This window comes from Neovison vison, chromosome 13 (assembly GCF_020171115.1).
Source record: "Neovison vison isolate M4711 chromosome 13, ASM_NN_V1, whole genome shotgun sequence".
NCBI lineage: Eukaryota > Metazoa > Chordata > Mammalia > Carnivora > Mustelidae > Neogale > Neogale vison.
In genome coordinates, this window is record NC_058103.1 from 58,872,757 (window position 1) to 59,016,935 (window position 144,179).

General features: G+C 38.6%; 2 protein-coding genes, 1 long non-coding RNA gene, 1 other non-coding gene and 1 pseudogene across 5 annotated transcripts; 3 read left to right on the forward strand and 2 right to left on the reverse strand.

Moving 5' to 3' along the window:
• The first annotated feature begins 2,965 nt into the window (after window positions 1-2,965).
• Window positions 2,966-20,249, forward strand: TRAPPC6B (trafficking protein particle complex subunit 6B). The gene is made up of 6 exons (XM_044230460.1): window positions 2,966-3,321; window positions 12,067-12,134; window positions 12,855-12,972; window positions 15,681-15,764; window positions 17,357-17,450; window positions 19,004-20,249. The coding sequence occupies exons 1-6, from the start codon at window positions 3,241-3,243 to the stop codon at window positions 19,033-19,035; spliced, it is 477 nt and encodes a 158-aa protein (XP_044086395.1). The 5' UTR covers window positions 2,966-3,240; the 3' UTR covers window positions 19,036-20,249.
• Window positions 3,864-4,007, forward strand: LOC122894856. Its single transcript, XR_006381862.1, has one exon. It is a non-coding gene; the product is annotated as a U4 spliceosomal RNA (small nuclear RNA).
• A 4,193-nt stretch (window positions 20,250-24,442) lies between the features above and the next one.
• Window positions 24,443-39,441, reverse strand: LOC122893320. The gene is made up of 4 exons (XR_006381610.1): window positions 39,371-39,441; window positions 34,607-34,717; window positions 32,014-32,072; window positions 24,443-24,905 (listed from the first exon to the last, which is right to left on the reverse strand). It is a non-coding gene; the product is annotated as an uncharacterized LOC122893320 (long non-coding RNA).
• Window positions 27,280-28,415, reverse strand: LOC122893319 (annotated as a pseudogene).
• Window positions 39,442-40,408: 967 nt separating the features above from the next.
• On the forward strand, window positions 40,409-107,192 carry SEC23A (SEC23 homolog A, COPII coat complex component). 2 transcript variants are annotated; one of them, XM_044231615.1, is made up of 20 exons: window positions 40,409-40,563; window positions 47,385-47,623; window positions 49,342-49,399; window positions 49,604-49,690; window positions 50,822-51,058; window positions 54,179-54,258; window positions 56,497-56,641; window positions 58,834-58,992; window positions 60,100-60,215; window positions 63,628-63,751; window positions 65,952-66,032; window positions 68,025-68,114; window positions 69,283-69,389; window positions 75,200-75,353; window positions 85,000-85,077; window positions 87,507-87,668; window positions 89,913-89,999; window positions 92,449-92,604; window positions 94,785-94,850; window positions 105,788-107,192. In XM_044231615.1, the coding sequence occupies exons 2-20, from the start codon at window positions 47,403-47,405 to the stop codon at window positions 105,875-105,877; spliced, it is 2,298 nt and encodes a 765-aa protein (XP_044087550.1). In that variant the 5' UTR covers window positions 40,409-40,563; window positions 47,385-47,402; the 3' UTR covers window positions 105,878-107,192. The 2 variants fall into 2 exon arrangements, with proteins under 2 accessions (XP_044087550.1, XP_044087549.1); XM_044231614.1 differs by having other exon boundaries at window positions 40,410-40,563; window positions 47,382-47,623.
• Window positions 107,193-144,179: the final 36,987 nt, after the last annotated feature.

A 144,179-nucleotide genomic window follows, 5' to 3' on the forward strand; every position in this document is an offset into this window, starting at 1 on the left:
TGGAAATGGAGAAGTTCTATGGAAAAAAAAAATAAAAATGGGTAAAAGGGATAAGGGTTGATAAATAGTAATTCTGATTAAAAGCATACTTAGTCTCATTGATCCTTACTCTAACGCCGTGTAATAGACTAAACATAAAGGATGAGAATGTGGTAATAGTAGATCCCAGCCATCAAATGTAATACCTTGGTCTCTCTGCAGATCCTGTAAATCTTTCCCCTTTTACAACCACCAAATGTAACAGTGTTTCCATGGGAAAATGCTTTTAGAGGCAACCAGAAACAGGATCTTTTCCTGCTTCCATAGGACGTACTACTAGAATCCTGGGCAATTTAAAATAGCTTTATGGGGGAGAATTAGGGTCTGTTGTGTTCAACATTTAGTAGATGCACAATAAATACTTGTTTCCCATCAATTCCAAAATATTCTAAGAACACCATGTTATTGTTTGAGAAATCAACCATAGTAAGTTGGTCAGTTGGTTACTCTTTGACTTCAGTGGTGCACTTGGACTCCTTTTCCTTGACGGTAATGATGAAGGGAAAAATGCAGTCAGGACATAAGGGACATGATTTCTCATAAGGGAAATTTGGGTGCTGGAAAAATTAAGATCATGTTTGCAAAATAATCTCTGAAATTGCACTAATGTTATTAAATGACAAAAATTCAACAGTAAGTTGTAAAGTTATAAGTAGCTTTATTAATCGATTCATGAATTGGGCAGCATTCCATCTAGCAAGCAGAGGGGGAGCTCCAAAAGGCTACAGAAAGGGAGAATTTTTACGGGTAAGACAAGGAAGTCATAAAGAGAAAAAAGGATTATTTCAGATAAGGTCACCTTCCTTTGGGGACAAGAGGGTATTATTAGGTGTATTACCCCCTCATCTATCTCTGGGGGTTGGAGAAAGCCTCTGTGACCTTACTGGTATAGACCAGAAAAGTTTGTTACTTACCAGTTACCTCTACATTTCCAGTGGAGAAAACTGCAATTAGGTTAAGCATTAAGCTCCAGTTTGATGACATGACCTAGCATTAATGACTCTATTTTGGGCCTGTGGTTTTCTTTTTAACAGTGTTTTCAAAGGCTAGGGGGAATGTATATGTGATGATCAAAAAAAAATGATGCAGGGCGCCTGGGAGGCTCAGTGGGTTAAGCCGCTGTCTTCGGCTCAGGTCATGATCTCAGGGTCCTGGGATCGAGTCCCGCATCGGGCTCTCTGCTCAGCAGGGAGCCTGCTTCCCTTCCTCTCTCTCCACCTGCTTCTCTGCCTACTTGTGATCTCTCTCTGTCAAATAAATAAATAAAATCTTTTAAAAAAAAACTGATGCAAACATTAGAAGGGACATGTTTTTTAAAAAAAGAAAAGAAATAAGCTGTCATAATTCCAATTATGGAACATGATCTTAGTTTTTTCTGAATATTTTATGTATTCGAGAGAGTGAGCCCAAGCAGGAGCAGAGGGAGAGGGAGAAGCAGAGTCCCCACTGAGGAGGGATCATGACCTAAGGCAGAGGCAGATACTTACCTGACAGAGCCACCCAGACAGCTCTGGAAAATGATCTTAAATTCCTGTGAAAGAATATGGAGAGTTGAGATGTTATGGTTAACAACTAGAGAAAATTCAATATGTAAACTTGGGGGAAACATTTAATTAAATATATTAATATCACCCTGGGTGGCTCAGTGGGTTAAAGCCTCTGCCTTTGGCTCAGGTCATGATCCCAGGGTCCTGGGATCGAGCCCCACATCGGGCTCTCTGCTCAGCAGGGAGCCTGCTTCTTCCTCTCTCTCTCTGCCTGCCTCTCTGCCTACTTGTGATCTGTCTGTTAAATAAATAAATCTTTAAAATAAATAAATAAATAAATATATTAATATCACAAGGAAAAAATCTTCATTGTGAATTACTAAGAAAAGAATCAATCAGGGTGCCTGGGTGGCTCAGTGGGTTAAGCCGCTGCCTTTGGCTCGGGTCGTGATCTCAGGGTCCTGGGATGGAGTCCCACATCAGGCTCTCTGCTCAGCGGGGAGCCTGCTTCCCTCTCTCTCTCTGCCTGCCTCTCTGTCTATTTGTGATCTCTCTCTGTAAAATAAATAAATAAAATTTAAAAAAAAAGAATCAATCATAAGCTACACAACACCATTAAATCAGAGTTTGCCAAATTTAGAAGGTGCTTATGTATGTGTTTGCATCTTTGTAGGAGTTAAATCCCACATCTCCCATATATCCTTTATTTTTAAGATTTTATTTGTTGATTTGTCAGGGAGAGTGCATACACAAGCAGGGGGAGCTGCAGGCAGATGGAGAAGCAGCCTCCCTGCTGAGCAAGGAGCCCAATGTGGGACTTGATTCTAGAACCCTGAAATCATGACCTGAGCCACCCAGGCGTTCCTGCTATAGATTCTTACTAGCTACTTCCCACAGTGAGGTCTCTCTTCTGGTCTTTCACACTTTTTCATGCACCTAATCGTCTGGTTCTGTATTTTGTTTTAAATGTTCCTTGCCCTTTGCTTACTTCATCCCCCTTAACTCTTACACCTGACTCCCAGTAAACTTTTTGGTGGCCAAAATGACTAAATCTTTTTGCATACCCAGGTTTAATCCACAATGGATTGGGATAATTTCTTAATATAGCTAAACTTCATAGCCTGAAAAATGATTTATTCATTCACTCTCTTTACTCTTCCTATTGAGGAACACACGGCAGAAATGAAAGCTTTTGGTGAAACTAATTCTTGGCAGTGCTAACATATAGCTAGTTAACACACATTTCAGCAGGCGCTCCTTTGTCTTATTTTACCCCTTCACGCTCCAGCCCTTGCTCCCCGAAGTCATTTGTGAGAGGAACCTTCCCCACCTCTGTGTGCGAACAGTTCAACCCAAAGAAGTAATTCTGTGACCATAGAGATGGCGGAAGGCCGGGATAGACGGGACCGGAAGTTGTTTTTCCGCCCCCCGCCCAGGGGCGGGATAGGGTCTCAGCTGGCTCTGTTTGTTTCCGGCTGCTGTCAGATTGTGTTGTTGGGCCTGAGGGCTTGTTGGCCCTGGAGTGGGCTCGTCACGGTACCGGACTCAGGCTTGGGGACGCGGAGCGAGTTTTTCGGTCTCCTAGCAACCAGGAATTGGCTGTGGACTGAAGGAGTCGCGGAGCCGGCGTCCAAATCGCTCAGGCGCTAGCCGGAACCTTTGAGCCCGGCCCAAACCCGAGCCGAAACCCGGCGTTTGGAAGACTAAGCAGGAAATGGCGGACGAGGCGTTGTTTTTGCTTCTCCATAACGAGATGGTGTCTGGAGTGTACAAGTCCGCGGAGCAGGGGGAGGTGGTGAGTGCTGCCAAAAGCCCTTGAGATGCTCACTTCGACAGCACATATACCAAAAGCCCTTGAGGTCCTTTTGCGGTGACATTCTTTGTTTTCTCTCAGTTCTTTCCTTCATCCCTTGTCCTATCGCCCTGAAGGCCCTCCGAAGTGTAGACAAACTTGTCGACTGCCAAGTATCCTACGCCTAAAATCTATCAGCTCTCTTCAGTCTTTCATCCTTTTCACTTTCGCATATTGACTTTTTTTTTTTTTTCCCATTCTCATATCTGATTCCTGCAGGTCACGGATATTCTTACTTTTAGCGTTGTCGCTACCATGACTTATGGCATGGTTAACTGCACACCTGGTTTTGGCACCCTTACTTAATTCTGTCACTCACGCACTACGGAGCCATCCACTGGACAGAGTTGTGAAACTACCCCCACCTCCTATCCATAATCATCAGTATTACTGCACGCACCTCTAAGACAGAAGGGTAATGCGATTTGAGATTAAAGGGAAGTTTGCAGGCGTTACTATAATTAGGAAACAAATTTAATTAAAAAATAGTTATTTAGCAGTATCGTAGCCAATGAGGTTTATCCGAGGCGCGATTATTGCTAATTGAAAAAAATAGTTATTTAGTGCCCATTATAAGTCAGAGGTAGATCTGCATGCTGGCGGTATAGTAATGAGACAATGACTCCATTCTCCAGGAGGTTACTTAGAATTTGTGGGAAACATCATTTATTCAGAAAATATTTATTTATTAAGTGTTTATTGTGAGCCTGATATTGTGCTAAATGAGATCAACCCCTCACCTCACAGTCATTGGGAAATAGGTGTCAATGAATGATTAATGTATTAGGTGGTAATTAGGTATAAAGTTACGGAGTTCTAATGAATATTATAAATGGGATATTCCAAAGTCATACTCAAGTCAGAAGCCCTCTCTCTATGATGCTGTTGATCAAGAAGGGTGGACAGCGGAGGGAGGGAAAGCATCTCAGGAAAAGGTAAAGACATAGGGGTATGTATGAAAGGGTGTAGTGCATTTAAATATGCTTAAGTGTTTCACTGTGACTAGACTGAATGGATGGAGAGTGAGAAATGTTGAGAACTGAAGCTGGAAGGAGCACTGTATGCTGTATGATTAAAGAATTTGACATTAGCAGTGGGGATGTTTTTTGTTTTTGTTTTTGTTTTTATTTTAAGAGCTAGAGCACGAGCTTGGTGGGGTGGGGGAGAGAATCTTAAGCAGACTCCACACAGTGCAGAGCCATATGTGGGGGCTCAGTCTCATGACCCTGAGATCTTGACCTGAACCAAAGAGAGTTGGACACTTAACCGCCTGAGCCCACCCATGTGCCCCAATGGAGAATTTTAAAGAGGGGAATGATGTGGTCCATTTGCATTTTAGAAAGATAATCCAGTGTTTAGGTTGGAGAGAGAAGATCCTTGGAGTGGAAAGATTCATTATTTCAGGAGTCGGCAGGAGATGATGAAGATCTGAACTAAGAACGAAAAGGAGAGAATGGTTTGAAAGTTAGGAGGTAGAATCTCTAGGACTTGGTTAGGTATACGAGTGAGAATTGAAAATTATCCCCAGATTTTTAAGTTGAGCAGCTGTCTTGGATAGAGAGGAAATAGAAGAAAGAGATAAAGAATGAATTATTTTGGGGACTGGGTTGCTCAGCTTGTTAAGCGTCTGCCTTCCGCTCAGGTCATGATCCTAGGGTTCAGTCCCACATCCGGTTTTCTGCTCAGTGGGGAGTCTGTTTCTATTTCCCTCTGCCCCTCCCCTGCTTGTGTGTGTGTGTGTGTGTGTGTGTGTGAGAGAGAGAGAGAGAGAGAGAGATATGCATGTGTGCTTGCTCTCGTGCTCTTTCAAATAAAATCTTTGAAAAAGTTTAAAGAATGAATTATTTTGGGGTGCCTGGATGGCTCAGTGGGTTAAAGCCTCTGCCTTCGGCTCAGGTCATGATCCCAGGGTTTTGGGATCGAGCCTCGCGTCGGGCTCTCTGCTCTGCGGGGAGCCTGCTTCCCTTCCTCTCTCTGCCTGCCTCTCTGCCTACTTGTGATCTCTGTCAAATAAATAAATAAAATATTTTTTTTAAAAAAAGAATGAATTATTTTGAACATGTTGGATTTCTGAGGTGTGTGTAGGAATTTGGGAAAGGTTCTGCTCATGTGTAAACCACAAGAAGGATAGTGTATTAGTCTATTAGGCTGCTATAACAAAACACCATAGAGTGGGTGACTTACAGACAACAGAAATTTATTTCTCACAATTGTGAAGGCTGAAGAGTCCAAGATTAAGGCACCAGCAGATTCTGGTCTGATGAAGGCCTTTGCCTGGTTCATAGATGGATGGATGTCTTTTGCCTGTGTGTTCACATGGTAGAAAGGAGCTAACTAGCTCTCTGGGGTCTTTCTTATAGTGGCATTAATCCTATTCTTAACAGCTCTATCCTCATGACAGAATCACCTTTCAAGACCCTCATTTAATAATACTATCACATTGGGGGTTAGGATTTTAAAATAAGAATTTTGAGGAAGACACGTTCAGTCTATGACAGAAAAGCATGATGCATTTGGAGATATTAAAAAGATACCAGGGAGAGTATTGGAAATGAAGGACTGAATGGTTCTTATTCAGACCCACCTGTAATAAAGAGTTTTTTCCAAGTTACACGCTTTTGACTTCATTATCATCAAGAACCAATAGTTATTAATGTTTAGCATCTATTCTAAGTGAGGAGTAGCAGACATTTATTGTTTAAGCAAAGTTAGCCTTCCCTTTACCATTTTCCCAAAGAATAGTAACACACCTCTTTCACTCTTTTATTATTAAACTTCTGCCCCCCCCATCATGTGTGCAATCAGTTCTCTTTACACCCCTCTCTCTACTTTCCCTCTTACAACTTTCACCTGGAAAAACTTTTTTTCAATCCCTTTTTTCTGGTGGATTAACCAAAACAAACTAAAACAGCTGTTGTAATCATGACTGATAATATTAAGAGATGTGCTAGTCATATAAGGGAAAGGAAATCTGTAAGTTTTGAATTATTTAATCTAAAAATAACTTTTGGGGGGGTGCTGGGTGGCTCAGTTAAGCATCTGCCTTTGCCTTGGATCTTGATCTCAGGGTCCTAGGATGGAGCCTCACATTGGGCTCCCTGTTGGGTGGGGAGCCTGCTTGTCCCTCTGCTGGTCCTCCTGTTTGTATTCTCCCTCTCTCTCCTGCTTTCTGTCAAATTAATAGATAAAATCCTTTTTTTTAAAGGTTTTATTTATTTATTTGACAGAGATCACAAGTAGGCAGAGACGCAGGCGGCGGTGGGGGGGGGAAGCAGGCTCCCTGCTGAGCAGAGAGCCCGATGTGGGACTCGATCCCAGGACCCTGGAATCATGACCTGAGCCGAGGGCAGAGGCTTTAACCCACTGAGCCACCCAGATGCCACAATAGATAAAATCTTAAAAATATATATAAAATAAATAAAAATAACTTTAGGAGTGCCTGGCTGGCTCAGTTGGTAGAGCGTGCGACACTTTTTTTTTTTTAATTTTTAAAGATGTTTATTTCTTAGAGCAGTGGGGGAGAGTGGGGGAGGGGTGGGAGAGGGAGAGAGAAACGCAAACGGATTCCATGCTGAGTGTTATCCCATAACCCTGAGCTGAAACTAAGAGGTAGACACTTAACCTTCTGTGCCACCCAGCTGCCCCAACTGAGTGTGCAACTCTTGATCTTTGGGTTGTAAGTTTGAGCTCCACACTGGGTGTAGAGATTACTTAAAAATAAATCTTTTTAGAACTTAATAAAAAATATTTTTCTTATTGTACTTTGTTTACACTGGGGAATTGAAAGTGCATATAAGCAAAAAAATTTTTTTTAAGATTTTTTATTTATTTACTTGACAGAGATCACAAGCAGAGAGAGAGGAGGAATCAGGCTCCCCATTGAGCAGAGAGCCTAATGTGGGGCTCGATCCCAGGACCCTGGGATCATGACCTGAGCCTAAGGCAGAGGCCCTAACCCACTGAGCCACCCAGGCGCCCCAAGCAAAAAGAATTTTAAAAAATTAAAGTGGCGGTGTTGATTAGAATTCATTTTGGAATTTAGGTGTTTGAGGTTTTGTTGTATTAGTGTCTCTACTTTTAGTGTACTTCATATTTTTCATAATAAATAAATGTATAAGAAAGTCACATAACCCTGACATAAAACAGTGGTTTTTGTATATCTTCAAAGAGATGAAGTCATAAGTTTTGAGGTTAAATAAAGAAAAGAACCAGTGTTCTTACCCTCCAAATCAATGATTTTCAAACTATGCTTAAGGAGGAATTAAATCTTTAAAAACTGAATAATTGGGCATTTACCAACTTATGGAAAATACATTTTTTTAAAAGGCTAATAGATAAAATATTTTCAAGTTTAATTTTTTAAAAAAACTTGGTACCCACTTCACAGATACCAAAGTAAGTGAACAAGTAGCAACATCAGAAGATATTTACAAGGGCATCATTTAAAAGTTCATGTGATCAGTAGTTAGGATTTGAGAATGTCTATATAAAGTCATATTCCCTGCTAATCAACATACTCCTGGATGATTCCACAAAGGCTGGTGAGTTACTTATTCCACCTGAGCATTTTTTTTTCCACCTGAGCATATTTTGAAGTGAACTAGAGAATAACAGAAAAACAAATGATTATAAATACAGTAGTAGATTTATGTGCAGAGTGTTATGACAGCATAGGGCCTAAAGGAGCGCCAAGGAAGGCTTTTAGGAGATATGACACTTGAGCTGAATTTAAAGCATATGTGGTCTGTTGGGTGGCTAAGTTTGTTGGGTGTCCTACTTTTGGTTTTGGCTCTGGTTATGATCTCAGGGTCCTGAGATCAACCCCCATGTCAGGCTCCATGCTTAGTGGAGAGTCCGCTTGAGATTCTCTCTGTTCCTTTTCCTCTCCCACTGCACACATATGCTTGCTCTCTTAAATAAGTAAATCTTTAAAAATAAATAAAGGGGCGCCTGGGTGGCTCAGTCAGTTATGTGTCTGCCTTTGGCCCAGGTCGTGATCGCAGGGTCCTGGAATTGAGCCCTGCATCAGGCTTCCTGCTTAGTGGGGAATCAGCTTCTCCCTCTGCCTCTCACCTGCTCATGCTCTTTCTCCTTCTCTCTCTCAATAAATACAATCTTAAAAAATAAAGGCTATACTGTGTATGGACCAGCATGTGGTGTTCCATACACCATATGTGAGGTGGCAGAAGAAAGCATGGAACTATGGAGTTGCAGAAATTTCAGAGTGGTAGAAGGAGAGATGTTTGTGGATATGTGGCTGTTAGTGAGTCTGGTTAACTAGCCAGGATCATTTAAGGAAAAGCACATATTGCCATGCTAAGGAGTTTGAACTTTATTTTGAAGAAAGGGAGAGGGTGCTGAAAGGTTCAGTAGAGAAATAACATGATTTAGTTTTTAGAAAGTCTTTGCTAGAATTACAGAAGATATAAATAAAAGGAAGAAAAAACTAGAGACAAGGAAATCATTTGGAAGGCTCTAACTGGAAACCAGGAGAGAATTGAGAAGGGCTAATTTAAGTAGTAAGGATGGAAAAAGAAGGTAGGTTTCAGAGTGTATAGATGATAGGCTCTACAGAACTGCAGTGCATGTGGAAGTTTGGGAGTAAAGAGGTGAAGAAAATGGAAGTTTCCTGGTTGCAGTAACTAGGTGGATGGTGGTGCCATTAATGAATTTAGGGAATTTTAGAGGCAGCACAGGCTGAGGAAATTAAGATGATCTCTTTTTTAAAAAAAATTTTTACTTACTTATTTTCTTGAGAGAGAGAGAGTGTGTGTGTGAGCACACACAAGCGTACTCATAGGAGCCAGGGTTGGGATGGGTAGAAGGAGAGACTCTCAAGTCAGCTTTATCTGAGCATCCAGCCAGACACAGGGATCAATCCCATGACCCTGAGACCACAACCTGATCCCAAACCAAGAGTTGGTTACTTAATTGACTGAGCCACCCAGGTACCCCTCTTTAATTTTTTTAAAGATTTTCTATAACCTCTATACCCAATGTGGGGTTTGCACTTAAAACCCTGGGATTGAGTTGCATGGTTTACTGACTGAACCAGCCAGGTGCCCCAGATACCATTTTGAATATGCCTAATTTGAGGGGGCTGTGGGACTTCTCTATAGCTATGTCCAATAAGGTCTGTACTATAAACGTACAGATTTAGTAGTCACAACCTCATTAGTAGAATACATGGTTCCTTAGAAGAAAGTTAACCAAATAATGAGGCTTATGATATACTTAGTGGAGCCTAATAAACTTCAGAATACATAAATACCCCTGCCATTTTGGAGCTATATTCTAGCAGAGGGTGGGGATGTGAAATTAGTAAAATGTATATAGTATGTTAAATGGTGAAAGATGTTCTTTGGAGACTAATTAAGCAGGGAAATGGGATAGGGCATCAGAATCACTTTTAGGGGGCTGCTTTTTTTTTTAAATTTATTTTTAAGTAATCTCTACACCCAATGTGGGTCTTGAATTTATAACCCAGAGATCAAGAGTTGCATGCTCTACCCACTGAGCCAGCCAGGCACCCTACTTTAGAGGTCTTCTTAAAACACAGACTATTAACTCCACACCTACAGTTTCTGTTTCAGAAAATTGAGTTTCAGAATTCACACTTTTTACAAGTTCGTACATGATGCTAATGTTACTGGGCTTGGGGCACACTTTGAGAATCACTGGAATAGAGAATTTCTAAAGGGGGAATAATGTTGCAGTTTTAAAGAAGGTAGTTAAAATGAGCCTCACTGGGGCGCCTGGGTGGCTCAGTGGGTTAAGCCTCTGCCTTCGGCTCAGGTCATGATCTCAGGGTCCTGGGATCGAGTCCCACATCGGGCTCTCTGCTCAGCAGGGAGCCTGCTTCCCTCTCTCTCTCTGCCTGCCTCTCCATCTACTTGTGATTTCTCTCTGACAAATAAATAAATAAAATCTTTAAAAAAAAAATAAAATGGGCCTCACTGATGTGGGTGGGTGGGGGACGGGTGAAATACATAAAGGTAATTAAGAATATGCTAAACAGTATGGAGGTGCCTCAGAAAGTTGAAAATAGAGCTATCATACAACCTACCCGCAAAATACAAATGTAGTGATCCAAAGGGGCATGTGCACTCCAGTGTTTATAGCAGCAATGTCCACAATAGCCAAACTATGCAAAGAATAGTAGATGTCCATCAACAGATGAATGGATAAAGAAGAAGTGGTATTACACAATGGAATATTATGCAGCCATTAAAAAATGAGATCTTGCCATTTGTAATGATGTGGATGGAACTAGAGGGTTTTATGTTAAGCAGAGTAAGTCAGTCAGAGAAAGACAATTATCATATGATCTCACTGAGGAATTTGAGAAGCAATATAGAGGATCATAGGGGAAGGATCATAGAGGATCATAGAGAAAAATGAAACAACATGAAACCAGAGAGGGAGATAAACCATACTGAAACAAACAGAGTTGCTGGAATAGAGGGGAGTGGGAGGGATGGGGTCACTGGGTGTTGGACACTGGGGAGGGTATGTGCTATGGTGAGTGCTGTGAATTGTCTAAGACTGATGAACCACAGACCTGTACACCTGAAACAAATAATACATTGTATGTTAAAAAAATATACTTACTGTGATAAGCACCGAATAATCTATAGAATTGTTGGATGATTATATTGTACACCTGAAAAAAGAAAGAAAAAAAATGGGCCTCACTGAGATGGTGACATGTGAATGAATACTTGGAACAAGGGTGTTGGTCATTTGGATATCTGGATGAAGAGCTGCCTGTGCAGGAGACCTGAGATTGGAGCATGCCTGGCATGTTTAAGAACAGCAAGACTAGTATTGCTAGAGCTCATGTGAGTGAAGAAGAGTTGAAGGTTGAAGCCATGCGAGACAGAGAAATCTGGATTATAGGTGGCTTTGTAGATGATCCAGAGGATTTTGAGAGTTCAGCATATGGGTAGTAGTTAAAGTCTGAAGCCTAGGTGAGATTGTCAGAGAAAGAGCAAGCCAACTCAACTGCATGATTCCTGGCATAGGATGGTGGGGTCATTAGTTAAGACACTGAGAACAGGAAAGTTTGGATGACTCTAAGAGACATTTTGAAGCAAGGAACAGTAGAATTTAATGACTTCCCAAAGGGAATGACTGATGGAAAGATGGTACTTTGACTTCATTTTTACAACTGAGGGGAGAATAGTTGAAAATGGGCCAGGGGTGGGGGGGAAGGTTAGCAGGAGTAATTAGGAAAAGGGGTTGGCATTTCTGAAAAGTAGTAAGTAACAATTCCCTGTTTACTTTGTTGCCTTATGAAATGACTAGTACTAAGAAAACTCAAGTATAACTTATAATTCACTTTTTCATAGAATATTTTAGTGAGGGTGCTTGCATGGTTCGGTCAGTTAAGCATCTGCCTTTAGCTCAGGTAATGATCTCTGGTCCTGGGATTTAGCCTTGCAGCAGTCTTCCTGCTCAGCAGTAGAGTCCGCTCCTCCTTCTCCCTCACTCTGTCCCTCTACCCCTCCTCCTGCTCATGCTTTGTCTCTTCTCACTCTCTCTCAAATAAATAAAATCTTAAAAAAAATTTTTTTTTTTAGTGAAAAAAAGTGTAACCACTTACATTAAGTCAACATCTTATAACAATTTTTAATATTGACATTCTGGCATTCTAAAAATATTCCAAACTATTATTTTTTAAAATAGGAAAATGGACGCTGTATTACTAAGCTGGAAAACATGGGGTTTCGAGTGGGACAAGGATTGATAGAAAGGTGAGCAGAATGGATTTGAAAATTTTCTTCCAGGTAGGTTATAAACAAAGGTGATCCCTTTCAAAAGATTGTATAAAATTTGAAATGTTTTAATTCCTAAATTTTACTTATTCTCTGTTCTTTAATTCACGGATTAAAATTTCTTTTTAGGTCTGATGCTATTTTAATTCTGTTATCCAACTTTCATGTTTTAATATTTGACGAAAATGTATATGTATGCTTTAGACTTTTTTCCTAAAAAATTTGGTGTACTGAAACAACTATCTAAAATCTTGTTGCATTTTCTACTTAAGGTCTAGTAGGTTCTTTAACCTAAATGGATTTCTGTTTAAATGCAAGGGATGGAAATGCTTTAGAGTCTGTGTTTATGTGTTTAGTAATCTTGTAATTTATAGATCAATTCATAAGGCATTCCTTTCTCATCTGAATAGCTGAATCTGGTTATATTTTATATAACAATACCATGATTATGCTTAGCCTTTTTTTAATGTGCTAGAATGAATTGTACATAAAATTGCTGCTTACTATTAAGACTAATTTTAGCACCATAATTACATAACAATGTGAATTGAGATGGGGTCTTCTTTTCTTGGTGCTTATCACTTTATGACTGTCAATAAATGTTCACTGCTGTTCTGGCATTTCAAAATTAGTGAATAATATAACCCTCCTGCTTTCTTTGGAGGAAAAATACTAATTACTTTCAGTTGGTTTTTTTAGGTTTACAAAAGATACTGCGAGGTTCAAGGATGAGTTAGATATCATGAAGTTCATTTGTAAAGATTTTTGGACTACAGTATTCAAGAAACAAATCGACAATCTAAGGACAAATCATCAGGTATTTAGACAGATTAAGGCCTATTTTTTAAGCCTTTAACTTAATGTAAATGTTCTATTTTAGTCATTTATTTAATATATAAAACAATAATTTCTAGTCAACTTTGAAATGTTTCTTTTATATGTTACTAATATATCATTACTTTTTTCTGTAATAAGATATAGTGAATAAGAACAAAGAGACAAATATCGGTAATGATAGCTGGTTTTTTTCCCTAATTAAATAACTTAAGTTTTAAAAAGTAGCATATGTCAGAATGATAAAGGTTTTAGGATTTGGTTCCTTAGTTATTATTACTTGGTGGTAATTTTCTGCGAAACCGCAGATATGTCACATTTGTTTTTAGAGTACTCGCTAAAGTTTAATTTATAGAGCATATTTAACTTTTTTTTTTTTTAAGATTTTATTTATTTACTTGACAGAGGGAGAGATCACAAGTAGGCAGAGGGACAGGGAGAGGGAGAGGGGTAAGCAGGCTCCCTGCTGAGCAGAGAGCCCCATGCAGGCCTAGATCCCAGGGCCCAAGACCACGATCTGAGCCGAAGACAGAGGCTTAACCCACGGAGCCACCCAGGCACCCTGCACATATTTAACTCTTAAGTAACTCTTGCATTATTTAGTTGATGTCATTAATCTCTTAAAATAATTTGTTAATATAAGATTTAATAGATTACATGGAAAATTATGCATCTAAGTAGATTTACTTTGTTTTTTGAAACTCAAGGAAATATTTAGAGTGGATCTGACATTTTGATTAAGGATTAGAAAATGAAAATAATTTTTTTTTTAAAGATTTTTTATTTATTTATTTGGCAGAGAGAGATCACAAGTAGGCAGAGAGGCAGGCAGAGAGAGAGAGAGGAGGAAGCAGGCTCCCCGCTGAGCAGAGAGCCCGATGCGGGACTCGATCCCAGGACCCTACCCGAAGGCAGCGGCTTAACCCACTGAGCCACCCAGGCGCCCCTAGAAAATGAAAATAATTTATCTTATAGCTACCACTAGCTTTAATTTTTTTCATATAACAATATCTTTGTAAATATTGAAATGCTAATGGGAAGAAGTGACTGATTATTGGCTTTCTAGATATGAGCTAATATATAACTGCTAATTCTACCCGGACATGTATTTCTGATTCCTTTGCACTAGACTGTGGGTTCTTTAAGGATAGGAACTATTTTATGCATCTTTTTATATATTTTTTTTAAAGATTTTATTTATTTATTTGACAGAGAGAGAGATCACAAGTAGGCAGAGAGAGAGAGAGGAGGAAGCAGGCCTCCCGCTAAGCAGAGAGCCCTATGTGGGACTCGATCCCAGGACCCCCGAGATCATGACCCGAGCCGAAGGCAGCGGCCCAACCCACTGAGCCACCCAGGCGCCCCAGCATCTTTTTATCTTTAATATCATCTTTTTTTAAGTTTTTTTTGTAATTTTTTGTAACTTACAGTAACAATTTTTTTTTTTACTTTTTTAAAAAGATTTTATTTATTTCACAGAGAGAGACACACAGCAAGAGAGGGAACACAAGCAGGGGAGTAGGAGGGGGAGAGCAGGCTTCCCACTGAGCAGGGAGCCCAATGTGGGGCTCCATTCCAGGACCCTAGGATCATGACCTGAGCTGAAGGCAGTTGCTTAACCAACTGAGTCACCCAGTCACCCCTGTATCTTGAGTATCTTAAAGCATTCAAGAAATATTGTTGTTATAAAGTTCTGAACAACTCTTCAGCTTGAGCACTGCAAAATTCCTTCATTTAAAGAAATTTGACCAGTGGAAAGGAGAGTTTTAATACCTTAAAAAAACTCTTGAATTGTTTTGAAGGGAAGAAATAATTTTTTTTTAACATTTAAAAAAAAATTTTTTTTTATAAACATATAATAGATTTTTATCCCCGGGGGTACAGGTCTGTGAATCGCCAGGTTTACACACTTCACAGCACTCACCATAGCCTATACCCTCCCCAGTGTCCATAAGCCCACCCCGCTTCTCCCAACCCCCCTCCCCCCAGCATCCCTCAGTTTGTTTTGTGAGATTAAGAGTCACTTATGGTTTGTCTCCTTCCCAATCCCATCGTTTCATTTATTCTTCTCCTACCCCTTTAACCCCCCATGGTGCATCACCACTTCCTCATATCAGGGAGATCATATGATAGTTGTCTTTCTCCGCTTGACTTATTTCGCTAAGCATGATACCCTCTAGTTCCATCCATGTCGTCGCAAATGGCAAGATTTCATTTCTTTTGATGGCTGCATAGTATTCCATTGTGTATATATACCACATCTTCTTTATCCATTCATCTGTTGATGGACATCTAGGTTCTTTCCACAGTTGGCTGTTGTGAACATTGCTGCTATAAACATTTGGGTGCATGTGCCCCTTTGGATCACTACGTTTGTATCTTTAGGGTAAATACCCAGTAGTGCAATTGCTGGGTCATAGGGTAGTTCTATTTTCAACATTTTGAGGAACCTCCATGCTGTTTTCCAGAATGGTTGCACCAGCTTGCATTCCCACCAACAGTGTAGGAAGGTTCCCCCCTTCTCCGCAACCTCGCCAGCATCTGTTATTTCCTGACTTGTTAATTTTAGCCATTCTGACTGGTGTGAGGTGATACCTCATTGTGCTTTTGATTTGTATTTGAAGGGAAGAAATAATTTTTAAGGACTACAGACTACACTGACTTTTGATGTTTTTTCTATTTTTGAAACAGGGCATCTATGTACTTCAGGACAACAAATTTCGTCTGCTTACTCAGATGTCTGCAGGAAAGCAGTATTTAGAACATGCGTCTAAGGTATTTAACAAAGTGGAAGATTGGGGTTTTCATAGGGAAAGTACAATGCCAACCACAACAGACTTATGAGTTTAAAATAGGTTTTAAAGTTGTTCTTTTTTGTTTAAGCACTTCTCTTTCTTTCTTGTTTTTAAAGATTTTATTTATGGGATGCCTGCATGGCTCAGTTGGTTAAGTGTCTGCCTTTGGCTCCAGTCATGATCTTAGTGTCCTGGGATGGAGTCCTGAATTGGGCTCCTTGCTTAGCAGGGAACCTGCTTCTCTCTCTCTGCCTGCCATTCCCCCTGCTTGCATTCTCTATCTCTCGCTCTCTCTTTCTCTCTCTGACAAATAAATAAATAAATAAAATCTAAATAAATAACTAAAGATTTTTTTTATTTGAGAGAGAGAGCACGCACAAGTGGGGGAGGAGCAGGGGAAGAGGGAGAAGCAGACTCTCCACTGCATAGCACAGAGCCCTATGCAGTATCACTACCTGAGTGGAAGGCAGATGCATAAACAACTGAGCCACCCAGGTGCTCCTGTTTAAATTCTTTTCTATGAAATAGGAGACAGGTATTCATCATATTAAAATAGTCTATATTAACCTATAGCTGAATAGGTTTATGATGACTAATGAAACACTGTAACCAAATGCCATTGAAATGTAAGTTAATGTTAGATTCTTGAATATAGCATAGATATATCAGAAAAGATAGTCTAGCTTATAAAACTGGCCTTAGTTATGTGAAATTGCTCACCTCAGTTTATATTTACAATCTCCTTTAGTTAATTAAAGTTTTTTAATATTGTTAACATTTGTTTCAAAGAATACATGTTTTGTGTTAAGTGTATCTGTTTTTGGGTTTGTATTATGTAAGACAACTTAAGTGGTGATTCTTAACTTTATGGTTTTGTTTTTTTTTTAATTTGACAGAGAGAGCCATCACAAGTAGGCAGAGAGGCAGGCAGAGGGAGAGGGGGAGGCAGGTTCCATGTTGAAAAGAGAGCCTGATGTGGGGCTTAATCCCAGGACCCTGAGATCATGACCTGAGCTGAAGGCAGAGGCTTAACCCACTGTGCCACCCAGTGCCCCTATGTATTATTTTTTTAGTAGTGTTTTATTTTTTAAAAAAGATTTTATTTATTTATTTATTTGACAGAGACAGCGAGAGGGAATACAAGCAGGGAAAGTGGGAGAGGGAGAAGCAGGTTCCCTGCTAAGCAGGGATCCCGATATGGGGCTCGATTCCAGGACCCTGGAATCATGTCCCTAAGCTGAAGGCAGACACATAATGGTTGAGCCACCCAGGTGCCCCTATTTGTGTATTTTTATTTTATTTTTATTTGAGAGAGAGCAAGAGGGAGAGCACAAGCTGGGTGAAGGGCAGAGGGAGAAGCAGACGCCCTGCTGAGCAGGGAGCCCGATGTGGGGCTCAATCCCAGGACCCTAGGATCATGACCTGAGCCAAAGGCAGATACTTAACTGATTGAGCCACCCAGGTGCCCCAGCAATGACTTACTAATAGCAAGGCTTAACTAAATCTCATATTTATCAATAGCATTGCTATCTTTGTAAATTCTTAATATTCTTTACATTTTGTTCCTTTCAGTATTTAGCATTTACGTGTGGCTTAATAAGAGGTGGCTTATCGAACTTGGGGATAAAAAGTATTGTCACGGCTGAAGTGTCTTCAATGCCAGCCTGTAAGTTGAATTCACATTCCTTAAAAATGTTTTTAGTGATTATTTTTTCAAGTCTGGTCTTTTTCTGCTTGTTTTGTTAACTTAGAGAAAATTTAAAAATGCTAAAGCCATTTCGTTTTACTTTTATCAATGTTAACATTTAATGTAATATGTAGAATATTTTATTCATATTCAGTGATTTTTAAATTCATAATAGACAGTGATTTAAGAAGGTGTGCTAATGTAATCCAAATGTATAAGACAGTTTAAGTGGTGATACTTTTATATATTTATGTATTTATTTTTATTAATGTGAGAGAGAGCAAGAGTGAGTGATAGAGCATAAGCGGTTGGCCAGGGGGAGGGAAGAAGCAGAGGGAGAGGGAGAAGCAGAGTCCCTGCCGAGGACCCTGGGATCATGACCTGAGCCAAGGCAGATGCTTAACCAACTGAGCCTCCCAAGTGTCCCTATGTATTTATTCTTTAAGATTTATTTATTCTGGGGGTGGGGAAGGGCAGAGGGAGAGAGAATCCCAAGTGGACTTTGTGTTCAGTGCGGAGCCTGACATAGGGCTTAATCCCAAGACCCCGAGATTATGACCTGAACTGAAACCAAGAGTCAGATGCTCTACCAGCTGAGCCACCCCAGTGCCCTGTGATTCTTAACTTTTTAAGGAAATTTTCTGCATTATTCTTTTAATAAATTTCCCTGTAGCATTAAAAGTCTTTTTTTTTTTTAAGGATTTTATTTACTTATTTGACAGACAGAGATCACAAGTAGGCAGAGAGGTAGGCAGAGAGAGAGAGAAAGGGAAACAGGCCTCCAGCTGAGCAAGAGAGCCCGATGTGGGCCCGATCCCAGAACCCTAAGATCATGACCTGAGCCGAAAGCAGAGGCTTTAGCCCACTGAGCCACCCAGGCGCCCCTAAAAATGTCTTTTTAAAAACAGTTTTCTAGGGGCACCTGGGTGGCTCAGTGGGTTAAAGCCTCTGCCTTCGGCTCAGGTCATGATCCCAGGGTCCTGGGATCTAGCCCCGCATCAGGCTCTCTGCTCCACAGGGATCCTGCTTCCTCCTCTCTCTCTCTCTCTCTCTCTCTCTCTCTTTTTTTTTTTTTAAAGATTTTATTTATTTATTTGACAGAGAGATCACAAGTAGGCAGAGAGACAGGCAGAGAGAGAGGAGGAAGAGCAGGCTCTCTGCTCAGCAGAGAGCCCGATGTGGGACTCCATCCCAGGACCCTGAGATCATGACCTGAGCTGAAGGCGCGGCCCAACCCACTGAGCCACCCAGGCGCCCCCACTCTATTTCTTTTCTATTCACAATGATAATAGGCAGTGAAATACCTAAAAGGTAGAAATCACAAAGAGAAGCAAAGATACCTATTCACAAAACAAATAATCATCTCATAAAAATGAAACTGACTTTATTGAGTATTATGAAAAGTTGTTTGACATAGCAGGTTTCTTCATTGAAACTACTTTCTGATGTCACAGAAAATTGATGTTTAGACTTGTTTTCTTTGTACCTAAAATCAGGAATGATTTTTCTTTCTTTTTTTTTTCCCCCCTTAGGCAAATTTCAGGTAATGATACAGAAGCTATAAAACATACTGAAATACAAGGCAAGGCTTCAACAGTGTAAAGAGATAAATTATTCCTGTATAAAATACTTCAAGTAGCAACGATTTAATTACATTATTGGGCATTTGATTTGGTATAAGCTATTTGCTAACTTATGTAATGAAAGATGCACTCTTAAGTAGGAGTAATGTTGTATTTTATTAATTTAACACAGACCTTGTTAAAGCAGATAAGGAGACATTCTACCATAACACAGATTTTACTGAAACTATTCAGAATGAAAAAACCTGATTTCAAATAACTAAATCCCAATGTGTAGGACCCTTATTTTAAACATTCTTATTTGCTTATAGTGGTGTGTATTTAACAACAGAGAAGCAAAACTCAGGGTTTGATAAATTTAGCATTAAGAAAAGTATGCATCAATCAGAATCATTTCTGTAAGAGTGAACAAATTTTGGTTTTGCTTTATGAATTTGTTTTAGTTATTTAAGAAAAGCAAACAGACACTAAATTAAACAATTTTTATTTTATTATAATTTATTTCTATTAAGAATTTTTATGCCTATGAGGATTTTATTATATACATCGTGTATTATGTGTTTGTGTGATATATATATATCCTATGTAATCACCTATATTGCTTAAAAAGTTCATTTTACTTTAACAGGATTTTGTCCTTAATTTTACTTTAATAGAATTCGGTCCTTGAGAGCTCCATTAATATAATAAAAGTGAAATATAGATTAGTTTAAGTGTGAAGTCAGTGACTCCAGGGCCAAAGAATATTACATATTTAAGGAAGGAATTTTATACTTACTCCTGTTACAGTCTTGACTTTCAGCTTCTCTCCCCATGTGTGGAAGGGCTGGTGAAGGTTCTAAATCCTTATCTTTATTCCCTAATTACTATTTTGCAAGAGCAGAGAGGTGGATAATTGAATTAGGCACACCAACTTGAGCAGAGGGGTGGTGGATAACTGGATTACGCACACCAACTTTCACTGGACACTATCTTCTCAGTGGGTTGGGGTCAGTGCTCACCTTGTATGTCTGTCATCTCTTCCATTTGATAATCAAGAGGACAGGCATAAAGATGAAAACCATCAGATTAAGGATAGTGGGGTGCAGAGATAGAAAGTACCTTAACTGTGCTTCTGAATTCCCAATCCTGGAACTGCTTTTCCTTTGAACTTTTTGTTACATGAAATAATAAATTCCTTAACTTGTTCAATCTACTTTTGGTTCTGTATTTTGTTACTTCCTGTACACCTTAAGCTTAAAATATGTTATATGTCAAGTATATCTCAAGCTGGGAAAAATTAGTATGCAAACTTGTATGTATAAAGATTTTCCCTAGTTAGGTGTTCACTGATGGCATTTGATTAAATTATGGTACTGACATATAAGAAAACACTGTGCAGCTGGTGAAAAGGAGGAAATCTACGTGCATTTATTTACGAGCATGGAATGCTGTTAATTGATGTTAAGAGAAAAAAGTTTATTATAGGATACTACAGATATAATGTATAAATATAGATGATTGTGAATATCAGCCTGCAAAGTTAAAAGTAAACTTTAAGTAGATGGAGATTTTTTACTTTTAGCTTTATATTATTTAGGTTTTAAAGTAATCATTTGCCACAATAAGGATATTTATATTTGAGGTAAGAAATCATGATAAATCAGTGATTTTTTAAAAAGATTTTATTTATTTGACACAGAGAGATCACAAGTAGGCAGAGAGGCAGGCAGAGAGAGGAGGAAGCAGGCTCCCTGCTGAGCAGAGAGCCTGATGAGGGACTCGATCTCAGGACCCTGAGATCAAGACCCGAGCCGAAGGCAGCAGCTTAACCCACTGAGCCACCCAGGCGCCCTAAATCAGTGGTTTTTAAGCTGTGTTTTTTTGAGTCCTCTAAGTTTCACAGGGTGACCTCGGCTGAGAGTTGGTAGGGGGGAGAGTACAGGCGTGAAGCTAGTGGAAGTTGAGAGGCCACCTAGTAGAGGCCTTGAATTAGGGAGAAAGGCATTATAGAGACTAATCAGCAGAGAGGATTTATTATACCTCAGGATGACCAGTGCCACAGAGAAGAGATTGTTTACTACATAAAAGACAAGCCAGTGATACACATCATCAAGTATTTAAGCCGGTATGCTTGAGGAACCGGGTACGCCATTGTTTCCTCTTTCAAAAGGGGGACTCTGGGTCATCAGCTATAGACTGCCTAGAAGAAGGAATGCTTCTCTACTCTCGCACAAAGTTGTATCAACCCCATCCAAACTTCCCTTTTTGAATAATAACCCTTTCTTTGAAGCAGGAGTTCTTTGGAGGAATATTGGAGAAAACTCTCAGGACCCATACCTGGGATGGGACAGGATAGTGGTGAAAACTCATTTCCTCATGGTATAAGGTTCTGTTTCTTTTCTTTCTTTTTTTTTTTTTTTTTAACGTTTTGGGGGCCATGGGCGCCTATTTAGAAGTGTATTGATGTATGAACTCCTCACAATGTTTTTATACACAAGTAAAATACATTAACACTACAAAGGAAATAGTTGTACTGATGTTATGAAAATATTTTTAAAATGTAATAATACTTTATAGTAAGGCAATATATTTAAAATATAGGTGAGAGGCCAAAAAATAAATAAATAAAAATAAAATACTGGCAAGGGGCGCCTGGCTGGCTCAGGTGAAGAACATGTTCTTGATTTCTGGATCATGAGTTTGACCTGCTCCGTTTCCAATAATTGCATTATTTCATCTTAATTATAGTTCTCAAGGCCGCTTAATGAACAGCATACTTGTTTTGTTTTTTTGTTAAAGAGATATATTTTTCAAAAGTAGAAAACAATACTGTCACGGCCATACCACCCTGAATGTGCCCATCTCGTCTGATCTCAGAAGCTAAGCAGGGTCGGGCCTGGTTAGTACTTGGATGGGAGAAAACTATACTGTATGGTTGTGATGGGGTGGCTCAGTGGGTTAGGTGTCTGACTTGACTTTAGCTTGTGTCATGATCTTGGGGTTGTGAGATCGAGCCCTGGGTCAGGCTCCACAATGGGCATGGAACCTGCTTAAGATTCCCTTCCTCTGCCCCATCCTCCTCCCTCTCTGAAAAAACTAGGGGGTGCATGGATGGTTCAGTGGGTTAAGCCTCTGCCTTCCACTCAGGTCATATCAGAGTCCTGGGATCGAGCCCCACATCGGGCTCTCTTCTCAGTAGGGAGCCTGCTTCCCTCTCTCTCTGCCTGCCTCTCTGCCTACTTGTGATCTCTGTCAAATCAATAAATAAAATCTTTAAAAAAATTAAAAAAAAACAAAACTATACTGTGTACTGCATACATAAACTGTTTAGTCAGTGGCTTCTACTAACCATAATGACACAGTTTGATCTCTCAGGTCTAGTGATCAAACCTCATAAGAAGACTTAGGACTGGAGATGTCACTAGAATCTGTCCATTTGGCAGGGGGTGCCTGGGTGGCTCAGTTAAGCATCTGCTTTCTGCTCAGATCATGATCTGAGTCCCGCATCTGGCTCCTTGCTCAGTGAGGAACCCGTTTCTCCCTCTGCCTACTGCTTCCCCTGCTTGTGCTTGTTCCCCCCATCCACCCCATGTCAAAAAAAACCTAACTTTAAAAAAAAGATTTTGATAGTGTGCACATGCACATGAGCAGTGGGGAGGGGCAGTGGGAGAGGGAAGCAGACTCCCCACTGAGCAGGGAGCTGGATGCTGGAGTTGATCCCAGAACTGTGCAATAGTGACCTGGGCCAAAGGCAGATGCCAACCAACTGAGCCACTCAGGTGCCCCAGATCTGCAGATATTTCCAAGCTCTTTTCCTTTTCTCTATCCCATCCCCCCCACCTCCTACTGGAAAGGCTTAAAATTTTATTTCTCCCACCTTCCTCGGAGCTAGAGGTGATTGTGTTATACAATTGTGGCCAACAGATGAACATATATCTGCTGTGAATTTTGGGGAAAGTTTTTGCTTTTATGAGAAAATCAGATGTGGAAGGCTCGGCGTCGTTCCCCCTTTTCTGGTCTTGAATACAGACGAGTTGTCTAGAACTGCAGTGACCATCTTGTTACCATAAGGAAAAGGCCACAAGACTCTCAAAGACATTGGTAGTGTGGAGTCATTGACCCAATGCCAGTAGCCAGCTCTTCCTGACTTCTGGGCATGTGACAAGAATCCCTACTAAAAAACTGCTGCTGGGGCGCCTGGGTGGCTCAGTGGGTTAAAGCCTCTGCCTTCCGCTCGGGTCATGATCCCAAAGTCCTGGGATCAAGTCCCACATCAGGCTCTCTGCTCAGCAGGGAGCCTGTTCCCTCCTCTCTCTGCCTGCCTCTCTGACGACTTGTGATCTCTGTCAAATAAATAAATAAAATCTTTAAAAAAAATAAAAAATAAAAAACTGTTGCTATGTGAATCATCTGTTAAAGTAGAAAACATTCCTGCCTGATAAAGAAATAGAAAAATTCTAAGTGATATGAGCTAGATCGACAGACAACAGATGACTTATTAGGGTATAACAAAATGATTTAAGAAAAAGTTTTATGTAATAAAGCAGTTAGAAAAGTATTGAGCTGGGACACCTGAGTAGCTCAGTTGGTTAAGCTGCTGCCTTCAGCTCAGGCCATGATCCCAGGGTCCTGGGATCAAGTCCCATGTTCGTGCTCCTTGCCCTGCAGGGAGCCTGCTTCTCTCTCTGCCTCTGCCTACCACTCTGCCTGCTTATGTATGTTCTCTCTGACAAAAAAAAAAAAAAAAAAATTATTGATGGAATGCCTGGGTGGCTCAGTTGGTTAAGAGGCTGCCTTCGGCTCAGGTCATGATCCTGGCAACCTGGGATCGAGTCCTACATCAGGCTCCTTACTCGGCAGGGAGTCTGCTTAGCCCTCTGCCTCTGCCTGCCACTCTGCCTGTGCTTGCTCTCTCTCTCAAATAAATAAAATCTTAAAAAAAAAAAAAGGTATTGAGCTTAAAGAGAAAACATTTGATTAGTTTGTTGCTGACTATAAAAACATTTGCCATTTAACCAAGATTATCTTAATTCTAAGGATATTTATTCATTGTCTGTTGTTTTGCTCAAGAGTCAAACAAGAGGACCCTGGGTGGCTCAGTCCATTAAGTGACTGCCCTGTGGCTCAGCAGAGTCCACTTCTCTCGCTCTGCCAATCCCCCTGTTTATGCACTCTCTTTATTTATTTAGATTTTATTTATTCATTTAATTGACGGGGAGAGAGAGACAGCAAGAGAGGGAACACAAGCAGGGGGAGGCGGGGAGGAAGAAGCAGGCTTCCCACTACGCGGGGAGCCTGGGGCTCAATCCCAGGACCCTGGGATTATGACCTGAGCGGAAGGCAAATGCTTAAAGACTGAGCCACTCAGGCGCCCCAAAGCTCTCTCTTTAATAAACAAACACAATCTTAAAAAGAAAGGGTCAAACAAGATTTTAATAACCAAAACACATTTTCAATAAGAGTTTATGTGTATATGTATAAAGAAACAATGAAAAAGCACCAATGATCTCTAAAATTTTATCATACAGTTTCTGTACAGGATGCTTCACCAATAAATGGCACTGAATTTGTTTTAAAAACATGTAATTATAGAAAACTGTTTAAACTGTTCTGTCATAAATTGGCTGGCTGGGATTTTCCAAAGAATACTTCAGACACTCAAATCAATATATCTTCCGAATGTCAACTTGTAATGCACAGGTTAAGATGAAGACCCTTCAAATAATGTTGAAGATAGGATTCAATTCTATACTTGAGTTGTCACTGTATATCCTCAGACTCAGGCTGCCTTCATCACAAGTATCTTCTATCCCAGAGAGACCAGCCAAATCAAGATGGTTCATCAGCTAAATCACGTTGGTCAAAATACCTAGTTAAAAAAAAAAAATTCATGTATATTAAAAATATTAATAGCAGCACTACTTATAATAGCAAAACACCACAAACAACCCAAACATCCATCAATAAAGGCATTCATTGACTAAACTATGGTACATCTACATAGTGGAAGACTGAGGCTTTTTATAAAAGCCTCTTTTTTTATAAAAAGAAATGAGGGGCACTTGGGTGGCTCAGTGGGTTAAGTTTCTGCCTTCAGCTTGGGTCATGATCTCAGGGTCCTGGGAGTGAGCCCTGCTTCAGGCTCTCTACTCAGCAGGGAGCCTGCTCCATACTCTACACCACCACTCCACCACCCCGCCCCCGCCACTGCCTACTTGTGACCTCTGTCAAATAAATGAATAAAATCTTTTTTAAAAAATGAGGAAAATACACTGCTATACAGTGTGATTTCTAGGATTAAGTGAAAAAAACAAGGTATAGAATAGTATATTTACTATGCTACCTTTTGTAAGGATGTGTAGGAATGCAGATATATTTATATATACTTACACTTTTAGAAAGAAACAGTAAATAGAAGGGTAAACCAAAAATTAATAAAATGGAAAACTACAGAAGAGAGAAAGGCTGGAGAGGATAAAGGTGGGTTCTAAAATATTTCAAATGCATCCTGAATTAAAATTTTAACTTTGAACAATGTAAATATTTTATGCAATTATAAAAAAAGATTAAATGAAAAAAAAAAAAAGAAAATCCCCAAACCCAACCAAATGAACCTTTATCAGGTTGTTGGCATAACCCCACAGAGGAGAATAATTTCAAGTGATCTTACATGTGATGTTCTGGTATATGTCCCTAGTGAGATATACCAGAGACAAAAGAACTGCAAATAATTCTTAAACTGATTTTAGTAGTTGTACTATCAGTAACACTGTTAGTATATTTATTCTGAAACTATTATGTGCATATTGTAGGAAAAAGCCAATAACTGTTAATGCTAGAAAACAGAATTTCAGCAGAGGAAAAAGAAACACAGCTTCAAGAAAAATCACGTCATCTTAAATCAGAACTGAAAATGAAATCTGAAGTCATGATTTCATTTTTCTCTTTCTAAGAAACACATACTTCCTACCTCTGGTCATCCAAAAGGCCTAAAGGCAATGACCAACCTAGTAACCGCTAACTTCCCTAATGTCCAAATTGTGGACTCTAAATACCATTTTCTAATTTTTTTTTAAAGATTTTATTTATTTATTTGACAGAGAGAGATCACAAGTAGACAGAGAGGCAGGCAGAGAGACAGTGGGAAGCAGGCTCACTGCCAAGCAGACACCCCGATCCTGGGCTCAATCCTAGGACCCTGAGATCATGACCTGAGCCGAAGGCAGAGGCTTAACCCATTGAGCCACTCAGGTGCCCCCCATTTTCTACTTTATTTTTTATCTTTATTTTTTTTAAGATTTTATTTATTTATTTGACAGAGAGAGATCACAAGTAGGCAGAGAGGCAGGCAGAGAGAGAGAGAGAGAGAGAGATAGGAGGAAGCAGGCTCCCTGCTGAGCACAGAGCCCGATGCGGAACTCGATCCCAGGACTCCGAGACCATGACCTGAGCCCAAGGCAGCGGCTCAACCCACTGAGCCACCCAGGCGCCCTCCATTTTCTACTTTAAAAGAGGAACCAGCACTCCTGGGAAAAAAAGCACTGATTCCAGATCTGGGGCCAGAAATGTCTAAGATACATTTGAACCATCTTGACATACCTGAAAGTAAGAAAGCTATAAAAGACCACCAGGGTTATATAGAACAAAAAGCGTAGGAACTGATCTGATGGGTTCCTGCTGACCAAACACGGAACAACCTGAGCATCAACAAAAATAATGACTGTAATATCCCTTTACCTGAATGCAGTGATCAATTTTATACTAGAAGTGGGACAACCAGATATTATGTGCCTCCTGATGTGCATACCACCACCCACGGAGTCTTGTCAAACCAAAAAAAAAACCCCTATATATAATAATCAAGCCTTTACTTTTTTTCCTTTTGAAAATTTTAAAAATTTATCTGACAGAGGGGTGCCTGGGTGGCTCAGTGGGTTAAAGCCTCTGCCTTCAGCTCGGGTCATGAACCCAGGGTCCTGGGATCGAGGCCCGCATCGGGCTCTCTCTCTCAGTGGCAAGCGTGCTTCCCCTTCTCTCTGCCTGCCTCTCTGCCTACTTGGGATTTCTCTCTCTGTCAAATAAATAAATAAAATCTTAAAAAAAAAAAAAAACATTTATCTGACAGAGAACACCGCAAGAGAGGGAACACAAGCAGAGGGAGTGGGAGAGGAGATGCAGGCTTCCCACTTAGCAGGGAGCCCGAGGCGGGGCTCCATCCCAGCATCCTGGGATCATGACCTGAGCTGAAGGCAAACACTTAACAACTGAAGCACCCAGGCACCCCAATAATCAAGCCTTTAAGACAACCTAACGGCTTACAGAAAATATGGGGGATAAATGAACACATTAAACACCAACATGAAGATAAGATATAGTTGTCAAAACCAAAACATGGGAAATTTTACAAGTCAAAGGGCTGGGTTTTTTCCAACAAATAAATAGCAAAGAGATAAACCCAGGAAACTGATGGGGAGACTCAAGAGACATATCGAACAAAAGCAATGAGTACATTTCACTTGGATCCTGACTTGGGTATTTTTGTTTGTTTTTTGGGTTGTTTTTTTTTAGCACCTACTTATTTTCCATCAACCTTATTTCCATTTTGTGTGCCTTGGTGGAAGAGCAGCTTAAGACTGCTCCGTGGGTGTTTCTATGCATTCAGTGGCCTGAGCAATGGGAGCTACAGGCTAGTCTTCAATGGCAGGCTGAGCATTCCAGTTTTCATTTAGTAGGAACTGACTGTGACCAGTCTGTGACTTCAGGATGAACTGCAGTGAACTCAGGAGCTGGAGCAGTCCATTCACCCTGAAAGTCTTCCTAGGCCACAGCCTTTTCAGCAGTGGCCTGCTCTTCCTTTTCAATCTCTTCAGGATCTCTGTAGTAGTAGAGATAAGGCATGACCTCACACGGGTGTTCATGGGAAATGGTGCCAAGCACGGATAGAACTTCCCAGGCCAGGCTCCGCCACATTAGACTCACTGAGTGAGCTCCCTTATTGCTTAAGGGATAGCAATGTGCATAGAGTGCAGAGGAGAGTCTGTGTCACACAGAGTGACCGTAGGCAGGTTAACGTAAGACAACTCTGTGTGAGGCTGTGGTCAGTCCTAGCATCAGTAACCACCAAGAAGGCTTGGCTCTAGGAAGGCTGCCTGGATCTGGTTATTGAAGGTTCCAGGGATGAAGTGGCCAGCAGGAGGGAGTGGCTCCAGTAGCAGCAGCAAACTTCAGCACAGCTTGCTGGCTAGTATTTCTGGATGACAGAACACTGACATCAACTGGGTTTTCAATGGCAACAATGGCAGAAGCTGCCCGCAGAAGCATCTCCCAGGTTCTCTCTCCAGATTTTTTTTTTTTTTTTTAAAGTAGGCTCCGCACCCAGCATGGAGCCCAACATGGAGCTTGAACTCACAACCCTGAGATCAAGACCTAAGCTGACATCAAGAGTTGGATGCTTAAACAACTGAGCCACCCAGGCACCCCTCTCTTCCGATTTATGATGTAGATACTAACACTTTCCTTTTGTAGATGTACTGCTCCATTTGGAAGTCAAGGCTGGTGCCACCTAAGTGGGTTCCTGCTGCAAGGAATTTGAGGACATCCTTCTCCATTTCCAGGATATCAAGGACTCTGGACATTGTGAAAGTTTTTCTTTAAGTTACCATGGGAATGAAGAACAACAGCATGTGGTTCGACCTCTCCCTGGCTAGTATGGAAAGGGAAAGGGTTGGATCCTGATTTGAACAATTCAAATGTGAGAAGACATTTTGGGAACAATTAAGGAATATGAAACATGAACTAGGTATCAGATAATATTGTGGAGTTATTAAATTTATTAGATATGATACCAGTATTAGAGTCATGTTTTAAAAGGTCCTAATCACTTAGATACTCTAAAACAGGAGAAATGACATGTCTGAGATTTGTTTAAAATACATTAACAAAAAAGATGAGACAAATGAAATACTCTGGTGAAGTTAATAAATGTTGAACTTGGGTGATAGATGCTGACGGGGGGCAAGTATTATTCTACTACATTCATATGTACTTGAAAATCTCGTAAGAACCTTAGGGGCACCTGGGTGGCTCAGTGGGTTAAGCCTCTGCCTTCGGCTCAGGTCATTATCTCAGGGTCCTGGAATCAAGCCCCACATCGGGCTCTCTGCTTGGCCGGAAGCCTGCTTCTCCCTCCCTCTTTACCTGCCTCTGTGTCTACTTGTGTTCTCTCTCTCTGTCAAATAAATAAATAAAATCTTCAAAAAAAAAAAGGAGCTTAAAACATTTTTCATTGATAAAATAATTAAGGTGGGTAATAGGGCTATTAAATCCCATCTGAATGGGATTCCACTCATTTGAGTAGGTATTTCTATCAGTTAGAAGTTTTTGCTTTAAAGCTGCAGGACAGGGGCGCCTGGGTGGCTCAGTGGGTTAAGCCGCTGCCTTTGGCTCAGGTCATGATCGCAGGGTCCTGGGATCGAGCCCTGCATCGGACTCTCTGCTCAGCCAGGAGCCTGCTTCCTTCTCTCTCTCTCTGCCTGCCTCTCTGTCTGCTTGTGATCTCTCTGTCAAATAAATAAATAAATAATCTTTAAAAAAAAAAACATTATAAAGCTGCAGGACAAACAAGACCAATAACAACAAAAAAACAAACCCACAAAAGAGAACAATATTTGTTCTTTTTTTTTTTTTTTAAAGTATGGATATGTTTTTTTTTTTTTTTTAATTTTATTTATTTATTTGTCAGAGAGAGAGGGAGAGAGAGCGAGCACAGGCAGACAGAGAGGCAGGCAGAGGCAGAGGGAGAAGCAGGCTCCCTGCCGAGCAAGGAGCCCGATGTGGGACTCGATCCCAGGACGCTGGGATCATGACCTGAGCCGAAGGCAGCTGCTTAACCAACTGAGCCACCCAGGTGTCCCAAGAGAACAATATTTGATACTTATATTGAGATGGCTATGACCAAGATTCAAGGTCTATGTTATCTTTTTTCAAACATTCTAGAATCTTCTTTAAGTCTTCTTTTAGAGAGCCTGCTGTGTGGGGCAGGGGGGAGAGGGCATCTTAAGCAGGCTCCATGCCAACACGGGGCTCCATCTGAGTTCATGACCTGAGCCAAAATCAAGAGTCGACGCCTAACTGACTAAGCCACGCAGGCACCCCTCTTCTGCAGGTTTCCTCTTCCCTTTTTTAAAAGATTTATTTATTTATTTATCTGACAGACAGAGATCACAAGGAGGCAGGGAGAGAGAGAGGGGGAAGCAGGCTCCCTGCCGAACAGAGAGCCCAATGCAGGGCTTCATCCCAGGACCCCAAGATCATGACCTGAGCCGAAAGCAGAGGCTTTTTAGCCCACTGAGCCACCCAGGTGCCCCTGCAGGTTTTCTTAAGTGAAGCCTATATAGTCTAAGAAAATTTTCTGGCCTAGAACATAAGTAATTAAGTAATATTCTGAGGAGAAAAAAAATAATCATGACTAATTACTTGATATTGCTTTTCTCATAACTGCACATTATAAAATATCAGTGGATTAGTAGTCAGATGTTATATTTAAGTCTCTGATTCCATTCAGTACTAGTTTACCGAACCCTAATTAATGTTTCTGAAGCTGTGTCTTCACCTGTGAAAGTAAAAGAAAAAACTCTTGAGTTGTAAGGATTAGAGACCCAGTATAAATAGCGCCTATGGCTCTCATTTAATCCTTATTACCAAGAGATAGGCAGTTTGATACGAGCATAGTCCAGAACTTAGCTCTGAAGCAAAGCTGCCTTGTTTTTGGATCCTAGCCCTACAATTTACTAGCTTTGTGATGGCAGGAAAATTGTTTTATCTTTTTCTGCCATGGTTTCCTCATCTGTAATTGGTAATAGCACCTACCTTCTAAGGATTCAATGAGTTTCTATTATGAAGCACTAAGAAAAATGCGTGGCACAAAGTGTCTAGTTAAGTATTAATTATCACCAGCAGCATAATTATTATAGATTGAGAAATTATATGTTGAATACATGTGTATTCTGAAAAAGTGTCTTGAGGAAGGATAATGGACACAGATTATTTCCCTTATCAATATTTAAACATAATATAAAGCTTTAGAAAGGTATTGGCATTAGATTAAAAACACTGACCAATGTAGGGGCGCCTGGGTGGCTCAGTGGGTTAAGCCGCTGCCTTCGGCTCAGGTCATGGTATCGAGTCCCGCATCGGGCTCTCTGCTCGGCAGGGAGCCTGCTTCCTCCTCTCTCTCTCTGCCTGCCTCTCTGCCTACTTGTAATCTCTCTCTGTCAAATAAATAATAAATAAAATCTTTAAAAAAAAAACAAAAAAAAAACCACTGACCAATGTATAAAAATATCAAGTCCAGAAAGAGACCTGAAATAAATATGTGTAGGTATAATACACACATATACTCATACACATGAACTCAGAATAAGAGAATGTTTTTAGATAAATTCCAGGTAGAAATGAAATCAAACGCATACTAAATAAAAATATGTCTAAACTGAAAATGAATAAAGTACACAGGCAATTAAAAAAAATTACAATAAAATAAAGTATTATTTTACCCTCACTGGTAATTAAACAAATGCAAATAAAAATAATTTGTATCTTTTTGTTATTAGAATGGAAACATCTGTATCAACTGAAAATGCCCAGTGCTGAATAGAAGACAGGCAGTCTCACTGACACTTTCATGGGAACACAGAAAGATATGAGTTTCTGGAAGGCCAACTATTAATAAATATCTCAGTTTTAAAATACATGCAAGCACTTCAACTTATTTCTAGGAGTTTGCCCTTAGGAAATAACAGAGCTATAACATATAAGGATCTATACTGTAGCATTATTTATAGAAAAAACTCAAAATATAGGGAATTGATATACGTATGATATTGTTTCCTTGTACCTCAATTTCCTCTGTTTGAAAATGAAAACAGTATTTTCCATTAGTAACACTATTATAAAGCAAGGAATCAAGGATTACTTACCTGCTAACCAGACAGATTAATAAATTCAAAGCAGGAACCCGCTCATCATCTTTACTGTCCTAAAGAAAAAAAAAAATCAGAAAAATGTAGAGTGTTCTCCCTAGTTTTTTTTTTTTTTAAGATTTTATTTATTTATTTGAGAGAGAGGCAGTGAGAGAGAGCATGAGTGAGGAGAAGGTCAGAGGGAGAAGCAGACTCCCCATGGAGCTGGGATCCCGATGCAGGACTAGATCCTGGGACTCCGGGATCATGACCTGAGCCGAAAGCAGTCGTCTAACCAAATGAGCCACCCAGACGTCCCTCTCCCTAGTATTTTTGAATACAATATGCAAAACATGAAACTTTTGTTAGATAATAGTAATAATCATATGGAAGTAGAAAACCTCAAAGAAAAAGGAGAAAACTAGAGAGCTAACAACCCTTGAGAAACATCTGACATGATCTTTAAAGATTTTGTCACAGAGAGGGCACAAGCAGGGGGAGCGGCAGGCAGAGGGAGATGCAGACACCTCGCTAAGCAGGGAGACCAACGTGGGACTTATCCAAGGACTCTGGGATCATGACCCAAGCTGAAGGCAGATGCTTAACGACTGAGCCACCCAGGTGACCTCTGACATGAACTTTTAAAGAAAGGTCCTCAATAGGGAAAAGAAATAAAGAGTTGAAGATTCAAAGGAGAATAACTTGGAAAAAAGATTTTTCCTGGTTCCAAGTAGGGGAGCAACACCCCCCCACACACACAAATGTCCTAACTACACAGTACGGAAAACAAACTATATAAAAATATTTTTAAAAACTTAAAATTGAGGATTGAAATCGTGGCTTCTAGCTTAAGACATACCAGAAAATAGTCCAGCAGATCAGGGTTCTCAATTATATGGAGATAGTTGCTGAACTATATATTTTACAAAGTGATGTTACAGAATGTGAAGTTTAATTTTATACATTTCAGGATAAAGTTACAATAACCTATCAAGAAATGTTATAGCAGACACATCACATGTTAATTCAAACTTGGGACACGCTTCCTTGTTAGTATACTCAAATCTATGTGTCAAGCACTATATGAAACAAAGCTGAATAAAACATATTACCTGCTAATAGCGGAGAAGATGAAATATCCATATTAATTTTAATGAAAGAAAAATGTGTAAAGTGCCCATAAAAAAAATATTAATTATACTGGAAAAACAGAGGATGAAGAGATTCTTTTTAGTTGTTAGGATCAGGGAGCATATCATAGAAAGTGGTAGAATATGAGCCAGATTACGAAAACTAAATGGTATTTAGATGCAGACTGGAAGAGTGAAAAGGCACTTCTGGAGACGAAATAAAATTATTTATTTGTATATCTGTCTATAAAGGGTAAAGGAAAAATATGTGTCTTAATTTTTGCAAGGATTAGCACATCTTAATGTAGTTTTCTGACTAGAAATCAGGACTTCCATTATAGGAAGAATCTCTAAAATGAACTCTTTGGACCCAAGGGTATTTGAAGTGTCCAATGTCCTATGTCTGTGGTAAGAAGATACAAAAGATATCGGCTGGCTATCTAGATATAGACATTTAAGATATTTAAATAAAGTCTAGGAACAAAATATGTGAAATATTTTCTGAGTTGCAAGTATATTCTGCTTGGAGTACAAGCCACAGAAGCTAGTTTGGGCCGTATCACGGTTTAACAAAAATATTTGTGAGTAGTCAATAGAGAATGAGTATACATTTTGTGGAAGGGAAAGGAGGGATGAAAGAAAAAAAATCACAGGTGGACTTAATCTGGCATAAAGTTTATTTATATTATAATGCTGCAGGTATTTAGAACAATCATTGCGCCAGAGACTGTTAGTTGACCACTCCAGCTTCTTGTTTTCCCTTGCTATTTAGCAAAGGAAGTTCATTTTTTTTTTTAAGATTTTATTTATTTATTCGACAGAGAGAGATCACAAGTAGGCAGGGAGGCAGGTAGAGAGAGAGAGGAGGAAGCAGGCTCCCCACCGATCAGAGAGCCCAACGCGGGACCCGATCCCAGGACCCCGAGATCATGACCTGAGCCGAAGGCAGCGGCCCAACCCACCAAGCCACCCAGGCGCCCAGGAAGTTCATTTTTAACTAGGCACCCTGTCCCCCCAGCTAAAAGTAAACACTACCCATAGTTCCTAATGGCCATGTGACTAAAGTCTGGCTAAATGAACTAGATATATAGCCAGATGTGCTTGTGAAACCTCTGGGAAGCTTTGTTAGAGAATAATCTTCTCTTCTTTCTAGTTCCTATAGCCAAATATAATGGCTGAACTCCAGCAGCTACCTTGGACCATGAGGTGAGCTTGGCAACCGAAGTCACATGAGGCAGAACTCAAAGGCCTGGGCTACTGCCATCTTAGATTTGCTCTGTCCACCTGAAGACTTCCTTTATCTAAGAAAAACATGTCCATTTTATTTAAGCTACTGTTATTTTGGGCTTCCTAAAATTATGTGGCCAAATCTAATCTTGACTAATAAAATATTCCACATTTTCCTCTTTCAATGTAATCCTTTTTTATTACCACATAAATCAATGAGCACTTTCAATTTGAAATAGTAAGCTGTAACTTACCACTAAGAGCCTTACTTCAGAGCACCTTCTTGCTAGCTGCCGAATCAGTGAATGAGCCTCAGGTAATAAAGGTTTTTCAAGACAAGCCAGTAATGCATAAAGCCACCTTCCCTAAATAGGATTTTAGAAAAAGTAGTAAGTAGCAAATACTGTACCCTAAGTTTAAGTTATTTTTTAAAAGTTGTGTCTGGTTATTTGCTATGAATAAATCAATGTAACATTAACTGTATTATGTTTGGATATAGACAACAAGGGACTATCTAGACAGCCAGCCGATATCTTTTGTATCTTCTTACCCAGACATAGGACATTGGACACTTCAAATACCCTTGGGTCCAAAGAGTTCATTTTAGAGATTCTTCCTATAATGGAAGTCCTGATTTCTAGACAGAAAACTACTTTAAGATGTGCTAATCCTTGCAAAAATTAAGACACATATTTTTCCTTTACCCTTTATAGACAGATATACAAATAAATAATTTTATAAATTTATAACTTTGCCCCATGCCTATACAAAGAAACTATACTCTAGATGAAGTAATGTTTTGAGGGGCACCTGGCTGGCTCAGTTGGTGGAGCATGCAACCCTTGATCTTGGGACTGTGAGTTCAAGCCCCATGCTAGGAATAGAGAGTACTTAAATAAATCTTAAACAAATTATAAAAAATGTTTTGATACTTCTGTTAAGTACCATGGCAAACAATCTATCCCCACTCTTTTTATATATTTACTTATTTTTAAAGTAGGCTCCATGCTTAGCATGGAGCCCAATGGAGGGCTTGAACTCACGATCCTGAAATTAAGACCTGAGCTGAGATCAAGAGTCAGACACTTAACCGACTGAGCCACCCAGGCACTCCATCCCCATCCTCTTTTGAAATGTTCTCTCTCTTTTTTTTAATTACAAAAGGAAAAAATATTCAATTCAGAAAAACTGAAGAATACAAAGAGCACAAAGTAAAAAACACAAATGCAACCCCATCCAGAATTTTTATCTTTAGCATATTTATTATGTACAACTTATAAAAAAATAAAGTTCCATTATTGTAGTAATATTAATAATGTGGTAGTAACCTTGTGTAGCCATCTTCTTTACTTGCAATACATAGTTAAGTATCTCCCATGTTGTTAAATGGGATTAATAACATCTCAACATAACACTTATATAAATACTCCTTAACCAAACACTTTCCTGTCACTGCTGGTTTATTCTTTCTTTTCCCAAACTCTTTGAGAGTATAATGATAGATATTATACCCCTAGGACCAAGTCTAGAATTGGAACACAACAGGAGCTTAAATTAAAAACCTTTATGGAATGAATGTTCCATTTTGAATGCACCATAATTAACCAATTTCCTACTGTTGAGCACTCAGGTTTAATTTGCTGCTGTTATATAAAAAATAGTGTGATAAATATCCTTGAACATAAATTTTAGAGCATCTCTGGTTTTTTGGGCTAAATTCCTAGAAATAAAATGGTAGTATCAAAGGGAATGTGTGTTCATAAATGTTTCTGAGATATAATCAGTAAATTGTACCCCAGAAAAATTATATCAAATTCTATTTCCACCAGCAGTGTATATGACTGAACTTATTCTGAGGAACAAATCACTCTGGAGAAACCTAAAGAATATTAAACAATGTTTACATAGCAATTCATGCAACAAACTAAATTAGCTCCTCAAGCTACCCCAAATCAGTAAGACTTTTTCTTAAACAAAAGATTCACATCCAAGTTTCTTTTATAAATAATAAGTGGCATTCTCTTCTACATCAAAAAAACTATTATACATTTAAACTTGGCTCAAATTCTCAGGGCTACATTTACCATATAACTGGCATTCAGGTATTCAAATGGCTCTAAAACCTCTACTGATTGTCTAAGATGTATTTATATTTAGAGGCACCTTTTCTCAAAGTCAGTGAACACACTGTGGCCATACTAAAATGTAAAAACAAAACCCAAAACAAAATAGCTGAACATATTCTTTAATACCTTCAGATTTGGATGAAAAATAAGGCTGTATTTATTTCTCAAGAAGAAATTAAAGTAATCCCAAGTAAAGACATTTAAAACAATGTCTTTTTTCTTCTGCTAGTTTATGATAAGCAAACTTTGTAATACAGGTTTTTATACACTGATATTCTTAATAGGAAAGTTCTGATAATATGGTTAATTGGATAGAAGAACTGAATACCATTGATTTAAGAGTCATATCGACTCAAGGTTAGAAGCAAAGGGTTTATTAGGTTAAGATTTAGTAAATCAACTGTCAGTTCCTCTGACAAATATAGCTACTTTTTGATAATATGCTCTCACTAATAAATAGGAAAAGCCAAACTTATCACCTTATTACCTTGGGAAATCTTCAGAAGTTTAAAAAAAATTTTCCAAAAAAATCTTACAACAAAGTTAATAAAATAAAGATTTAAGGAAGAGAAGGAAAACAGGTCAGGTAATACTGCTAAAAGGTCACTATCAGAGAGAAAGAATGGATGTAGAATTTAGAGTTCAACATCCAGATTCCAATGAACAAGTAATATGAATATATACAAAGTTATCTCTTGAAGGTATACCTAATATACCTATGATGGGGAAAATATTCACTTTCACTGACATTCAAGGAATACAAATTACATTTACTTTGAAGTATTACTGTAAATTCACTAAATTTGAAAACAAGCAAATTATAAAATGATTATAATCATTAGATTGAACATATGGAATTACTGATAATCAAATGTTTTTAACCTACAAAAATGGCAAATGTATACAGTTCAACTTAAAGCGGAGCTCCAGAGAAAAAGAAGAAACCTTTGCTGATGGCACTATTAACTGATTCATTCCTTTTGCAAAGCAATGTAGCAAAATGTAACAAAAGGTTATAAAACCCTGATTCAATAATTCTACTCTAGCAATATCCTGAGAAAATGATAATTAAATTAAATTAGTATAAATGTTTGTCATTTTTTTTTAAAGATTTTATTTATTTGACTGAGAGAAATCACAAGTAGATGGAGAGGCAGGCAGAGAGAGAGAGGGAAACAGGCTCCCCACTGAGCAGAGAGCCAGATGCGGGACTCAATCCCAGGACCCTGAGATCATGACCTGAGCCAAAGGCAGCGGCTTAACCCACTGAGCCACCCAGGCGCCCCATAAATGTTTGTAATTTAGTCATGATTATAAATACAAGAAAGAACCCAGAAGGTCAATAATGAGAGAACAAAGTAAACCATGAGACATTAAGACAATGGAAATTATATGAGTTACATTATCATACAGAACTATATATATTAAATTGGGAGCTAAAAAACCCAGAATAACATATTACATATGTAAAAGATATTACATATTACATATGTAAAATAACATTACATATGTGTGGCCACTGAATCAGAAACAGTGATTTTATCTCTATTTATTTATTTTTTAAGTAGGCTTCATGCTGCGCGTGATGCTTGAAATGACAACCCTGAGATCAAGACCTGGGCCAAGCTCAAGAGTTGGATGTTTAACCATGGTCTTAAAATCCAACTCACAATAAGAATATCAAATACCAACAAAATAGCAAGCACTGTGTGCCAGGCATTACACTAAGAACTTTGTATATAGTAACTCCTTGAATCCTCCAATAACCTATGAGCTGTTATTTGCATTTTACAGATAAGGAGACTAGAGCATATAAGGATTCAGTACCTGCTCAAGGTGACACCCCAGCAATCCTCTATACTCTTAACTATACTGCACTGCCCCTCTACTTTATAGTTTTATATTCACAGCTCATTTTCATCTTCAGTTTGGGTCAAGTAAGTCAGTTTGGTGGGCATTATATAAATGAATTCTCTGCTTAATATCCTAGTAAGAAATTTTATTATCCTTTGAAGTTAGATCTAATTTTTAGAAACATTTTTTTTTTTATAGTTAAGGATATTTGCAAAAGAGCATACCTGAAGCTCCAAAGCTCCCTGTCAAAGGATAAAATATAATCTTTGCCCTGCAGAAACTTATAGTCTGCTGGGAAAAACAGATAAACCAATATTGCAATATAATGTACAAATTTTTAAGCCTGCCATTCATCTCGGTAGCTTGGGAAGTCTCTTAAGTATCATATTCTTATGTGAAATTCACTAGACTTTCATTTTTATATTTTATTCTTTTAAATCTCTCTATATAACGTGCACTTAAGGGGAAAAAAATTAATGTTTAAAGTCACTGTTTCTGGGCACCTGGGTGGCTCAGTAGAGGTTGAGCATCTGACTCTTGATTTCAGCTCAGGCCTTGACTGATCTCAGGGTCATGAGTTCAGGCCCCACGCTGGGCTCCACATTGGGCAAGGAGCCTACTTAAAAAACAAACATACAAAAACAACACATATACACAAAACACACACAAAAGAGAAAATGCATTTCAAATTTATTTAAGCCAGCACTAATTAAAATGGGATGTCCAAACTGGATGTCAGTCAGTGATCTATTTGTTACTGGACTGCAGTGACACAAGTTGCTTCTCCCAAGATATAAATAAACTCTTTAGCTGACTTTTTCCAAGGCAAATCTTTCTCAATAAAATATAATATTGATTTGCATTCTACTCTAAGCTCCTTATTTCACTGCAAGCAAGCATAGTTTGCATTGTACACATAGTTATATGTACAAGTATAATACACACATATCCATAAATATCCTTAGAGTCCTATCTCATATATAAAACAAGTATACACAATTTTGTCTGCATTATAAAAATAAAAAGATGCAATACTACCAGTTCTGGAGTGAAGTCTCTTTCTCCAAACCAATTACTCAGATATTCTAATACGCTAGTTACTGTTGCCTAAAAAAAGGGGAAAGGGGAGGTGGAAGAAATGTATTAGTAATAAAACAAAGGCAAGTTCAACATGGGTTTCATTAAGTTTAGTTAAAAAGCAACTCTGATATTAAAAATAGTCCCATTCTTTAGACTTCCAGAGAAATTGACTGTATTTAGTAATTTGGTTAGGTGGCTCACTCAGAGAGAAGAAGCTTTTTAGACAAATATTTTTAAGTACTTTCAAGTATCAATACCTTGGTTTAAACCCAAGGATTTAGTCTGTAATCACTAACTTAGTTTAAAAATACTTGAAAAATTCCCCTGGCTCTTAAAAAAAATCTTTGCATAAATACCTTCAAGTTATTTTCATTAAGTCAAAGTAAAAATATAAGGAGAAAGTTAGCTAGAGAAAGATCTGTTTTAAAGCTATATAGACAGAATTTATCAAACTGTTGAAAATATTCTCTTGCTTCTTCAAGCATAATTGGACACTTAATGAAAATCACTCATTGAATTTAGTATGATACAGTATTTTAAAGCAAATGATCAAGTGAGACTATTAGCCAGTAAGGGATTTACAACAGAGCACGATACTTAAAAAATTTTATCTTTCAAGGGCACCCAAAGCTATGTGAAGGCAAAATAATCAAATTTCTCATCTGCTATTTAAATGGATAACAGAGTTCTTCATCCTAAAAGAGCGAGAAGCTTTTGATCCAAGAAATTATCTATTTCATTCTTAATGGGATATATAGGACATCTGGAACCAGAAGTAACAATCTAACCTCAGTTTTACTTCAAACCCCAGAATCTAAGACTTAAAACTGAAATATACACAAGTGAAGAGTTGAGCAACATGATGTAGCATGAGCTCTGGCACTCTCCTCCTAGTGCCCTATCCCCGCGGCGTTCCGCCGGGTCCCGCACTCTCCCCTTCGGTTCCCCGGCGCGGTCGCCCCGCCCCTCCACCCCTTGACGTGGCAGAGGCGGCACCAGCCATGTTGGCCCGGCGGTGTTCTGCGCGGAGGCCGGGGGCGGGGCGGCGCCGGCCGTGATTGCAGTGCCGCGGTTGCTCTGGGTCGGCTGAAGGGACCGATTTTGCACGGCGGTGGCTGCGGCCGGCGCGGATCTCGTTTGGAGGCCCAGGGGTAAGGACCGCCTTCGGGTCTTCCTCCTCCCGGCTCCCCGGAGAGGCCGCGGGCGCTCAGCGGAAAGCGGGGGAGGGGAAGCTGGGCTGCTGTGGGCCGGCGGGCGGGTGGGCCGGGGTCTCTTGGGGCCGGTGCCCGCTCTGCCCTCTTGGGGTGCTCGGAACAGACGGGAGCGCCGGCGGCAGCGACCAGCCGGTGAGGGCACCTTTGAATCCTGACCCCTTCACCCTCTCACCCACCACTCCGCTTCGTTCTTCCGGGCCTGGGGGCCCGGGCCCCTCACCAAGCTCCCCTGGGTAAGGTGCGAAAGATGGGAGTCGGGTGCAAAACGGCAGTTCAGCATCTCGCCCAGCACCCACCCCCGACTCCCGGGCGACCTGCCTTCCTCGCCCCAGCTTATCACTGCTTCTGGACACTTGGCTTCTCGGTTCGTGCCTTCCCTGATCTGAAGTGCCCTAGACTTTGAACCCAGGTGACTTCGTCACGGGTCGTTCGGCCTCGGGAGTCGAAGAGGATAAGGAGAATTAAGTGGCAGGTCAAGCTAACGCCTTAGGCCTCGATTACGAGTGGGGTGCGGTTTTCAGATCGGACCAGTCTTCTCTGTTGTGCTAGCGTTTTCCCGTTTTGGTGGGAAAGGAAAAGTACAGTCTACATGTAGTCTCTGGGGTATGTTGAATTCACGTGAATTTCCTCAGCCTCCATCCGGCACAGCCGCGTATAACCAGACACATTAACTTGGTTAAAAAAAGTTGTAGGTTTAATGTGGATTTAAATATAAATGTTAAGTTTTCCTTCTCTCCCTTGCCAGTAGTCTAACCTCGTTTTGGAAGTCCGACCATTTTTATTTGACTCATAGAGTTTTAGAGTTAGAAGGGGCCTTGTAGTTTTTAGCCTCAACCCCCTCATCTTACCTGAGAAATTGAGGATCAGAGAAGTTAAGCTGTTTGTTCAAGATCATAAATCTAGGCATGGAAAGCAGTTGAAAACACTTCATTGAGGATTTTACAACTGGAAAGTAGAGAGGCACACTTAATTGGTAAACACATCTGATTGGAAGAAATTCAGATTTTAACTTGCAATTTAGGATATTTTTCACTTGGGATCTATAAGTGTGCTATAATTGGAATATTGCAAACTCCTGATTTTTACTGAATAAAAAAGCTTTAAAAATACTGTGGGCATGTGTTTAATAGGTTAAAGAGACATGATGTTTTGCTTCTTTGCTTTTATATCATGAGAAATTATTTAACTAAAGTAAGTTCTGCTGATTATATATAAGTTGTGCTGGGAAGCGAGACATTTCTTTAGCATAGTCTTTTGTGTTTTTGTACCACTTTAAAAAATATTATGACTACAATTTTTTTTATGATTAGTATTTTTAATCTCCATCCTAATACAGTGTCTGAATCATATTTATTTGGTTTTAACATAAGATTAGGGGACAGAGTGCTGATCAAATAATGCCATTTTATAAAAAGCTAGTTTGTGAAAGGAATTTATTTTATTTATTTATTTTTTAAAGATTTTATTTATTTATTTGACAGAGAGAGATCACAAGTAGGCAGAGAGGCGGGCAGAGAGAGAGGAAGGGAAGCAGGCCCCCTGCCGAGCAGGGAGCCCGATGCGGGACTCGATCCCAGGACCCTGGGATCATGACCTGAGCCGAAGGTAGCGGCTTAACCCACTGAGCCACCCAGGCGCCCAGGAATTTATTTTAGATATGCCATTGTTGGATATAGGGTCCAGTGTGGAAAGGTTTGTACTAGAATTAGTGATTTTAGAGGTGAGGGAAGTTGGGGAGGTGTTGTGCATGGCCATGTAACTGGACCAGTTAAGAAGAAGTAGGTGGGACTTTTTCAAAATACTGCTGAAAAGTGAGAATGTACAAAATACAATAGATGTCATTTAGTAAACAAATACGATCTTAGAGCAGAGAGGAAAAGGAGGGTAATTGTGCTCAGATATCACACAGGTGATATTTAGTATTTCATAATAAAAAGCAAGGATGTTATGATCCACCTTTGTTACTTGTAGAAACTTAAACCTGTCTATTGTGTGTCAATGTCTTTATGTTAAATCTAACAGAGCCTTTCTCTACTAGGCTCTCTGAATGAATTGTCCTAATGTCCTAAAACCTTGCTTCTTAGGACCCCTTTGGACTCTTGAACATTGTTGAGGATCCAAAACAAAAACCAAAAAACCCCAACTGCCCCCCTCCCCGGAAAAGCCCACCCTGCCTTAATAGAAGACAGGTGGATTTTCATATTTACTTCTGCATTCAGTCTATTGTAATATGTTATTTTGCTTAAATTGTATGAAAGAAGTCTTGCCTTACATAGATACATAGTTGGAAAAAGGAATATTTTAATAACTTTTCCAGATAATTGTGCATATTCTTTTTTTCATACTATACTACAACTTGACAGTTTTAATTCAGAAATCAAGGGATAATAGCAGTGTGAATAATGAAATTTTAGAAATGAACTTTTTGTACTATATTGCATTGAAATTCATTGGTCTGTCCTGCACTTTGAATGGATCTCTATCCATGCATGATTTTGTAATATCATGAACTGATCATTTGGGAGATTTGCTTCACTGAATAAAGTATATTTTCCAAATGTTGACATGTTTCATTATACAATAGAAAATTCACATTAGTATCACCACCGATCTTATCAGAAAAATCTTTACATATTAGCCGGCTGCGAAGCTCAGGGTCATGGTCACCGGTTTTCATAAATTTTGATATTTGCAGGGTGCCTGGGTGGTTCAGTGGGTTAAGCATCTGCCTTCTGCTCAGGTCATGATCCCAGGACCTTGAGATGGAGCCCCACATTGGACTTCTTGCTTAGCAGTGAGCCTGCTTTTCCCTCTCCCTCTGTCTGCCACTCTCCCTGCTTGTACACTTTCTGTGTCTTTATCTGTCAAAGAAATAAATAAAATCCTAAACATTTTTTTTCTTTATATTTGCTTGAAAGTTCAGATTTTATCCTCGTTAATAACTACTGTCAGTTATTTTCCAGGTGACAGACTCACTTCATCAGTTGAGAAAATGTATGCCAAATACCTAAGTATTAGTTATGTACCAGTTTTGGAGAATTGAGAAACTAGTCAAAACATTTTTTGTGGTTTTATGGTTCAGATGAAAAACCCTGACTGGTCTAGTATTTTATTAGGTATTTTAATGCTTTTTGGTGATGCATTTTATTTTATTTTTTGTATTTAAAAAATTAAAAAAAAAGATTTTATTTATTTATTTGACAGAGAGATCACAAGTAGGCAGAGAGGCAGGCAGAGGGAGAGGAGTAAGCAGGCTCCCCACTGAGCAGAGAGCCTGATGTGGGCGGGATCCCAGGACCCTGAGATCATGACCTGAGCCTAAGGTAGAGGCTCAACCCACTGAACCATCCAGATGCCCCTAAAATTTTTTTGATGATACATTTTAGATTACATAGATTCTATTATACATGCAAAAATGGAAAACTTCATTTGGTTTTTGTTCTGTAGAAATAATGGGAGGGATTGCATAGTCCTGGAATTTATATTCACATACATAGCCTAGAAGCTGTTGGTAAGAACGATTTCTCTCCCAGAGGAGGTTGTTTCTTCTTTAAAAATGAGGTTGGCATCTAACTGTCCTCTGACTATTCCAGACTTTTATTTTATCATTATTTTCCAACACCTACTTTTTCTTGAAAACTTGTACTGTCCTTCTTGAATCTGGCTTCTGTATTTACCTTGAAGATTGGCTTTTCTAAACAGCTTAGTTATTTTAGAATTCCTCTCTATCCCTTATCAATCTTTGAAAAATCTGTTTGCTTTTGATTAGTATATAGTTTTCTGGTTGTGAGATTCTGATAGGAATACAGTGTTTTATTTTTTTCTTTTTATATATATATGTATGTGTATATATATTTAAAGATTTTATTTGTTTATTTGATAGGCAGTGAAAGAGGGAACACAAGCAGGGAGAGTGAGAGAGGGAGAAGCAGGCTTCCTGCTCAGCAGGGAGCCCAATTGGGTGGTGGGTACCCATTCCAGGACACTGGGATCATGCTGAGCAAAAGGCAGATGCTTAACAACTGAGCCACCCAGGCGCCCCTAATTTTTCTTTTTTTAACAGAGATATATTTAAAATAGAACATTCTTATGTCTTTTAAATAAAAGAAAATTCTTAGCTGCCAAGGAAGAGAAATAACCTAGATTTGTTAAGCTTCGCTTTCTGTAATACTTATTAACAAAATCTATTTGAAAATGTTCCTGGGCGCCTGGGTGGCTCAGTGGGTTGGGCTGCTGCCTTCGGCTCGGGTCATGATCTCGGGGTCCTGGGATCGAGTCCCACATCGGGCTCTCTGCTCAGCGGGGAGCCTGCTTCCCTCTCTCTCTCTCTGCCTGCCTCTCCATCTGCTTGTGATTTCTCTCTGTCAAATAAATAAATAAAATTAAAAAAAAAAAAGAAAATGTTTCTAAAATTAAAACTATTATATTCAATATGCTTTTTTCTTTCTTTCTTTTTTTTTTTTTTTTTTAAAGATTTTATGTATTTATTTGACAGAGAGAAATCACAAGTAGGCAGAGAGGCAGGCAGAGAGAGAGAGAGGGAAGCAGGCTCCCTGCTGAGCAGAGAGCCCGATGTGGGACTCGATCCCAGGACCCCGAGATCATGACCCGAGCTGAAGGCAGCGGCTTAACCCACTGAGCCACCCAGGCGCCCCCAATATGCTTTTTTCAAATAATAACTTTTCTTCCCTCAGTTACATTTTATTTTTTTTTATTTTTTTTTTTTTAAAGATTTTATTTTATTTATTTGAGAGAGAGAGACAGTGAGAGAGAGCATGAGCGAGGAGAAGGTCAGAGAGCGAAGCAGACTCCCCATGGAGCTGGGAGCTGATGTGGGACTCGATCCCGGGACTCCAGGATCACGCCCTGAGCCAGAGGCAGTCGTCCAACCAACTGCGCCACCCAGGCGTCCCCCTCAGTTACATTTTAGAATCAGTTCCTTGTCCTATTGTCATTCTTAGCAACTTCAGTATTCCTGTTGGCTTTTGGTACCCTACCTTCGTAATTCTTTTTTTTTTTTTTTTTTTAAAGATTTTATTTATTTATTTGACAGAGAGAAATCACAAGTAGGCAGAGAGGCAGGCAGAGAGAGAGAGAGGGAAGCAGGCTCCCTGCTGAGCAGAGAGCCCGATGTGGGACTCGATCCCAGGACTCTGAGATCATGACCTGAGCCGAAGGCAGCGGCTTAACCCACTGAGCCACCCAGGGGCCCCTACCTTCGTAATTCTTTAGTTCTTGATATCTTTCATCTCTCCTTCAAATCTTTGGCCAGCCACATAACAATTTAAACTCTCTATCCTCTCAGAACTTTAAATTTTACAGTTTCCTTCCTTACAAATCACTGTTGCAGTTTGAGAATGTGAGATAGACCTAACTGTTGCCTAGGTAGGAAGGCTGGCATTCTAGATAGGTAGTAAGAAGAGGAACGAGATGGATATATGTCTTGATACTGGGCCCTAATGAGAGTGGAATCCTCCTTCTAATAAATTTAAGAGAGTATATTGAAATTGTATGGATCAAATTAGAGTTTAAAATGCTCTCTTTGGGGCACCTGGATGGTTCAGTGGGTTAGGCCTCTGCCATCGGCTCAGGTTGTAATCCCAGGGTCCTGGGATCGAGCCCCGCATTGAGCTCTCTGCACAGCGGGGAGCCTGTTTCCCCCTCTCTCTCTGCCTGCCTCTCTGCCTGCTTGTGATCTCTCTTTCTGTCAAATAAATAAATAAAATCTTAAAATAAAATGCTCTCCTAACTTGGAATGTTAAAAATATTCTTTTTTTTTTTAAAGATTTTGTTCATTTATTTGTCAGAGAGATAGAGTACAGGCAGGCAGAGTGGCAAGCAGAGGCAGAGCGAGAAGCAGGCTTCCTGCAGAGCAAGGACCCGATGTGGGGCTCGATCCCAGGATCCTGGGATCATGACCTGAGCCGAAGGCAGCCGCTTAACCGACTGAGCCACCCAGGCGTCCCTAAAAATATTCTTAATTAAGTTTCTGCAAAAGAAGTCAAATGGCATATATAGAACACCACTTAGCAAGCATTTTACTTATTGTGCCACAAATGGTGCTATATTCACACAGTAGAAAAATTTACCTGTCTCAAACAGAAGTACTCAGTTTTAGAAAAACGTTTTTGTTGTGCACTGTTAAGCATTCTCTTCTAGTAGGTTTTGTGGAAACTTGTCATCTTCTGGTTAGAAAACCATATGAGCTTTAGAATTTAATGTTTTTGGTAGTCTGTTCATTAGAATAACGTAATTTAGAGGGCGGATACCGAAAACATTGGCTCTATATTTCCCCCCATCTTTGACTTTCTTTCCTATACACCTTAAATAAATAGGACACCTATTATACTTTTTATTTTTTTTTTTAAGAATGACTGAAAAAGGATGAAATACCTCTTACTGAGCCTAATGAACACTTAGTTCTGTAGAGTCATTCATTTGTTATATGAGGTTATTGTTGCTTGCTAATTTTTTTTCTGAGATTTCTCATTTTTCTTGGATGAATATGGCTGACAGTGGAAAAAAATACTTACTTTAGTTTTTTAAGAGGATTTTTAGGGGTGCCTAGGTGGCTCAGTTGGTTAAGTGTCTGTCTTCCGCTCAGGATATGATCCCAGTGTCAGGCCCCCTGTTCAGCCAGGAGCCTGCTTCTCCCTCTCCTTTTGCCTGCTGCTCTCCCTGCTTGTGCTCTGTCCAGTAAATAAATAAAATCTTAAAAAGAATAAAATTTTTAAACATCTTTAACTTTGTCACAGAAGTAAGCATCACACACTACGATGACAACGTATTTGGAATTCATCCAACAAAATGAAGAACGAGATGGAGTCCGATTTAGTTGGAATGTTTGGCCATCAAGTCGACTGGAAGCTACAAGAATGGTCGTTCCAGTAGCAGCCCTATTTACACCACTGAAGGAGAGACCTGATTTACCACCTATTCAATATGAACCTGTTCTGTGTAGTAGGACCACTTGCCGTGCAGTTTTGAATCCTTTATGGTAATTAAAATATATTGAAAAAACGAATGTTGCAATCCTATTTAAGAGTATAGTTTCTTTCTTGTGCATTTATATGAAGGTGTTTGTTATGTTATAGTTATTTTTTCAAATTAGAGTAATCACATCCAAGGAGCTGTAAAATTGAAGGATATTCTAGTTGTAGTGAGTTGATAAGAGACCAAAGTTATCACTATATGAACTGTTAGATTCTATCACTAGTATTGCTAGGTAGGTGATGGCTGTGCATAATTAGACCCATCTTGTGTCATTAGAACAGTCATAATTGAGTGGTATGGTGTTTGAAAATGTTATGATTTTTTTTTAAAGATTTTATTTATTTATTTGACAGACAGAGATCATAAGTAGGCAGAGAAGCAGGCAGGGGAAGAGGAGGCTTTAACCCACTGAGCCACCCAAGCGCCCCTGAAAATGTTATGATTTCTTAATGCATAAACCAGAATATCAAGAATCATCTTTTATTTTTCTTTCCACACTCTCTCCCTACTCAGTCCACTAGCAACTCTGAATCTGCCTCTGGAACATTACTGATTCCATCTCTCATATTCAGTCTCTGCTAGTACACTCTACTTCAAAGTATACCATCTTTTTTTCTGGACAATTTTCTGGACACCCTGTTTCCATTCTTGTCTTTTAGCAGTTTATTCTTTATCCAGAAGCTAAAGTGTTACAAATGGATATCATATGATTAAAATCCTTTAATAGTGTCTTATAGACTGAAAATCCAAACTGTTTGTCAAGACTTATAAAACCCTTTATCATCTAGCCTTTGTATATTTCTGCCTTCTTCTTATCCATTTCCTTTATTCTTATCTACATTATACTTTACCCTCTTTCTGATCCTTGAACATACGAAATTTATTCCTACCTTGAAACTTGTGCAATAGCTATATATTCTGCCTGGATTGTTCTGCCTGGATTGACTGGTTCCTTTTCATTTAGATCACATTTCAGTTGTTTATTTAAGAAGGCTTTCTTTTAAAGTACCCCTCCCAAACACATTCTTACACCCTGCTTTATTATCTTTAATCTCTATTATCACTGTCTGAAAGTATCTTCTGTATTTATGCACCTACTTTTCTATAGTATGTTTTTCTGTTCTAGATTATAAGCTCAATGATTACAGGGTACTTTGATCTCTTATTTACTGCTGTATTATCAGTTCCTGGAATAATGGCAGGTACATATAAAGTATTCAAGAAATATACTTCTGAATTAAATAAATATTTTCTAGATCTGAGTGTAGAAGTTACTAAATTATTTGAAGAAAAAGGATTATCTTAATTTTACTGATATTTGCTATGTATTAAAAGTTCATTTAGGTAAACTTTGCTAAAAGTATGAATTAGATATTGGCAACATCTAGAAGTAATAGCTTTTAAAGATCACTTTGGGGCACCTGGGTGGCTCAGTGGGTTAAAGCCTGCCTGCCTTCAGCTCAGATCATGATCCCAGAGTCCTGGGATCAAACCCCGCATTGGGCTCTCTGCTCCGTGGGGAGCCTGCTTCTTCCTTCTCTCTCTCTGCCTGCCTCTCTGCCTACTTGTGATCTCTGTCTGCCAAGTAAATAAATAAAATCTTTAAAGATCACTTTAACTATTTGAATGTTTTCATGTTTCAGAAAAATTAATTGATTAAAATTAAGATCATTGTACAGTTGAACTGAAACATGAGCTCTGTTTTATCTTTTCTTAAAACAGTCAGGTGGATTATCGAGCAAAACTCTGGGCTTGCAACTTTTGTTATCAAAGGAATCAGGTAAGAAAACTCGCAATGCAGATGTTAATGGTTTGGTATAATCTAAATATGTAGAAAAATGTGTACTAAAAAAAAAGATGAAATAAATTTTCATGTGAAAAACACTTTTTAATAACTAAATGATCAGAAAATTATTTGCAGTTTAGAATTTCATTACTCTTTCTGGCAAGTAATTTGTTAAAAATTTCTTTTTTTCCGCCATAGTTTCCACCTACTTATGCTGGTATATCTGAACTGAATCAACCCGCTGAGCTTTTACCTCAGTTTTCTAGCATCGAATATGTAGTTCTGGTAAGAGCACAAGAATAAATCCTTAAGAAGGTTTTAAATATCTAGTAATTTACTTTATACCAAAATAATTGTTAAATTCAGATGAATTAATGGGCATCATTCTTGATTCTCATATTGAATTGATGGAGCTTTTAAGAGGTAAGAACTGTCTTGGTCAATTTGAATAAGATAATCTCTCTGTTGTAGTCATTTAATGGGTGGCCAGGATATTGGGTGATGGGATGATTTGCTATATTGAGTAGATCAATAAATAGTACAGAGTCCGTGTTGCTGTGTAGTTGGAAGGTTAGTTCAAAAATACTTAAGTCAGTGTGATGCTAGAACCTGATGGTATATCTCCAAGTCTAACTAATAAAGTTACTCTTGCATTGGTCCTTGTTTTTTTTTTTTTTTTTAAGATTTTATTTATTTATTTGAGAGAGAGAGACAGTGAGAGAGAGCATGAGCGAGGAGAAGGTCAGAGAGCGAAGCAGACTCCCCATGGAGCTGGGAGCCCGATGTGGGACTCGATCCGGGGACTCCAGGATCACGCCCTGAGCCGAAGGCAGTCGTTGAACCAACTGAGCCACCCAGGCGTCCCTGCATTGGTCCTTGTTAAGAAAGTCATTTTTCTTCCCTTTCTGAAAGGCTTTACATAGTTGTTTACATATATAAGTATTAAAGTTATAATATTCTTTGTGAGTATTGTAGAGAAAGCAGAATATGGATCACTTGAGCCAGTAAGTAATTTGTCCAGCCTACCTAGTTTCCAAAATTCAGGTTTAGGTAATTATTTTATAAAAATCATCTTATTTTGTTTTTAAGCTTTATAGCTATTGTTTTCTTATTTTGAGAGAAATAAGTACTTGTATAGGAGATGAAGCCTCATGCAATTAAATGAAATCAAAAGCTTTTGAAACTATAAATAATGTTTGTAAATTTTTAGTTTTTCTCTTGATATGTCTTAGATGTCTCTGTGTGTATATGTTTCATTTCTGAAATAACTTAAGATTGCATTGTATGAATGAATTGTAAATTATTTTTTTTGAACTGTAAATTATTTAATTAGTCCTCTACTAATTATGCTTGTATGTTGTGCTGAGTGTTAATACATTAACATTATTTTCTTTTTATTGCAACATTTTTTAAAAGCGTGGTCCTCAGATGCCTTTGATATTCCTCTATGTGGTTGATACTTGCATGGAAGATGAAGATTTACAAGCCCTGAAAGAATCTATGCAGATGTCATTAAGTCTTTTACCACCTACAGCCTTGGTTGGACTTATTACTTTTGGGAGAATGGTACAGGTTCATGAACTTGGATGTGAGGGCATTTCAAAAAGCTATGTGTTCAGAGGAACAAAAGACCTGTCAGCCAAACAACTTCAGGTAAGCAGCAAGAATGGTAGTTTGAACCTTGTCTATGGGCATCACTCCATAAACGTCTATAAATGCATTCTGGATAGAAGTTTGTAGAAAATATTTTTATAATACTGACTAATTGTATTATTATCATTGTATTACAAGACCTTTAAATTTAATGTTGGTATCAGTTTTCCTTCAGTTGTCTGAAATTGTTATTATACAGATTGAACCCCTCACATTTAATGGTGAAACTGAAGATATTTTGCTAGAGATTTGAAGGGCTTATGGAATACATGCTGAAGACTGAGGGAAGGCAACCACAGAATATTACCTTTTGCTTCTTGACATCTCATTTAGGACCTAAACACTTTTTTTTTAAAGATTTTATTTATTTGTCAGAGAGAGAGAGAGAGAGAGAGAGCACAAGCAGAGGGAGGAGTGGCAGGCAGAGGGAGAAGCAGGCTTCCTGCCAAGCAGGGAGCCCGATGTGGGACTCCATCCCAGAACTCTGGGATCATAACCTGAGCCAGAGACACACGCTTACCTGACTGAGCTGCCCAGGTGTCCCATGACCCAAACACTTTTATTAGGTTTGGCAAAGGGAATATTTTAAGGCTTGAGGGTTACTAATATGTGAACTAAGAATATATATTTTTTCATACACTTGGACATTTTTATTTTGGGGGCAAATTGAAGCTTTTCTTCCAAGATAGGGAGTTATGTGTGGCTTACTAGGATCATGTGGGGATATTTTTCAATATATATTTTTGCTTAGAGATTTTGCTAGACTCTAAGAGTGTGAGTGAACATGTGCTTGTATTGGGAGGTTATTAAGAGGGTAAGATTGTTCACGTAAGTATTTTGATAAACTCTGTGATTCTGATACAATTCCCAGTTAAGAGTAGTTATCCTAGAAGATGATAGGTAAGCCTTGTACAAAGTAGACAGACATGAAGTCAGACTTTGGAGCATCCAGGTAGCCCAAAATGAAAAAGAAAAGAAGATTTTAGGAATGGATTTAAATGATTTTAATTTGAAGCTTGGCAGACTGGGGTAGTGGTGCGACAGTTAATTGAGATAGAAAATAGTGGAGAAATTTGCAGGTTTGGATGGGGAGGATAATGAACAGTGAATAAGATTGTGAATAAGATTTGAGGAGGTGAAGAAAATTAGAGTCTGTTCTATTTTTTTTTTTAAAGAGTTTATTTATTTATCTGACAGACAGAGATCACGAGTAGGCAGAGAGGCAGGCAGAGAAAGAGGGAAGCAGGCTCCCCGAGGAGCAGAGAGCCCAACGTGGGGCTTGATCCCAGGACTCCAGGTTCATGACCCGGGCCGAAGGCAGAGGCTTTAACCCACTGAGTTACCCAGGCACCCCTAGAGTCTGTTCTTTTAAGAGGTTTGTTGAAGGTAAGCTTAGCAATAGTGTGGGAACTTGAGAGAGGGAATTGAGTTCACGGGTTTACTCTAGGAGGGACACTTGAATGTAGACTAAAGAGGGTGAGTGAAAGCAGGAGTGAGGTGAGGTTTCAGAAGAGGTGATGGGGATTCCTTCAGGAGCGTTGGAAGCAGAGTACCTTGGAGTGGAGGATCATTTGTTTCTATGAAACAGGAGAGAAAGTGGGCAAGTTTTAGTCTTTCTGTGCCTTATGTTTTTTTTTGTTTGTAGAAGAGAGGTAGTAATGGTATCTATCTTACTTTGTGGTTATGAAAATTAAATGGATTGTGCCTCTAAGTATTTGCTGTTGTTTGTTTTTTTTAACTGTAATTTTTTTTTAAGTTGTTTAATGTTAACCTCTGTAGAGTACATTTTACTTAAATTATATAATACATATGTAACACATAATATTCCTCCTTTTTTGTAGCAGGAAATAAATGCCTACAGACTAAATTTTTTTCTCCATTAAAGTGTTTTTATTTTCCTTCTCTGTTTTCTCAAAAAGAGCTTGGTCTTTGCTCCCCAAATAGTCCTGGATTCAAATCTTAAACTCTTCCAGTTATGCGGTCTTGGTTTGATCTCCTTGCTTGTTTTCTTATCCTCTGTGGAAAGGGATAAATACCTGTTTTACAAGGCTGTTACTAGTACTAAGTGAAGTAACATGAGAATACTAAGAATTGTATAAACTCTTACAAGGGCTTTCCGGCAAAACCTGGATTAATATATTGCTTTACCACTTACTAGTTGTGTAACCTTTAGCAGGTTATGTAGCCTTTCTGAGTGTCAGTTTTCATTTTTAAAGTAAGGATTAAAAAATCTACTTCATTATTGTTCTGTGAAGAAATAGTGTATATAAGGAGTTTGGCACAGAATCTAACGTGCAGTAAGTTGTTGGTAAAAAGTTGTTTTTCTTCCTAGGAGTATAGGAAATACTGTAGTACTAGTTCAGTATTTTTTCTTTCCAAATATTTAGACTTTCTGATTTTCTGTTATATACTTTTACTCTATAACTTCATGACTAAGCATTTCTAAATTCAAGAAGACTTTAGTAAAATAATATTTTCATGTGTCTAGAAAGGAATTTTGTGCACATTTAAAATTCAAAATGAAACTGGCTGTTTGGTTAGGCAGTAGGTTAAAAATTAAGAAATAAAGACATACAAAGTATATGTACTTTATAACCCCATTTATATGATTCCCTGTACCTCTCCTTTATAACATTTATTACAATTGCAATTTTATACTTTTTTAGATATTGATTTTATTAACTGCTATTTGTTTTGCCAGATTTTAATTTCACAAGGTCAGGGACTGTATATATTTTACTACCATTAGATTTTCTGGCACATAGCAGACACTTGAAATATAGTTGCTCAAAGGGGTGGATGAATATAAGTTAAGAAATACATTCAAGTTATCCAGTAACTTTTTGACTATTAATTAGAAAGAAAGTATTTCTGAGCTAGTATCCCTCTTTGCTTCTGTAGCACCTTGTACTTTGCTCTCTTACTGTGATTATTTCATTGTACTGTTATTGGTTACCTGACAGTCTCCCCACCTGGACCTTTTGCTTTCTGAGGAAAGAGACTTTATGTTCTTTATTTTTGTGTTCCTACTACCTAGCATAGCACCTTGTACATGTTAAGTAGTTGATATATCTTTGTAGGAGTAATTGAATGGATATCACAGAAATCATCTCTTTACAGGAAATGCTGGGACTCTCTAAAGTACCCATTACTCAAGCAACACGTGGTCCTCAGGTACAGCAGCCACCTCCTTCCAATAGGTAATAATTAAATATGGCAAAGTTAATTTTACAATTTGTGCAGCTCTTTTAAGCATCCCGTACCCTTAATTTGAACATAGACATTCAGTGATACTATGTTGTTAAATATTTTTAGTAATATAAATACATTGCTTCAGTATACCTTCTAAAGAGATGAGGCAGAATCATGTCACCAGAATGGTTTCTCATCATTACAATGTTAAGGAGTTACTTTAGTTTTGATATGATATGTTCCTGATCTTCTGTTCTTAAAAACTTTTCTGGTTGAAGGCCGCCAAGCAAAAATACGGCCTCAAGGGCACCTGGGTGGCTCAGTGGGTTAAGCCGCTGCCTTCGGCTCAGGTCATGATCTCAGGGTCCTGGGATCGAGTCCCGCATCGGACTCTCTGCTCAGCAGGGAGCCTGCTTCCTCCTCTCTCTCTCTGCCTGCCTCTCTGCCTACTTGTGATCTCTCTCTGTCAAATAAATAAATAAAATCTTAAAAAAAAAAAAATACGGCCTCAAGAGCTTTTCAGGGGTGCCTGGATGGCTCAGTCCTGGGATCGAGCCCTACTCAGGCTCCCTGCTCGGCATGAAGCCTGCTTCTCCCTCTTCCACTCCCCCAGCTTGTGTTCCCTCTCTCGCTGTGTCTCTGTCAAGTGAATAAATAAAATCTTTAAAAAAAAAAAAAGCTTTCATTTTGCTTTTTTAGCCTTTGAGGTAGTTTTTTCCCCCTTAACTTACTAATCAGAGGTGGTATTACTAAAATTGAGTTGATGTGTATTCTTAAAATTATTTCAGTAGCCTAAAAACATTCTCGACTGTTAAATAAAAGATGCAGTCCTGATACTTGGTGTGAGAGCGTTTCCCTTATAGCACTTGTACTCAAACTGTGGTTCTGAACCAGCAGATAGCATCACCTGGGAACTTATTTGAAATGCAAAGTCTTGGACCCTACCCCTGACCTACTGAAACAAAGCTGTGCAACCAGCAGTCTATTAAAGTAAATCCTCCCACCAATTCTGATGCATACAAAAGTTAGAAAACCATTGGTCTCATTTGCAACGACGTGGATGGAACTAGAGGGTATTATGCTGAGCAGAATAAATCAATCAGAGAAAGAAAATTGTCATATGATCTCCCTGATATGAGGAACTTGAGAGGCAGGGTGGGGGTTTGAGAGGTAGGGAAGGAAAAAATGCCACAAGATGGGATTGGGAGGGAGACAAACCATAAGAGACTCTTAATCTCACAAAATAAACTGAGGGTTGCTGAGGGGCGAGGGCGGGTATGGAGAGGGGGTGCGGTTATGGACATTGGGGAGGGTATGTGCTATGGTGAATGCTGTGAAGTGTGTAAATCTGGAGATTCACAGACCTGTACCCCTGGGGCTAATGATACATTATATGTTAATAAAAATAATCATAATACAAAAAAGGAAACCATTGGTCTGCTATGTATTTAAATTACTTTTTTCTATTTCTTTCTTTTTTTTTTCTTTTTAAGAGAGAAAGAACAGGTGAGCCCGCGGGGAGAGGTGGGGAGAGAACAGAGGGAGAGAAAGAAGCAGGCTCCCAGCCGAGCATTTGGTTATAGTGTTTCATTAGTCATCACAAACCTATTCAATTAGAGGTTAATATGAGTTATTAATATGATGAACACCTGTCTTCTATTTCATAGAAAAGAGCTTAAACAGAGACACCTGGGTGGCTCAGTCAGTTAAGCATCTGTCTTCCATTCAGGTCATGAATCTTCAGGCCCTGTGCCCAGCTTGATCTCAGGACCCCAGGATCATGACTTGAGCAAAAGGTAGATGCTTAACCCACTGCGCCACACAGGCACCCCATGCTTTTCTCTTTCTAAAAAAGTAGACAGCTTGGTTCTTAAACTCTTTTTTTTTTTTTTTAATAATTTTTTATTTTTTATAAACATATTTTTTTTTTTAAGATTTTATTTATTTAGTTGACAGAGAGAGATCACAAGTAGGCAGAGAGGAAGGCAGAGAGAGAGAGAGGAGGAAGCAGGCTCCCTGCTGAGCAGAGAGCCCGATGCAGGACTCGATCCCAGGACCCTGAGATCATGACCTGAGCCGAAGGCAGCGGCTTAACCCACTGAGCCACCCAGGCGCCCCTATAAACATATATTTTTATCCCCAGGGGTACAGGTCCGTGAATCGCCAGGTTTACACACTTCATAGGGTTCTTAAACTCTTAACCACAAACATTTATAAATGACTTTTTATTTAATTTTGTTTTACAGATTCTTGCAGCCAGTACAGAAAATAGACATGAATCTCACAGATCTTCTGGGAGAACTGCAGCGAGACCCTTGGCCTGTACCACAGGGAAAGAGACCCTTGCGTTCCTCTGGAGTGGCACTCTCCATAGCTGTGGGACTACTTGAGGTAATAATGATAGCTCTGTTTTGGAATGTAAATGTATATGTATGTGTATCAGTAATATGTACAAGGTAATGTTGAGTGAAAAAATCAGGTCATTAGGACAGCAAGTATATAATTATATTTGAAGTTGGACCTGCAGGGTATCCTTTTGTGTACAGAGAGGCACCTAGAAGGGTGTTTGTCTAAATATTAACAGTGGTAGAATAAGGGGAATTTTGCTTTTAAGTAGTATTTGAAAATTTTACACATCTCTTAGGCTTTGTAACTATAGTTAGAACATTATAATTATAAAAATGCTTTTTAAAATTGTGAAATGATACCAAATTTACAGAAAAGTTGTAAAGAACTTTTTTCTCCTTGAACTATTTAAGTTGCTAATATGTTCTCAACCCCTTGAATACTGGAGTTGTATTTTCTATAAATGAGGATGTTTTCCTACATAACCACAATACAATTACGAAAAGCAGAGTATTGACACTGATACATTACTACCACCTAATTTTCAGACCTCATTCAATTATTTCAATAATTTCTTTTACAAAAGAGATATAATCATAGAGACATGTTCAGAGACATGTATTTAGTGGTATGTCCATTTAGTCTCCTTCGGTCAGGTATAGTTCCTCAGCTTTGCTTTTACTTTCATGACCTTGATGCTTTGGAAGATTCAGTCCAGTTATTTCATAGATTCTCTCAAATGAGGTTTGTTTTGATGTATCCTCACAGTTAGATTCAGGTCTTGCATGATTGGCAGGAATATCAGAGGAAAATGCTGTGTTTTCATTACACCCTATGAGGTGACCCATGATTTTCATTTGCCCCATTCAAGGTGATATAATCACCACGATCACTTACTAAGATTGTGTCTGCAGGTTTCTCAACTGTAGAATTACTTTTAAAATTTTTCCTCCTTTTGTGATTAATAAACATTAGATGGTAAGGAACTTTGAAACCATGCAAATATCCCATTCTTCAGTTTATTATTCAGTTACAGTTTATTATTCAGTTACAGTTTATTTATTAATACCATTATGGAGTTTACATTTCTTTCTCTCTATGTATAGTTACTCTACTTTGTCCCATAATTAGAAAAATTTATATAATCATTTTAAAATGCTTTTATTTGTAATTTCTCTAGTCAGTTACTGGACAAAAATACAGAGCACATTTTTCATGTTATGTTATAGCTTCAGAAAAGAAAGAAGTGACAACTTTTGTTATCCATTGTGTTTGGATTCCTCAAAATTTCTGGTCTACTGAGAGCAGTCTTTCTTTCTTTTTTTTTTTTTTTTTAAGATTTTATTTAAGAGCAGCCAACAGAACCAGAATCAGAGAGAGAGAGGGGGAGAGAGCGAGCACAGGCAGACAGAACGGCAGACAGAGGCAGAGGGAGAAGCAGGCTCCCTGCGGAGCAAGGAGCCCGATGTGGGACTTGATCCCAGGACGCTGGGATCATGACCTGAGCCGAAGGCAGCTGCTTAACCAACTGAGCCACCCAGGCGTCCCAAGAGCAGTCTTTCTTATTTTAAAAATAATACCATTTTTTCTCATGTCACTTCCTTGGTTAGGAAGGAGAGGTAGATTGGAGTACTTTGTCCATCATCTTGAACTAGAAACATAAGCTGTGCTTGTGTTTTAAACATAAAAAGTAAAACAACAACAAAAAATAGAAGATGTGCTCTTGGGGTGCCTGTTTGGCTCAGTGGGTTAAGCCTCTGCCTTTGGCTCAGGTTATGACCTCAGGGTCCTGGGATCGAGCCCTGATCGCATTGGGCTCTCTACTCAGCAGGGAGCCTGCTTCCCCGTCTCTCTCTGCCTACTTGTGATCTCTGTCTGATGAATGAATAAATAAAATCTTAAAAAAAAAAAAAAAATAGAAGATGCTTTCTTTCACTCTTTCTCTACTCCTCCCAGTCAGGCTTGAAGTAAGCAGGAGAAGCATCCTTGTTTAGAGAGATCAGGTTTATAGATTATTTTAAAATTAGGAAGGCACTATTGTTTAGGGTAGGATTTCAAAAGAAAGGTATTCAAATAAATACCTTGTTTTTAAATTTCACTTTACAACATTTGGTTATTTCCTGAAAAATATATGCTTTCCTGTTTTCTAGAAAGAATATATCAAAATTCACTTTTAGAAATGTATATCCTTGTATTTTCTTTTAAATTCTTTTGACAAGTTTCTTTTTTTCCAATAGTGTACTTTTCCCAACACTGGTGCTCGTATCATGATGTTCATTGGTGGTCCAGCCACTCAGGGGCCCGGAATGGTGGTTGGTGATGAACTGAAGACACCTATAAGATCATGGCATGACATTGAAAAAGACAATGCCAAATATGTTAAAAAGGGAACTAAGGTAATTTTGGTTTCTAAGCCTTTTTGCTTTAGTAGAAAAATTCATTTTATGGAAGAGGAAGTATACAAATACTTGATGATAAGTGATCTGATATTGTGAAGTCTGATATTGTTACTACTATTCAGAATTGGAGAAATAGTGTTTTTTTTCTTGATAATTTTTCTGGTTTTAAATATTTAAAGACTTAATAGCACCAATAAGTATCTCTTTAAAGAATTTCTAGAGGAAAAAAAAAAAAAGAATTTCTAGAGAGAAGCTCTGTATGCCTTTTTAAATATTCATTTTAAAGAATATCCTGCCTGCTTTGGAAAAATTCCTTGCATTTTCCTTTTTCATTTCCAAGAGGCTGTCTTGTAGATACATACATTGTTCATAGCATGAATAGTCCATTATTTTCTTGTGAGTTGTTTTCTGTTCATGTTACTTCAATTTTATTTGGGTTTGTGGCAGTATATTCTCACTTTTGACTGTGGACTCCCTTGAATTGGTTTTGCTGTTAATGTCCCTTTTTAAAAAAGAAATTCTCTAGAGTTCACAATTTTATTTTAGTTTTGCTGTATTATCTCTTTTCTTTTTGGCAGTCATTATACATAATTTTAAAAGTATAACAACATGATTTTTGTCACTATTACTGGATGCTTTTTTCCTGCTACCTAATTTCCCTTTTGAGCTTGGAATTTTTATTGGAGCTTCAAAAAGTATTTCTTTTATTGTTTATCTAATAGTTTTTGTTAACTGTCTTTCTGTACTTGATGTTTTTGTTGCCTGGATGTGGATTTAGCCAGGAAAACCAGTTCTGTCTTCTACTATGTTCATGTATGAAGAGCAAGATATTTGGTATGCCTTTTCTCCAAAGTTAGCTTCATTTAGGAGTATATTTAGAAAGAATTCTTAAAATTTGAAAGTGTCACACTTATAGAAGTTATTATATCACTTCATGAACAATTTTTTATCATAGAAAATTAAATTAGAACATCACATTTAAATTATTATGTATTATTCTTTTAGAGTTTTTAAATGTTATTTTGATCTCTTTATGGAAAAATGATTTATAGGGTGGTTAAGTTTGTGCATTGCTTTGATTTGATTAAAAAAAATCTTTTGTAGCACTTTGAAGCATTGGCTAATCGAGCTGCTACGACTGGTCATGTTATCGATATCTATGCATGTGCGTTAGATCAGACAGGTCTCCTGGAGATGAAATGCTGTCCCAACCTTACTGGGTATGTATTTACAGTTTTTATGGTTTTTGCAATTATAGACTGATAATTACAGTTTACAAATATAAACCAATAATGACAGTTTAGGAAAAACAGTCATCATCCTGCCACTCCAGGACAACTATTAACAGTTTTTGATACTCCTTTCAGTAAAGCTCACTTTAAATTTTTTCTGAAATAGTTATAAAGTCACAAGTTCTGTTTGAAAAGCTGTTTTGATATCGTGCATTGTTTTATTATTGTAGCAGCTTTTTTTTTTTTTTTAAAGATTTTATTTATTTATTTGACATACAGAGACCACAAGTAGGCAGAGAGCCAGGCAGAGGTGGTGGGGCTACCCCCAAGCAGAGAGCCCGACATAAGACTCGATTCCAGGACCCCGAGATCATGACCTGAGCTGAAGGCAGAGGCTCAACCCAGTGCGCCAACCAGGCCCCCCTGTAGTAGCTTTGTGAGATATAATTCACACACCATAAAATTTCCCGTTCAAAGCTTACAATTTAATGTTTTGTTTTTGGTTATTTACAGGTCGAGCAACCATCACCAAGTTTTGTTTTTGAACATTTATGCTACCCCAGAAAGTAGCTCTGTACCCATTAGCAGTCATTTCCCTTTCCTGCTTCCTTGTTCCCCACGTCCCCCCATCCCTCCCACCCCGCCGCCGCCCCTCAGCCTGGGCCACTAATCTACTCTCTCTCTATAGATTTGCCTGTTCTTGATCTTAGGGGGAAACTATTTCATCTTTCACCATTAAGTGTGATGTTAGCTGTGGGGTTTTGTAGATATGTTTATCAGGTTGAAGAATTTTCTGTCCTTAGTTGAGATTTTGTTCATTAAGGGTGTTAGATTTGTAGCTGGAGTGGGGTAAGTGAGAAGGACAGATTGTGAGGGTCTTTTGACTGATGTAAGGCTTCAGATTTTACTTTGAGTGAGATGCAGTCATTGGAGAGTTTTCAGTTGAGGTGTGATATGATCTGATGTAATGTTTTAAAGGGACCATTTGACTTCAGTTGTCTACAGTAGAGATATATAGGGATACAGGAATACCAAGTGGTGGCTGAGAAGTGGTTGGATTTTGGGTATATTTAGAAGGTAGACGGTTTGCTGATAGGTTGGATCTAGGGTTTGGGAAAATCAGAGGGAGTGTACTGGAAGGATTGCCTTTTGTTGAATAAGACTGTGGAAAGAAGAGTATTTGGGGAAAAGATTGGGAGTTCAGTTCTGAATATGTTTGGTTTCAGATGCCATTTGATATCCATGAGGAGGTATTGAGTAGGCAGTCAGGTATTACAACATAGAGTGCAGGAGATGGGTTTGGGCTGGAGATAAAAACGTGGGAACTGTCAGAATTTTGGTGTTTCTTTTTTTTTAAATAGCAATAAAAATGGTAGGGTTCTAAGATTTTGCAGTTTAACACCACAAAGATCATTGGTGACCTTCCTAAGAGCAGTGAAAGTTGACTTAGAGTAAACTAGAAGAATAGGAAGACGGGATTGATAACAGCTGGTATAGATTACAACTTTTCAAACTTTCACATATTAGGTCAGCCGGGTATCTTATTAAAGTACAGATTCTGGATTTACTGTGCGTGGGATGAGACTTGGAATTCTGCTTTTCATACAAAATCCTTGGTGATGCCAATATTGCTGGACCAGGGTCCACACTGAGTAGTTAAAGGTATAGATAGCTCTTTCATAGAGGTTTGCTGTGAAGGAGGAAAAATTAGTGAGGTGGTATAAGTTGTCCTTAATGTATTATGCATTACCAGGTTTAGTGATAAGAGAGCATCATAGATGGACATGTTTGTTGAAATAGAAAGTCTGATAGAATTTATATACTGCTATTGGAATTAAAATGTTAAGTTGTTAAGACTTCTAGATAAAGGTCAGCATACAAAATTCAACTATATTTTTGTACACTGGTGAGAAACATAGAGAAAACAGCATTTACAAAGGTATCGTATAGGGGCGTCTGTGTGGCTCAGTCTGTTAAGTGTCTGCCTTCAGCTCGAGTCATGATCCCAGGGTCTTGGGATCCGAGCCTCATGTCTGCCTCCCTGCGTAATGGGGAGTCTGCCTCCCCTTGTCCATCTGCCTCTCCCCCAGCTCATGCTCTCTCACTCTCAAATAAATAAATAAAATCTTTAAAAAAAGGATGTATAATAGCATCAGAGAGAACATAAATCAAGAGTTTCATAGTATCAAAAATAAAGTTATCATTAATTAATTGTGCCATATCAGTTTTATTCTTTGGCCTATTTTAAATTTTGATTATATTTTGTTTTAAAGCTATTTAAGTATTTTAAAAATATGAGGAAATACATGTAAATATTTGTATGCATGTGGGTATATGGGTGTGTGTATCCTCTTTTTGTATGAGAAGCAGAAAGTTCTACATATCTTTACCAACCTTGCATTTTCACTTATACCCTACAAAGTGGTTTATAGGAGTTTATTACCTCATTGTGTAGATGTACCATATTTTATTCAACTAGTCTCTAATAGATGATCATCCAGATTGTCATCTGGAGTATTTCCAATCTTTTATTATTAGAAATAGTGAATACTCTCGTGCGTATATTCTTCTTTTGTTTTTGTTTTCCAGAATATCTTTGGGATAGATTCCCAATAGTGGGTTGGCTAGAGTAAAGAGAAAACACATAGGTAATTTTGTTAGATATTGTCAAATTCTCCTGCATTCAGGTTCCATCGTTTTGCACTCCCATCTGTGTTTCCATAGTCTCATCAACAGAATATGTTGTCAAACTGTGATTTTTGCCAATCTGTTAGGACAAAATGGTATCTCAGAATTATTTTTGACAGTTAATGTTTTTTAAAACTTAAAAAAAATTAAAATAGGTATATGCTTACTGAAAAAAATCAAGCCGAATATAAGAGCTTAAAGTGAAAACGGTCCTTCAGTCTCCTGGTCTCACTGAGTGTAACCCTGTTAAGTTTGTGTGATATACACAGGGACAGTATATGCAAATATATACATACACAGGTATATATTTGTTTTTAAGAATGAGAACGTGTGCCGTAAACTGTCAGGTATCTTCACCAGCATGGAGAACTGGGTGGCTGGAATGGGAGAGATGTATTTGCTACCATGCACCATTTTGTACCTTTTGAATTTTGTAATGTATGGCTGTATATCTGTTTATAAAGGAAAGTTAGTAAATTACTGAGGACCAATGCAAGTGTTAGGGGCACTCAGATACCCTCAGGATTGAGATTATTTGTGGGGTGAAGATAGTCTCATATATTTGAATTTTTTTAAATTGATGATAATATAGCACATTTTGGAAAGCATCTTCAAAATTTGTTGGTAGTACTGAGAGGTAATTTACTTCTGTTTTTAACACATGGACCCAATACTTGTGTCACTTACATTATTTTTTGTTCTTTCCATGCAGAGGATACATGGTAATGGGTGATTCTTTCAACACTTCCTTATTCAAGCAGACTTTTCAAAGAGTCTTTACCAAAGATATGCATGGGCAGTTTAAAATGGGCTTTGGTGGTACATTAGAAATAAAGGTAAGAGCCAAAACTTGATATGTATGGTATGTTATCAAAGAAATTTGTAGGCTTGAGTGTGATTTTAAAATATCATTAATCAAATTCAATATATGTATTAAAAGTAGTGGTGGTTTTATTTCAAAAACCAGAATTAGAGGTTTTACCAGAAAAATGTGTCATCATTAAATGTACATGAAATTTTACTTGAGCATTTCCAAATAATTGTTAGAAAGAAAGATACTATATAGGTAAACTTCCATTTTAAGTGTGCTTTATCTTTTTAGTGTTGTGTTTGCTGTTGTTAATGCTAGATTTTTTTAATTGTAGGAGTTAATAACTAACTTAAAAGAAACCTGTTCTGTTCTATTTAGGTAATCGGTAATTGTTTTATGGTTGGTAGGTTGTTGATATTGGTTACTTCTGTCATTCACTTCAAATTTGGATTTGAAGAGTCCAAAGGCTTGGGGATACCTGGGTGGCACAGTCGGTTGGGCATTGGACTCTTGGTTTCAGCTCAGGTTGTGGATTGAGCCTTAGCCTCAAGGCTAAGAGGGGATAAGCTTGAGATTCTCTCTTGCCATCCTTTGTCCCTCCCCTCTCCTCTTTCTCTCTAAAATAAATAAATCTTTTTTTTTTTTTTTAAAGATTTTATTTATTTATCTGACAGAGATCACAAGTAGGCAGAGAGGCAGGCAGAGAGAGAGGAGGAAGCAGGCTCCCTGCTGAGCAGAGAGCCCGATGCGGGGCTCGATCCCAGGACCCTGAGATCATGACCTGAGCTGAAAGCAGAGGCTTTAACCCACTGAGCCACCCAGGCGCTCCTAAAATAAATAAATCTTTAAACGAAACAAAACCTAAAGGCTTAGTGTTAGTTACAAGTGTATTACAAACACATTGATTTTGAATTTCCACTAAATGTTTCTTATTAATCTTTTTGTTTGAATGCTTGCTCTATGTCCAGCATTAAAAAAGGAAATTACAAATTATAGAGATCTCAAGGGATATATAGGGCACAGATTTTATTAAGAAGAAACTCAATCTTGGGGCACCTGGTTGGCTTGGGCAGTAGAGAGTGCAGTTCTTGATCTCAGATCTTGAATTCAAGTTCCACCTTGGGTGCGAAGCTTACTTAAAAGTTTTGATAGAAAGATAAGATTAACACTTGTGATAGAGTGAAATAACAGATTATAAAAGTCCTACAAAGGTTTATGGAAGAAACATGCATGTATGCAGGACACAGTTTACTCTTGATAAATGGTTTTATAGTAACTTACAGTGGTTTTGAAAGATGGAAGAATTAAAGCTGGTTGAGGAGAACACATTTTAGTTAGGATCCCATTTGATGAGAGGTAAAGAAGTGAGAATCAACATGGTATATTTGGGGAAACTTCCCAGTTAGTGAATGGTTTTTATTGCAATGTAAGGGAAATAGTTTCAATTATGTCGTTGGTTGTAGTTTGGAGATGCATGTCTAGGCCGAAGAAGCCATTGTAAATTAATGAAGAACAGTGTTTTTGAGTAAAATTTGTCTGACTGTGATATTCAGTTTGTTGGGAAAAAGAATCTCAAGAAAAGTGAACTAGGCTACCTAATTTTTTTTTAAGATTTAATTTATTTATTTGGCAGACAGAGTGACACAAGCAGGGGGAGTGGCAGAGGGAAAGGGAGAAGCAGGCTTACTGCTGATCAGAGAGCCTGACCCGGAGCTTGATGTGGAGCTCAATCCCAGGATCCTGGGATCATGACCTGAGCTGAAGGCAGATGCTCAAAAGATTGAGCCACCCAGGCACCCCCTATTTTTTTGATAGAAAGTAACAATAGCTTGAATTTTGGTGTCAGTAGAAATTGGAAAGAAACCAATTTTGGTGACACATTTTCTAAGGGAGGAAAAACAGAAGATAGCATTTAAGGTTTTGAATTAGGGTGTATGAATTTTGGAGATGGTATTATTTTGAATTGAGGGTGAGGTTCCCAAATGGAGTCCTCCTATGGGCAGTTGGAAATAGAGCATTAAAGTTAGGTCAGGGCTAGATTTTAAATTAGGGCATTGCAATCTAGAAGTACCCGGTGATTCATTATTTCTAATATTAATATGTTTTCATTGACTTTTGAGTTTTAAATATGGAAAAAATGTCTGTTTTTATATACTTGTAGTTGAGTGTATGTTTGAGTTTGTCTTCGAGTACACTGAGGTTTTCACTGTATTCTTACTTTGCAGACCTCAAGGGAAATAAAGATTTCAGGAGCTATTGGACCCTGTGTGTCTCTCAATTCTAAAGGACCTTGTGTATCTGAAAATGTAAGTCATCTTTACTCTAAAAAGAAAATACAGTTAATTCAAATGGCAGACCAACAAGAGACCTAGAGTGGCAGCCTGTAGCATTCCTTTCAAAATTATTGTGTGGGCTAAGTTTCAGTAGAATGTGGTTCAGTTTCCATTTCCATTGGTATAATCTACTTGTGCTCATTCCTTTTGCATATCCCTTTTACCATCTACCCCTAAATCTAAACCTTGTTTAAATTTGTACTGTCAGCAGTCTTCTTTTTTTTTGCCCAAGTTATTCCTTGTCCCATTATGTCTAGAAAAACTGAACAGCTGTGATTTAAAAATTTGGAGACCTTTGAAAGTCAAATCCGAAACTTTTTTTGTTGGTAGGATTTCCAGGAAAGTAACCAAATTAGCCAGATTTGAGTTTCAATTCCTTTCTTTTTTGTTATCCCATCTAGGGGCCATATAATACATTTTAAAATGGTAGAATTAATATAGCTATAGAGAGGATGATGGGACATAACAAAGTGAGTAATCATCTCTAAAAATATTGAGTTTAAAAGTTACTTTTAAGCAATTTTTATGGTAAAAATTGATTCTAAAGTGTTTTTTTAATCAGACTGTTTACATTATGGAATTCTGATCTAGAGAACCTATTCGTATGTGCGTATATTATGAGTTAAATCGATATCACTTTACACAGATCAATTAGTTGGATAGGATAGTGTTAATTGTAATTACTTCATTAAATGGTATGTGCTTTTTTAAAATCATTAAATGGTGTATACTTTTTTTTTTTAAGATTTTATTTATTTATTTGACAGACAGAGATCACAAGTAGGCAGAGAGGCAGGCAGAGAGAGAGAGGAGGAAGCAGGCTCCCTGCTGAGCAGAGAGCCCTACTCGGGGCTCGATCCCAGGACCCTGAGATCATGACCTGAGCGGAAGGCAGAGGCTTTAACCCACTGAGCCACCCAGGTGCCCCTAAATGGTGTATACTTTTAGGGTTGCCTGGGAGGCTCCGTTGGTTAAGTGTCTGCCATTAGCTCAGGTCATGATCCCAGGGCCCTGGGATCAAGGCCTTCTTGGAGCTCCTTGCTTAGAGGGGAGCCTGCTTTTCCTTCTCCCCCTCCCTCAGCCTGCCGCTCCCCCTGCTTGTGTTCTCTCTCTGTCAAATAAATAAAAATCTTTTTTTATGAATTAGGAAAAAAGTAAATGATGTATACTTTTTAAGTCTACAATATGAAGAGCTTGTATCAATACTTAGCAAGAACTTGAATTATTTTATAATTTTATTTTGTAAAAATTGCTTAATTTTATTTAATGACATATTTATATGACTTCAAAAAATCTTAAGCTTTTAACATTCATTAAATTAGAAATGTGAAAGTTTTTTTTTTTTAAAGGTTTTATTTATTGATTTGACAGAGAGAGATCACAGGCAGGCCGAGAGAGTACGAAGCAGGCTCCCTGCCAATCAGAGATCCCGATGCAGGACTTGATCCCAGGACCCTAAAATCATGACCTGAGCTGAAGGAAGAGGCTTAACCCACTGAGCCACACAGGCACCGCAAAACAGTTTTTCTTAACTGCAGTTTTTTCTTCCTCTTTTTACCTTACTATATATTGTAGTAGTAGGGATGCCTAGGTGGCTCAGTCAGTTCAGTCCTGGGATCAAGTCTGGCATCAGCCTCCTTAGTCAGCAGGGATCCTGCTTCTCTCTCTCCTCCCTGCTTGTGCTCTTTCATTCCCTCTCTCTCTGACAAATAAATAAAATATTAAGAAAAAAAAAAGAAATGTGAAACAGTTTTTTTTACTTCAGGTTTTTCCTCCCCTTTTTACCTTACTATATGTTATAGTAGTAGATTGAGGGTGCGTGGCTGGCTCATTCAGTGGAGCTTGCAACTGTAGATCTTGGGTTGTGAGTTCAAGCCGCACCCTGGGTATATAGATTACTTGAGAGTAAAATCTTTAGAAAAATTGTGTTCTCTAGCTTTCACATATACTCTTTTATTTTTACAGGAGATAGGAACAGGCGGCACTTGTCAATGGAAGATATGTGGACTCAGTCCCACTACAACCTTAGCTATCTACTTTGAGGTTGTCAATCAGGTATGACTTTTTATATTATAAGTACTCAATTTAGGCCATAAATGTCTCATATTTTTTCCAGTAGTAATTATGACTTGAAACTTAATCTGTTTTGGAATTTTTGTTTATCATTTTCTGTTTCTCAAGGCTAAACTTCTTGGTGAGAGGATAAACTATAATAGAGATGTTAGGGAAACCCACAAATGCCCAACATTGGGCAACCCAACTTTTAGTCTGTTTTTTTTTTTCTTTTTTTTTTTGTCTTAATATAAAATTGAAGCATAAATAAAATCTTAAATTCTGTCTAGTTATGCATTTTTGTAATTAGCGTTTGAGGTCCTCCTAGTTGTCACAAGGTATATAAAGATATATGAAGCCCCTACAAGAAAGTTTAATATATCAAAATTCATAGAAAAAGATTGGAAGGTAAAGATTCTAATACGTGAAAAATTTTTTCTGGTATAGGAAGAAGTTATATTAAAGAATGACATAATATACAAATTAGTGCATTACATACCAATAGATATTAGGCATAAAATGAACCACACAGGTTCATGGTTAGCCTTCCTAAGATACAGAAGTTTTTTTGTTTAACCATCAGAATTTGTGAAAAAGAGGTGGCTCTTAACTGACTGACCAGTCAGTCAATAAAGCAAGAATCCTTATTGTTAAAGGTCATGAAGGTTTCTTGTATTGACCACCTGCTATTTCTTTCTAAGGATCATTATTATAAATTACTGTTGGGCTCTTCTTAATTAATAGTTTTCCATTGGTCATCTGTTCATCATGTGATTATCTTCCTATAAGTTCAGTTTTCATTTCCTATACTGAGGGGAGAAGGACTTGGTTCAGTTTCTCTTTCTCCAGCTACGATTTGGCAAAATTGCCTTGCTATGCCTTTGTGTATCTGTTAATTTCTTTACACTTCTCCCTTCATTTTGTTCTTTTACATCTTCCGATTATATATTACTTGAAACTGATATCCTAAATGGACTCACTTCTCTTTTTCTTTGTCATTTTTCCCCTTTCCCAGATCCATTTCTCTTTTATGTGGCAAATCACAACTGTTTGGTATGCACTGGAAACAAGCATCCTTCTAATTGATTTTAGAATGACTTTCATTAATGCTAGGGAAACTGTATAACATTGTAATAGATTTTACTTAGTTTTTACTCTTGTTTTCACATAGCATAATGCTCCAATTCCTCAAGGAGGACGTGGTGCAATCCAGTTTGTGACTCAGTATCAGCATTCAAGTGGGCAGAGACGCATCCGAGTGACCACCATCGCTAGGAAGTGAGTTGTATTTGTTAGATACTTAATTTACATATCAAAACTATTCTTGGTCATGTTTCCAAACAGGGTTTCTGTTTTGAGCAATATCTCTAACTAGAAAGTGAACATTTATGATTAATAGCATTTTATTATTTTAACTCAGCTTATTGGCTAAAATACTCATTGTTAGGATCCATAATTAAAAAAAAATGACTCCTAAGACACATTCTTCAAAATATTCTTGTATTTAGCATAGTCCTCAGAGAGGAGGAGAAAAACTAATAAACATTATCCTATAATAGGCAATGATAATATGTATATATGTGTAGAATAATATAGCATAATAATAGCATTACTTTTCAATTGATAATAAAGTTCTTAGCTACTTTTATCATTCTATATTTTTTTCAAGTTTTTATTAGACATTTAATTCATTTACCAAGCCTTTATTCCTTGTCTCCTTTGTGATTAGGTACTTCTGGGGCAGGCTATGGAATGCAAAGGACTTGAACATACTTGGTCTGCTATATGATACAGAATAGTCCAGTCCTCAGAATTCTCTATAGTGAAGGGACAGTTGTTTTTTTTTTTGCTTCCAATTTTTTGGAGACTAATACTTTTATTAAATACAATAAAAATGAATTATTAGAAAATGTAACTTTACAAATTCAAAATATAAGTCTCTATTTTTATTAGATTTATTAGACAAAAAATTATTTTATTAAATTGCTTAAAAATTTCTAAACATTTATTCTCAGTTTCTGTTCTTATCTCATGGCAAACTGACACTAGATTTGCATACCACACTTTGTGTAGCACTGCTTGAGACCACAAAGGTGAAAGTCTTTCAACAGTTAATATTATAAGGTAGTATTTTATGTAACAAAGTAAGGTCCTATATTTCTTGAGGTAGTTACAGTTCCCAAGGAAAGTGATAAGACATACCAGATCCCTTTTCTTGCTCATCTCTATATGATGTATTTTCTGAGTAAGGCAAAAGAGAGAGTTGATTAGGATAAACTTAACAGATTTAAGCATGGGCTAGGAAATGGACACAGAAGGCATCAAAGCTTTTGTTTTATTGACCTGTATTGAAACTCTGGCTTCATTCCTGAAAACCACGAGATTGTTTTGGTGAGTGATGGACATTAACCTTATGCTTAAACTGAGTATTAGTTGGTTGGGTTGTCTTTTGGTTAGCAAAGGATTGTACATAGGTTTGTTGTCCTGCTCTGCTACCTTGGTTTGACTTAAAATCCTGGACCAATTTCTTGGAAGTTTTGATTCTTGGCAAACATGTCAATTTATTTTTTTAAAAATTTATTATTATTTATTTATTTATTTTTTAAAGGATTTTTATTTATTTGGCAAATGGAGATCACAAGTAGGCAGAGAGGCAGGCAGAGCGAGAGGAGGAAGCAGGCTCCCCGCCAAGCAGAGAGCCCAATGCGGGGCTCGATGTCCGGACCCTGGGATCATGACCTGAGCTGAAGGCAGAGGCTTTAACCCACTGAGCCACCCAGGCATCCCCATGTCAATTTATTTATGCCTCCTCACACACACACATGCATGCATGCACATGCATGTGCAACTTAAATTGGACATTCAAAACATTTACATAAGGAAACAACTGGACATACCAACTGAGGGATATTTTATAAAGCTACTGACTTAGACTTGTCAAAAATGTCTTAGAGGGCAAGAAAAGCATTATAACCAGTCCAGATTAAAGGAGACTGAAGAGATGTTATGACTGAAGCCAGTATGTGATTCTGGGTAAAATCCGGTGTCAGGACACTACGGAGACAATTAGACAAATTTGAATGTGGTTGATATATAGGATAATGTTACATCAGTGTTTAATTTCATGAATTTGATCATTAAGGCTTTATAAGAATAGAAGATAATTTTCTTGATCTTAAGAGATACACACTAAGTTTTTAAGGGAGGGTCATATCTCTAACTTACCCAAGAAGTTTGACAAAGGAATGAGTATGTGTATGAGGGAAGAGAGAATGATAAAGCAAATGTGTTAAAATGCTAACAATTGATAAATCTAGATGATGGATGTATAGCAGTTTATTCTAATCATAGCTTTTTTTTTTTTTTTTTTAAGATTTATTTGTTTATTTGAGAAAAAGAGAGCATGAGTGGGAGGGGCAGAGAGAGAACAGGAGACCTTCTCAAGCAAACTCCACACTGAGCGTGGAGCTGGACACAGGGCTTCATCTCACAACCCTGAGATCATGACCTGAGCCAAGACCAAGACTCAAGTTGCTTAACTGACCTCCCAGGCACCCCTCTAGTCATAGCTTTTATGTTTAAAATACATTTTAAAGGAATATATATTTATTTATTTGAGAGAGCGAGTATGTACACGAGCAGGGGACGGGCAGAGGAGGAAGGGGAGAGAGAATCCTCAAGCAGACTTCCCACTTAGTTAGGAACCCAACTCAGGACTTGATGGCAGGACCCTGAGATCATGACTTGAGCCCAGATCTCAAGCTTGGCCACTTAACTGACTGAGCCACTCGGGCATCCCTATTTAAAATATTCTTAAAGTGAAAAGTTTTAAAAAGTTAGGTAATCCAGTTAAGAAATGGGCAGCAGAAGACCTGAATAGATATTTTTCTAAAGAAGACACACAGATGGGTAATAGACATATGAAAAGATGCTCAACATCACTCATCATCAGGGAAAAACAAATAAAAACTACAGTGAGATACATAACTTCACACCTGTCAGGATACTTAAAATTAACAACACAGGAAACAACAGATACTGGCGAGGATGTTAAGGAAAAAGGAACCCTCTTACTCTGTTAGTGGGAATGCTAACTGGTGCAGCCACTCTGGAAAATAGCGTGGAGGTTCCTCAAAAGTTAAAAATAGAATTACCCTACACCCAGCAATTACACTACTAAGTATTTACTAAAAGGATATAAAGATACTGATTCAAAGGAATACATGCATCCCGATGTTTATTTATTTTTATTTTTTAAATGATTTTTATTTATTTGACAGAGAGACAGTGAGCAGAAATGCAAGCAGTGGGAGTGGGAGAGGGGGGAGCAGGCTTCCTGCTGAGTGGGGAGTCTGATGTGGGGCTCAATCCCAGGGCCCTGAGATCAAGCCTGAGCTGAAGGCAGCCGCTTACTGACTGACCCACCCAGGCGCCCTGAATCCCAATGTTTGTAACAGCATTATCAGTAATAGTCTAACCATTGAAAGAGCCCAAATGCCCATCGACTGATGAATGGATAAAGAAGAAGTGATATAAATATATATATACACCCATGGAATATCACTCAACCTTCAAAAAGAATGAAATCTTGCCATTTGCAATGATGTGTGTAGAACTAGAGTGTATTATGCTAAGTGAAATAAGTCAGAGAAAGACAAATACTTCTGATTTCACTCATATGTAGAATTTAAGAAATGGGACATAAGAGCATGGGGGAAAGAGAGGGAGAGACAAACCATAAAGCAGATTTTTTTTTTAAAGTAGGTTCCATCCTAGGGGTTGAACTCATGATCCTGAGATCAAGACCTGAGCTGAAATCAAGGGTCTAATGCTTAACTGACTGAACCACCCAGGCGCCCCTAAAACATTTTCTTAACTATAGATAGTACAAACAGGGTTGCTGGAGGAGAGAGGTGGTCAGGGAATGGGCTAAATGGGTGATGGGCATTAAGAAGGGGCCTGGTTTTGTTTAGCACTGGGTGTTAAATGTAAGTGATGTGTCACTAAATTCTACTCCTGAAAATAATACTACACTGTATAAGTAACTGGGATTTAAACAAAAATCTTAAACAAAACAACAAAAAACGTTAGGTAAATTTTTTTTCATTAGGTAAATTTTTTTTTTTTTTAAAGATTTTATTTATTTGACAGAGAGAAATCACAAGTAGGCAGAGAGGCAGGCAGAGAGAGAGGGGAGAAAGCAGGCTGCCTGCGGAGCAGAGAGCCCGACGCGGGGCTCGATCCCAGAACCCTAGGATCATGACCCGAGCCGAAGGCAGAGGCATTAACCCACTGAGCCACCCAGGTGCCCCCGTTAGGTAAATTTTTTAAGAGAAAGGGGACTCTTTTGTGAGAAATTTCATGGGTTTATATATTTTCAATTTGCACAGAATTTATGAGGTTATTATAGAATATATATTATGTGTGTTTTGGTGCCATTTATGTCATTATGTCTCATCAAAACACCCATCTTTTCAAATTAACTTATCCTGACCATTTTCAATAGTCAGCACTTACTTATTTTTTTATTTATTAGGAGTATGGTTTTAGGGGCCTAGGCAAGTGTAATTGTTTAAGTGAATAAGCCATGAGAAAATAAAGGACTCAGGTTCCTGAGATACAGTCAAAAGTTAACCCTTTTTTTCATAAAGAAAATAACTTTGATTTGGAAAGTTTGGTGTGAAACTATTTGCAAGAATTACAGTGAGAAGGGAATATTGGAAATGCAGAAGACAGATTTTTACCATGTGAATAAACTCTTTAAAACTTGATTCTAAGAGCATAATTTTTAAGTTACAGCTAAATAAGTTTTAACTAGTAAATATGCATGTGCTTACTTGTCAATGTAGTTAAAATATCATCTTTATGTTTCATTTTGAAGCAAGTGAATATCATGGTCATCCAAGCTGGGAAAATACTGATTTGGATAATTTTGTTTTTAGTTCTTTGAGTTTTTTAAATTAAAACTTAAAAAATAACTGAATATTAGTATAACTGTTGTTTAAGTTGTATTAAAAATGATTTCAAAATTACTAGTTCTTACTCTTTTACTCATTCTCATTCTTTTTTTGCCTCTTGCCTGTTTCACTAGACTGAGATACTTAACAGTTGTTAGTCATCTAGAAAATATTAAAAAATTGTTTGTTTGAAACAAATTAAAAATAGAGGAAGAAGGGAGAAGAATTTTGAATATGTTACTGCCTAAATTTTCGTGGGATCACTTCTTACATCTTTGAGTCATGCAAAAGTGGTCTAGCTTTTCAAAAGCGCTTAAGTATTACCAGACTTGGTTAAAGTGAGGCACTTTAGAATTAGGATCAGCTGAAGTATTTCAAAACTCTGTGAAACATTAAACTAACAAACACATATAAGCTGTTGCTGTGTCTACCCAAGATCAATTTGACTGGATTGGATTTATAAAACATGTGAATTTAATAAATTATTGCTATTTTTATACATAATAGCAAATTAGTCCCTTAAAGTAAAATTTTCAGTTACTAACTTTTGATTAGTTTTGGTCATTGTATTAGTATGGAGAGAAAAGAATACATAGAAACTTCAATTATATCATTTTTGTCATTAATAATTGAATTAAAGACCAAATGAGAAAACTTTTAAAAATAATTTTGTTCATTTCCCAGGTTAGTAAATGAGAATTATTTAGGCTGGGAGAAAACTTTTATTTTTTTGTTTTATTTCCATGTTGCTGCCTTTAGAAAATTGAAGAAATAATTTCAAAGTCTGACATAGAGACTTGTGTATCTGTGTGCACATGCACACAAACACATATACTTGTGCCATTTTTTTACTTGTAAAAGTCTTAATGTTTTAAGGAATGTGTTTGGAGATCTGTCTTTACAATTATTTTTGAGGACTTTATTAGATTTGGATATGTTTTTCTGAAAAATAATGCTATACTGAAACTGCTATTAGTGATTTTAAAATGCTCGTTTTCTAGGCAATATTGGAGTTTTCAAGTATTGAAGTAATTTTCTGCATCATTTTAATTTAAGTCTGTATGGTAGCCAGCTGTGATATTGTAACTTTACTAATTCAACAGTATCTCTGTGCTTTCTTCTTGCCTTTAGCTGGGCAGATGCTCAAACTCAAATCCAGAACATTGCTGCATCTTTTGACCAGGAGGCAGCTGCCATTCTTATGGCCCGGCTGGCAATCTATAGAGCAGAAACAGAGGAAGGACCAGATGTGCTCAGATGGCTAGACAGACAGCTCATTCGACTGGTAAGAAGTGAACATAGCGCTTTTCTCAATCTGAATGCTTTTGTTTGTTGTATTTGTTGCTTTTGTTAAGTATCTCTTTCAACATACTTAACAGTTAACTGAAAGAATGTATGGGAGATTCCTATTCAAGTTGCTGAGAAAGGCATAGTACATTTATCTCTTCCAGTAAACTAAAATACGTTTTTTTTTTTCTTAAAACGAAAGAGTGCCACTTAAGTAACCTATTCTTTTTCTTTTTTCGGGGCTAGAATCATATTGTTCCAAATTTAATCCTAAATTATTGAAATGTTTTTTTTCTTAGTGCCTTTTTGGATATTTTTTCTTCATTGCTATGATTTTAGTTTATTTTTACTTAAGAGAAGTTAATTGTGACATAAAAATTGTATACATTAACATACAAAAATATAGGTAAGTCTTGGTTATTTGAATCTATATTAGCAAGTTAGTGTTAGTACAGTTACTGGTAATGCTGATTTACTTGGGTTTTTAATGTAGGAATCCGATACATTTTGACCTAGAATGCTTAAGTTCTAGTCTTTTTTTTTTTTTTAAGATTTATTTATTTATTTGAGAGGGAGAGAGAGAGCACGAGCACATAGAGGGAAAGGGAGAGGGAGAAATAGACTCCTCACTGAGCAGAGAGCCCGATGCAGGGCTCGATGTGGGGCTCGATCCCAGCACGCTGAGATCATGACCTGAGCTGAAGGCAGACACTTAACCAACTGAACCACTCAGACACCCCTCATAATTGTTCTTTTTTTTTTTTTTAATTTAATTTTATTTTTTTAGTTTTTCAAGATTCATTGTTCATGCACCACACTCAGTGCTCCATTTTTACTCAGCAAACTCTGGCCTATTATTTTAGTCAAACACCCTGTTGAGAACTCTCTCTGCTAAGCTATCAGATTTCTCTTTGTTACAGAAGGTTTTGTCCTCTTTGTTTAGATTTTCAGGTAGTTTTTTAAAACATTCTTGAGTGAACTAGTCTTTGTTAGTATAATTAGCCATTTTTGTAGCCATCATCCAGGAATTTTTTTTTCACTTTACCTTCAAGGGGGTTTTTATACTAACTTCTCTGTGATAAAAGCAGTGTTAAAATATCAGCACGTCTTTTTTTTACAAGAAGAGGCGTAAAACCTCTCATAGAGTTAATCACTGATTGAAAACACCCTCCGTACAAATGCCAACTCAGTTCCTCCAAGATGAACCATTGTTTCTAGATAGGAAGATAAAATAGTAAATGTATTTTGACTTATGCTAGTTTAGAACAGCAGAAACATTTTTTTTTTAAGATTTTATTTATTTATTTGACAGAGATCACAAGTAGGCAGAGAGGCAGGCAGAGAGAGAAGGAAGGCAGGCTCCCTGCTAAGCAGAGCCCAATGTGGGGCTCCATCCCAGGACCCTGGAATCATGACCTGAGCCGAAGGCAGAGGCTTTAACCCATTGAGCCACCTGCCAGGCACCCCAGCAGAAACATTTTCTTGAGTTACACTATCATTTAGCGATTTGACATGACATTAGTGAAATCTGTTGACTCATCAACCTGAATAGAGGAGCTTTTATTTTTCAGCTGATTGCATAAACCTCTTCAGTATCATGTGACATGTTATCAATGCATTCACTTATTGTCGTGTTTTAAAATGGAACCTTTTCATTTTCTCAACTGCATCTTTTTTTTTTAAGATTTATTTATTTTGTTTTTTATTTTTAAAAATATTTATTTATTTATTTAATTTATTCCTTTGAGACAGTGCATGAGCAGGGGGAGAGGCAGAGGGAGAGGGAGAAGCAGTAGGACCCTGGGATCATGACCAGAACTGGAGGCAGACACTCAACCATCTGAGCCATCCAGGCACCCCAAGATTTATTTATTTTAGAAAGCGCGTGCTTTTGTGAGTGGAGGGAAGGGCAGAGGGAGAGAGAGTCTTAAAGCAGATTTCCCACTGAGCACCGAGCCCGACATGGGGCTTTGTCTCATGAGTCATGAGATCATGACTTGAGCCAAAACCAAGAGTCAGAAGCTTAACCAGCGGAGCCACCCAGATACCCCACAGATTGCATCTCATCCCAGAGCTATTATAATTTTACATATGGTATTATTAGGTTTTATCACTAGTTCTGTGACTTTTCCTTTTCTGGGTAAGAATTTAGTAATCTGAAGAATCTTGCTTCCTGAACCTTTTCAATGAACGTGACTTTGTTTTAATAAATACTTTATTGTTTTAAGAAGGTATTTGAGGGGCGCCTGGGTGGCTCAGTGGGTTAAAGCCTCTGCCTTCAGCTCAGGTCATGATCCCAGGGTCCTGGGATTGAGCCCTGCATCAGGCTCTCTGCTCAGCCAGGAGCCTGCTCTCTGCCTGCCTCTCTGCCTACTTGTGATCTCTGTCTTTCAAATAAATAAATAAAATCTAAAAAAAAAAAAGAAAAAGAAGGTATTTGAAGTAAGCACCTTTATTTGCCAGATGACTGTGGTTTATAATGAAGTGCTTTTGCTGTTTTGGTAGAACTATTACTGCATTTTTAGGTTATGACACGTGATACAAAACTGAGTAGTACAGCTTGGGTTGTCAGCCCTCATAAAACCCTGTGATGGGGCGCCTGGGTGTCTCATTCGTTAAGCATCTGCCTTTGGCTCTCTGGGATCAAGACCTGCATTGTGCTCCCTGCTCAACAGGACGCCTGCTTCTCCCTCTCCCACTCCGTCTGCTTATGTTCTGTCTCTCTGTCAAATAATAAGTAAAATCTTTAAAAAAACAAAACCCATTAATTAGTAGCTTTCATTGTAAAGATCAACCTTTCTGTGTCCCTTATTGCCTAGGTGTAGTGAAATGACTCCGAAGATTGTGATTCTTAGGAATTCTCTGCAGGCTTATGTTGAATCTTTGTCTTCTATCTCACACCTGAACTTCAAAATTTGCCGTATTGTTTGACATGCTTGTAAAACATAGATGCTATTAATATATAAAACAGAATGGTTTTGTAAAGAACTAAATGAGACACTTACAAAAACTATGAAATTACAAAACCTACAATATAATTCACTTGTACGCATTCTGTAATTTTGTAGCATTAAAACAGGAGCACAAGGCTTCTGAGGATAGAGAATAGATGAATCATGGGATGATGAAAATTTTACTCTTATCTTTTGCCACACCAGTGTAGCTTCTTTGTTCCTATCAGTCAGTTGGCAAATGTATGTAAGAGGAGGTTGGTGGAGGTAATTTGAAGGAGAGGCTGACATTACCAGACTGTTGCCCTGCTTTCTCTGCAAAATAGCTTTCACCAGTTCCTGGTGGCCTCCCTTATATGTCAAAAACTAAGAATGAAGTTCTCCAAATAAACATAGTCCTACTGCATACTGACACATGGGACTGAAAGGTGGTTTAAAGAAATTGCTAACAGGATATCTTGGAAACTGTCTATCACTTTGGCTGGCATCATATGGTATGCAAAGTTCAGAAAACAAATTAAAAAAAAAGTTTCGGGGCACCTGGGTGGCTCAGTTGGTTAAGCCTTCGGCTCAGGTGGTGATCCTGAGATTCTGGGATCAAGCCCCGTGTTGGGCTCCTTGCTTCAGGGGGAGCCTGCTTCTTCTTCTGCCTGCCGCTCCCACTGCTTGTTCTCACACTCTCTCTCTCCCTCTCTCTCTGTCTAATAAATAAATAAAAATTTTTTTTTTTTTTAAGATTTTATTTTATTTATTTGAGAGAGAGAGACAGTGAGAGAGAGCATGAGCGAGGAGAAGGTCAGAGGGAGAAGCAGACTCCCCATGGAGCTGGGAGCCTGATGTGGGACTCGATCCCGGGACTCCAGGATCACGCCCTGAGCCAGAGGCAGTCGTTTAACCAACTGCGCCACCCAGGCGTCCCAATAAATAAAAATTTTTTAAAAAGTTTCTTGTGGAACCCCTAGTGACTGAGGGGCCCTCATCTATGGTAAAAGTGGTGAGAATATGATCTTTACATTCTTTTAATTGATTGAATCAAATTAGCATACAGTTGAAGTAAAGCTCCCAGTGATGACCAGTGAACCTTAGTTACAGAGGCTGTTCTAAGATTCATTTTTTGTACTGATTCCACGTTGCTAAAATTTTAGTTCTAAGAGTGATAACAACATAAATAGAGAAGGGGTTAATAATACCTTTTAGGTACTATACTTCTGTAAGTTTTTTCTGAATGAAAAAAATCTGTGAAATTACACTAACTTCTTTCCTCAGCTTGGCATAGTGAATATAATGTTTTCTTTTTTCTTGATGACTCAGACTAATTTTTGTTAAAAATAAACATCTTTTTTGGGGCACCTGGATGGCTGGCTCAGATCGTAATCTCAGGATCATGAGATCGAGTTTGACATTGTGCTCCGTGCTTGGTGCTTGAGATTGTTTTTCCCTTTCCTTCTGTCACTCCTGCTCATGCTCTATCTCTCTGTAAAATAAATAAATCTTTTTAAAAAGCCAGACATCTTTTTAAAAACTGTTTTGTAGATAATGGGAAAATTATGGCCAGATTGATGCTGTAGCACATTTGCTTCTGACCCTTTTAATCTAAGTCCTTGCTCCCCTTGGGCATAATCATTTAAGATACTGGTATCAACATTTGATCTGTCACCTCCATGCAGAGCCTCTTGTTTGGATCCCTCTTGTGCCCACCTCCATGGATCTGTTCCTTACCTTTCATGGTGTGCCTTATTTGACTCCTGACCTTTTCTATTGAATGACATCCTTTTTACAACTTAAACCTGATATTTGATTTTTTCCCCCCATCTTTGACCTTTGGTTTACCCACTAACCACAAATTGTATTTTCCCTTTAGCTGTGCTGCTAGCTACAGTGGATAAACAGTTCATCTGATTAGACTTGGCTCAGGAAATCGCTGTTAAGACCCCTGGACTTTTCTAGCAAATCCTACCCCTGCCAGGTTTTTTCTTGTTATACCAGTGGGGTCAGGCACTTTAGTTGTGCTCTTTTGTGTGTGTGTGTGTGTGTGTTTAGGGAGAGCGAGTGGGGGTGGGGGAGCAGACAGAGACTCTTAAGCAGGTTCCACAGCCAGCTCAGAGCCTGACACAGAGCTTGATCTCACAACCCTGAAATTATGACCTGAGCCAAATCAAGAGTCAGCCTCTCAACCAACTGAACCATGCAGGCGCCCCTGTTGTGCTGTTTTTAAAGATGACCATATTTGTCATACCAAATTCTTACAGAGGTTAGGCACTCATCATTAGGGCCCTTTTATATGTCTGCCTTTGTGTGTAAATAGTTAACTGAATTAAAGACGGGACTAGATTTCTTATAAGTGTTGTTATTTTCCTCAAGAAAATAATATTATTATTGCTTTTTCTGCCCGAAAAAGCAATATTCTTATTACTTCTAAATAACTCAAGCCATGGATCTTTGATATACCTCCTTTATTCTTAAATCTGTTTTTGTTTGTTTTTTTTCCCATCTGTGTTAGTCTTTTGGTTAGGTTGTTAATAAGGACAATTCCTCATGATTCCAGTAATTAATGCTAGGGCACTTGATAAGTGTTTAAAAATTTTTTTAAGAAGTAACTCAAAGTGGGACGCCTGGGTGGCTGTTAAGTCTCTTAAATGTCTGCCTTCAGCTCAGGTCATGATCCCAGGGTCCTGGGATCAAATCCTGCATCAGGCTCCTTGCTAAGCTGGGAGCCTGCTTCTCCCTCTTCCTGCTACTCCCCCTGCTTGTGCATGCTCTCTCTCTCTCTCTGAGAAATAAATAAATAAAACCTTTAAAAAAAAAGTAACTCAACGATTAGAAATGTATGTTTTTAAGAAGTTTTGCAGATTTTATATTGTTATCTGTGGTAAAGTTTGGGTATATTTATCAAAAAATAGGTTAATACACATTTAACTTTTTTTTTTTTAAAGACTTTATGTGATAGACTACAAGTAGGCTGAGAGGCAGGCAGAGAGAGAGAGGAGGAAGCAGGCTCCCTGCTGAGCAGGGAGCCTGACGTAGGTCTCGATCCCCCAGGACCCTGGGATCAGGACCTGAGCTGAAGGCAGAGGCTTTAACCTACTGAGCCACCCAGGTGCCCCCACATTTAACTTCTGGATGCAGTTTTTTTTTTTTTTTAGAGGGAGCATGGGAGGAGCAGAGGGAGAGAGAGAATTTTAAGCAGCCTCCACACCCTGTGTGGGGCCTGATATAGGACTGGATCACACAACCCTGAGATCATGACATTGAGCCAGTGCTTAACTGACTGACTCACCCAGGTGCCCCTGATACAGAAGGATTTTTTTACAGGAACTATTAAATAAAAATATTAGAAGATTTTATTAAGGGGCACCTGCGTGTCTCAGTTGGTTAAAAGTCCGACTCTTGATTTTGGCTCAGATCAGGATCTCAGAATTGTGGTACTGAGCCCTGTATCGGGCTCCAGAATCAACAGGGAGTCTGCTTCAGATTCTTTCCCTCTTCCTCTGCCCTTGTTCTCTCTCTCTAAAATAAACAAATAAATCTTTTTTTATTATTATTTTTTATTATGTTAGTCACCTACATCATTACTTTTTGATGTAGTGTTCCAAGATTCATAAAAATAAAAAAATCTTTAAAAAAAATAAAAGGTTTTATTACATTAAAATGGAATAAAAAATCTGTGTGGTAGGGGCACCTAGGTGGCTCAGCCGATTAAGTATCTGCCTTTGGTTCAGGTTATGATCCCTAGGGTCCTGGATAGTCTGGTGTCAGGCTCCCTGCCCAGCAAGGGAGTCTGCTTCTCCCTCTAACTCTGTCCTTCTTCCCAGCTTGTACCCTCTCCCTCTTTCTCTCAAATAAATAAAATCTGTGTGGTAAAAAGAGAAAAAAAAATCTGTGTGGTAAAAATACCATTATCAAAATTTAATGCCAACTTGTATGTATTGCTTACATCTTTGATATATTCTTATATGTATAACAGAATGTGGAAATTTTCATATACATATATGTATATGTATGTTTATATGCTCTTACATATCAGTAAGATTTGGGCAAAAAATCAGTAAAGTTCATGAATAAGGAATTAGCCAAAGAAGGAATGCAAGTGACCAGTCAACATATGAAAAAATTACCAATCTTATTTATAATCAGTGTTAGAAAATAGAAGATAATAATTTTTATCTGTTAAACTGGTAAGAATTAGAAAAACACAGTAAAGCTTAAAAGTTGGTTAGTATTCAGGGAAACGGACAGCTTGTAGGTTTGAGGTATGAGCTGTATTGTAAACATCTGTCTAATCTTATATATAGAAGGCAATTTATGACATACAACAGAAGCTTAAAAACTGCCTTTTAGGGGCTCCTGGGTGGCTCAGTGGGTTAAAGCCTCTGCTTTCAGCTCAGGTCCTGATCCCAGGGTCCTGGGATTGAGACCCACGTCGGGCTCTCTGCTCAGCAGGAAGCCTGCTTCCCTTCCTCTCTCTCTCTCTCTGCCTGCCTCTCTGCCTACTTGTGATCTGCAAATAAATAAATAAATCTTTAAAAAAACAAAACAAAACTTCCTTTTACCTAGAAATTCTACCTCTAAGAATTTCTTCTCGAGATAAAACAGGATAAATATAAATGCTAATAATGATTGGATAAGATTGTTATGGTGTATATTTTAATATAGTGGAATCCTAGTCAGCCTTTAAAAATGAAATGATAGATTATATTTAGTGATATGAAAATAAATATTCATATTACAAGCAAAAATGGACATAAGTATCAAATGCATCCCACTCTAAAAATCAGCCTTTTGGACATTCCTAGTTATCCAAGCATAAAAGTCAACAATGTTTTTGTTACCCTTATTAACCATAACATCAGATTTTCCTAACACTTTAACAGAATTCCAGGCACAGTTTAAAATGTATATATTGTAATGCTATCAGTAGTTCTGAATAATGTGTGACTACTGGTTTTGCTCACAGTATCTTTTCAGTGTATTTCATTGTATTTGACATTTTAGATTTCAAGAGTATCTGATACTCAGATCAGCAAATCAGGAGAGCTTTCTGCAATGGAGAAAATGTGTAATCTGCACTGTCCCTTACAGAAGTGTTTACTACGCACATAGAACTGTTGAACTCTTGATATATGGCTAGTGCAATTGGGAGGAACTGGACTTTAATTTCAGTTTATTTAAATTGCTGCATATAGCTGTGGCTATCATATTGTACAGTGGAGATCACTCTCTTAATCTGTAAGTTCGTCAGTGAAATATTACTAGGGGCATTAAAGAAACAATAATCTTATTTCCAGATATCAAGATCTATTTTTGGAGGATTAGCTCTACAACTATAGCTTTTCTTGCACAACAGTGGTTCTGAAATGAACTTCCTCAGAAGCGAAAAATGTGATCAAACCAATTATGCCTTTTTATGTGCTCTATACAGCACAGATGACTACACAAATCATATAGTTGAACATTCCAGGAAGCAAAAGCAGCTGCACTAACTATAGCAGCGAACTCTTTGCTAGTTTTTACTTGTTATTTGTACCCTTGATCATATGTGAGTGCCATGGATATAGACCAATTACATAAGTACTGTAAACTTTTTTTCAGATCAGAGACTGTACAAGAACAAGAAGAGGAAGCTAATGTTTGTTGAGTGCTCAGTGTTAGGCATTGTGCTGAGCAATTTCTCATGGATTGTCTTAGTTATTTAGTTGCCTTTTGTGACATTCTCATGGAGGGCTTTCTTGCTTGCCAGTGTATGTGCTTTCCTTTACTTTATTTCCTTCTAATTTCAGCCTTTGTGTTTTTTCTTTGTTTACCAGCTTACCTTTTCATCTCAGATTTTTTTCCTCAGCTCTTCTTTCTTTTTTGGCATTGTTTCTATTGTACAATTTTATATCATTGACTTGCTTTTGTTATAACTACTATGGTATTTTGATAGTTGTAGCTTCCTGTCAGTAGGCTCTTGTCCTTCATAGGCAGAGTCTTTTTTTTTTTTAAGATTTTATTTATTTATTTGACAGAGAGAGATCACAAGTAGGCAGAGAGGCAGGCAGAGAGAGAGGAGGAAGCAGGCTTCCTGCTGAGCAGAGAGTCCGATGTGGGGCTCGATCCCAGGACCCTGAGATCATGATCTGAGCGGAAGGCAGCGGCTTAACCCACTGAGCCACCCAGGTGCCCCTCATAGGCAGAGTCTTGAGGGCACATATTGAGCTCTTTTGGCCATTATCTAAGATCTCTTTATTTGCTATCAGAGATGCTTAGTTAAAAAAAAAAAATCCAAACATTGAAGATGAGTTGTTACTGCATTGGAGCAATGTTTTGTTTGCTGCTTAAATTCAAATGTATTTCTTTTGGTGTAATCCTTCTCTTGGTAAGTAAATTCCAATTTTATTCCATATCTGCCTTCTAAAGAGTAATAGCTCTTTTAAAAAAAAATATTTTTAATTTATTTATTTGAGAGAGAGAGAGTGCTGGCAGAGGGAGAGGAAGAGGGAGAAACGGACTCCTTGCTGAGCAGGAAGCCCTGAGTAGGGGCTCAGTCCCAGGACCCTGGGATCATGACCTTAGCCGAAGGCAGATGCTTAACTAATTGAGCCACCAAGGTACCCCAAGAGCAATAACTTTTAAAAAATAGAATATTTATAGGTAAGAGAGTTAGTTGTATTCCAGGGAATATATTACTAACACATTTTATTTTATTTTATTTAGTGTCAGAAATTTGGAGAGTATCACAAAGATGATCCAAGTTCCTTCAGATTTTCAGAAACTTTCTCCCTTTATCCACAGGTGAGTAGATAAAAAGTCTGTGTTCTTAGTGTTGACAGTATAGCACTGGGTTTCACTTTCTCTGTTGTATAAGAATATAGGACCTATTGTATTGGGTTATTCTTTTGGTAGTGTTTTAAGTTTTGGGATAGCTAAGAAATTAATATTGTGCTTGTGTAGTCATTGAAAAGCATATAATACGTTTGTGAGGGCCTTCAAAACAGTCATTTATTTGTGGTGAAAGAAATTTACACTGGAATTCTACTCTGGAATAGAATTAGGTGTGAGGTAGATTAGCTTTCTGTCTGATATAAGGGATCTATCTAATTACAGTAGTACCAAAAGGTAGTAACTTGACCAGTTAGTCTTACAGCGTGGTACCATTACCTGAGAACAATTTTATGGGGATATACCAGGTAAATAAAAATGAAGCGGATTTGATTTATCTTACAGAACTTTTTCCACTTCTGTTGTAGACTCTACCTGTCTTATTTTGATAGATATTTTTTGAAAGTCTAGGTTGTTTATATGATAAGGAACAGAGAACATTTATTCAGCTGAGGTCTTGAAGAAAAGAACTTTAGGAGAATAAAGATGACTGCCACAGATCTTACTTTCCAAATGCTTTCAGTCTGAAGGGTGAGATCTGAAATATGTATAACACAGAACAGAAAGGGAGAAATGCTATGAGAGATATACAAAATTTAAAGGAAACTTAAAGGAATCCTTCCAAGTGAATGGTGTGATACATCTTTATAGAAGAGGTGTCATTTTAGCTTAGCCTGGAAGGATGATTATATTGAGATGTGGAAATTCAAATTTTAGCCCATGAATATCTTGCTCAAAGCTTCAACTTTGTTTTCAGAACTACTCTCATTTTTTATTGATCTGTAGTGTAGAAACTTCATGTTTATACAGGGAGATGTCCCTAAACCTCTGGTTGCAGTTTTGGAAAACTAGGAAAGGGCAGAGTCTCTTTGTCTTAAGGCAGGCAAAACCCTGTCTCAGGCCTCTCATATTAGTAGCAGAAGCTAATAGGAAAGAGAATGTGGGCATTAGCCTCAGTATTTGATTGAATGCCGAACTGTTTCTTTTCTTTCTCTTCTTTCCCAACTTCAAGCCTTCTTTTTAGGCTTTTTTTTTTTTTTTTAAAGATTTTATTTATTTATTTGACAGAGAGAAATCACAAGTAGACTGAGAGGCAGGCAGAGAGAGAGGGAGGGAAGCAGGCTCCCTGCTGAGCAGAGAGCCCGATGCGGGACTCGATCCCAGGACCCTGAGATCATGACCTGAGCCGAAGGCAGTGGCTTAACCCACTGAGCCACCCAGGTGCCCCTCTTTTTAGGCTTTTGATAGTTGATAGATCTCCTGAGAGATCTGGGCCTCTTATTTTTTCCCCTCTGTTGGAAATCATAGAGGACCCAGAAATAATTTTTTTCTTTGGGTCTTCAAAGCCTAATGCTCTTCTAAAAGGTAACATAAACTAAATTTAGAAAAGGTTTTTATTTCTGAAATATCTACCCCAGATTTACCAATTACACATTGCTTTGAAACAGAAATGGCTGAAGTGGTAAGGGTTGAGAGAGCCTCTCAGTGAATTCTGATCACTGAACAGAAAAGGAGTGAAAGTGTCACTAAGTAGCACTGGGAGAGACCTGTCGAATGAGTCCCAAGCAGTGGCATCATGTTGGCACTTGAGCCCTAAGGGCAGAGGAAAGTGGAGAGAAGTAACTGAAAGACAAGTAAGAGTTCTTTGGAGAGCTGATTCTATTGATTATATCTGAGACCCTTTGATTGTATCAAAGCACAATTTTGCTGTCCTTTATTCAGGCCAGACTCTTCCCCATTTTGATCTCTTTCATATGAGGAGTGGGTGGAAGGAAGGTGAAAGGAGAAAGAAGTAATGAGACAAGTCTAAAGAATGTTTCTTAGGAATGAGGAAGAACTTAAATGTTAAGAAACAAGTGGGTGTATTTAAGTCCTTTTTTTTTTCCCCCTCCCCCAAATCATTGCAGGCCCTTCCCAGTGCAACTTTTGGGAGCTCTCAAAAAGTAGAAAATCTGTTAATCTATTTTTATATTCTCTTGGAGTCTTTTGATGGTGGTAAGGAATAGTAATAAAGAAGTTCAGAGATGTGTCCAGAGAGATGGGGGATAAAGACAATGCTGATAAAGCACCATGTACTATCAGCCTCTGAATAACTTAGACCTGAGCAAGGAGTTTTTTGTTCCTAGTCATGTCCTTTTGAGTCATCTCTTTTCCTTTAATTTTTTATTGTTATATTTTCAAGTAACTTATAAAGATCATGAATAAGATTCTTAAGAATACTATTTAGAATGTCCTTATTGTAACTTGTTTTGTCTTAATAGTTCTAATCAAATGCTTTTGTAATAGTAAACTCCTATTGCAGTAAAATCAGTAAAACTATCTCACATGTTTTTTTCTTGTAGTTTATGTTTCATTTAAGAAGATCTCCTTTCTTACAAGTTTTTAACAATAGTCCTGATGAGAGTTCATATTATCGTCACCATTTTATGCGTCAAGATTTGACCCAGTCTCTAATTATGATTCAGCCTATTCTGTATGCATATTCTTTTAGTGGACCCCCAGAGGTAAGAGAGACAGAAAACAAAAATTGGTTTCATTAATGTGATGTGTGTGATTAAAAAGTGAAAACAACTAAGTTTTTTTTGGAATATAGTTACTAAATACAGGAATTTAGTTTAAGAAGTTAGGTTATTCATATATTCACTTAAAAATATTTGAGTGCTTACTATATGTACGTTGCACTAGGAAATTATTTTAAAAATATAAAAAGTGGGGTGGGAGAGATTTTTAAGATAAATTTGTATAATTTCATTGATGATTATGAAACGAATCATTTTTATGATTTTTATGGTTTTATGATTATTCTTATGTCTTTAATGATATAATGGTAATGATGATTCTAGGACCTGTAGCTTATTCCAGAGTATGGTGTCTAATAATTGGGACATTCTATCCAAAGAAAATCTCTTGCTTACATATCATTTCATTCTCCTGTAGCTTTTTTTGAACATAGATACAGTTGATTATAAAGATGTATATTTAGAAAGGTAATAATAAAGTCATAGTTTTAGATTTCTTAGCAAACTGTTCCACTTACTTTAACCAATTGTTAAATAAACAGTTTTTCTATTTTAAGTTAAAATTGTCTGTTTTACCACTTTTAAGTATGCAGTGACTGTATTTAAAAATATTTAAGAATGGTCAGCATAAAGAGAATATTTATAGTATCTCCTGATTAATGATCTCTCATGATTCCTTTATTATTGTTTTGTTAGAAAATATTGTATAAAGCATTTTGTTACTATAATTGTTTTTAGTAGTTTGTCATAGCGTCTTCTTTCCTGGAAAATATGTATTGTTAGTGTGATGGTCTAGTTATGTATTAGGTTTTATAGTTCTTTGAATCAGGAAAGAAAGTTTTAGAAATTTTTTTTTTCTTATTTCAGAGTAATACATGGAAATTATAGATACTTGAAAAATGTACATTAGTGTTTAGAGGAGATTTGGAATTGCACAGTCTCTACTGTCTGCTTCTGTTAAATTCCAGCCTTCCCATTTAATCCATGAATTCCATTAGCTTCATTTACTTAAGGGTTTGCTTTTGGAGTTATTCTCTTTCTTCCATCATCCCTTGCTCTTCCTCTGGATCATTCTCATTAGCAAGAAACCTGAGTCACATTCACGTTAAAAACCAACAGATAGGGTGAGTAGGGTTATGGACACTGGGGAGGGTATATGCTGTGGTGAGTGCTATGACATGTGTAAGCCTGACAATTCACAGACCTGTACCCTTGGGGCTAATAGTACATTATATGTTAATTTTTAAAAAAAGAAATTAAAAAAAAACCCCAAACCCAACAGACAGAACCACTCTTGACCACATTTTCTCTAGTCTCAGTTGCAGCTAAACTCGGAAAGTTACCTGTTGTCTATATGATGATCTCACATCACATTCTCTCTTCAACCTACATTCTTCAGACTCTTGTCCTTAACATTACACTGAAACAACTCTTACCAGGTCACCAGTGTCCTACGTCTTGCCAGAAGTCTCGACAGCATTTATTTACCTAGCGAGGACTCTCCACGAAAACCTTTTGTTTAAAGCCTCTCTGACGCATGAAATACCTACTGGTTTTGCTCCTAATCATTGCCTGTTCCTTCTCAGTTTCCTTTTGCTTACTTCTCCTTTTCCGATCTTTTGAAGTGTTGGCGTGCTCCGGGGCCCAATCTCTGGCATTTGCTCTGTATTCCCTCTCTGTGGTGTAGATATATACTGTGACGTGATATGATCACATAGCTTTCATTACCATCTTCATGCATGTGATGTCAAAATTTATGTCATTAGTTCTGGCCACTCCTTTACATTTCCTACTCTGAACTGTTTTTCCATCTCTAAATTTGCTCTTTCCCAAGCCTCTCCCCTCTTACTCAGTGGGGCCATCATCAGGCTTAGGAGTGGAAATTTCCTGATTTCCTCTTGGCTCTACTCTGTTCTTTAATTGTTGTCTCTATTTTTGTGACTTTTTAGAAAATTAAAATGTACTGCAAGAATTCATGATAGCCTATGGTGAGTGCTTTGAAGTGCGTAAACCTGGCGATTCACAAGACCTGTACCCCTGGGGCTAATGATACATTATATGTTAATAAAAAATTTGAAAATTTAACTTAAAAGAAGAATTCATGATAGCAAGATGTTTTTGAGTTATAAGATATAAATTTAAAATGTTAAAGATATTCTCAAAAGATCTCATTTGTAACTTTAATTTATTTATTTTTCCATCTTCCTGTTCTCTGTTTTCTTCTGTTAGCCGGTTCTTCTTGATAGCAGCAGCATTCTTGCAGATCGCATTCTTCTCATGGACACGTTCTTCCAGATTTTGATTTATCATGGTGAGGTAAGATTCCATGACATTGAAAGCTATGCACATAGGTGCAATAGAGTCTTTTTATTCATGGAAGCTTTCTCTTCTTTACTGTATGACTACTGTTTCTTCTCTAATAAACTTTTATTTCCATTTTTATATAATAGGTATAAAATATGGTTCTTCCTGCCACAGGTTTTTAGACTTCATTTGCAGTTGACATACCTGTGCTTGTTTTGTCCATTTGTCCATGTACGATTTGATAAATGGATTTTACATAAAGCATAGTGCTGTGAAATTAAAAGCATTGATGTATACATCGGCATGTTATACTTCTGGGTTTTACCTGAGACATTGAGAAGGGAAAAGCCTTTGTCAATAGGGAGGGTCTCCCTTTCATTATTTGATGTAATCATTTAAAAATATTCCATTTAATGCACTGAAAGTATTTAAAACATTTATTCCACATGATCTGAAAACTCATTTAAAGCATAAGTGAGGGGCACCTGGGTAGCTCAGTGGGTTAGAGCCTCAGGCCATGATCCCAGGGTCCTGGGATTGAGCCCTGCATCAGGCTCTCTGCTCAGCGGGGAGCTTGCTTCCTCCTCTCTCTTTCTCTCTGCCTGCTTGTGATCCCTGTCAAATACAATCTTTTAAAAAAAATAAATCGTAAGTGAATTAGAAGTAAAATTTATACCTTTACTTAATTGAAATGGTACATGACTGAAAAGAGCAGAATATCTGAGTAGTCGTTAGCTTTAGTCCAAGTATTTAGCAGAACTCTGTTCATTCCTGCATTATTTGTTCAGCCAGTAATTAAAATGTTTTCTCTGTATAAGAAAGCATTGTATTCTGGATGCCTTGAAAGATACAAAGATTCTTTTTTCACAGACCCACACCCAAACTTACAGTCTAGAATTCCAGTAACTTGTACAGATTTATTTTTCCTCTTATTTTAATTATAAATGATTTTAGATTTGTACTGTAATTGTGGAGGTGTACTCAAAATATCCTTTTAAGTAATATGATCTAGGCCTTTTAAAAGATTTATTGATTATTATTTTTAATTGGTACCAGTACTAATATATATATATATTTAAAGATTTATATTTTATATTTATATATATTTTATATATATAAATATATTATATATATATTTTAAGATTTTATTTATTTATTTGACAGAGACAGAGATCACAAGTAGGCAGAGAAGCAGAGAGGAGGGAGAAGCAGGCTCCCTGCTGAGCAGAGAGCCTGATGTGGGGCTTAATCCCAGGACCCTGAGATCATGACCTGAGATGAACGCAGAGGCTTTAACCCACTGAGCCAACCAGGTGCCCCTGTACTTTAATTTTTAAGGATAATGCCTATTATATGACAGAGGGAGGTATTTTGCTGCCCTTTTTAATTTTTTTTTTTAAGATTTTATTTATTTATTCGTCAGAGAGAGATCACAAGTAAGCAGAGAGGCAGGCAGAGTGAGAGGGGGAAGCAGGCTTGCTGCTGAGCAGAGAGCCCGATGTGGGGCTCGATCCCAGGACCCTGGGACCACAACCTGAGCCGAAGGCAGAGGCTTTAATCAACTGAGCCACCCAGGCGCCCCTGCTGCTTTTCTTTTTTTTTTTTCAAATAGCTTGTTAATGTGCTTAAAGGAGAAATCTGAAATGCACATCACTGTTCCTCTGTTAAATACAGGAATATAAAGCCATATAGAGTATATATTGACTGATGCAGTTAAGTTAGAAACGAAGACAAATTTAAATTTTTGGATGATTTAATTACATGATTTTTGGAGCCATTTGCCTTAATAAAAGAATTGATTGAGATGCTCTTCTACAGGTCTGTTGTCTTTATAATGTTATTGCTATCATCACTAAATTTTTTCTGTTTCTCTATGTTGCCAGACTGTAAAGCCATTGATAAAGACTTTATAATAGTAGTTGGTTAATTTTGAAGTCTCTGGGAAATCTTCTGTTAACAGAAGTCCCCCTTGTTCATCATAAACTTAAATAAATAGGTTTTAGCTAATAATGTTTAAAATTTTTTCTGGTTTATTATTTCTTTTTACTTTTAAAGGAGAAGAAATATTCTAATTTTGTATCTATTTACCCAAGGATACCAAAATTAGTGTTCTTTTTTTTTTTTTTTAAAGATTTTATTTATTTATTTGACAGACAGAGATCACAAGCAGGCAGACAGGCAGGCAGAGAGAGGGAGAGGAGGAAGCAGGTTCCTCGCAGAGCAGAGAGCCCGATGCGGGACTCGATCCCAGGACCCTGAGATCATGACCTGAGCCGAAGGCAGCGGCTTAACCCACTGAGCCACCCAGGCGCCCAAAATTAGTGTTCTTGATTTGATAACTGATAAATGAAACAATGATTATAATTTTCTTATTTTCTGAGGATCGATTCCTTTGGAAAAACCTCTTAAAGGTTTTGGGTCGGCAAGAAATTAATAATTCCTTTAATTGCTTTAAAATTAGACCATTGCACAGTGGCGCAAGTCAGGATACCAGGACATGCCAGAATATGAAAATTTCCGCCATCTTCTACAAGCCCCGGTGGATGATGCACAGGAGATTCTTCACTCCAGATTTCCGATGCCGAGATACATCGACACTGAACATGGAGGTAGCCAGGTGAGTATAGTTAATGTTTTGTTGTTAGTATTGTAATGAGTTGTTCCTACTTGCTTTCTTGACTTTAATTTGAAAAGACTGCTTCACAAGGCAAGGAAAGGGGAAGAAGATGGGTAAAAGGTTTTTTTTTTTTGTTTTAGCATTGAGAGCAAAGCAGTGATTATTGGCCAGCTGCCTAAAGCTAGCAATTTCTACCACCTTCTGCCACCAGCCCACATTTAATAACGGAGCCAGGATGATGTTATGGTGGCACGTCTGCTTTAGTTGAGCAAGAAGAACAACTTGGAAGAAAATGTAGTGTACCTTTCTAGTATAATTCCGTTAATTCTGTTTATTTAGTGAAGAAGTCTATGAATATGAACTTCATGGTAACATTTTCTGTTTTCCTCATTCTTTCATTTCAGTGCTCTAGAAAATATCATGTAATGGGAAAGTATATTATAGAAGAAGGCTTTGTGGTTTTTAGAGTTAGGAGGATTTAATAAGGTACATGTACATATACACACAGCCCTTCAGGACCTTTCAGAAGGCTAGGCTTAAGACCCCTTAACATATACGGTTTTATTTATCTATTTATTTATTCATTTATTTATTTTTAATTTTTAAATTAACATATAATGTATTATTTGTCCCAGGGGTACAGGTCTGTGAATTATCAGGCTTACATGTTTCACAGCACTCACCATAGCACATACCCTCCCCAATGTCCATAACCCAAACACCCTCTCCCTACTCCTCTTCCCCCAGCAACCCTCAGTTTGTTTTGTGAGATAGAGTCTCTTATGGTTTGTCTCCTTCCTGATCCCATCTTGTTTGATATTTTCCTTGCCAAACCCCCCAAAATTCCTCATATCAGAGAGATCATATGATAATTGTCTTTCTCTGATTGACTTATTTTGATTAGCATAATACCCTCTAGTTCCATCCACATCATTGTAAATGGTAAGATTTCGGGTTTTTTGATGGTTGCATAGTATTCCATTGTATGTATATATATATATATATATATATATATCTCACATCTTCTTCCTCCATTCATCTCTTGATGGATATCTAGGTTCTTTCCATAGTTTGGCTATCCCTTCACATATACTCTTTTTTTTTAAATTCCTTAACATATACTCTTAAAATAATTTTTATTTCTTCCTTATAATTTTATTAGAACTATAATAAATTAATTATAGGTTATTGTAAGTTTGTTTCACTTGCCAAAGGCAGGGACCTTGCTTTGTTTATTGTTTCCCTAGTGCTTAGCACAGTATTATAAAATAGGTGGTAAATATTAGTAGCTATTATTCAGAAATGGTAGCAGTTATTTTTAGAGCTTTATTATATTTCTAATAAGAGATACCATGTATTGAGAATTTGCAAAGCTGATAGTACTTTATACACCTTATCTCATTTGATCCTCATAACAGTGCTATTGTTATCTCCATTTTACAGATAATAACACCGAGACTTAGGTTACTTGTGACCAAGGAAACACAGTAAATGGAGAAGCTAGTATTTGAACCTAAGTGTTCTCACTTCAGAGCCAGTGCTCTGGTGTTAAACTACTTATAGAGTAGAAAAAGATTTTGTGTGATACTGAATTTCAGAAGATATGACTGCCTGTGTTTTTCCAGTGTGAAATAATAATTTATGCCTAGTTCTCTCCATGATGTCTCATCATGTGTGGTGCTCTTTTCCCCTTTTATTCTGGTTTTCATGCTTATAAGTCTTAGTGGAGAGATAGTTAAAATGTTGGGTAAGTTGTCTTATGGAATAGCCTACAGTCTAAGAAAGTTTGAGAGTCATTGTTTAAAGTAAAAGAATGTATAGGGTACTTTTTGCTTTTTCAAATCTCTGATGATATTTCAGACCAGGTGTTTAGTACATTCCACACTAATCTTGTTGTACACATAAATTTTATCTGCTCAGTTTTGGATTCAACAGTTTATTATTTGTTGTTATGAATGTATGATTTGGAGAGAAGAGACTACATTTATTTATTTGTAACATGTAGTGGCCCACATATTTCCAAAATTTAGTTTATTTTTTTGAAAGTTGCCTTTTAATAAAATTAATTTTACCAAAACATATTAAATAAAGTTGATTTTAGATCACATAATGTGTTTGTTCAGCTCATATTGATTAAATCTATTTTTGATGGATAACGTTATTTCATCTTTGCCTTTAAGGCCCGTTTCCTGCTTTCAAAAGTCAACCCGTCACAGACTCATAATAATATGTATGCCTGGGGACAGGTAAGTGTAAATAGTGGATATTGGAAATTATTTCTTGTGTATTTATAGTTTGTTATTTTAGTGAGAGCTGTATTTTCCCCTATGTATTTGCTAATGATTTCTTTTGGCAGAGTAATGAAAAAATGAGTAGAAAATAGAATTAGCATTTGGTGGCATCAGAGAAAGTAAAAAGTGATCATATCAAATAGGTAGAATTCCTTTATATTCCTAGTTTAGGACTACGCCCTTGAGATAAAAAGCAATATAGTGTATAACATGGGGAGTGAGGATTTAAGCTTAATGCTAGGACATGAACTATAAAACATAAAAGGCCACATATAATAAATTGGAAGAGGTCAGGGATTGTAATTGAACAAGAGAGGTGGAGGCCTGGAAATCTCTCTTAATATATTTTGATTTGTTACAAGTCCTACCTCTTGGTACAATATATCAGCATTTATCAAGTATCCAATATACAGGACTCTGTATTGGTACTTTCCAGTCCATAGTGATCATCCTTGCTTTTTTTTTCTTTTTAATGTTTCAACTTTTTAGTTTAAATTCTAGTTAGTTAACATAATGTAGTATTACTTTGAGAAGTAGAATTTAGTGATTCATCACTTTAATCATCTCTGCTTTTAAGGAGCTGGTAATCTAGCACTAGAGATAATATACATATCTTTAAGTAATTAAAATATAAGTCAGTATGAGATATGTTCCTTTTAGAAAGATATTTAGAAAAATATTACAGGGTTTAGCAGAGGAAGAGGGCTTTGAAGAGAGTACATGGTGGCAGCAGGAGACTGTGTGTGATCAGAAAAGGCAACATTTCCTTTTAAAATGGTTACCATTTCAAGAAGTAGAAATTGTGCGAGGAATTCCAGGTAGAGGGCAGTGTAGACCATATGAGGTACAGAGCACACAGGATGAATAGAACAATAAACTGGAAACGTATCATGTGGCTAAATTGTGGAGGATCTTACATGCCAGGTTGAATGCTGAGGAGCTGAGTCTTCAGTAAATAATAAAATGTTACTGAAGGTTTTTGGACAGGGTCAAATTTGACTCTTAAATAATATAGGTGAATGTTAGGGTTAATTGAGAGCAGTCTGTAGATTGAAACTATATTTTGAAGTTATCCAGATGAGGGGGAATGAAGGCAGGATGGTGAAAAGGAATACATTTTGGTGATATTTTAGGAGTGGAACCAGTGAGATTTGGTTAGAAGTTGCAGGAAAGTAAAAAATACTCTAAAGCAAAACAGCTAAATGCAAAATCTGAATTCTCTCTCTCTCTCTCTTTTTTTTTTTTAGATTTTATTTATTTATTGGACATAGAGATCACAAATAGGCAGAGAGTCAGGCAGAGAGTGGGGGAAGCAGGCTCTCTGCTCAGAGCCTGATGCGGGGCTCGATCCCAGGACCCTGAGATCATGATCTGAGCCAAAGGCAGAGGCTTAACCCACTGAGCCACCCAGGTGCCCCCCAAATCTGAATTCTGATTGGACTCTGGATTAGAGAAAAACAACTCTAAAGAACATAATTGGGATAACTTGTGAAATTTGAATATGGACTGTATACCAATTACTAGTAAAATACTATCACGTTTCTTGATTGTGATACTATTGCTGTAGTTATATAGGTGATTGTCCATGACCTTGGAGATCTATCCTAAAGGGAGTAAAATATCATGATGTCTTCAACTTATGGAAATTATTCAACAAAAGAAAGAAAAGGAAGCATATATAGAAACATAAAGCAAATGTGGCAAAATGTTAATCATTGAGTTTAGGTATAGGGTATGTGGGTGTTCATTGTACTTTTTTCTCAACTTTTCTACAAGTTTGAATTTTCAAAAAATAAATAGTTCAGGGAGAACAAGGTAATATAGGATTTTGAGCCTGGGTAACTAGGAGAACATGTGCAAGGGATTGGGAAAGGAGAGAGAAATGTTTGATTTCAGGTACACTGAATTTGAGATAACATTTAGATGGCCAAATTGAGGATGCTATTAGACATTTGGGTTTGGTGATCAGTGCAAGGATGTGAAAATTGATCATGGACAAGTGATACTTACCGTCATCACAGCGGATACTTGTTCAAGAGGGAGTAGAGAGGCAAAAGAAGGATGAGATAAACCTCGAGGAATTACGAGTGGTTGGAGTATTTTATAAATAGAGAGGTGGAAGGAAAATGAAAATAATACCATACCTTGGGGCGCCTGGGTGGCTCAGTTGTTAAGCGTCTGCCTTCAGCTTGGGTCATGATCCCAGGGTCCTGGGATCGAGCCCCACATAGGGCTCCCTGCTCAGCGGGAAGCCTGCTTCTCCCTCTAACACTCCCCATGCTTGTGTTCCCTCTCTTTGCTGTGTCTCTCTGTGTCAAATAGATAAATAAAATCTTAAAAGAAAAACAAAAAAGAATACCATACTATGTCATAATAGGTGAGGGAGGGCTTTATATAAAGAAAGAAGAAAGGGGGTTAACAAATTCTGAGATGCCGCAGACCTTAAAGGAGGGTGAAGACTTAAAAAGGTGGATGGGTTTGGTTTTTTTTTTTTTTAAAGATTTTATTTATTTATTTGTCAGAGAGAGCGAGAGCGAGAGCGAGAGCGAGCACAGGCAAACAGAATGACAGGCAGAGTCAGAGGGAGAAGCAGGCTCCCTGTGGAGCAAGAAGCCCGATGTGGGACTCGATCCCAGGACACTGGGATCATGACCTGAGCCGAAGGCAGCTGCTTAACCAACTGAGCCCAGGCGTCCCAAAAAGGTGGATGGGTTTGAAGACTAGGCGGTCATTTGTGGTCCTGGTAAGCAGTTTTAAGTAGTAGTTGAGTACAAGGCAGATCATAAGGAATTAGTGGTGGTAAAGGAGTGGAGGTTGTAAGAAGGTTGCAATTTAGTTTGAGTTCGGGTGGTAGGATAGAAAGATGATTCTTACTAGGATAAGGGCACAGAACTTACTTGAGTCCAAGTGTAAGGTTCTGACCAAAGAACAGCTTATAGATGTTTAAGATCTTCAAAAGCAGACAGTGTGATCACAAGCACTGTGTGGAGTTGAAGCATTGGTACGGAGGCAAGACATTTCCTTCTGCAGAACCAAATGGTAGGAAGGGTAATGACAGAGAAAGATGTTGGGGACAGAACGCTCATATTGGGTAATTGCCTGTTTCTTTTAGATAATAGTGGATTATTCACTAAGAGTGAGACATGCTGGGGTTAAAGGACTAGAAAATAGAAAAGATTTAAAAACAGCTATACGGAATAGCTGTTTAGAAATAGAAATAGAAAGCAACAGCAGGGGAATAAAAGGCTTTTATAGTAGTGAGGGCCCATTTTATTTCCTAACAATTTCTAGAGTTTGCTTCCATTATGTTTAACCATGCTTTGTAGTTCAGGCATTGCATCAAAGGTGGAAGATTTAGCGCTGAAGATAAGAAAGATGGACACATTAAAGGGAGTGCAATAATTTAGAGCAATGTTAAATGACTGTGAGGTCCAGGTTGGGTAGAAGCTGTAGTAATTAGGATTAAGGCCCCTTCCCTCTAAATAGAGGTGCTTCAAAATGTTGCCCTGATTTCTTTGCATACATTGTTTTTCTGGGTGATTATATACACCCCTATGGCTTCAGCTTTCATCTGAGGCTAACTTAACAAATCTTCATCTTTGGTTTGACTTCACCTTGAGCTGTAGACTGGAATTTCTGTAACTGTCTGTTAAACATCACTGGAGCTTCCTGTAGACATTTCATAAACAACATGTTCCAACTTGAATTTATCTCCTTTATATCATCTTATTCTGCATGACTTTCATATTTTTACAAAGGGCACCACTACTTTCTCAGTTCCCAAGACTTGGAACTTTAACTTTAGTCATTTGCATTTTATTTTCTCCCTTCTATCCCTAATTATTCACAAATGGTTTGGTCTCTTTCTCCTATCCATTATCTCCTTTTTCTGTCTCTAACTGAGGTCAAGCGCTTGTTACTTCTAACATAGACTGTCAGTGCTTTTAGCCCTATTTCTTCCATTTTGACAGTGACCACAGTGGTCTGGAAGCAGTTCTAAGTCAAGAGAACTGTGTAGAAATCTTTAATCTTTGCGGCACCTGGGTGGCTCAGTTAGTTTCATGTCCGACTGTTAGTTTGGGCTTAGGTCATGATCTCAGAGTCGTGAGATCAAGCCCTGGGTCGGGCTCTGTGCTCAGCGCAGTCTGCTGAAGATTCTCTCTCTCTCCCTCTGCCCCTCCCCCAGCTCATGTGCTTGCTGACTCTTAAATAAATGAATAATATAAAATTAAAAAAAAAAAAAGGAATCTTTAATCTTTAATAATCCCCTTTGGAATTACATATAGACTTTTTATACTGCTTTTGAGGGCCCTTTATTGCATAATCCAAAGAAGTTTTCTCACTTTCAGCTACAATTTTAGAATTTCTTATTCTACTTTGAATACAGTAAGCATGTTACCATCTTTGTGACTCGTCCGTATCACCACATGGTAGCCATCCTTTAAGGCTGAGTTCAAAGTTCGTTGACTCCACGAAACTTTCTCTTTTTCATTTTCTTTTTTCTTTTCTTTAAAGATATTTATTTGAGAGAGAGAGAGAGTACAAGCAGTGGGGAGGGGTAGAGGGAGAAGCAGACACCCTGCTCCCTGGTGAGCTCCTGATGTGGAGCTCAATTCCAGGACCCTGGGATCATGACATGAGCCAAATGCAGACGTTTAATTGACTGAGACACCCAGGCACCATCCATGAAACTTTTTCGATGATTACATGACTCATTTGGTATAATATGCCTGCCTCTTCATTCCTTTTTTTTCCATCCATTTCTGATGTCCCTTAGGAGTGATGGCTGTGTCATTTTAATTTTTGACTTTCCACAGTGCCTTAACATAGCATGTATTGAGTATAGTAGATTTGGGCAGGAGAACAGAGATTAGAGTATGGGAGCTTTGTGGAGGTATTTAAGAGTTAAGGAGCCTTTATGATATAGATAAAAAAATTGAATCCATGATCTAAAACTCCTGAAAGGTAAGGTTTTTATAGCAAGGAAAGGAGCTTATTCTTGGGAAGTGTGGAAGGGGTATAGCATGTGAGAGAAAAAAATTATGCCTGTGTAATGCATGTATGCATTATCAATATCAGCCTCGCCATTCCACTTGCTATGAAATGAAAAGTCAAGTATACTATTATGACGTGGAAGTTTGGAATACAGAATGGACCATGAATCAGCCTTTCCGTTATGATTGAGTCATCTGAGCATTGGATTTAGTTCTGGATCTCACAACTTAAGAGAAACTTACTTAAGAAAAGAAAATTGCAAAAAAAAAAAAAAAAAAAAAGAAAAAATTGCAAGAAGATAGGAAGGTAGGACCAATTACTAAAGTTCATGGAAATGGTGATTAGTCATAATGAAGAAGGGGAAGTTAAAGTTTGCTTTAAAATAGTATTCACCAGGGGTTCCTTATCAAATGCCCTTAGAGGCCAGGGGAGTAACAAATAGGTGAAATTCTTTTTAGAAAATCTCATACTCTCAGTGTGAAGAGGCAATACTTGGGGGTCAGGGGGCTTGGGTGGACTAGGGTTTGTAGGAAAAATACAGAAATCCTTTTCTAGAAGGGATAGCTGTTCCTCCCCTCTAGCTGATTGTTGTCATTTACATAATTTATTTTAACAAAGTGTTGTGAGCTCACATTAATGCAGACTGAATAAAATATATCTTTGTGGCTGAATTTGTACATTATTAAAAAGCATGGTTTAGTTCATGGAAATAAAACTTTGTTCTTGCTTCTCTGGGTTTAAATTACAACATGGGGGTGCCTGGTTGGCTCAGTCAGTAAAGCTTGTGACTCTTGATCTCGGGTTGTGAGTTCAAGCCCCATATTGGGTTTGGGGCCTATTAAAAAAAAATTACAACATGGAGATGCAGTTGGTATGTTTATAAAGAACTTGTTGAGCTGGTAAACAGAGAGAGGCATCATTCTGGGCTGGATGTTGAAAACTATAAGTTACTTATCTTTGCCTTTTTTTCTTTGTCTATTACAGAGTTTAATAATATGTGCAGTAAGACTCAGTAAATATTAGGTATTAGTTTTCCTTGTTATCAGTGGGGAAAATAAGTCTTAAGATATTTTATTTTTAATAGTTTTTTAAAAAGATTTATTTATTTATTTGACAGAGAGAGACATAGAGAGGGAACACAAGTAGGGAGAGTGGGAGAGGGAGAAGCAGACTTCCCACCAAGCAGAGAGCTGGATGTGGGGTTCCATCCCAGGACCCTGGGATCTTGACCTGAGCCAAAGGCAGACGCTTAACAACTGAGCCACCCAGATGCCCCAAGATACTTTATTTTTAAAGATTTATTTGTTTATTTTAGAGAGAAGGGGAGAGGATCTCAAGCATGCTCCCTGATGAGTGTGGAGCCCGATATAGGACTCATTCCCATAACCCCCTGAGATCATAACCTGAAGTGAAGTCAAGAGTTGGTTGCCTAACTGACTGAGCCACCCGGTTGCCCCAAAGATATTTTAAAATAAGAAAGAAAACCCATTTTAAACTTTGAAGTTTAATTATTATGACCTGTGAGTAGAGGCATTAGAGGCATAAATGAGAGCCCTAAGGTCTTTATTGGCCTAAGCTTTTTGTAAGAGAAATTGTGTTAATATTTATTTATTGATTGATTTGACAGAGAGAGACAGCGAGAGAGGGAACACAAGCAGGGGGAGTAGGAGAGGGAGAAGCAGACTCCCCACTGAGCAAGGAGTCTGATGTGGGGCCGGATCCCAGGAGTCGGGGATCATGACCTGAGCCGAAGGCAGATGCTTAACAACTGAGCCACCTAGGCACCCCAGTGTTAGTATTTTTATAGATAATAATAATAATAATAATAACTGATAAACTGAATCCGTACTGTTTTAGTTCCCTTGCTGAGCTTCTTATGCACTTCTGTTTAATCATTGAAACACTCTCATGGGGTGGTAACTATTAACTCTCTTTTTCAGAAGAGGAAATTAGGCTTAAATAGTGTCAATAACTTATCGAAGATCACATAGCTAAACTGCGCAGGGTCTGGACTTGACTATAGGCCATCTGACTGGAGAATATGAATTTTTAATCATTAAGCTAAATCGATGATTGCAATTTAGGGAGTTAACTTGGTAGCCAAGCATTTTACTAAGAATTACACAATCTTGCACTTGAGTTTTCTTTTTGTCAGAAATCAAGTAAGTTGGTGGTAAGTAAGTTGGTGGTTAAGTTCCAGTGGTAAGTTTTATCCATAGATGGCCTGAAGAGGGCACCATTGCAACACTACTTCCCCACTGCTGCCCCGCTTCATATACCGAGTGATAGAAAGCTTGGATCTTACTGCCTAATCATGGATAGATTTTAAGAAGAAAAAAGGTGCAGTTGAAAAATTAAGATCAGCTGCAAATTTTTGATAAGTTGAGTCGCGCATTAGTATTTGTAATTTCAAGTAAGATCTCTACAGTATATAAATTAGAAAATTGATGTGTATTTTGTCTTGACTGGTTGAAATAGATCTGGGATTGGGTGAATTGAGGTGGAAAACGTGTAAATTGAAAGAAAATCAGGAATAGTTATAAAAAGAAAAAAAAGAGCTACCAGGTTATTATTAGTCAAGGTCATATTTTTGAGGCCTTTGCTTCTCTGTGTTAACTGTGAATGTATAATAAGGAAAAATATTTCAGTTATAAAATAATATATTCCTCGAAGAGGTAATAATAGCTCACACATGTTTATTCCTGCTGTGTATGTCAGGTATTGTGCTGGTTCTTTACACAGTTGAACTCATTTAATCATTATAACATCCATATGAAATAGGTCCTTTTGTTATCCTTACTTTACAAATGACACACAGAGGTTATGTAACTTCTCTTCTTCAAAGTCATACATGCAGTAAGTGGCTGAGTAAAGAATTGAGCCGATGCAGTCTGTCTCCAAACTCCAAACTCTTATTCCCAGTGCTATTGTCTCCCTTCATTGTCCAGTTTTTCAAGTTTTTTGAATTTGAAAAAAACGTAATAAAATTGATTTTCCTTTATTCAGGAGAGGTTATGGCATGTCTGTGGCAATACCAGACTAGAAATTTTCAAAAGATATAAATTCCAGGGGGAGGGTATGTGCTTTTGGGTAAATTGGAAGGGGAGATGAACCACGAGAGACTATGGACTCTGAAAAACAATCTGAGGGGTTTGAAGTGGCAGGGGGGTGGGAGGTTGGGGTACCAGGTGGTGGGTATTATAGAGGGCACAGCTTGCATGGAGCACTGGGTGTGGTGAAAAAATAATGAATACTGTTTTTCTGAAAAAAAAAAAAAAAAAAAAAAAAAGATATAAATTCCAGTCTCCTATTTGTTATTTAGTTACTGATCTCTGAAAATTACTTGTTTTAGATTTTTTATATTTACTTATAAATGAGAACTTGCGTATCAGGTGAAAAATTTAAAAATCCACATAGAAAATCTTTCAGAAAACTTTTTTCTTGCTACAGTAGATTTCACTATTAGTGGTTTGGATTACCAAAGTCATCTTACCAACATAGTTTTCATTAAAATAGAAGTTAGGAATTTTCCTTAACTCTTGTTAATTACTTAGAACCTACAGAGATCAATTAAAATGACTTGAATGAAAATGATAAGCATAGTTTATTTTATTTTTTTAAAGATTTTATTTATTTATTTGAGAGAGAGAGAAAGCACGAGAAGGGGGAGGGCCAGAGAGAGAAGCAGACTTCCTACTGAGCAGGGAGACTGATGTGGAACTCGATGCAGGACTCTAGGATCATGTCCTGAGCCGAAGGCAGTCGCTTAACCAACTGAGCCACCCAGGTGCCCAGCATAGTTTATTTAAAAAATACTGTAAATATACTTCCTTCCAGCTGGCATGTCTGTTAAAATATGTGCAATTTCTTTGTTTTTATTATTTTTTAAAGATTTTATTTATTTGAGAGAGAGCATATGAACAGGAGGAGAAACAATGGGGCGGGGGAGAGAGAGAAAGAATCTCTTAAACAGATTCCTCACTGAGCACAGAGCCGGACATGGGGCTTAATGCCGAGACTCGGAGACCATGACCTGAGTGGAAATCACTCAGAGAGTTCAAGAGAATTCAAGAGTCAAATGCTTAATCGACTGAGCCACACAGGCACCCCAAAATATGTGCAATTTCAATTTTACTTAGTAGTCAGGCAGCAGTAATCTCACTAAGGCATGTATTTACTCCTTAGTAGTGATAAAGCTCCAATATGTTCAAGACAAATGAACACTTTACTACTGTAAAGATTAAATTGGTTACATAGCTATTCTGATTCTGCAGTGCAAATCTGGTGGTGACCCCTTGGGGCAGTGCCGGCTCCACAGGTTAATGGACATGGTTCACAGCCAACCTGTCCCCAACTTCAGATGCCAGCTGCAAGTGGGATCCCTGCACTTCTGACCAACTAGCTACAAATTGTGTGTGTGTGTGTGTTTGGGGGTTATTAGTGCTCCCCACCCCTCCCCCCATCTCAGGTTTGACAACTCCCTAGAACAACTCACAGAAGCACTGTATTTATGATCACAGTTTTATTACACAGATTGCAAATAAAGACAGCAAAGAGATTGCACAGAATGAGATCTAGGAGGGCTCCAGATACAGAGCTTCTGTGTTCTTTCCCCATGGAATGAGAATGTGTTATCCTCCTAGCATATTGATAAATCTGTTAGATAGGAAGCTCCACTGAGCATTGGTATCCAGAATTTGTTCCTTTACTACCAAGCCTGATTGATTGAATCTCCAGTTCCCTTCCTCTTCTTTTCCTTCCCTTGACCTCACTTTCCCTCCCTCAAGGTCAGGCTGTCTTAAATCCCCAGCCCTTTGATCTCATGTTGATCTTTCTGGTGACTGGCCCCATCCTGATTCATCTCATCTTAAAGCCTGAACTTCGGTGTGATCGGAGGGGCTCAGGAATAATAAGACACTATTAGGACATTCTAAGGATGTAGAGACTTTTTCAGAGGAACCAGGGGCAAAGGCCAGTCAGATTATTTTTACAACAGGAGCATAGGCATTAGTCTGCTTACAATGATTCCTAGTCTGTTGCAAATATTTGCTTAGACATTTTAAGGGACTTTTTTTTTTTCCCCCAATTTATTTATTTTCAGAAAAACATTATTCATTATTTTTTCACCACACCCAGTGCTCCATGCAAGCCGTGCCCTCTATAATACCCACCACCTGGTACCCCAACCTCCCACCCCCCCGCCACTTCAAACCCCTCAGACTGTTTTTCAGAGTCCATAGTCTCTCATGGTTCACCTTCCCTTCCAATTTACCCAAATTCCCTACTCCTCTCTAACGCCCCTTGTCCTCCATGCTATTTGTTAAGCTCCACAAATAAGTGAAACCATATGATAATTGACTCTCTCTGCTTGACTTATTTCACTCAGCATAATCTCTTCCAGTCCCGTCCATGTTGCTACAAAAGTTGGGTATTCATCCTTTCTGATGGAGGCATAATACTCCATAGTGTATATGGACCACATCTTCCTTATCCATTCATCTGTTGAAGGGCATCTTGGTTCTTTCCATAGTTTGGTGACTGTGGCCATTGCTGCTATAAACATTGGGGTACAGATGGCTCTTCTTTTCACGACATCTGTGTCTTTGGGGTAAATACCCAGGAGTGCAATTGCAGGGTCATAGGGAAGCTCTATTTTTAATTTCTTGAGGAATCTCCACACTGTTCTCCAAAGAGGCTGCACCAACTTGCATTCGCACCAACAGTGTAAGAGGGTTCCCCTTTCTCCACATCCTCTCCAACACATGTTGTTTCCTGTTTTGTTAATTTTGGCCATTCTAACTGGTGTAAGGTGATATCTCAATGTGGTTTTAATTTGATTCTCCCTGAGGGCTAATAGGGACGTTTTAATCATAGCAAGTATCTTTCTTTTCCTCTAGGAGTCTGGAGCACCTATTCTTACAGATGATGTTAGTTTACAAGTGTTTATGGATCACTTGAAGAAACTTGCTGTGTCAAGTGCTGCTTGAAGTGCTAAACATATTAAGGACACTTAAGAGGATGAAATAATATTTCAATTTCCTTTTTTTCCTTTTTCATTTTATCTGTGGAAACCAACAGAGGTATCTCTCTAGACTCTATGGTTTAAGACAACATGTGGAAAAATGTTCACATTTGTAGATTAAGCTGGAATATAAGAGCAATAAGAACAAATTTATTTTGCTTGCCACAGTATTATGACTGGGTTTAGAAATCTGAGATCTTTGTAACTTAATTATGTTAAAGAGTAAAAATAAAGTTGGCCTTGTACTACAGAGATAGAACTCGTTTGTGTATTGCGGAAAAATCCAAAGTGGCACTGAATGTCCTTGCTGATTTTTTGAAAACTTGTTTCTTGGTTTTAACCAGAAAGTAAAAAAATCATCAACAGTAATGATAAATGCAAACATTTTGCCTGTTTATTGAAATATATCTGTGATTTTCAAGCACTTATGCATATACTTTTTCTGTACTTATTCTGTTAAGGCAGATTTATTTTTATGATGATTTGTTTAGGAATTAATTTGACTTTATATAAGGTAATTTTCATGAAGATAATTTAATGTTTTTGGTCATTTGGAAAAATAGTTTAGAGATGAAAAGGTGAAAAGTTTCTGGGGTAACAGTTCCATAACTGACAAAAAATGTGGAATTCCCATCAAGTACCCAACTTACATGATTAAACGTGATAATTTTTTTAAGAAGGGTTATTGAAAATAAACCATTTTGTCATAATGCATTTTAGGAAGTCTGCAGTAAAATAACTGTTGTCACTACAAAACCAAAATTGATTTTTACTGCATGGTTATGTTGTTTCCCCTTGTTTTTCTGAGGTAAATTTTACATTATATCCTACAGTATTTTAACACTATTTTGGGAGTTTACATATTACTTCTTATTTTTGCTTCCATTTTGTGAAATGTATTAAGTTGTTCTCATTGAAACAGTATTATATAATATTTTGTTGAATGATATCATGTGATGCTGAGTTTTATTTTGATTTATTCATTAGTATCATTCACTTTTACCTTTTAAAGTTTACTTGTAGCAAATGTTTACATTGCTAAAGCCAGATGTTTGACAATGAAATTTATATCAAGTACTGCAAATAAAAGGTGGTGCTATGATAAATGCTTAGAAGGACAGTTTGATGATTGTACTTGCATGAACACAATCATATGATAAAACAGAAACTTAAAAAAATGTTTATATGTTATATTCAATTAAATAAATTGCTTTGTTCCATTTTATTTGATTTGAACTGTGCTAGGTCTAAATACCAATAAAATATACTTTTTCTGTGTTTTCCTGCTTATTTCGAAGTCTAGTAAAGCCTGAGAAGCCTAATGTGGAATTAGAACAGTTATAAAATCTGCTATGAATGGATTACAAAGTGTTCATTTTTTTTAAATGGCAGCTTTATTGAGATATAATTCACATACCACATAGTTCACCCAATTAAAATGTACAGCTCAGTGGTTTTTAGAATACTCAGAGTTGTGTGATCATCACCACAATCAATTTTAGAGCATTTTCATCTTCCCCAAAGTAGTTGATTTTGCTATAAGGAAATTGTGTTTTGGAGTTAGCATATTTTGAATTGAATTAAGCCCCTGTGATGGTAATACATGTTTAATTTGCGTGGCCCCTTAATTTACGCTCTTTAAGAACACATTGCTATTCTTGAGTGATAAGTCACTATGCTTTCCTTCCAAATCAATTACAGCTGAAGCTGCTAAAGTACCTCTGTATTTAAGGGATAAGGAGGAACAAATAGAGCATCATACCCTTTTAACTTACCCTTTGAAAGAAAGCACCTGAGATCTTTGTGTATAATGTAGCTATTACTAAATTGCTAGCTATTTAAATAGATTGTTGAAGAAAGAAATGTTGGACCCTTTTAATGAAATTTAGAGTGGATAAAGAGTATTTGCTAAATTGTTAGCAGCACTGAGAAGCTTTGGTATGTCCACAACTATTTTGGAATTTACTGTTGAACCTACTACCCCTAGTGGCCTTATTTCTAAAAGCAACTTTAGACGTCATCTGTGTACACTTATATTTTGTTATAACAAGATAAAATTATTCTTTTATTGGCTGATTCCAAAAGTGAGCTGATATTTTCTCTATCCAGTGCCCCACTTGATAAACTTCCCTCTTACATTCCCTAACCCATGGACTGCACTTAATGAATGTGCTTCTTGTTCTGTCCGGGCCAGAAATCATTGAATCATTTTCAATTCTTACTCTTTACAACATCTTTAATGACCAGACTCTACCCGTTCTGCCTCTCTAACATCTCCCTGTTCTGTTTGCTGTTTTTCATTTTACTGCTCTTCTACCTTCATCAGATTGCACGTGGTTGGTACAACAGCCTTCTAACCAGTGTGTTTCTCCAGTCTCCTCCAGCCCTCTCTTCAATTCACTGAAATACAGATCTAATTATGTAATTCCCTTTGCCGTCATAGTGAAATCCAGACACTTTGGTATGGTAGCATTGGATACTACAAATCAATCGGATCTTAGATCTCATTTAGAAAATTAGCACAAAGGACACAGTTGAAAAGGTATAGTATTGGAGAGGGGTCTCTAGTTCTACCTAAGCATTAGTCTTAGGTGTGGCATTTGGTATTTAATACAGTGACAAAAGCAAATGCATTCTTCACTGGCTGTTACAAATTAAATGCTGTGGCTTATTGCACTTGATTTTATTTTGAATGAAAATACTTATTCAGTTACTTTTCAAACATTACCAACAAATTAGGATTACTTGCTTTCTAATCCCTATATTTGTATTTGTATTTTCATTTTCCATTTTTCCAATATATATGCATACATTTTGTACTTTTATGTGTTTGATTTGTATTCATCTTGAGCATTTTATCAGGTAATTCAGATGTTTCTCTTGTTTGCTTTTTAATAGCTTACCTTATGAAATTAAAACATTTTCCTTATGTTCATTCTTCCATTCTTTAGTAGGGAAACTTTGGTCTAGGCTTAATATATTAATACTGGTGAATATAATAATTGGTATGCAATACTAGATATGGAATAATGAAGTCACATTACTAAATAAATTCAGAATTTTTTTCTTCCCCATCTATGGATTATACCGACATAAAGCCCAATTATTTGGGTTGAGAATGTGACACTGGGGAAGTTTTTCCTCTAAGGAAACATTAAAAAAGCCCAAAAAACTGTAAAATGTCCAAGCATTTGAAGGAAGTGTTAATTTTAGGCTTTGTTAAATCAACATAGAATTAGCTATGTATTTTTGTCTTTTTATTATTACATCTTTTTTTTCTTTTTTAAGATTTTATCAGAGAGAGAGAGCACAAGCAGGGGGAGTGGCAAGCAGAGGGAAAAGGAGGCTCCCCACTGGACAGGGATCCCAATGCGGGACTTCATCTTAGGACTCTGGGATCATGACCTGAGCAGAAGGCAGACACTTAACTAAGCCACCCAGGTGTCCCTAGCTATTTTTTTTTTTTTTTTTAAGATTTTATGTATTTGACAGACAACCAGAGAGGGAACATAAGCAGGGGGACTGGGAGAGAGAGAAGCAAGCTTCCCACCAAGCAGGGAGCCCTATGTGGGGCTGGATCCCAGGACACTGGGATCATGACCTGAGCCGAAGGCAGATGCTTAATGACTGAGCCCCCCAGGCACCCTCCTATCTATGTATTTTTAAAAGTTAAGGATAACAAAGATCAAACCAGGTTATAAAACTTTCAGACCCGAATATATAACTTTCAAACCTGTGGAGGAAAAAAAGTGATAAAAGCAATCTCATCCAAAAAAAACAAAACAAAACAAAGAAGGTGAAAAAGGCACAAAAGAAAAGCATGGTAGATAAGAGACATAAAAAAGAAAAAATAAGGGGTGCCTGAGTGGCTCAGTCGTTAAGCATCTGCTTTCAGCTCAGGTCATGGTCCCAGGGTCTGGGATTGAGCCCCACATTGAGCTCTCTGCTTGGCGGGAAGCTTGCTTCTCCCTCTCCCACTCCCCCTGCTTGTGTTCCTGCTCTCACTTCTCTCTCTCTGTCAAGGAAAATCTCTCTGTCAAAGAAAATCAAAGAAAAACCCAAAACACCCGAATTAATACTTTTTATTTATTTTTAAAGATTTTATTTATTTGTCAGAGAGAAAGAAAGAGAGAAACAGTGTGTGCACAAGCAGGCAGAGAGGCAGGCAGAGGCAGAGAGAAGCAGGCTCCCTGCGGGACTAGATCCCAGGACCCTGGGATCATGACCTGAGCCAAAGGTAGCGGCTTAACGACTGAGCCACCCAGGCGTCCTGGATTAATACTTTTTAAAGTGTATTTTATGGAAATTGAGAATATTTAATGGTCTTTTACTGTAATGAACAAAATTATATGTAGTATTTTGAACCACCTGTAAATTTGTCTTAAGACTTCATAAAAATTGATCTGTTCATGTATCCATGCTTTACTGAGTATAGTCAGACTTGTCAATCTTTTTTCACAGTTGATTGTGAAGAATACATTTCAAAAGCTTTTTTTTTCATTTGAAGCAAAAGATACACAAATAGGAAAATGCTGAAAGGTAGGTTTGATATATTCATAAACTATTTTCACAAATTTCATGAATTCCTAAATTCTTAAAACTTTCTTTAAAACTTATGCTAGTGGCAAAAAGCTTCTTGGTAGAAAGATTTCCACTGTAATATATAAGCTAGACAATTCAAGATAAATTCCTATTATGTTTGATAAAACCCTCCAAAGTTCTTCTGTAAAAATGAGTGCAAATGGCTGAATGATGGTGCACATTGGCATTATTTGATCCGTTGGTTTTGAAAAAATGTTCAGTTATAGATCAAGACATTTGAATATTGCTGTTTTAATTTCTTCTGGCCATGTAAGACAAACATCTTATGTTCCTTTACATGTGTTCTTTGAAATTTGATTCTTCAGTGTAAATGTCTATTTCCTTACATTTTGTTATTGCATATTTAATTGCCTTCTCTACAGTTTCTATGTGCTGATCTAAAGCTTAGTGTCTTACTATACATTGTACAAGCCTGATTAGACTGCAACTACTTAGAGTTTTGATTAACCTCATCTAAAACTTTATACCAAGAGAAATCTCTAAATTTTGCCATTGTTTAATGGTTTATTTTCTTGTCGGTTTTTTAGTTTAAAAAAAAAAACAACCAGCAGTTAAAAAAATTTGACTTGTAAAGATATTCAGATTCAGTAAAAGATTCCATGCAGGCACTACAAATGTGCACTTGGAAAAATTACACTTCAAAGTTCACACTTCGTTTTGCTATTTTAACTCCACAAACAAAAACTGCCAAGTTTAGATCGAGAGAATTGTTTCTTCATCTTGTGATTACTAGGCTAGTGTGGTTTACTTGAACCTATTGTTTAAGCAGTGGGATATTTACTACCATGGGTATTGAAGAAATAAACTCTCCCCACCCCCACCGAGGGAGTTGAAATGATTCAAAATGTGTTTATTTTTTTTTTAAAAGATTTTATTTATTTATTTGACAGACAGAGATCACAAGTAGGCAGAGAAGCAGGCAGAGGGAGAGGAGGAAGCAGGCTCCCTACTGAGCAGAGAGCCCGATGCGGAGCTCGATCCCAGGACCCTGGGATCATGACCCAAGCCGAAGGCAGAGGCTCTAACCCACTGAGCCACCCAGGCGCCCCTCAAAATGTGTTATTAACTTACCCTCCAAGTTTAAGGGTGTCTATGTATATTGGGACTGGACCCTATCTAACTGGAAGTTCCCTGAATTAAGTTCCATACAGAACACAATGTTTATTAAAGGATAAGTAATAAAAATGTGCTAATTGGAAGGTTACAAACATGTTAAAACTGAGCAGTAGCCATAGCAAATGTACAGATTTTTATTTTTTTTCTTCCAAGATTTTAGATTTTAGATTTTAGGCCAATAAAAGCCTTTTTTCAGCTTGGAGTATTTTGTCACTGACATTATTTGTAATTGCTGGCATCGAAGGATAAAACTGTCTTTGTTACACCACTGTGTTTGGAAACTAAACAATAAAGTTTGATTTACTCATGAATTAAATAAGAAATTTCAGTGATTATAAAATATTTAGAACTAAAAAATAAAAATGCTATGTATCAAAACTTGTGGTATGGGAAAAAAGGTTATTAGAGGGATATATTTTATTTTAAATGCAACCAGAGAAAAAGGATTGGAAATAAACTTTGCATTCAACTCAAGAAAATAAAGAACAAATCTAAAAAAAGAAGAAGAAAGGAAATAATGATATCTGATTTTTAATGAGAAAACAAAACAAAAATCAATGGAGATTTTCCATAAAACAAAAGAGAAAAACTTTAAAGTGTTAAGCCCATTTTTAAAGCTGAGAAGGAAGTTGAGAATCTGCTCATCCTCTGAATAGTAAAATGGAGTTTTTTTTTTTTTTAAATGGAAGTCTTAATAATTCTTTAAAAATTTTTGTTAAGGCCGGGGCGCCTGGGTGGCTCAGTGGTTTAAGCCTCTGCCTTCAGCTCAGGTCATAATCTCAGGGTCCTGGGATAGAGCCCCACATTGGGCTCTCTGCTCAGCAGGGAGCCTGTTTCCCCCCTCTCTCTGCCTACTTGTGATCTCTCTCTATCTATCAAATAAATAAATAAAAATCTTAAAAAAATTTTTTTTTTGTTAAGGCCAATTAAGTGTAATTGTTTAGTTGTTTAATGGCCAAGCCATCTAGAATTTTTCCTCCAGTGAATTTCAGGGAAGATTAGATGTTACAATCATGTGTTTACTACTCAGAAATGTGGAAGTAGTTTCAAACTAGAGAAATTGTGGAATCTTGGAGTTCAAAGACTCCATTGAAGTCAAGCCCTATCTCTTCATTCAATTTAAGAATTCCCTGTCACTGTTCTGGATGGTTGATCATCTGACCTCTGTATACAGAACACTTTCAATGACAAGTAAAACACAATAGCTGTAAATTGCTGAATGCTACAGATGACTTAACCCTTTTAGAGAAAAGATAATGTTAGTGAATTGGGAAGGAATAATATGCCACATACCAAAATAAGCCCTGATCAGAATTTGATGGAGAACTTTTAAATCTGTTTTACACAACACATTCTGAGGGATGATAATCATTGACCTACAAAGCCATCTGGCACTCTCTGATACTGTCATTAAAAGAAAGCAGGCAGCCCATAATGCAGAAGGTGTTTGCCAATTTAGAAAAACACTTCTAAGCAGGACATCGTGCACTCACTTTCTAACAGAGCATTGTGTATTTTCCAACTGCAATAGCCAGAGTATTTAGTTAAAGAAGTGTGCATTGCAGAAACAAGTGGCGTGAATCTGTTTCCTATAGGAAATGTGGCTTGCTCTGCTGGGGAAAATGCTGTTCCTCTGATCTGTGTGAAGATCTCGCTCAGCTGCCTCACCAGAGTGAAGCAGCCGCAGAACGATCCTTATGTAGATGCTTAACCTGTTCTGGGGACTGCACTATTTGTTTTGGCAAAGTAGGGAGATCCATAAAATCAACAATTTTTCTAGGGGTTAGAGATTTTTCTAAGAGAAACAAATCTGGAGATTACCTTTGAGTTACAGTCAGGATGTCATTTTGAAGTGATAAGTCTACTGATTAAAGACCCTCCAAAAGTGAAGGATCACATTTCACTTTATTGAGTGCATTAGAGCAGATAGTTCCTGCCTTTGAGGAAGTGTAAAAATAACTTAATCCGCAAAGGTTTAAAAATTAATCTCCATAAAATCCCTGTGAGATGCTGATAGGTCAAATAGTTTGCATGTTTGAAAACATTTGTGAAGAAGTAAAATTCAACAGAGATGAATCCCTGAGCAGTACTTCTCAAACTTGAACACGCATAGGAATCACCTACAGATGGTCATTGAATGGAGATTTTGAAGTAGGTCTGAGATGGGGTCCGAGATTTTGCATTTCTAGCAAGTTCCCCAGGTTACCAGCGCTGCTTTCTGGACCACAATTTAAATAGAAAGCAACATTTTCACCATGTGTTGGGACTTCCATACAAAGAAAGCCAACAGTAGGTTGGAAATGTGCATTCTGGAATCAGGAAACAGGTCTGGGAACCATAAGCCTAGAATTGATAGCTGAAGCTAGGAGATTAGATGAAGTCGCTTTTATTAATTATTTACTAAGTGCTAACAAGGTATATAGGGAGGACATCAGACAGTCTTCCTCAGCTGAGTGTGGATTATGCCATCATGTATGGTCTCTTGCAGTGTTTAATTCTAAAATTCTATTTTTAATGAGAATATTAAGCCAACTGATTTATCAAATATATCTTTTTCAGCAAGGAAGTATTTCTATTAAAAAGGCTATCAGGTTACTGAAATATTAATAGTAGTACAATATCATATGATCAAAGAGAATGTTTTCGTTGAATCTGGGTTTTGATAATACCCAGAATTAGGTTCTGTATTTTAAGAGGGGTTTTGAAAAAAATAAGATCCTGACTAATATACTATGAAATGGCTTAATGAAAAACTGCCTTTAATTATTATTATTATTATTTAAAAAGGTTTATTTATTAATTTATTTGATAGAGAGCACAAGTATGCAGAGAGGCAGACAGAGAGAGAGAGGAGGAACAGGCTCTCCACTGAGCAGGGAGCCTGAAGTGGGGCTATATCCCAGGACCCTGGGATCATGACCTGAGCTGAAGACAGCCGCTTAACCAACTGAGCCACCCAGACGCCCGCCTTTAATTATTTTAAGAAGATACATCCCATTTTTTTAAATGACCATGAAATAGACTGCCAAGGCCTGTTATGAAATGATCTTAATTAGATATGTTTATTAGTTGCTTAGAGAACCATTATGGATTAGGTTCTTCCTAGAATTAGAAAAATAAATTTTGACAGCCTGAGCAGACTTTAGACCAACAGGCTACTGATTCATGTGTGTTGTGTCTTCTCATCTGCTTATATATTTATAGTGAATCTTTTCAATTATGTTTACTTATTGAGTGTCATACACGCTTTTGACATGGCTTGTTGTAAATGACTCTAATGATTAGCTTCTATTTGGAGTCTAAAGTCCAGCAAGGTTTCAGGGAGCTGATGTTTCATTATTGCCAGTCCTGTGGCTGGAACATTCACGGCGCCCACTGTGCTTACTCAGCTTCTACTGGTGACAGCTACATCTGCTTCTCCATCTGCACCTTGTAGTTCTGAGTCGCTATTGTTAGCTGTCTGTAAAACTTAAGAATCTGAGTGTACCTAATTCACTCAATCCAGTTAGGAAACGAACTGGATTGAAAAAAGAAGTCTCCACTTCTCAGGACCTTCCATAAAATAACAGCTCTGTGGAAGGATGTGGGGATTTCTTATGATTAAGTAGATGATGAGGCCGTGATTGTCAAACAGATACATTTAAACATCTCCCTAGAATACTTTTATTTATTAAGGACATAATCACAAAACGTGTTCAATAATGATGTAGTTATTATATGTGTCTATAAAGCTCTGTTTCTGTCACAGATGTTAAAACCCATTTTTTTAAGGAAAACCTAAAGTTACCACTACAGAGGAAGAAAATCAAATCCTTACCGTAGTTCCGGAGACACGTCAATCATCGCACCTGCTACATTCAGGATGCCTTCCCGGTGGCAGCCTTCTGCTGGGCTAAGCAGCCAGCCCCAGTCTCTTTTCTAAGCAAAGAGATGGGATCAAATTTTCTAAAGGCACCTAAACCACAGACTGGCTGGTGAGCTATGAAGTGAGTTGGCGTGAAAAACTTCCCTCTGTAAGGATAACGGTAACTAACTAGACCAATTATACTCTCCTCCTCTAAAAGCTGATTAGAAAACTCCAGAGAACAGCAGCCATTCTGTAATGAGAGAAAAAATGATAGAGAAGAAACAAGAAGTGGAAGAGGCACATTGACAGTGGAACATTAGTGCAAAGATTCATTGAACTCTGGCTGGGAAATTGTTCCTAGATTGCCTTGAATCCTGTGGAATGGCTATTTCTGGAATCCCTTCACCCTGGTTGCCAAATGTACCCTTACAACAAATCGCCACTATTTGAGAAGAATTAAGTTACTGATGAAACAAAGATCACGGTAGCCACAATGATTTACCTTTTGGAGCTGATACTGCAAAGAATAGGGATTCAGTATTCCTGAAACTCATCAGACGAAGCAAGAGTGTGGCACATTGGACACAGTCCCAGAAGATGGCAGTGTTTTATCTGTCCAGGCACCTGGTTTAGGTGTCTAACACTACCCAGCAGGATTCCTAACTTACAGCTTTCTGACAACAGAAGCCTTAATATCAATGAGTAATGGGAGTTACATATGATTCACTCCACATCTTTGTAACTAGTGCATTGAATGAGTAGGATTGTGAGCCATAAGTATGAAAGCTATTGTATTTTGTCTCTGTCTCTTTAAAGTTGTTCAACGAATGTAGTTTCCCACCCCTCAGCCCCCTGTTGGAGACTGATCATTTTGGGGTGACTCTCACCAAATAGACTCAAAGATCACTCTAGGTCATAGACATAGCCCCACTTACTAGTGACCAAGTCCTATGCTAGGTGGGAAATTTGTATCACCTCATTTATATTTCTGCCTGATGGCCTTACAGCTCCCTTTGGAACCCGCTGTCTATGTTATCTTGACATCTTAGTCCAAGCCACTCACCGCATACTTATCCATAAGAAGGGCATGAGCGGTATACGCACAGAGAATCCCATGGTCAGTCTCTGGTTCTTCTCTCACAGATAGTTCTTCATCAGCATGTGTTGGAAATAGTTCTATTTTCTGACACATTCTTTGCCCAGATTTTCTCCTGGGTCCCACCCACTCAACTCTTCCTCCACAGTCTGTTTCGTGATATATAAGTTCTGACTGTAGAACCTTTATTCCTACTTACAGGAATTGCTTATAAACTGCTCAGAGTAAACCTTAAGAGCTGAATCTTCACCCACCATTTCTTACGAAAAACCACACTGGCCTCTAAAACTCGGCACAAAGCCATCGGCCTGTTTTCTTATTAATGAGAATGGTGGTGACACAACGCAGCAGCTTTCTGTAGAACGTTGTGCCATTACGTTCTTTTCTGCGTGCTGGGTCTGTCCTGCTGGGTGGGGATTCCTTGTGGGCTGGAACCCTGGGAAGTGTATTTGGTGACGAGAGTCCCTCCCTGCCTGGAGTCAGGACTGAAAATGGACACTCCTTCTCACAACTCTATGACACCTTGTGTAGCATCAGTGTTTCTTGGCAGTTGTAGCTAAAAAGTAGCTCAGAGATATTACCATTCAATCACTTTATATGCAATAGTTTGTAGGTTACATAAGTGCTCAAAGACAAGAGATAGAAATGATTGATAGAGCAGTGCTTTGTGCTAAAAATACCAGTTGCTGATGATTCTAGAAAGTTAGAGATAGAACTAACCTGCCAGTCAGATATCTGCAGGGAGGAAGGCATATTTAGTCATTTATCCTATCAATGAAAGATTTGCTATGTGTTCGATGACTCATACAGTAGAGTAGATTTGTCATTTATTTCTGAATCCTGCAGTTTTATAAAATTAATAAACTTGTATATTTCTAGCCAATTCTTTACTATTAAATTTTAGAAGGATGTGAAACAATCCTAAATCATGAGATCGAGTTCCCATTTGGGCTCTGCCATCAGCTAGGAGTCTGCTTCAGAGATTCTCTCTCCTTCTGCTTCTCCCCCTGCTCCTGCTCTTTATCTTTCTCTAAAATAAATAAATAAAATCTTAAAAAAACTTGTCAAGAGACAAAAGGAGTGTACACGTATTGCACGGAGCACTGGGTGTGGTTCATAAACATTGAATATTGGAACACTGAAAAAAAAAACCTCTAGACATGCAAAAAAATTATTCTGTGATTTTTTTTTCTGTTGAGGAATGTGTCATTACATTTCTCTATTATTTTCATTTTCGACTTATTCATGAAATTGCTGAACTAGCTCTTGAATTGAGTGAACATTTTAATTCACTCTGAGTTTTTATGTTAAGCTTCCAGTGAACAAAGAAGAGAATCACTAAAGGAAGAAATAAATAATAATATGATAAAAATAGCAAAGAGAGCATTTCAGAGAAACAGGTTAGGAAATGCTAAGGATAAAATAAATTTCAATCAAGAGGACTACAGCTTGAAGCCCCTAACACTTTTTCACCTCAGGGGGGCAGTAGCTACTACATAACTGGATACTCAAATCCTGTTTTCAGTATCTTTCTCTTCCAACTTCAATTCTGAACTTTTCTAATTTTTAATGTGACTTTTTTTTCTATCAACACCCATGCTTTAGTATTTGTTTTTTGAAACCTAATCCCTGTCTGAAATAATTGGACCCTAAAAGAAAAAACATAGTTTGTTGAAAGGGTACAAAATTGGAGAGTATGAATTTAATTCCACATCATGCATGACAAGCTTTCAAAATCGGAGTTCTCAGAAGAAAATTATAAATACATCTTTTTTTTTATTTGTTCTGTAAATCAATTCTCTTAAAAGCAGCAATTGTGATACAATAAGAGAGGCTGGGTTGGGATTTTGAGGTCACGTATCATCCTGGCATCTCTAGATATGATCACATTTTTTTTCTTTTAAGGATTTGTTTATTTTAGGGAGAGAATGCATTGGGAGGGGGGCAGAGGAAGAGGAAGAGAGAATCATAAGCAGACTCCACACTGAGCTCAGGGCCTAATGCTAGACTCCATCTCACGATCCTGAGATCATGACCTGAGCTGAAATCAAGAGTTAGTACTCAACAACTGAGCCACCCAGGTGCCCCGTCTCTTGACAACTTTTGTTTCACATCCTTCTAAAATCAAGGTACCTACCTCATATAGTGTTGTGTGGGGAATAAATGACTGAGGGCTTGTAACATGCAGAGTCAGGCCTCCCATGACAATGATGACAGCCAACACTTGCAGGGCATTTAGTAAGTGCCAGGCAGTGTTCTTCTCCTTCTTTTTTTTTTTTTTCTTTCCTTAAAAAAGAAAATTTGAGAGAGAGAGAGAGAGACTGTGGGAGTGTGAATGAGCGTGTATGAGTGTGCACGAGTGTGCATGAGCCAGAGAGAGGAAGAGGGAGAGGGAACAGCAGACTCCCCACTGAGTGCAGAGCCCTGTGGGGCTCTTCCCACAACTTGGAGATCTTGACCTGGGCAGAAGTCCGGTGTCTAAGGGACTGAGCCCCTCAGGTGTCCCCCAGGCGTGTTCTTTGTGCTAAGGATAACCTCTAAGACACACACTATTATAATTCCCAGTTTGTCAAAGGGGAAACTAAGGCACAGAGTGGTTAACCAACTCACAATCACATTGCTGCTGAGAGGTAGACTGAAGATGTATGTCCAGAGATGTTGCTCCAGAATCCATGCTCCTTTTTTGTTTGGTTCCCTGAGGGTGGTTAAAATTCCTGTGGAGCTTTATAGTGGTCCAGAGATCAGGGAAGGATGTTGGTAGAAGTCACTGGGAGGATGTGACCTCCAGTTGACCTGTGACCTAACCCCAGGCAATTGGAGGCTCCTCATCCTCCTTGTCCTTGTAATGTGGATTTCTCCCGCCATTCTCTCTTTTGGGCCGGTTTCTGTAACACAGCCTTGATTGGTGTTAACTCAACCCAGTTAAGGTGGTTGTAGAAACTTAAGATTCTGGCGAGTGGGTGCAGAGATCTCCTCGGCTTGTGGCCGCTAGAGACGAGCTTCGTAAGTAAGTTCTCTTGCTTATTATAAGAGCCACTTCCCTAGCTGGAGTGGCCTGACTCTTTTTTCAGTCTCTCCTTGCCCTCGGTGTATGGGGGCAAGTTTACAAACCCCACAAACGGTCATTTGTTCGCCACTGACTTCCTGGCTGGAAGGCAGTCCCATCTGTTCTTTGGCCTTTTTCCTCACTGGGCGTCGCTCCTGTCACTTCTGGGCTGTTTCTCTTGGTGATGCTCCAGGAAAGTCTGGCTGTGACCCCTTGCAGATCAGGCTCCCACACCTGCTCACACTGGTCCTCCTGGCCTTCCCAAAGCCAGTCAGTCCGCACTGGCCACTGCCTGCAGGCCATTGACGCTCTAAGCGGAGATGACCTCTTGCTCAGGTGCTGATTTTCAAGCACCTTCTGCACCTTTCATTAAGCGGTTTGAAACCTCTTTCCAGCTCCCTGCCTGAACCCTGGTACACCTGAGCAGGACTGAAGCTCTGTTCTCTCAGGCCTTCTCCACACCGCTACCTACTTTACTGTAATCACCTGTAGAATAGAACTCCAGGCAGGAACAAAGACTCAAGCCTCTTTTGACTGGGGATTTATACTTACTTGGATCTCTAATACTTCTACCTTCCACCAAGCACTTTGGGGCTGGGCTGAGAGCCAAGGCTTCACACTCATGCCCTAAATTTCCCTCTTTTACTACTACCCATCTCCTACTTTCCACTCTCTCAATTCTGAAGCTCCTAATTTCCTTTTTTTTTTTCCTCTTTTTAAGGTTTTCTTTATTTTCGTGCACACGAGGGAGAGAGAGAAAGCGAGCGAGTATGCACACGTGCATGCAGGAGCTATGGTGGGGGCTTGGGGTGGTGGGAAGGGGCAGAGGGGGAAGCAGGCTCCCCGCTGAGCAGGGACCCCAATGTGGAACTTGATCCCAGCACCCTGGGATTATGACCTGAGCCAGCAGACGCTTAACCAACTGAACCACCCAGGTGCCCTGATTTTGCTATTTTTAATGGAAATATAGTCTATTTCCCCCACTATCGCTGCCATCAGTGTTGTCAGGCCCAATGAGAGTACAACAGCATATTCCCGGGCCCTGGTACTATGTCAGACTTGTGTAGCAAAGAGAATGTTGGGACCTGCAAGAAACTCTAACAAGAAATTTTCTAGCAAGACTGTAGGGGCTCATTTCATTTGGGTAATTTCTGCTCCCAATTAATACCCTGGGAAAAGACAATAGATAAAACTAGTGAGATAGACGGGGGACCGATCCAGAAGGGCAAGGTATGATCAGAGCAGAAAAGTCGGAAGGGTGGTAAGGCTAGATGTAATCAACAGAAGGGCACATGGGAAGGACTTGTGGTCATCTAGGCAAGAACCATGATGCTTGGAGGAGGGTAGTGGAAGTGGTAGGACTACCTGGAGATTGGTTGCAGGAGAGAGAGGAGACAGACAGCCTGTGCCTGGAGGTATCTCATTGTAGCTAGAAAATTCACATGTATTCTTTATTTTTTAACAACTTTATTGAGGTATGTTTGATATATAAAAATTGTATATGTTTATGGGGTACAACTTGATGTTTTGATATATGTACACATTGTAAAAAACTCACCACAATCCAGCTAAATAACTTACCCATCATCTCTACATAGTTACCATTTTGTATTTGTGTGTGTGGTGAAAGATTTAAATTGAGATCTATCCTCTTAGCAAATTTCAAGTATACAAGCAGTATTGTTGCAATTTCCTTCTTTTCAAAGGATGAATAATAATTTGTTGTGTGTGTGTGTAATATATGTATAAAATTGAACATTATTCAGCTTAAAAAAGAAGGAAATCCTGCCATTTTCAATGATATAGATGAATCTGGAAGACATTACACTAAGTGAAATAAACCAGACCCAGAAAGACAAATAATGCATACTTAACTATTCTTTGTTAAAAAATATTTTATTTATTTATTTGACACAGAGAGAGACAGCAAGAGAGGGAATACAGCAAGGGGAATGTGAGAGGGAGAAGCAGGCTTCCTGCAGAGCAGGGAGCCCAATGTGGGGCTCTATCTCAGGACTCTGGAATCACAACCTGAGCTGAAGGCAGATGCTTAACAACTGAGCCACCCAGGTGTCCCTTTTTTTTTTTTTTTAATTTTATTTATTTATCTGAGAAAGTGAGTGAGTGAGAATGGTGGGGGTAGTTGGGGGAGGGGCAGAAGGAGAGGAAGATGCTGGGCTTGATCCCTTGATTACGGAATTAGTACTTGAGCGGAAGGCACACCCTTAACACCCTTAACCAACACCCAGGAGCCACTCTGCCTACTTATTCTTAAGGATGCTTTCCCAGTGAAATCTTCCCTGACTTCCCATGGCTTGCTCCTGTAGATACTGGTACATGGTTGGTATTATAATTTTTTTTTTTTAATGTGTCTCTTTCCCACTTGAATGTGCTGTCCCTATTGAGGGCAGTAATTTTTGCCAGTTTCTGTATTTCCAGGGTTTATTAGATTGCTTGGCTTATGAAAGGCAATCAAATATCTGTTGAATAAATGAATGAACAAATGAATAGATGTACCAGAGTATTGGGTCTTACACTGTGAAAAGTTATGGCCATCACTTGGTACATAAATTCCTGAGAGACATAAATGAAAACTACCTGGATCCTGCAGTGCAGACGAGGGCATTACTCTAGAGCTGACACAGCAAGAATGTCAAGGCGCAGAACCTAAACAGTAGGGACAGGCAACTTGGCTTCTTGAGGAGCAAAAGCTGTTTCTGGATTTTAATGTGCTTGGGTTATTAACAAATCAGGGAGACATCCATTCTAGGCTTCTCTGACCCGCCGAGCTAAAGTTCTAGTGTGCCACCGTGAAAATCAAGGGAAGTATTGGGGAGCTGCATCTAGCCGCCTGCATACCCTTTGCCCTGACTATTTGCTGCGTTGGGACTAGACTGAAATAAAAAAAACTTAAGCCACTGGAAATCTTCAGTGTTGCCTTCACCTCGAAACGAAAGCAACTTTCAAATAGTCAAGCCTAGTGCAGTCACTGCCCATGTGCAGCCTTGATTATTGTTAGATTTTTATGATTTTTGCCAAACTCACCGGTGTGAAACTGTATTTTATTGTTTGAGTGAGATTTTTAAGACTTTTGTATTTTATTTCATTTTTAAAGATTTTATTTATTTATTTATTTGACAGGCAGAGATCACAAGGAGGCAGAGAGGGAGGCAGAGAGAGAAAGAGAGAGGGAAGCAGGCTCCCTGCTGAGCAGAGAACCTGATGCAGGACTCAATCCCAGGACCCTGAGATCATGACCTGAGCTGAAGGCAGCGGCTTAACCCACTGAGCCACCCAGGTGCCCCGAGACTTTTGTATTTTAAAGAAGTTCTCATCTCTCAATTTCTGATCCTCTGGGAGTATTTTCTAGCTTTGCTGATTAGAGTCAACAGAATTTTATCCATTTTATGGGTTTTTCCAAAGAACCATCTTTGGGGTGCGCCTGGTTGGCTTAGTCAGTTCGGTGTCTGACTCTTGGCTTCGGCTCAGGTCATGATTTCGGGGTGGTGAGATGGAGCCTGCATAGGGCTCCCCCGCTCAGAGGCGCTCAAGATTCTCGTCCTCTGCCCCTCCCCCTGCTCATGCATGCACTTGCGTGCTCTCTCTCAAATAAGTAAATAAATCTTAAAAAACAAACAAACCATCTTTGGGGTTATTTATCAATTCCATTTTCCTATTCATTATTGTCTTTCTTTATTAATTCCTTCTTTGTGTTTACCCTTGAGTTGCTTTATTGCTTTCTTATAAGTGCTCAGCTCATTTATTTCTTAACTTTTATTTATTTTTAAAAAGATTTTATTTATTTCTTTGACAGAGAGCACAAACAGGGGGAGTAGCAGGCAGAGGGAGAAGGAGAAGCAGGCTCTGCATAGAGCAGGGGGAGCCTCATGTGGGGCTCCATTCCAGGACCCGGGGACCATGACCCGGTCCCAAGACAGTCGCTCAACCAACTGAGCCACCCAGGCACCCTCAGCTCATTTATTTTAATATTTTCTTGCTTAATATTTAAAATGTTTATTACTATTTTTCATCTGAGTATCTCATTGGTGATAGTATATCCTTTTACATGTGTTGTTCTCATTTTGGTTATCTCTAAATTGATCCTGATCATAGCTGATCTTTAAAAATTTTTCTTTTATGGGGGTGCCTGGGTGACTCAGTGGGTTAAAGCCTCCGCCTTTGGCTCAGGTCATGATCTCAGGGTCCTGGGGTTGAGCCCCGCATCGGGCTCTCTGCTCAGTGGAGAGCCTGCTTCCTCCTCTCTCTCTCTCTCTGCCTGCCTGTCTGCCTACTTGTGATCTCTGTCAAATAAATAAATAAAATCTTTAAATAACAATAAATTTTTCTTTTATGTAGTAGGTTTTTAGGGGGTGGTGTTGGTTTATGGGCTATGTAATTTGATATCATACCTATTAACATGATCTTATTATTATTATTTTTTTTTAAGATTTTACTTATTTATTTGACAGAAAGAGACAATGAAAGAGGGACCACAAGCAGGGGGAATGGGAGAGGGAAAGCTGGCCTCCCGAGGTTCAGGGATCCTGATGTGGGGTTGATCCCAGGACCCTGCATCATGACCCGAGGCTCAGGCAGATGCTTAACGACCGAGCCACCCAGGTGCCCCATGAATTTCCTTAAAAAAAAAAAAAAGAAAGAAAAAAAAGATTTTATTTATTTATCTTTGTCTGTGAGAGAGAGAGAAACATAGAGTGTGAGCACCAGCAGTGGGGGCAGAGGGACAAGCAGACTCCCCACTGAGCAGGGAGCCCAAGGTGGGACTCATGACCTGAGCTGAAGGCAGCCGGTTAACTGACTAAACCACCCAGGCACCCTTATTGTGGATTTCTTGAAACATCGTCCTTGTTTATTTTTTGCCTACTTGATTTGTCAGGATAGAGATTGTGTCAAAGTCCCCTGCTACTAAGGAGTCGCTGAAAATGTATTCTTGTATTTCTGAGGACATATTCCCTGTATGAGTTTCAGTGCAATCCTAGTCAGCATATAATGAGTTGACTGCTGTGCTGGTACTCAAGGCCATCTGACTTACTAATATGAGATGATCCTATTTGCCCCGTGTGAGGTTTTTGGCCTTAAGTTCCCCTTTTAATTTGATATTAGTATTTTCATTGCTGCTCACTTGCTTCCTTGCTTTATTTAGTTATATTTAATTCATTTATTTGACAGAGAGAGACACAGTGAGAGAGGGAACACAAGCAGGGGAAGTGGGAGAGGGAGAAGCAGGCTTCCCACCACTGAGCAGGGAGCCTGATGCAGGGTTCGATCTCAGGACCCTGGAATCATAACCTGAATTGAAGGCAGATGCTTAAGGACTGAGCCACCCAGGCGCTCCTATCGCGGCTGCTTTTATACCTGCCTTTGTCTTTCCTACATTTTTTCTTCCCTCTTTTATCCCTTTATGTCACTTTATATTAGATGGGGCTTTTAAACACAATCTGCAAGCCATTTGACTATAAGACATTTGGTTTTACTTTTCATCTTGTTTCATGTTTTATTCTCCCCTGCCCCACCCCCCCATTTTTTTTGCGTTTTCTTTGTTTTGAAGTATGGATCTCATTTGCTTTGCCTTGATCTTCTTTTGGAGATATTCGAACACATATTTAAATTCTGTTAGTGGTACTTAGTTTTCCAAAAGCATTCTTTTTTTTTTTTTAAAGATTTTATTTATTTATTTGACAGACAGAGATCACAAATAGGCAGAGATGCAGGCAGAGAGAGGAAGGGAAGCAGGCTCCCTGTCGAGCAGAGAGCTCAATGCAGGGCTTGATCCCAGGATTGATCCAGGGACCCTGGGATCATGACCTGAGCCGAAGGCAGAGGCTTAAAGCACTGAGCCACCCAGGCGCCCCTCTCCTTAAATCTTTTAAACTATTTTCTCCACTGACCTCTGGCCTTGAGGTTGAGGTACATTGTGTTTTAATCCAGAGCAGGGAAAATAGGTCATGCCTTGGTATAATGCTTCATAGGCCTGACTTTGGTACCTCACAGACAGGGGCTCAAGGCTTCTATTTACCTCTTACCTGCCTACAGCTTCCGAGCCCCAAGATCATAGGAAAGTTGGGTCTTGGTTTTCCCACCATTGTAAAGAAGAGAACTGATGTTGATCTTTAACCTCCTATATTGTAAGGATTCAGCAGGCTATTTATCTAAAGTACTTGGCCTAGCACCTGTTACGTAACTCAGTTACCATTTATCGGATTTCCCCTTCTGTTTTATTTTGGACTTTTTTTTCTGGCGATATCATTTGTCTAAATTTCAACCTCTTTCTTTTTCCTCCATGGTCATCATCTCACCTCTCATTGTTTTCATCTTTGGTCTCTACCTCTGTATTTTATAAGAGGCTACAAGTTTCCCTTCATTTTTTTCTCTTATCAAACCTACCTTTTCTGTCAACTTAGATTTAATTCTGCTAATATGTTTCTAAGACTTTTTAAAGTTGTGAACTATGATGTACATACAGAGGAGTGTCTACATCCTGAATGTACGGCTGGAGAAATTATAAGAGGATGAACTGTGTGTACGAGCTCAGGTCAGAAATAGAAACCACAACATTCCCGGGCAGCCAACAGACCTCATTCCAAGCACAAAGCCTTTTTTTCCCTCAAAGGTCACGCACTTCTCACTTTGGTGGTAACTGCTACCTTACTTTTTCTTTTTTTTTAATAGTTTGTCTGTCTATATGTGTATCCCTAAATATTGTAGTTTAACTTTTGAACTTTATATACATGAAATAAATCAATATGAAGGTTTTGTCTGGCTTTTTCCACAAGGCAGGATACTTGTGACGTTCATGTGTGCCGTGGTGAGTAGTTTTACGTTGCTCATTTTCATTTCTGAAGAGTATTCTATCGTTTGTGTATACTACCATATTATCCCATCTACAGCTGGACAGTTGGGTTGTTTGTTTTTGCTACTACCAGCGATGCTGCTACAAACATTCTTTAAAAACTTTTTAAAAATAAAACTGTATATATTTAAGCTATGAAACATGGTGATTTGAGATATCATAGTGAAATGATTACTTCAGTCAAGCTAATCAACATATCTTTTTAAAAAAGGACCTATTTATTTAGGAGAGGGGGCAGGGGGAGAGAGAATCCCATGCAGACTCTGTGCTCAGCGTGGAACCTGATGTAGGGCTCAATCCCACAACCCCGAGATCATCATCCGAGCTGCTACCAAGAGTCGGTCGCCCACTGATGGAGCCACCCAGGTGCCCCTAATCCACATCTCTTTTCCTCACATACAGTTTTTTGTATGTGATTCCGGCCCCCCAAATCTATTCTCTTAGCAAATTTCCAATATTCAGTATAGTATTATTAACTTGAAATGTGTATCCTGATGCCCCTGTGACATTCCTTTGGGTAAATATTCTATCTAGGACAGGGTTTGTTGGGTAATAGGGCATGCATATAAACAACCCCGTAGATATTATCAAACTCTTCACTAAAACAGAGCCGTGGGCCAGAGTGCTTTCAGTCTCTTTCAGATCATTCATCATTTTGCCATCTCATTTCTGCCTGCCTCTTCCTTGTCCCGTTTCTCTTATTAAACCCTGTGTCTTTTTACATTGTCCTTAAAAGGCTAGTCAGAGTTGGGAAAATTTCTTCTGGGATATAAAAAGATTTTATTTTCGGAGGTTCGCTCTTTTTCTCCTGGTCTCTTCCATATGGTTCTCTTTTTCTTTATCCTGTAATTTCTTCCCATAGACTCATGTTGGCTTTTCTTCTTTTTTTCCCCCTTGAACAAGGTGAGATGAATCCAGACTGTGTATTTGTCATCAGGTCGGTGAGGAGGCCTTTTATTATTTTCCCCTTGCCTGTATCTCCCACAAAAATGTGTTGATGTATTGATACGGTCCAAAGACATTTTGATATGGTCTCTTTTTCAGAGGAGATTAACGTTTTTTCTGGTCTCTCTTTCTGAGGAGGGCAGGTTAATGCACTGAGCCTTCCACCTAGCTCCCCATTTCTAAGTAAGCATTTGTTTCACTAACACACCATCTATCTCTAATGCTTGATTCTGTGATACATGAAGCATCATGATAGGTAAAACTGCAATTCCCAGCCGTCAGGCTTCCTATGGCAGAAGCCACAGCTGCCCCCAGTCCCTCACTGCATCTTCTCGCAGCTCTGCACACATACTGACCACCCAGCTCTGCCTGCCCTTTGCGGTCTCTGCCTGAGACCGCAAAAGAGATTTGGGGTAGCAGGGTAGGGAAGGAGAGGCTTGTGTGATACTGTATGGCACACAGAGGAGCACCCAGGGGAACAGAGAGGGAAGCTGCCTTTTTCTCTGATTGGTACATTCTTTTTTTTTTTTTTAAGAGTATTTAAAAAAATTTTTTTTAAAACTTTATTTCTCAGAGAGACACACAGCAAGAGAGGGAACACAAGCAGGGGGAGTGGGAGAGGGAGAAGCAGGCTTCCTGCCCAGCAGGGAGCCCAATGCAGGGCTCCATCCTAGGACCCTGGGACCATGACCTGAGTTGAAGCCAGCCGCTTAATGGCTGAACCACACAGGCACCCCAGGAATATTTAAAATTTTAATACAGTTCAAATCATTGTGCCAGGTTCATTTCAGCCCATCACTCCCAGACTTGGGGGCAGGGACTGCTTCAGTGTCTCTACCTTCTTCTGGTATGTGATGACCAGGGTGTAAAGGCTATCTGCTGCTTATCGAACTTTAAGCTTCACATTATCCTTATTTTTATCAGTCTTGATGGGTTCAGTATCTTTTCGCCAGGGTATGAGCCGAATGTCCTTGATGACTTCGGTTTTGCAAGGCATGTCTGGGGGTGGGGAGAGAGGAGGCAGTGGGTGCGGGGTGGTGGTGGGACATTGCAGCCGGCACCTCCAGGAGGGACACTCACAGTGAGAGGCAAGAAGGGAGGACACAGATACAGTTGTTATATTCTTTTGGACTCTGAGTCAATGAACTGAAGGTGGGGGGAATAGAAAGATCTTTCATTTTAACTGAAGGGCAAAGCCCGCTGTTGGGGGATTGGGGTAGTGGTTGGGAAGGGGCCTGAGGGCACCCTTTGGGCAGCTGGTCATCTGTTGATGCGGATGCTCTGACACAGAGGAGTTTAGTTGGTAAAAATCCAATGCATCACTTATGATGCATGAGCTTTTCTGTATCTATATTATACTCTAATAAAAAATCTTGTTGTTTGTTTCAGTAAAAATATCTTTATTTTTTTTTTCCCCCAAGCAGCTTCTTTTTCATGATGCAAACCAGAGTATGTGGTGTGATGAACAACAAATAGGTCTTTCTGTTTATGCATTTTCACATGCCTGGGGCTTTGTTTGATTCCACTAAGAGTCAGCCATGAGGTTATTGATCACTAAGTTATATGTGTGGTGGGTTTTGTCTTATATTTTCATGGCTCTTTCAGTAGTGCAAACATAGGAGCAGCTTTATGGGAAAATGTTAACCAGATTCTACTTTGACCTGGAAGCCATAACATTACATTTAATTAGCAAAGTAGAAAATATGAAAGCAAGGTATATATTCTTAAATCTACTGAACTGTGTCAGCTGGAAATATTATAGTAAGGATGCATGAAGACTTGTTGAAAGAATCAAATCTAAATCTACCTTGTTATTTTACGGGGTAATGGTATCCATTTTAGGATGACTACTGAGATTTTGAAAACCTTTTGAGACATTAAATTGGTTTTATGCCTCAGCATTAAAGAAGATAGTTGATGGCATCTAGTGAGTTGAAGATGTCAAGATAGACAGTCCAGGTAATTAAAAATGTATCATCTTTCACATACCATTAGTAGGACAGGTGGTACCCTGAGGAGTAAAAACTACCAGTTTTTTCTCAATTAGTTACATTTTTAAATGGACCAGGACAGTGGTTTTCAAACCTGACTGTGTATCAAAATCATTTGGGGAGCTTGTGAAAAATGCAGACTTATTCACTGTCACACCCAGACTTACCGAGCCGGCATAGCCATGGGTACCAGGATAGGTATGCACTTTCATGCATTGCACTGGGGCATAGAGTCTCTCTTCTTGCTTTTCTAGGATTCCGAGACACTGTCCTTACAACTACATCTGGCCCAGAGGGATCATTGGGTCTGGTCTCCTGGTCCCAAGGGCCCCTTTCACCCAGACTGTCCTGAAGGGAAAGCGACTATCTTTTGAGAAGGAATTGTTGAAACTTTGTAATAATTCTGGGAGTTGGGATGGATTTTAGGAAGGAGGAGGCAGTGTCAGTACAGGAGTGTCATGCATGGGGATCTGAAATTTGTATGGGGTCATGGAAGCAGATCAAGATCCCGTGGAAAACCACCGCTGAAGCTGGCACTGTTGATGACGACGCACAGGCTTTGATGCGGGCAGTGTGATGGAGTAGAGACAACAAGGTCATCGGCAGTACCAAGTTTGGTATTTCAATCCAAGTTTTTACACTTCACAACCATTTGACCAAGTTAGTTAAGAGCCTCAGTTTTCTCATCAGTAGAAAATGCAGGAAAACAATATCTACTCATTAGGTTGTTGTTGAGAAAACGAAATGTAAATGTGAAAATGCCTTGGTGTAACACTTGGGGCATAGAAAGTTCTCAAGAAATGTGTTTTTTCTCTTTCTCCATGCGTTCTCCTTCTTTTCTAACCCACTCTTTTGAGTTTTTAAAATTTTTTTCAGATGGACCAAATGATACTTAACATGTTTTTAAAAATTGAGATATAATTGACATCTCACATATTAGTTTCAAATGCACAACATAATGATTCAGTATTTGTACACACTGTGGAATGATCACTTCAATAACTCTAGTTGCCATCAATCCCCATAAAAGTTATAAAATCTAAATTTAAACGTTTTTTATTGTGATGAGAAGTTTTTAAGATTTATTCTCTTAGCAACTTTCAAATATGAAATATAATTTATTAACAATAGTCACCGTGCCATACATTACATCCCAGTGACTTACTTGTTTTATTACTTTAAGTTTGTGCCTCTTGATCTCCTTCACCCATTTCACCCTCAACCCCCTTCCTCTCTGGCAGCCACCGTCTGTCCTCTGTATCCATGAGTTTTGTTTTGTTTGTTCATTTGTTTTGTTTCTTTATGAGTTTTTAATGTCACATTTGCTATGGTAGTTTTTTAACAAAAGTAATAAAAAATGAATTCTGTTCATTCATTCAACAAATATATTATGAAGATTTATTTGGCAGAGAAAGAGAGAGGGGGAGAGAGAGAGAGAATAAGTAAGGGGAGCGGCAGGCAGAGGCAGAGGGAGAAGCAGGCTCCTTGCTCTCTGAGGGGCTCAATCCCTGGACCCTGGGATCATGACCTGAGCTGAAAGCAGATGCTTAACCATCTGAACTACCTAGACACCCTCAAAAAATTTTTTTTCAAATACCTGTTTCAGTTATCCATTATTGCATAATAAATCCCAAAACTTAGTGTCTTAAAACAACTTTAAAACAACCCTTAATTTTCTTATAGTTCTGATAGTTCTGAAGTATGGGCTCAGCTGTAGAGTTCTTTTGATCTGATTTTTTTTTTAAGATTTTATTTATTTATTTGACAGACAGAGATCACAAGTAGGCAGAGAGGTAGGCAAGAAGAGAGAGGAGGAAGCAGGTTCTCCATGAAGCAGACAGCCTGATGTGGGGCTCGACCCCACATCATGGACCATGATCATGGATCATGATCATGGATCATGATCTGAGTCAAAGGCAGGGGCTTTAACCCACTGAGCCACCCAGGCGCCCCTCTTTTGATCTTATTGATGGTGACTCCTGTGGTTCAGTCAACTTCTGAAGCAGCTGGGGGCTGAACTAAATTGGGACAGTGAGGATGACTGTTCTTCAACAGAGCAGCCCAGCTTCTTAAACAGAACTCCCACGGGTTCAAAAGCAGAAGTTCCAGATCTTCTCTAGGCTTAGGCCAGGGGTCAACAGTGTCACTTCCAATTCTGTGATTAACACCAGTCACATGGTATACTCTAAATGAAGAGGGAAGCATGCAGATGTGTGGATATTGGGTGTAGTGGTTCACTGTGAAACACTGATGTAATAGACTGTCACAGTGAGTATCGCTGTGGTAGATATTGACAAAGGGGCAGGGATACTAGGAAGTGACACTGATGTCAAAATGTCAAAAGGGACACCTGTGTGGCTCACTCAGTTAAGCATCTGACCATTGGGACTATTGAGGTCATGATCTCAGGGGTCATGAGATGGAGCCCAGCATAGGATCTGTGCTCAGCGGGGAGTCGGCTTAAAGATTCTTACCCTCTGCCCCTCCTCCCAACTTGCGCGCTCTCTCTCTCAAATAAATAAATAAATCTTTAAAAAAGAGGTCACATTCTAGTTGGAGTTATGGCTGATATACAAGCACTTCTAAATAACATTGAATTAAAGATATTAGGTCCTTACTGTCATTGTCAAATCTGTGCTAAGAGAATTCTGTATGGGGATGAGTGCTGAGGCAAATTACGGATGTATGGTGAACGAGCCCCTTCTACTCATTATTGAGAGATGGGTAGAAGTTTCCCTGGGAGCAAGGTGGTAGGCTGTGTGCTTCAGTGGTCTTTAAACTCTGTAATGGTTCATATTCCACAGCTGGGAAATTTGATATCCTTTCTGAATAGGTGCTTGTTTTAGAATCTTTTTAGGTCACCAGCATTCCTCAGATACCTTCTGGTTTGTTAGGTGCAGGTTGGCTCAGGAGGAAAAGCAACACGGACACATGCAGCACGAGACAAGAGGATAAAGCTTGGCAAACAGGGCTGAGACAAGACCCTATGTCATTCTAGGGCTGGTCTACTTTAGGGGGACATGCATTTGTATTTTCTGCAGGGATGATGCCCGCATTTCCATTGTTGGTGTTGTCTAAAAACACAACAACTAAGGTCATCTTCTGCTCTTAAAATTCTGTTTGCCTCAGGGTGCCTGGTGGCTCTGTAGGTTGAGTGTCTTCCTTTGGTTCAGGTCACGATCCCAGGGTCCTGGGATCAAGTCCTGCTTCAGGCTCCTTCTCTCTCTCTCTTTCTCTTCCAAATAAGTAAGTAAAATCTTTTTAAAAAATCCCATTTTACTCACAAGATAGGATTTCCAGTTTAAAATTTTGTTCCTTCGGGGCACCTGGGTGGCTCAGTGGGTTAAAGCCTCTGCCTTCAGCTCAGGTCATGATTCCAGGCTCCTGGGATAGAGCCCATATTGGGCTTTCTGCGCAGCAGGGAACCTGCTTCCCTTCCTCTCTCTCTCTCTGCCTCTCTGCCTACCTGTGATTTATGTCTGTCAAATAAATAAATTTAAAAAAAATCTAAAAAAATTTTTTTTGTTCCTTCAAAGAGATTGATAGTCTCACTATTCTAGAATTCTCTTCATGTGTATTTCAAAATGTCAGGCATATCATTAGATATTTGGTGCTGTGTCTTTGAGCTAGTATCATGGAAAGAAACCAAGCATTTTGAGCCAAAAGACTTAGGTTTAAATTCTGATACCTAAATTCCCTTACTTCTCTGGCTGTTTCCTTGTAGTGAAGCAGGTTTCCACAATAATATAAACTTTCCCAACTAACTCACCAAGTTGGGAGGAGAATTAAATGACATAATGACACATAAATGACCAAACATTCTTAAAGTAAACATTTTAGAATATCATATAAATATTTTTTAGCTACTTAAATTTCATTGTGGAATAAGTAAAATATTCATTAGTATTGTTACCCAATTTTGAAAATCTTAAGAACTCAAACGTGGAGTGAATTAATGCAGGACGTAGAAAAGTCCCCTGGGATAACAGCGCATTTATCAGTTTGGGGCTGAATACGTGATAATGTGACTGTTAGCTAAATTAACCATATGTTCATTGGTAATTTGAGAGTCAGCATGCTTAGACAATGGCTTTTAAATCTGTAGAAGGTTATTCACATGGTATGGGACCTCCATGGCCGCAATGCTAGGAAACTTCAGTCAACATGGGTAAATAAATGGTTTTTGCAAGCCCTCGGATTGAGAGATTTTTAAAATTGAGATTAAAAAAAAAATCTTATTTTTTAAATAAGAGAGAGGGAGGGAGGGAGAGAGAGTGAGCAGGAGGCAGAGAGAGGATCTAAAGCAGGCTCTCCACTGAGCACAGAGCCCTACGTGGGACTGGATTCCATGACCACGGGATGGTGACCTGAGCTGATACCAAGACTCACCTGCTTAACCGACTGAGTCACCCCGGTGCCCCAGATAGAACAGATTTGAAAGACTTCAGTACACTCAAGTACCATCACATTGTAACCTTAACTGGTTATCCCTCTCAAAAAATTTAATCTTTGGGATGCCTGGGTGGCTCAGTTGCTAAGCGTCTGCCTTTGGCTCAGGTCATGATCCCAGGGTCCTGGGATTGAACCCCGAACTGGGCTTCCTGCTCTGCGGGAGGCCTGCTTCTCCCTCTCCCTCTGCTTGTGTTCCCTCTCTCTGTCTCTCTGTCAAATAAAATCTTTAAAAAGGGCATATATCTTTTTTTTTTAACATTTATTTATTTGATAGAGAGAGATCACAAGTAGGCGGAGAGGCAGGCAGAGAGAGAGAGAGAGAGAGAAGGAAGCAGGCTCCCCGCCGAACAGAGAGCCCGATGTGGGACTCGATCCCAGGACCCTGAGATCATGACTTGAGCTGAAGGCAGAGGCTTAACCCACTGAGCCACCCAGGTGCCCCAAAGGCATATATCTTTTAAAACAAAAGATAATCTTCAAGTGAAAATCTTAAAATTGCCAAATTTGCTTTTTATCTTATTCTGATAAAGTCATAAGAAGGTCCTTATGAAAAACAAAACAAAACAAAACAAAACCACGATACAAAATTCTGAAATACTCTAGGACAAAGGTTGGCAAACTACGGCTCATGAACTGATTCTGGTCCTCTACCTGTTTCTGTATGGTCTTGCAAACTAAGAATATTTCTCCGTTCTAAATTGTTGAAAGAAAATATTTTATGTCATGTGAAAATGATGTGAAATTCAAATTTCAGTGCTTGTCAGTAAAATTTTATTGTAAGTCAGCTTTGGACTTCAGTTTACACGTTGTCTGCAGCTGCTTTCATGCCCCAAACAGCAGAGTCGAATAGCTACAATGGAGACCGTAGTAGGGCCGCAAAGTCTAGAATGTGTGCTGTATGCCCCATTGCAGAAAAAGTTCACTGATTCCAGCTCTGGGGTCTTTAAAAAGGAAGCAGAGCAGCTGGAATTTCCTCCACAGCATAAGAGTGACTGATATTTGGGATTTCCTGATAGGCAATGAGGAGTCACAGGGGCCTATCACCCTTGAGAACAAGGTCTGTTGGCTCCAATGATGGGAATTTCTTCTCTATGTATGGAGGTTTCCAGTCCTGTAGAGGCTTTGAGCTTTTCTCTGGGCGTCTCCTTGTTCACACAAGAGGAATTCTCTTATTTGATGAGTATATATAGAATACGTAGTAATGACGTATTTCATATGAGGCCAGGTGGTGAAGTATAGTGAAAGTGTCTGACCTCCAAGAACATACTGTCTGGGCAGGCAAAGCAAGATGTACACACATAAATCTGGAGCATAGGAGTGCTAAAATCAGGAAGACAACTTTTATTTTTGTCTGCATAGCATTGTTCCTTTTGGAACCAGAAGCCATCTTTTCTTTTTTTTTTTTTAATTAAATTTATTTATTTTCAGCATAACAGTATTCATTATTTTTTCACCACACCCAGTGCTCCATGCAAGCCGTGCCCTCTATAATACCCACCACCTGGTACCCCGACCTCCCATCCCCTGCCCCTTCAAAACCCTCAGATTGTTTTTCAGAGTCCATAGTCTCTCATGGTTCACCTCCCCTTCCAATTTCCCCCAACTCCCTTCTCCTCTCTAACTCCCCATGTCCTCCATGCTATTTGTTATGCTCCACAAATAAGTGAGACCATATGATAATTGACTCTCTCTGCTTGACTTATTTCACCGTCTTTTCTTTTGGGATCCTTTCTTCCCCCTTCTCAGCGCATGGGCTTTGGGTGGAGCTGATCTTTTTTTTTTTTTTTCCCCCTTCTAAGATTGTATTTACTTATTTGAGAAAGAGAGCACTAGGACGGGGTGGGTGGGACAGAGGGAGAGGGAGAGGCAAACTCCCTGACGGGCAAGGAGCGCAACAACAAGGACTTGAGCCAAAGGCAGATGCTTAACCAAATGAGCCACCCAGGCGCCCTGCATGGGGTTGATCTTGAGCCCTGTGCCAGAGGTGAGCCTGTAACTCAGGGCTGGGCCTCTCGTTACCAGCTTCAGGACTTTTTCCAGAACTTTGGGGAAGAGGGTCTTTTTTCCCGGGGTCTCCAACTCTACGATTATGTAAGCCATCTTGTGGGGAAAGCTTGCCTGGGAAAGACACTGCACAGAGGAAAAGCAAAGCCAAAGGGATGGAGAAGGAGGCAGAGATCCTGATGACACGGAGGGAACCTCTGAACACAGACGGCTCTTAATTCCTTCTCCTTCCTTTTACGGGAACCAAAGTGGCCCATTTATTAGATTTCTTGTCAGTACAAAGACAAGACGATATAGGCCAGGGTGAGTGGATAGAGAGAAAGATGCAGGAAGTCAGTGACAGGGTCACTGGGCAGCTAGTGTGACTGGGAAGATGTCACAGGTGTGGTAGACCTCGCTGGGCTTGGGAGGGTGGAGCTGGGCAGGCATGGTGAAGGGAGAGAAAGAAGGGCCCAGGGAAAGAGAGAAGAAAAGTCTCTCACTCTCATCCACTCCTTTTTTTTTTCTTTTTAGAGATTTTATTTATTTATTTGACAGACAGAAATCACAAGTAGGCAGAGAGAGAGGAGGAAGCAGGCTCCCTGCTAAGCAGATTCCACGTGGCTGGGTTCCAGGACCCTGAGATCATGACCTGAGCCGAAGGCAGAGTCTTTAGCCCACTGAGCCACCCAGGTGCCCCTCTTATCCACTCTTGAAATGCAACCAATCAGCTGTGAGAAAAGAGGCATAGGTTAAAGCAATTTCAAAGTCAAGTCTCACAAAAGTGTAAGTGAATGAGACTTCCTCTTATCCCAGATCTTCATGGCATCAGTTATTTTTCTTGGTAAAGGCAGACTTAGTTTCTCTTAGAATACTACGTGGGGAGAAAAATGAAATGCAAAGGGAGAAAGACAGCAGTTATTAATGGATTCTTCCGAAGAGTAGTTCGGATGATAGCAGAGAGAAAAAAAAAAAATGCTTTGCCTCCATGAAGGTTGAGTGGGGCCCCCTCTCCGGGTTTCCTCGCAGCCAGTCCTGGCAGACACAATAATATCAGATCTGGTCCTTAGCATTTGAAAGGGGAATTTGACCTTTAAGTTTGAAAGGAAATGAGAAACAAAGGGATTACATAATTAAAAATCTGTTTCTGTCTCTTAAAAGCAATTCAATTTAGGTCAGGAGCCAACAGTCTTCCTTTCCCTCTAATTGTTTTACCTTGGCTTCGGGTACCCTGTTCTTGTTTCTCCTGTGAATAGCTCATTAGTGTTGGGCAGATGTTCCCCTTGGGTGCACCGCGTTAATGGGAAAATAATGGAGGCAGCATTGTCATCCATGAGAAGTTAATATTGGATCCAAAATAGAACGATGAATGAGAGTGTGTGCCTCCTACATGTCTGTTAGCAGCAAACTCTCAACTGTGGTTTATTTTCTGTTTGACCTTGTAAACCTACCATTAAGAAGGATGGGGTGAAACTATGTCAAATAAAGGACTGTCTCCTTCTACCCAGGTCATCTTCCTTCCTTTTAACATTTGAAAAGAGACCAAGTAGATATGGAAAAAAAAAAAAAAGAACCATGCAAATGGAGATTTGAATATCATTGATATTAAATCAAGACTGAACAACTCCACCAATCGCTTAGGTACAATTCTAGGAATACACGATAAAAAAGGTAAGTCCCTGAGAAGTACAAACGACTAACTGAAATCTCATTTTGGACTAGGTAATCCATTCACAGGTTTCAGACATCCTGTCCCCCTCAGCTCAGCTGTTTCCTCACAGGTGAACCTGTTACAAGTTTCCTTTTTACCTGTCAGATAACTTTTATGCACATAGGTGCCTGTCTAATGTATCTTATTTTCCCTTCTTTTGTGAACACTTGTTTGCTTACTCTACATTTTCTGCCTCCTGATTTTGCTTTTTCACTTAATTTATGTTGGGGATGTAGAAACTGCCTTTTTTTTTTTTTTAAGATTTCATTCATTTATTTGAGAGAGAGGGCGCACACGCGTGATTGAGCGAGTGAGAGAGAGAGAGAGAGAGAGAGCATGAGTTGCAGAAGGGGCAGAGGGAGAGGGAAAAGCAGGCTCTCCACTGAGCACAGAGTCTGATGTGGGGCTCCATCCCAGAACAAGATTATGACCCAAGCCAAACGCAGGTGTTTAAATGAGTGAGCCACACAGGCGTCCCAAGACTGATGATTTTAAAAGAGCACTAGATGTGGCTTCTGAGATTTGCATATAAATGTAATCACTGTATGTATTTATGGCTTAATATTGCTTTAGTAAATGATAGCGTAAAAAAAAATAAAGTTAAATGCTGGGTTACTACTTTAATGATCAACTTCAGCCACAGCTACTCAGTTTTCTTCTTGGCAGTTCTCTTTACTTTTTACCCATGTAAGTCATAGTTCTTGGAGAAACATTAGCAAATAGAAATAAGCAAAAAGAAAGAAATCATTCATAACTGGTATCTCTCAAAAATATCCACTTACGTCTTGGTGTTTAATCAAATCTTTCCTCTCTTCTCTCTCCCCTTTTCTCTCTACACACATATTCAAAGATACATGAAAACATATATATTTTAAAAAAACAAGATCACATTTTACTTCTAGTTCTGTAACCTGCTTTTCTTACCTAACAAGTTTCTGTGTCAGTAAAAGCAGGTCTAGACCATAGCTTTAAGTCCCAGAAAATTATTTCATTGTACAGATAGTCCATAAAATATTTAACCAATCCTCTGTGGTTGCACACTTCACCAACTTCAAGTATTTGCTATTGGAAAATGACTCACGCTTGTAACATTCTTAAGTGCCTAATGTCTTATTGAGAGATTTTTCAGAGACTTAGTGGAAGACATTTATTTCTCTTTGATTTCTTTCCTTTTCTTTACTTTCCTCCCCTACCCTCCCACCCCAGCCCTGTGTCTTTCTTTCTTTTTGTAGGGAGCCGGGAGGGGGATAGTTTCCATCAGTAAGGCATTTAGTTCTGTCCTGGTAGGATAATGGGCCTAAATCAGGATGGGCAGCTGCTAAGAGTCCAAGAGGAGCCTTTAACAGCTGGTGGGAGAGAAGAGAGGCTTCTGCCTCTGTAGACTCTCCATGGCCATTAAGGGACCATACAGCCTTATCTCAGCACACCCCTCCCGCACAGCATTTTTTTTTTTAAAGATTTTATTTATTTATTTGACAGAGAGAGCTCACAAGTAGGCAGAGAGGCAGGCAGAGAGAGAGGAGGAAGCAGGCTCCCTGCTGAGCAGAGAGCCCGATGCGGGACTCGATCCCAGGACCCTGAGATCATGACCTGAGCCGAGGGCAGAGGCTTAACCCACTGAGCCACCCAGGAGCCCCCACATAACATTTTTGATGTAGTATTTGATAGAGTGTTTTTTTTTTTGACATAGTATTTTAATGAGAGTTCACTGGTATCAAAACACGCCATGCCAACTAAGTATTTAGCCTCCCAATGTGATTATTTAGAAAGATAAGACTTTATCCGGATGCAGAAGTTCTGATATGTTTGTTTAAAACAAAAAGCCTCACTATCTCAGGGTGATGGTAGGCATTTCACCAGGATAGAGTCCCTAGATGGCGAAAGGTGGGAGATAGAGTAGGATGCTGGAAACAAAACTAAAGAAAAGTCCCATACTTGAACCCTGTTGGAGAAGAAAAATACATTTGAATAGGGCAAGAGCAGCCGTAATTATATTATGTCTTAATTTGCATCTCACTTTCCTGGCAGGTCATGCAGGATAGCAGAAACAATTAGCATTTCCTAATGTTGTAATCCTGTATTCTAGAAAAACAAACCATATGTGAAAGCCAAATGAATTCATAGAATTACTGCGCTGCCCAGGCATCCTCCCTGGTTTGGTCATTGCATGTTTCGTAAGTTCTGAAGCAGGGGAAGCAGACAAGATCATGGAGATAAGGGCTTTCCTACTTTGAGAAAGATACAGTGTCCTAGTTTTCCTCCTGCTCGTTCAGTGTGGGGTTTTGCACATGTGTGAGTTGCGTTGGAGCTCCAGGCTTTTTCAATTAAGTCACGGTTTCTATGAGCCCAAGATCACAGAGTAATGAGACCATCACTGAGAGTGAGGCACCAGGGCAGGCTTGGTCCTGTGGTGATAACTGATTCCTCTTCATCTCCCAAATCATCCAGCCTTAAGGTTTCAGAATGGGGATGTTATTTAAGGTTGATAAAGGTTGTTAAAGTAAAAACAACAACAAAACCCAAACAAACAAAACAGAAACTCTTTCTTACCTCAAGTGCAATTAATAGCTGCCTTTCTTGTTGAAGTAGTTCAAAGCACTCCATAAAAAAAAAAAAAAAAAAAATCCTAGGTTACACAAGTAACCTAGGGTCTGATTTTAAAGTTTTTTTTTTTTTTTTAAAGATTTTATTTATTTGTCAGAGAGAGAGAGAGAGTGAGCACTGGCAGACGGAGAATCAGGCTTGCTGCTGTGCAAGGAGCCTGATGTGGGACTCGATCCCAGGACGCTGGGATCATGACCCAAGCTGAAGGCAGCTGCTTAACCAACTGAGCCACCCAGGCATCCCTGATTTTAAGGGTTTTCAGGGCATTCTGGTTAGAGAGGTTGGCCCCTCTGGGTTTTCTCCATCCAGCTACACATCCCAGGAGGGTGACCTCTATTAATTAATTGTTCCATGGGTTCCTCCTTTCTGGCTTCTGGTTGGGTTCAGCGGGTAAGAGGTTGGAGGAGGGAAGTACTTCCTGTTGGCCTAAGGGAGGGGTGGTATGTAATGGCTGAGGCTAGTCTGGGGTATTGTACTGTCCCACATCTTAGTAGAAAAAAAGTTATGGGTTGAATTATATCTCCCTAGAGTTGTTAAGAGTCCCAACCCCAGAACCTGTGAATGTGTGACCTTTGGAAATTTGGGACGTCTTTGGAAATAGGGTCTTCACAGATGATCAAGTTAAGTTAGCTGAGGTTGTTAGGGTGAGCCTTATTCCAATGTGCCTGGTGTCCATATAGAAAAGGGAAATTTGGACCCAGAGATACACACACAGGGAGAACGTCATGTGAAAATGAAGGCAGAAATTCATGCAACGCATCTATAAGCCGAGGACCATCAAAGATGGCCAGCAAGCCACGAGCTGCTGGGGAGAGGCACGGAAGAGATTCTCCCCACAGTCCTCAGAAGGAACGTCCCTTCTGGCCTCCAGATGTGGGAGACCACACATTTCTGTTGTTTAAGCCACCCAGTTTGTGATACTTTGTGATGACAACCCCAGGCAACTAATACAGTTTCTTCATTAAATTCTCAGATTATCCAATTGTATGTACTGTCTCTTTTTTGGGGGCTCTAACTGATCCTCCTTCTAGGGCGTTCTAATATTTTGTGGTAGGTCCTAGGAATTTGTATTTAACAAGCACCTTAGGTGACTCTTCAGATCCGGTTTGGGGAGTCTGCTGGATTGGCGAGGGATATTGTCTTTGAGTAGGACTGATGCGGGATCGGAAACTGGCTCTGTTTCCAGCTGGGGAAGCTTGGGTATGTTACTTAACCACTCTGAGCTTCAGTTTCTTCATCTGTAAAAAGCTTACTATTTCAGTCTAATTTTGTGCCTGTTTCCCTTTGCCAGTTCTGAGCTGGCCAACCTGACCTCTTAACCCTGGCCCTCAAAGGTGACAAACCCTTTCCTGCTTCAGGGTTTTGCATGTGCCGTCCTCTGTCTACAAATCTCTTGCCTCAACTCATTTTTCAGGTTTTAGCTCAGATGTCACTCATTTAGAGGCCTTCTTTGATTTTTATAGTCTAAATTACATCTTCCACCTCATCTGAATTATTCTGTCATATAATTTCTTTTCCTTCATTGCCTTCTCCTTTTCCTTCTCTTAAAAAAATGACGTCTTTTCTATACTGCTCTGAACGCTCCATGAGGGTAGAGGTCATGTCTCTTTTGTTCTGTACCATTGTGGGGGCCAAAGCGTGATTTGAGGAGGAGGCTTGTACCTACTGTTAACTTTCCTTATTAAAGTGCCTTCAAGACACTTAAAATGTTCAATCTAAATAAGAATAGTGCTTTTGTGCAAATGTAGTTCCAAGACAAATCCCATAGCCTCTGATTATTTCCCTTACCACCTTCTTCATAGCATTTTGGATCCTATATTATTGCTCTTAAACATTCTGCACCAAACACAATGCCTGGCCTAGAGTGGATGCTCAAAAATATTTGTATGCAGATGACCTCTGCATATATTTGTAATTCTAGACCTACCTCACTTTTCAGCTCTAGCTCTGAATTTCCAATTTTTTCCTACAACTCACTGATATCTGGTGATGGCTATTACTGTAGTTATTTTAGTGGGTTTTTGTTTTGCTGTCATTAAAAAAAAACAATTGTACCATGTGTCATTTTGAATTTAAAAATGTTAATTCAACTTTTTTGTTTTTTAGAGAGAGTAAGAGCGTGCATCTGGGGGAAGGAGGAGCAGAAGGACAGAGAGAGAGAGAGAGAGAATCTTAAGCAGCTTTCCCACCAAGCAGGGCGCCCGATGTGGGGTTTGATCTCAACACCCTGAGATCACGACCTGAGCCGAAAATCAAGAGTCAGATGCTTAACCAAGAGCCACCCACATCCCCCAATCTTTTTAAAAGCAGGTGGCAGATTATTTGGTAGATTCAAATAAATAATAAACTATTGATTTAATATTTTCATTTACATCTTTAGTATCACCTCAAACTCAGCATGCTTATAACCAAACTCTTAGGCTGTTTCCACATTTACTCCCTTCCTGATTTCCTTACGATTCCCTTTGTTAGTGACATATTATTTTTTCAGCCAAACAAATGAGAACCTTGTAGTATTCTTTGGTTCCCCTCTCTCCCCATATTCCTTCCTACCATTAATTATTTTGAGTCCGTTACCATCTTACTCTTGGCCCTTATCCCTTTCCCCTTTCTTTAAGCACATCCTGGTAGTTTCCCTAAACTCTGCTTCTCATCCTGCCCAAGTGCTCTGTAGTTTTCTAGAAGAGAAATGTATCTGGAATTCTGTATAATGATTTTTCATTTTCTACAGAGTTCCAGCTCTCTGACCTGGTTTTCCAGGCCTTCCTCAGGCTGTCCACTACCCACAATTCCAGTCTCATTTCTTCCACTTTCTTAGATGTGTGTCAGATTTATCTACTCACTGTTTCAAGCTGTTGTGCTTCCTTTCAGTAAAAATAGCTCACTGAATTCCTTTAATATCTTCTCTTTCCTCAAGGGCGCCTGGAAGGCTCCCTTGGTAGATGGCCCTGTCCTAGACCTAATGAAGATTTACAGAATGAGGTAGACATGTTCTTTGACCTTGAGAAGCTGTTGGGAAAATGAGGAGAAATGGATAGAGTTTGTCTCTCTGCTTTAGCTGTCTTTGTGATCAATATCTGTTTCTACTAAGTCAGCTTTATGGGGCCTAGAACTTGTGGTTAAAGACCAGATTGAATACTGCAGCCATGTTATGTATGTCCACTCATATTTTCCATGTTGGCTGGGCCAAGGGCTATTCATTCAGTGTGGTACCATCACTGAGGTTAAACATGTATAAAAGTCATCTTTGAAGTAGAATATTATTCTTCATATTTTTTTTCTCTATAAAGTAAATACTCTGGCTTCATTACAACACAAGAAAAAAGGAATCACGAACTTTTGGTCCAAAGACGGTGATGATAAGAACTAGGTAAAGTTTTTCTGAAATTCTGATATTGTCATTTATTTTTTTCACCCACTAGAACAACTAAAAAAAATTAAAACAACAACAACAACAACAATTAGTGTCTGTATTTATCTTTGTGAATTAGTGGGGAATTGGTACTAATCTTACTAAAGTGGAGCTTCTCATTGTTGTTGTTGTTTTTTTTTTTCATGGCACTTGGTTGTTTCCTCACTATTTGTAATACTGCATTTTCTCAATTCTCATTTGTCTCTCTCATGTAAATTTCATAAGGGCAGTGAATGTATTTGTTTTGTTCCATACTGAATCCCCAGAGCCCACCTCAGTGCCTGGCAAGAGTGGGTCTTCTAGAAGTTCCCTACTTCCCTTCTCCTTTTCAGATGTTTTTAGAAAACTCTAGTAGGAAGAGTTAAACTCAGCACATATTTTTGCCTCTATCTGAAATAAAGTTACATTCTTTATTTTTTCCCTAAGATGCTTGTAGTCTTACTTGATACCATCTTCATTTGGTTATTATATTTTTCTTTTTTATTTACCCTTAAGGGACTGTGTTTGAGATAGTTTTTCATTTAATTTTTGTATTTCAGTTTGATATTAAATATTGTACTCATGATACCTTTTGTGGAATAATATAAAGACTCA

Coding starts and splice junctions, on each gene's coding strand:
- TRAPPC6B (XM_044230460.1), top strand. CDS start 3,241: ATGGCGGACGAGGCGTTGTTTTTGCTTCTCCATAACGAGATGGTGTCT. Junction 3,322..12,066: donor CCGCGGAGCAGGGGGAGGTG/GTGAGTGCTGCC, acceptor TTTTTAAAATAG/GAAAATGGACGCTGTATTAC. Junction 17,451..19,003: donor AGTGTCTTCAATGCCAGCCT/GTAAGTTGAATT, acceptor TTCCCCCCTTAG/GCAAATTTCAGGTAATGATA.
- SEC23A (XM_044231615.1), top strand. CDS start 47,403: ATGACAACGTATTTGGAATTCATCCAACAAAATGAAGAACGAGATGGA. Junction 63,752..65,951: donor GTGGTACATTAGAAATAAAG/GTAAGAGCCAAA, acceptor CTTACTTTGCAG/ACCTCAAGGGAAATAAAGAT. Junction 94,851..105,787: donor ATATGTATGCCTGGGGACAG/GTAAGTGTAAAT, acceptor CTTTTCCTCTAG/GAGTCTGGAGCACCTATTCT.